Source organism: Balaenoptera musculus, chromosome 8, assembly GCF_009873245.2.
Source record: "Balaenoptera musculus isolate JJ_BM4_2016_0621 chromosome 8, mBalMus1.pri.v3, whole genome shotgun sequence".
Classification (NCBI taxonomy): Eukaryota; Metazoa; Chordata; class Mammalia; order Artiodactyla; family Balaenopteridae; genus Balaenoptera; species Balaenoptera musculus.
This window is the reverse complement of record NC_045792.1, coordinates 107,902,611-108,045,544: the sequence shown is the minus strand read 5'-3', so window position 1 is coordinate 108,045,544 and position 142,934 is coordinate 107,902,611. Positions and strand designations below refer to the sequence as shown.

At 51.7% G+C, this 142,934-nt stretch overlaps 3 protein-coding genes and 1 non-coding gene across 5 annotated transcripts in view; all 4 read right to left on the bottom strand.

The window, feature by feature from the left end:
* The window catches only part of NAP1L4 (nucleosome assembly protein 1 like 4), a 63,289-nt gene extending 2,994 nt beyond the window's left edge, over positions 1–60,295 (bottom strand). The window contains 15 exon segments of the mRNA XM_036859515.1: positions 3,425–3,481; positions 3,925–3,954; positions 6,545–6,664; positions 7,093–7,115; positions 9,382–9,527; positions 10,736–10,875; positions 15,359–15,430; positions 19,124–19,255; positions 20,699–20,783; positions 28,584–28,623; positions 28,626–28,723; positions 31,573–31,672; positions 40,156–40,214; positions 40,660–40,690; positions 60,186–60,295. Of these exon segments, the coding sequence (XP_036715410.1) occupies positions 3,425–3,481; positions 3,925–3,954; positions 6,545–6,664; positions 7,093–7,115; positions 9,382–9,527; positions 10,736–10,875; positions 15,359–15,430; positions 19,124–19,255; positions 20,699–20,783; positions 28,584–28,623; positions 28,626–28,723; positions 31,573–31,672; positions 40,156–40,214; positions 40,660–40,673 (1,116 nt within the window). The 5' untranslated portion in view covers positions 40,674–40,690; positions 60,186–60,295.
* On the bottom strand, positions 14,583–14,709 carry LOC118900301. The gene has a single exon (XR_005021083.1). It is a non-coding gene; the product is annotated as a small nucleolar RNA SNORA54 (small nucleolar RNA).
* Positions 60,296–72,307: 12,012 nt separating the features above from the next.
* CARS1 (cysteinyl-tRNA synthetase 1) lies at positions 72,308–120,219 on the bottom strand. 2 transcript variants are annotated; one of them, XM_036861731.1, is made up of 23 exons: positions 120,138–120,218; positions 111,461–111,709; positions 107,275–107,366; positions 106,309–106,397; positions 105,747–105,843; positions 105,232–105,330; positions 104,228–104,377; positions 93,488–93,628; positions 93,209–93,297; positions 91,503–91,624; positions 87,960–88,072; positions 87,418–87,546; positions 87,031–87,160; positions 86,845–86,948; positions 86,366–86,463; positions 86,003–86,192; positions 85,338–85,406; positions 83,059–83,140; positions 76,870–76,950; positions 76,261–76,328; positions 73,696–73,755; positions 73,216–73,299; positions 72,308–72,621 (listed from the first exon to the last, which is right to left on the bottom strand). In XM_036861731.1, exons 1-23 carry the CDS (start codon positions 120,160–120,162, stop codon positions 72,487–72,489), a joined length of 2,496 nt encoding a protein of 831 aa, XP_036717626.1. In that variant the 5' UTR covers positions 120,163–120,218; the 3' UTR covers positions 72,308–72,486. The 2 variants fall into 2 exon arrangements, with proteins under 2 accessions (XP_036717626.1, XP_036717627.1); XM_036861732.1 differs by lacking the exon at positions 111,461–111,709 and having other exon boundaries at positions 120,138–120,219.
* A 7,573-nt stretch (positions 120,220–127,792) lies between these two features.
* LOC118899419 (tumor necrosis factor receptor superfamily member 26-like) lies at positions 127,793–140,617 on the bottom strand. Its single transcript, XM_036861131.1, has 10 exons — positions 140,500–140,617; positions 139,307–139,394; positions 138,286–138,414; positions 136,901–137,015; positions 135,344–135,423; positions 130,511–130,609; positions 130,111–130,149; positions 129,974–129,999; positions 128,827–129,126; positions 127,793–128,076 (listed from the first exon to the last, which is right to left on the bottom strand). The coding sequence occupies exons 1-10, from the start codon at positions 140,551–140,553 to the stop codon at positions 127,972–127,974; spliced, it is 1,035 nt and encodes a 344-aa protein (XP_036717026.1). The 5' UTR covers positions 140,554–140,617; the 3' UTR covers positions 127,793–127,971.
* Between the last annotated feature and the right edge of the window lie 2,317 nt (positions 140,618–142,934).

Sequence of the window (142,934 nt, the reverse complement as noted above, 5' to 3'; positions counted from 1 at the left end):
CCGGGACACCACGGTATTGGCCTGTGACAGAGGGCAGAGCAACACTGCACTCAACCCGAGCGCCCTCCGCCTCACGGCACGAAGCTGTCGGAAGTCAAGGGACGGGAGTCAGTGCTTCAAAGGCACAAACTAACAGTCAACACCCTGCCTGGGGCGGGCGGGCACTGAAAAGAAGGGCTTTCACTGCCGGCAGCAAGCACACGCCACCACCACGGCCTCAGGGCTGGGGGCCCGAGGCCCGAGCGCCTGCCCAACGGCCCAGGACACGACCCCCTCCACGGGGCGCCTGACGACAGGCGAGACGGCACGGCCGTGGTTCTGCCACAGAAGAGTCCTCCTCGCCCAGAGGTACAGGCTGGACCGTTTACGGACGCGTCGCAGTCACTGGCAGGGTGGGGAGCGGCGGGGCTTCAGGCCGAACCAGCCTGGCTGACACGTCCTTCAGACACACAGGGCAGCGGGAATCAGACAATAAGCAGATACAATTTTAAATGATCACATCTGACCCTTTAAAACAGAGAAGATTCCAGGTGTACATTCACTTCATCTAATTAAAATGCTTCCTTTAGCCCAAGTCTGCCCACCTGCCCGTTAGTCTTCTAGGAAAGCCAGCGCGCCCGAGTAAGACAAGAAGGCGATGCAGACGGACCCTCAAAGGCATGGGGCTGACAAACCCCCAGACCACGGCTCTGTCCCAGGAGCCGCTCCCACACCGCTGGTCTGCTTAGCTCAGCGCGGGCAGCCCCTGCTCTCTCCTAGATGCTAACACCGCCGCCCTGGCTTCTCACAGGCTCTCCTGTTCGCACCTTCCTCCCTTGCCCCCATAAAAGCCGACGGTGTCGTACGGGAGAGGGACTTCATGACTGGGGCAGAGCTATGAGGACCCATGACCCCCAGAGGGGGACAGGGCGGCTCCAGGGACTTGCAACGCTCGCTTGGATCTACAACGGGTCCTTTTCTTCTTCGTGCAGCACACTGCGCAGCAACCTCGACAGCACTTACTAACGCTGACGTGACACTGGTGCCAGCAGCTTCTGAGACAGAAGATCCTGGCGCATTAAAGTTACCCCTTTATTATCTATTGGTCTGCACAGCACCTGAATTTAGAAAGTATAAACAATCAACAGACACACGTCGAGAAGAATCACAGCAGGCAGCAGACCTCGTCCTGCTGAGGCCAGCATGGCTGGGGGACCTGTGCATCCTGGTCCCAGGGCCCTCTTGTTCTGTCCTCCTCCCGGGGTGGGGGGGCGCGGCAGCCCCACTGTCAGCAAAGCTTTCACACCAGTTACATCTCTGCCACTTGGTCAGCGACAAACACTGGGCTCAGCAAGTAGGAGCCAGATGTGGTTTCTGTCGGTTTTAAAAGCACACACGACAGACACCCGCACAGAAACACTGCTCTTCAGAAAGCCCTCGTCCAGGCCAGCACGTGCTGAGCGCGCCGGACGCGCCACCGAGTCACAACGACATGGCATTGTTACAAAGCACAGACCAGAAGTTTGGAAGTTAGGAATGAATGGAATTCCACCTTACCTAGAAACGTATGAATGATTAACAGACAAAAATTACACCTAAATGGGGAAAAAAATTGAAAGGAACTGTCAGCATGAAGGAAAATGAAATGCACAAAATTATACAGGAGGAAAGCGCCACAATTTCTCATGATACAAAGGGCTGCAAAAATATTGACCTTGAGATGGGAAACCTCAACACCCAGATCTGTACCTTTAATACCCAACAGTTCTTCCTGACCTTCCTTTGCTTGTACAGACTGTGATGTGACTGAGCTCTCCGAGGAGGTGCCCACGGAGGAACAGAAGCGTCACATCACGACCCCAGAGGACAGGACTAGGGCATTTCGACTGCACGTGGCTGACCGAGGGGCCCTCCTCAGGCACCTCGCCCACTCCCAACCAACACAACAGACCAAAGGCTTCACGAAGGCTTAGTACTGACGTGTCTCTACTTTCTGTTAAGCTATCCGTGATCACTTGGTGAGAATGCTCTTCTAGAAAACCCAGACGTGAGAGGAGACAGAAGGTTTGGCAAGGGGAGAGAGAGGACGGACAACAGGAGGAAACAACAAGACATGGGGAACAGAGCCGCCGCTGTCAGCGAGACAAGTGACCAGAGACAGGACACTTGAGTCCAGCAGTGGACACGGTAACCAGCCACCTCTGCTCTAGAAACCCCACCGTGAACGTGTGCATCAGCGCCCCCGAGCGCAGAAGAACAGCCAGATACAAACACCTGGGAGCGGGCACGGCACGGTTCTATGATTACCTCACAGCGAAGGGCGATCCACTCGAGGCAGGGCCCTGGACTCGCAGCTCAGGAACTGAGCACAGGTGCGCCGTCCATACGGCAACGCCCCAGTGGACAGGCTGGCTTTGAGAAGAGGAACACGTCCGAGCCCATTCCCAGGGCAGTATCTACATGGCACGCTGAGGATTTAAACCCACCACGAATCCTTCCCCAGAAGGAACTACTGCTGTAAGCATGCATTCACAGGAACATCTGGTGCTATAAAGTGATCAGACCCAGTTACACACTGACAGCTTAGTGCACGGTCCACTTTGGGCACAACGGGGGTAAACAAACAACAAACAAACGTCTACTTAAATAGAGATACAGATTCTACAATGCCAAGTAATGTTAGTATTCTGACAGCCCGTGATACATCTGGTCCTAAGAGGCAAGTGAACTATAAATTTCACATGGGCAAACAACAGTAATTCTCATTACAGCTTCAGGACAGCGTTAGAACAGTTCTGTATTTAAAATATGTGTCAAGTGGCAAGTCCCTGATGTACGCTCATCTGAGACCGTAAGTAAAAACTCAGACACGCGTAAAATTAATGGGATTGCCCACTCATCCTAATCGGTTGTTTTTTTTTTTTCTTTGCAAAGCTTCCTAATTTATTTCAAATTATCTGAGCTATTGAGACATGTCTTTTGAGTATTCTCAGCCCATGTACAATTGTAAAATTATGCCTACAACTCCATTATCCTAACATTAACAAAACAAAACAAGCCCCCCCCCAGGTCCCGTCTCTGTACCTTTTCCAAAAACAAACACACAAAACAAAAAAGTTTATTCATGTTGTCAGTTAAATCATTATCTTAAAAGAATTAAAGATCTGGAATGTAAAGCTGCTCTACTGAACAAGTTTATATAAATAAGATATAGCTTGGGAAAGCATTGGAAAGCAGTTTAGTATTCATACTTAACACTCAAATTATATACCAGGTGTCTAAATAGCTCCTCATTCAAGTATTTTTCTGGTACGGTACATTTTAACTTTCCTAATTAGAGAATGACAGGTACATATTCGTAACACCACTACCTCAAAGTGGGGAACATGTTTTAAAAGGTCAACAGTGTAGCAAACACAGGTGTGGGAAGCCCCAAATAACTAACCTTGGGGTTAATTTCGGCATCGTCCTCATCTTCTCCCTCCTCGTCACCTTCTAATTCCTGCATTAAAAGGAGTGAGAGCTAGTTGAACAGACAGGACTTAAGTTCTTGTGGATCCACCAGCCACAAATAAAGCAATACTTTGATTCTGAAGGAAATCAATTACAATCATTGCTAGCCATACTTGATTAAATCCCCTCCTCTGGACACTTCTTGTTCTGGCAGATAACCTGAAATAAACATATTGCTGAAAAAGTGGATTTTGTTTGCTAAATGGTTATTTTCTAAGATGCATTTTCATAAGCCAATTGCAGAGTCAAACTGGACACTGCTTCCCATCTGCCGTGTCTTTCCGTAGTATTCAATAGGGCTGAAAGCTTCAAAGGCAGCTTCCCACGAGACGAGTCTAAAGTGGTCCCCTGACTTCATAACCTCCATCCACTCAAGCAGAGAAGGCCTAAAGCAACCTCGGGGAATGATGTCTCACGTAAACCATGTCTTACCTCCTCCTCTCCTTCCTCACCTTCTTCAAACTGAAAAGAAAGGAAACAGGTTTTTAGGTTTTATAAAGCGTGGTGGCAACCTGACGCAGACACAGCCCGTCAAGCGCCTACAGGGGTAGGGCCTAAGGAGAGCGGGAAGTGGCCCGGCCTCTGAGCAGAGCTGGCAGCTCTGCTCCAAGCCGGGGCCAGAAGTGTGGGGCCGCTGGCTCACAAGCCCTGCCCTGTTAATAGGATACCAGGTATGTGAAAACCACTCAAAACAAAGACTGCGGATGGGGACGGGGTGAAGAAAGGAAACCGTCGGCTTGGGTGTGCGCTGGGTCCAACTGGGAAACTGGCTGATCTAAGCAAACCAGTAGCGTAATTTTATCACATACTGGACTTTCAATGTCATTTTATAACTCAGGCAAGGGGAAATCTTTAATCTGTATTTAGAAATGTAATAAAATCTTGGTGTTTAATCTTTAAAGTAAGTCAGAAAAAGTGTGCACGGGAGAAACTCCAACACTGCAGCTGAATGAATGTCTCAATTCAATGTCTCGTGTGCCCAAAAGCACTGCTGGCCAGCTGTCGGCCAAGTCCCGATTTTATCAGATTGCTATCAAAAGCCAGACAAAGCCAACAACCCTCGTCGCTGGTGGCTGCATCGACACAGGCATGTGAAGACTCAGCAAGCTTTCTCTTATAAACCTCTCTTCTTGGAGCCCCCCGCCCCCCACTCGTCAGCAACAACTCAGAGGGAACTCAGAAGCGCACAGTGCTGGCAGGGCCTGGTGCGGTCGGGCTGGGATCTGACCGTGTCTTGGCACCTTTCCCTCCAGGCCTCTGACAAAGACGACCTTTCAGCGTCTTGCAGCCGACAAGACTCTCACTGCAGCATTTCAGGTCGCACTGGAACCAGCCTCACACAGGCTCAAGTGCCCGTTTTCTGAGGTTCGAAGTCCATCATTTCACCCTGGCCCCATCTTCTGAGCGAGCTCTGTGCGGGCATCTCACACTCGGGCAGAGCAGAGGCTCCAGAGTGGGGTGTGCAGCCCGTGGGACGAGTGAGGTGACCCACGTGAGTGTGGAAGACAAAACCAGGACTCCTCCGTCCACTTCACCCCAGAACGATGCCCAGTGTCCACATCGCCCCCAGCGTGTCTGCCGTCGCTGCACTCATCTCTGTCCCTGCGCCACCGAGCCTCCTCTGCCAGGAGCCTGAGGAGCAGCTGCAGTGACTACCACCAACCCCGGTCCACGCGTGGGAACCGGCAGAACTAGGGCTCCAGCAGACGCAGGCTGACGTGAGCCCCGGGACCACACTGCGCACCTGCGGTACCTGCGCCGAAGGCATTGTGAATGAACATGGACACGGATGTTACAGGCAAACACACTGTACTGCTCACCAGGAGCTGCTATGCTGCCTGTACTATAAATATATACGCGCTGCATAATTAAGTTTTTAAACTGATGGGTGTATGATCAAAAAAGTTTGAGACCACTGGTCTAGAGGTGAGTTTCCCACTGTGTGTAGCCACTAGATCTTTTTTGGTCAAATTAGATAAATCCAACCCCTGGTTCCTCAGTTGCCAAGGGCCGTACCTTGAATCTTCCAGCGTCACGTGGTGCCAGCCCTGCTGCAGCAGACGGAGCAGAGGACAGCTCCCTCATCACAGGAGGTGCTACTGGACAGCACTGGTCCAGAATTTGTTGCATAACCAGCATTTCCTTAGACTTAAGTCTGAGCAACTACCTGAGCGCTAAGATGACTCCAAACTGCGCTGTGCTGTGTGTGTCGGTGTTCCCGGATTCCCACAAGCACCTCCCAGCCCGGGGATGGACAGACCGCACCTGAGCAGCTCACTAGTGTCAAGCGATGTAGCCAGTATGCCCTGGGCTGGCCCACTCCCGCCACGTGGGGGCCTTCAGCACAAAGGAGGGCACGAAGCAGCTGGGGCCTGCCCAGCAGCCGCAACAGACCTCGCCAGAAAGGAACCTCAGAGCACTCAACACAAGCGAGCAAACAGCATCCAAGCACACTTCCAGCAACACGCCACAGGACAGACCTTTATCTCCACACAACAAGAGGGCTCGCGGCAACCGGGCCTTGGTCACGATGGAGAACCATTTCAGGTGACAGCCCGGGGCAGCTGGCCAGGCTGTGCTCAGGGGTCCTGCTCCCAAGTTCTGACTGTGGGAGGGCGAGTTCCTTCAAGCGGAGGGGAAGGTGGCCTGCGCAGCCGGGCTGTTTTTCCGTGGAGCGTGGGGTTCTATTTCTTGGGGGTCGATATGCCACGTGCTAGCACGACTAGGCTCCACAGGCCATCGCTTGGAGGACAGGAGTTTCCTCACGTTCAGAAGTCACCCAAAGCCACAGACCTCGCGTGCAGCAGCGAACCCCTGGGTCCTTAGAGGACACTCTGAAACACGTCACTGGCCGGGCCCACGTGGGCGCGTGGTGCTCAGATGCCTCAGAAGGACCTGCTTCTCCCGCCTCTGCCATCTCCCTGCCCAGTCTATTTCCTCCAAACCAGAGGGCAGTGCCCCATGGACCTGGTGGAGGATGTCATGAAAATCTCGGCTGGGCTTCCCAAGCCGGCACCCGCTCTGACCCCGGCGGCTCCCACAGGCCACCTACGTTGTCGTCGTCCTCTATGGCCTCCCCTGTGAAGTAGAGCACAGCGCGCGGCACGATCCGCTCACGGAAGAAGTGTCCAATTTCAAAGTCGGAAGCTAACGTGAATTCGGAGTCTTCATCCTGAGGGGAAAAGCGAAGTGCTAACTTGCTTCAGTGGGGTAAACGTCACATCCCCTCGCCCATGCCTGACGCCCCCACTTCCGGTGACTGGGCTTATAAAGCACCCAGTGCGGGCACTGCTGGGTGACAGGCATCCCTGAGGTTAGGCCACGTTAAAGGAACCCTTGCAGCCAAATGGCAGGAAAGCGTAGGGCCCAGAGGGGCCGCACAGGGCCACACGTGCGAGGGGGTGAGGCTCAAGGACACGCCTGCCCTCAGGTCCACCCACGGAACGCGCGCTTCTGTCCCACCTCCACGGTGCAGTGAATACAAATTCACCCTTGGTTTTCAGGCAGTAATAACAGATTAAAAAGAAAGTAGCAAAATACTCGGGAAATAAGGACCTTAACAGCAAAACAACATACTTTTTTGATAACCACACATCTTACCAGTGATTCTCCATCCCCTGATGCTAGAAGAAAAGACAAAACACATCTGCATTACATCGACAACCAAAACCTTCTAAAGCCCACACAGGAAGCTCAGCTGACAAATAAAACGGAACACTTCACTGGAAATCGCCTAAGCGCTGTGCCTCCCCATGGCCGGCTTCCCCCCTCCCCCGCCTGCCGCAGGCTGAAGCTGGCCCCAGCACCGCCAGGCCCCCTGCCCTCCCCCCCCACCCCCAATCAAGGGCCAAAGGCTGGTAGCCAGTGAGGCTCACAGGCCCAGCTGGAGAAGGCCACTTTCAGAAGAGAATTTACAGACGTTTAAAGCATCAGCAGATGGAAAGGTGCACCGGCTGCCCAGACTGTGGCCTTTCAGGGCATTTGTGCTTTAAGCGGAGTTTTAACTCGTGTCCTACAAAACTACAGGTGACGTTTCGGTAGAGGCACAGGAAGCACTTGAAGGCCGTAAGTCCTCAGTGTGACTGAGGTGCCGCATCTCCGCTAGGTCGAAGCTGCACCCCTGCCTGCTTGCAAAGGGGAAGGAGAGAGTCGTGCTGAGCCACTCCTCCCGCAAAGACTGCAGCGCGCAGGGCGACGTTACTCACCGACACCCACAGCAGAGGCCCGCGCTCCACACAAAAGGTGGGCTGAGATTCGGTTCCAGCACCCACGGCCCTACAGACCTTGGTGCCGAACTACAGCCCAACACGGAACCAAGAAAACACAGACTTAAAACCGCGCTCAGTGAAGCCCAGTGACGCTTCGCCAGGCGTCGCGTCCCCTTTGCCGGGCTCACCCTGCCTTTGTGTCTTCCCTGTCGCCCCTCTGCTGCGAGGTCTGTCTCCGTGGCCAGCACAGAGAGGGGCACGTGCCATCTCAGCCACGGCGGAGCAGGTGCTGGTGCGAGCACCCCTCCCCGTGGGCGGTGGGGCGGCCCGAGCCTCGGCCTGTAAGAGTCCCACCCGCTGTTCACGATGCAGGTTCGGGGACTCTGGCCTCAGGGGCAGCAGTCAGCACAAGGACTTCCTCACTTGACTTCTGGACCAGTTTTGCAGGATTAAAGCCAAACAGGGCGCTGACTAGCCATCTTTTATTTCCTTCATTTCAAAAAGCATTTCAGCGATTTTGATTTTTTCCCTGACCACTCCATCACCCCCACCACTGACATCCTCCATTCCTTTTCATAGAGCATATCACTGGATATTACGTTTATTTAATTACTTTAAAAATAGTGATATACCATAAAATTCACCCACTTGAAGTATACAATCCAATGACGTCTGATACATTTTTAGACTTGTGCAACCACACAATACAGTTTTAGAACCCCCAAATTCTTGAGTCCACTTGATTCCATTTTAATTGTTATTAATTATTTAAAACTTCCAAAAAAGCCACTGAATTTAGGAACCAAAGCCCCTTTGCTTCACGGTGAATTCATACAGGAAGCCTCCCATATGCCCACGTGAGGCTCTGAAAGGCATCTTCCCAAAAAAGGAAATTTAAGAACTACATTTATGGCTGTTCTTGTCCCCAGAACTGATATACATTGGCATCTTCCAGGTTCAAAGACGAGTCACAGACAATAGCCACAACAGTGAAAAACAACGGACTGAATGGTGATGGGCAGCTTGGTAACTCGGCACGAGGGTCAGAGTCAAGAGGGAAGCCACCCCGTGGCCCCCGACAGACAACCCAAAGGGCCACCAATTACCTAGATCAGGGCTGGCATTTATTTCCAACTGTTTTTTGTTCACTGAAAATAAAGAGAAAATGTTTTCCCCTCATATCCATATTTTAACGCTGCCAGCGGGTCTGACCTTCGAATTCTCAGGATTAGGAAATTATGTGAAGACTTCCAAGTAATTTTCCTCAAAACCAGCGGCTGAGCCATTACTACTTCCATCTCTCTTTTACTGGGGGGTGGGAGCGGGGAGCAGAGAACAAGCGTCCAAGCTATGATTCTGTCCTAAGTCTGTGTTTGTCACAATATATTAGTTCCCAAACCCCTTGTGCTCTATACCAAGGCTCGAAGAAAAAACCAAAAACCCACCTGAGAGGGAGGGGTGGGCCGACGCCCTGCAGGCTGCACGAGTGTGAGCAGAGCAGCCGCGCTGACCCCTCCCCCCGCCGCCACCGGGCTCACCCTCCTGCCAGGACAGGCACCCGTGGCCCCGCCCGCACAGCCACGGCCCCGCCCCCCAGCGCTCGCCCCGAGGACCAGAACCGACTTCCCGATGTTAACAGTCACTCTGTGTGTAACCTGGAGTCACAACCCAGCCCACTCACCTTTCAGCGGATTGAAGAAGTTGAAAAAGGAATCGTTGGGGACTTGTTTGGTGATTGTTCTGACGGTGCCTCGGCCCTTATGTTTCTGCTTTTTCTTGATGGTTTTGACTGTTACATTTTTTCCTTTCTTCCAGTCAATGGTACACCTACAGGGACAAGACCGTGATCACGGGTACACACTCCATGAGAAAAACTGGTCACACGTGTGCCCAGCAAGCAAATCACAGCTCTGTGCTTAACCCCAAAACAACTTAACAACCTGCGAGCAAGCACCCGGCACGTGGTGAGCTCGCGTGAAGGCCAGTGAAGGCGGAGGGCGCCGCCAGGCAGGCTGTCAGCGCGGCAACTCCCGCAGCTGCACAGCTTTAACCCCCAGACGTCTCGCAGGGGTCCTCCAACGTTCTTCCCGTGACCATGCCCACTCAAGGGCTTGTCACCTGCTGCCCCTTCAGAGACCCCACAGCGCACAGGAAGCCACCCACTCAGGCGCCTGAATTCTCAAGACAACTAACTACGCGAGTGGGACAAGCTGGAGAAAGCAAGCAGGTGGTTACCGCAAACACTGGTGACCGGAGCAAGACACAAGGGTTCCAAGTGTGCCGAGCGGCCCCTGGTGGGGACCGCGCTCTGAATCACCTTGGACCAACAGGTAAGCCCTGGCAGTGTCTGAATAGCGTCTGCTCAAGGACATGCCTGGGAAGGCAGGCCTTCTCACCCGATGGCCTGGCCGTGGGAAACAATCTACATGACTCTGGCCATTTCAGTCCAGCAGGATTTTAACAGAGTTCTGTATTACTCACACAGGGAGATTCATCAGGATGAGTACTTGGTTCAGTGAATAAGGATAATTGTTTGAATCAAGAATAAAACAATATCCCAAACTGTCTCAAACCAACCAAGAGGCGTGAACTCCAAGCCACTCTCCTTGGTGGGCCACAGGCTGCAATCACCAAGGTGCTCAGTCCTGAGGCCAACCACACTCATGCGGCCCCACCGAGGCCAGTGCTGCCCTGTACTGACTCACTCATTCACTCAACAAATACCTGCTGAGAGGAATTTATTAGTTCAATGACCACTGCTTCACTTAAGGTGACTGGAGATCCCAATGCCCTCATTAGAACGAGGAAATTGGGCCACTACCCCAAACCCTGGCCCACGTAACCACATTAATACATTTCCCAGTGCCAGCCATCATATTCCCAGAGAGACTCTTTAATTTCAATCTTTGTCTTTTGGGCTTCTAAACAGATTAAAGGCTTTCTGCTTTATTCCTAACTTCCATCTTACTTGTAAAGTTGTAAAACCATCTCCTGCTTTTGTTTCAGAAAAAGAAGTTGAAATGGCATTTCCTTACCCGTCACAGTCAACTATTTCAGGACCTTCAAAGGAAAAGGGATCGGCTTTATCTGGCTCTGACTTCATCTTGTATGTTTTTGTCAGGACTGAATTGGTAAAGTAGTCGTTGGGTTCAAAGTGGAACTCTAATACAAAAGACTGGAAAAAAAGACAAAAAATCGGGCTAAGCACCACTTAAAATCTATGAATAACTAGCGACCGACTTTATGAATCACACAGTACTTACTGGAACCCAGCCCTTCCCTAAGCATGACACCACAGGCAGAAGCCATGACTGAAAAGCTCAACAGGTGTGGCCACATAACAAGAACTTGTTGACTGCAAAACCACCAGCACAAAGTTAAAGCACAGCGGCAGGCGGGCAAATACCCATCACCCTTAGGGCCCCTGCCGCCTCCCCTCCCAGGGAGGACAAGCTCCCCCGAGGAGTGTGGCTTCTCGCTGCTGCCCCACCCTCCCTTCCCCGAGAGCACAGCAGGGTGGGGGTCTGGAGGCAGAAGGCGGCAGCACAGCCCTGTCTCCCTCTCCTTTCTCTTGGGCAGAGCAGCTCCTTCTCTGCCGCGCAGCGAAAGGGCCAAGACTCCACGTGGGGAGAGAAGGGGAGGCACTGACTGGGCCTCGTCAAACCACACCAAGGACAAGTTCATCCTTCACTCACAAAGCACTCTTCAGACCTAGAGACACGCATGGGAGGAATGGACAAAAGGGTGTACAAAGCAGTAGTAACAAATCAGAAGATATTCGTGCGCACAGTAATAAATGAAAAATAAAATGAGACGCCCCCTTTCTGGGCAAAATGTCCAAAGAACACATGGTACTGGCAAGTGTTTTGGGAAGCCAGGGCCACTCATATACTGTAAAGGGCTTTGTGAAGGGCAATTTGGCAACATCAAAAAATTAACAAAATAAAAAACATTCTGGGACCCAATAATTCTGTTTTGAGGAATGCGTCCTATTTCAGAAAGATACCTGGATGGATGCAGCAGCATGTGCAAAGGTACTGACCTCAGCCCTTCTGACAAGACAACCTGGGGGAAGTAAATGACAGAGACAGTCTAAAGGACCGGCTCTGGGTCTGGACAGCCTCTGCCCGTCAGTGCTGTGTGATTCTGGGAAGCTATTCAACGTCCCTGTGCTTTCGTTTCCTCACCTGCAAAATGGAATAAACAACCCTTTCTCTCCATGAGTTCACTTGAGGATTAATCTATGGAAGCACTTAGAACGGGGCCAGGTTTACAGGCATTACTTGCTAAATGTTAGCTATTTCTATTTTTATTGTAATGGTACAATCATCAGTTGAGAAAAAAATTAAGAAGACTAAAAACAAACCACTTCCACAAGGGGAAGTGAAATAAAAACTCTCCCAAGAGGGGGATGAGGAAGAGAAGGGCCACAAGGGCCTGGAAAGTACAGACACAAGCGGCCAAGAGGATCGGAGGCGGTCCTGCCAGTGTTCAGAAGGGATGGCAGGGATCTGGCCAGGTCGCCACTGACCCCTGCCAGCGTGGTGTGGGCTGGAGGGGAAGGGAGGTCAACGAGCACAAGTCACTAGTCTGGCGAAACCGAAGTGCGGCGAGGGCAGGACGGCAGCTGTGGGGATCAGAACGTCGGTGGAATCCCTCTCCATGGCTCTCCGGAGCCTGACCCCAGGCCCCATAAACCCGGTCTTTATCTTGGACTTCAGTCACTGGAGACTGCTATTACTTGAGAACTGTTGAGGGTGGTGACCACAGGTGTGGATGAGCCACCTTGGGGACTGGGATGGGCTAACGAATGGCACTGTTCTATTCCGTCCTTCATTACGTCCATATAGATATGGACAGAATTATTTATTTTCCTCTCTCTCTCCCCATTTCCTTCTCCTGCCATTTCTCCAAACCAAGGGTGCTACTTCCTTTCTTCATATTTTCCTACTTTTCCTTCTTTCCCTAGGCCTCTGTTTAGTCAAGAATGAGTCAAACACAACTGGGGATGATTTAAAGAAAGTGTCTAACAGTCCAACAGAAAAGGGCCCAAGGACGAGGCGACCTCATTCACACCCCCCTACAGCCAAGTCAGCCATGAACATATGACAAATGCCCAGCCACACTCGCAATTAAGTGTAAAATTCCATCTCTTCTGCCCAGCAAAGTAAACACGGCTGCTACTGCCTTTGCCGGCACTTGTGCTGAGAAGAGGGGAGGCGGGCCCCAGGCAACGCTGCCCATGTGCTCAAAGCAGACGACTCAAGTCCAGGCAAACGACATGTGGGGATTCTCTGTACTGTTGCTGCAGCGCTGCTCTAAGCTTGACATTATTTCAAAATAGAAAGAAACCAAAAAATGTTATTATTCCAAAAAGAAAAGTGTAAAAAGATACTACTAGCATCATCAGGAGTGTGAACTGGACCACCTTTGGGCCTTATAAAGGTTTGTCTCCTTCGACCCAGTAATGACACTACAAGGAACCTAACTGAGGGAATCATCAGAAACGTAAGCAAAAGCCTGGGGCTCAAGTAAGCTGATCACGGTGCAACAACTTGTAACGGGGTGGTGGCGGCAGGGGCGTATTCTGGGGAATGCTGAACCTTTTTATAGCCCACAGATGCAGCAACTGTCTTCCACCCCGTGGGGCCTGCATGAGGTGAAGAGAGCAGCGTGACACTGTCCACACACTAGGACCCCACTCTGCTGAGGTACAAACACGGTGACCCTGAAGAGTGACCCTGGGGAGGGGCGAACACCCTGGCTGTGTTTCACTCTGAAGTAAGGCGGTTTCATTTTATTTTCTTTAGACATTTTATTTATTTATTTGTTGATTGATTGATTGATTGATTGCTGCGTTGGGTCTCTGTTGCTGTGCGGGTTTTCTCTAGTTGCGGCGAGCGGGGGCTCCTCTTCGTTGCGGTGCACAGGCTTCTCATTGCGGTGTCTTCTCTTGTTGTGGAGCATGGGCTCTAGAGCGCGGGCTTCAGTAGTTGTGGTGCATGGGCTCAGTAGTTGTGGCGCACGGGCTTAGTTGCTCCGCGGCACGTGGGATCTTCCCGGACCAGGGCTCGAACCTGTGTCCCCTGCACTGGCAGGCGGATTCTTAACCACTGCGCCACCAGGGAAGCCCCCATTTCATAATAAGTTTAAAAAGGGCAAACTATGGGTGAATTCACTAAGCTGCTGATAGTTATCTCTAAAAGACAGAGTGCAGAGCGTTCTGTACACTTCTCTGTACTTTCTAAGTTTTCTTATACAAGCACATATGACTTTCACAATGGCTTAGAGTCTACCACAGCTAGGGCTCCAGCCTGTCTATTAGCCATGGAAGAGACCAAGGAAAATATAAGACAAATGGGTTGAGGAAGAAAGGGAATGGACCAAGGGAATCATCAAACAGGTGTGTGCGTGCACGCGCGCATGCACACACACACACACAGAGATACACACAGAGAGGGAAAGAGAATTCACACCCATCACAGCAAACCACAGCACTCTGCCACAGGAGGCCTCTAGGGGACACTGTGGCCAAGCCTCGCACAGGTGAGGAGCGATTACTGGGAAAAAATCGACAAGAGGAAGGCACTGCAATAACCTGGGTGTGGAAGGAAAGAAGGGGCTCCCTCAGCTACCAGAGTGACTCCCAACCTGTGAACAGGCATCACTCCGGCTGGTGCCCACACCCCACCTGCAGAGGGATGCGAACGTCACCTCCAGAGTGGAGCAGACCAGGAAAGGGACAGATACAGGTGTGTGTGCCCCCACCCCTTGCCCCCAGCAGGCATCACCCGCAGGCCAAGGTAGAGGGAATCCCCCTCACACCGCTCTGTGGTGGGGAAGGGGGAAGAGACCGGGCCTCAGCCCCACAGCCCTCAGGCACTGTGTCTTCAAGACCTGAAACCAAGAGCCACCAGGCAGGCGGTCAGTTGTGTGGTGCTGAAATTGCTGTGGCACTGGAATGGAACCCACCAGCCACAGGCAGACCGGGCGGTCACGAACAGTGCTCCCCGAGGACCCCAGCTCAGGCATCACTGCCTCAAGGCTGCTTCACAGAAGAGGACAGGCTGGCTTAGGTCAGACTCCCCTCACTAACCGGCAGGCAGCCCACGAGAGCAAGCATCCTGGACGGATGTGCTTCAAGGCAAATCAAAGAGCAGGGAAACAGCTTTTCAGTCTTATCTATCTGCAGTTATTCTTAAAGGTAAAACCTAGTCCACTTCCTTCACTAGTATCTTGGATTTCTGCTAAAGTGCTGCTTATATCTGAATACGTACCAACCATCCTTTGCAGCCTGTTTTACATACATTCCATCCTCACAAACCTGGGAGACACTCAGGAGAAGGATGACATCACCCCATCTGACAGAGGAAACAAACGAGCCCAGAGGCCACAGCATGGCACAGCGGACGCCACGTCCGAGAAGTCCCCTCCTGCGCCTGCCCCCGCGCCTGGCCCCGAGCAGCTGGTGGACTGAGTGACTGTCCGGCTGTGCACACGGCCAGGTGAGGCCCAGGGACGCGATGTGAGAATACGCGTCTCACTCCAGTGACCCAACAAGTGAGTGGCCGGGTGTGTATTTCTGGCTCCAAGCCCTTTACCCTTAGTGGCCTGACCCTTTCTGACACCAGCCAGGAGTTCAAACAACCAGTACTCACCATAGGCTGCCCAGGGTCTGAAAATTTCACTTTGATATCCTGCAGGTGTTTCAAGATTGGCTCATCATATTCCTAAGCATAAAGAGAAGAAAAGAAAGTTCTGGTGAGCTTTTACAGGCAGCACACATGTCCTCACTGAGTCACGGTTGCATCTACTCCTAGATACTGGATAATTAGCCCTGTTGGAATTCTGTCCTTGTCACTCCCAGGAAGCCACCCAAATTTGTTCAGTCATTAGCAGTCTTAGAGTGGCAGCAATGAGGTGCCACCTTTGTCTGGCACAGAGCACTGGTAACCACCAATGCCAAGGCAGAAGGGTATCGCGCTCGTTGCCAGGGGCAAGAGCCCTGACTGATTTCACAGCCCCACCAGCTGCCAGTACAGACGGGGTCAGAAATGCCATCAATTAAGACTGCTGGTCCTCAGCATCTCCTAAGAGACAGAATCAGAAGAAATGCCTGGACAAGCTACTGACCTTGGCAGCCAATTCCCCCCGCTTAGGGCACGTGGCGATAAATATCCCAAATCCAACAAACACAGTCAAGGACACTCACAAAGCAAGTCTGAGACCTAATGGCAGGCACTACGGAAGAGCTTCTAACGATGGCTCTATGCCTTTACGAGTCATCGTTATGCAAACACAGAAGTTCACCAGGGCCTGTCATTTGAGAAAGGCCAACTGAGAAAAACTCAGAAAAAAAAAAATCACAGGACCTGAAACCCAGTGACCACATACTCACGAGAGGTGCTTTATTTGTGAAACAGTCACTTCACCCTGGAAGTCTGGGGACTGGACCAAAAGGATTTCCTGAGGTTCCGTTGAGCCTGATAACTACCAACTTCCCAATTATAAATTCTTTCTACATCACAGGCAGACCTCGTTTAATGCACTTCACTTTACTGTGCTTCACAGATATTTTGGTGGGTTTTCTGGTTTGCTTTTTGTTTTTTTTGTTGTTCTTGTTGCAAATTGAAGGTTTGTGACAACCCTGCATTGTCAGACGATGGTTAGGATTTTCTAGCAATGAAGTATTTTTAAATTAAGGTACGTACATTTTTGAGACATAATGCTATCGCACACTTGATAGATAGATTACAGTATAGTGTAAACCTAACTTTTATGACGCACCGGGAAACCAAAAAATTCATGTGACTCACTTTACTGCTACATTCACTTTATTGCAGGGGTCTGGAACCAAACCCACAATGTCTCCGAGGTCTGCCTGCATAGAACAAACCAAAAAAAAAGCAGTAACAAAGGCACCTTCCAAGTCTCTAGACAAAAAGTAAGTCCAAAACAGTTTTCAAAGAAGGCCACATCAGTCTGAGATGTCAAATCCTAAATTCTAGAACCAGAAAACACTTGGCTCCAAGATCACGTGTATCACTAACTGAGCATGTATGCCTAGTTCTAGAATCGCCAAGGCGAATGTATCACCAGTACGTTTTCCAAATACGCGGCACTGGGATCTTCAAGCTCACTGCAGTCAAACTAGCAGCACCCACTGGTACCGCCCCAGAGCCAGGAGACGGCCATCATGTTCTAGATCTCCTCCAAGAGCCGCACGCCTTGAGGGCCAAGGACCTTCTATGGCCCAGACCAGAACGGAAAGCCCTAAGTTAGCAGGCTCAAAACTCAGGGCCAACAGTGGAAGCAACTCAGGGACTGATTTAAAGCTGCTCTCCCTAAGTTTCAAAACTCTGCTTTTGGACCTATCTTGACCACCACCAACAGAGAACCCAAGGACCTACAGCCAAGCCCACCTTTGGGATTTAACGTCTGACCAAAATGGAACCTACTACCATTACTTGCTTCAGGTTATAAACGGCCCAAACCACATTTCATCACTCTCTGCATACTAAATGAGTACTCAAAAAATGACACGTCTTTTTACAACTGTAAGACAAAAAGCAGCGAGACACTGTGTGGCATAAATACTGAAGCACCGACACTAAGACAGAGGTGTTGGGGAGAACGGAAGAGACACCTCATTCAAGTACAACTGACTGTACCACTACCCCCCAAACCAAAGAAATGCTACAGACAAAGCAGCAGCGCCACCCCTGGGTTACTAACTGGCTGGCCGGGCAACACCGGGAGCCAGGTCTCCCAATCAAGTCGCCTAACTGGCACCAAAAAGCCTACCTCATGACACCCCTGCCAACACTCACAGTGCGCCCCCAACCTGCAACACGGGCGTCACCTGGGGGACACATCAGAAACGAAGATCCTCAGGCCCCACCCAGACCTACTGACTCAGAGCCTGCACTTCCACGAGACGTCCCAGTGACAGGTACACACACCCTTCTCCATCTGCTCTGCCGGCACGGGGATTTTCAACCCTTGGGGGTACATCAGAATCATGAGAGAGCGTCTACAACACCTCAAACTCTCGCTGACCTGGGGGTGGGGAGGCACTGATGCTGATATTTAGTTTTAAAAGTTGCCCAAGTGACTAACATACAGGCAGGGTGAGAATCTGGTTCTAGCATATATTACTCAATTTTCCCAATAAATTTCTGGCTCATGGCATTCTAGTCTTCTAGTATTCTTGGTCTAGTATTCTTTCTTTCTTTTCTTTTTTTTTTGGCCATGCCGCTCGGCTTATGGGATCTTAGTTCCCGAACCAAGGACTGAACCCGGGCCCTGGCAGTAAAAGTGCCAAGTCCTAACCACTGGACCGCCGGGAATTCCCAATGGTCTAGTAGTCTTAAACCGCACCTTTTCATATGAGACAAGAAAACACAGGCTATTGTTAAGTCATGTATTTTAAATGTTCCCCCCGTCTGGAAGGGGAGTAAGAAACTCATCCCCTCCACCTTTTCTTCAGTTCTGGCTTACAGATAAGCACTCAACAAGGCAGGCAGCAGACGCAGCAACGCAGCAACTCTCTGCAACCACTCTAACTGCAGCTGTGAAACCTCTGCAAACTGCAGTAGAGCGAGCTAGCTGCACGCCACCTGTGGCCGTGCTCTGATATAAAAGCACTGTGCTGACCCGTCTGGAGTAAGTCCAAATGCAGAAATGACCCCCTCTGTGGACTTCTGAGCAGTACCTACTTCTGAATTCTGGAAACTTCTACCATAACTCAGCTCAGGGAAAGTCACATTTGTTACCTTTTAATTGGTTCACCATTTCATTAGAGAAAGCTCAACAAGGCAAGACAAAGAAAGTTTGGCCATTCCCATTTAAAAAAAAAAAGACTTTTTCAAGGAAAATGATTAGAAATTATTAGCAACTTGTTAAATATTTGTACAACTAGCAAGGCGGCACAACAGGCCCATTTCAAATGTCAAAAATCAATCAAAACAGAAGACCGCGTGCCAGCGAGCGTGCGCCCGTGTGTAAACGCGCACATGGGTACATGTGTACACGCACGCACGCACACTTCACCGCTCAGTATCAACTCCTCCACTCCCGCCCCTCGTCCTCACGCTTCTCACTTGTCCACATCACTGTGAGGTAGAGAAGGGTCTGGAATCTGTTAACATGCTTCCTGGGGTGAGACAACAGACACTTTACAGGAGGCAAAGCGACCCTAAGCTTGGCTGAGGTTCCGCGTGGCAGGCTTTTCCGAGAGGGCCGCTACACGAGGGCGCACGGGGGCTCCAGCTGCAGCCAGGCCTCCCGGGGACCCTGACTCCTCTGAGTTATGGTCACAGAAGGTGCCTTTCCACCCACAATCAACAACTGCTAGACATGCTGTTGAAAGTTCACAAATAAATAATGTCTTCTATAAAGTGGGAATGTGCCTGTGTGCTTACCTGAACTAATTCACTTAGCATATCTACATTTCTGAAGATGGTAAACCAGAACTCTGGAATTCCTTTTGGGTTTGGCTCTTCTGCTGCTGCTTCTTCTTTTTCCGCTATGACTGCTTTATTTTTTATGTCTCCCTAGAAAAATAAAGATGCAAAATTGGATACTTATCATGAAGCAACAACTTTACAAATAACTGAATGGCTTAATACAGACCATATTTTCAGAATCCCATGTAAACTTCTATCAAAAACCCTTGCTCTTTGAAACTGCATCTCCAAGACCACTGTGCCCATCACAATTTCCAATGTCTCTGAGGAACAAAGCATTTAAGGCACTCCAGCCAGATGTAACTCCAGGAGGTAATTTTAGATCAAGGGAAAAGAGCTGCAGAGCTGATACAGTGCCCCCCGACTTGGGGAAGGCTGCCCAGCGCTGGCTCGCTGTCCCTCCTGGGATAATCACCGCCAGAGGGATGCTCCAGGATCTCCCGCACCAAGAAACTGCCCCACAAGCTGCATGTCCAAGGATACGGAGATGTCGGGACAGAGGCACCATGCAAACATCAGGGGGATGACGAGAAAGGCGACGTGGCCATGAGGAGGGTAGTCTTTTCTAACATCACGGGCCTGACATGTGATTCTTAGGAGGACATGATCACAAGGGGCTTTTTAAGTTAACGGGCAGATTTTCCTCGCACAATGAAGAACTGATTCACAACTATATTGATCCACAGGCATGGCTTCAACTACACCAGACTGTACATGTTTTTAAAAGATCAGAAAGATATATAGCTACCAAAACTAACATACACTTAAAAAAACAAAAACATAAAACCCGGAAGTTTATACTATAGGATAGAAAAGCCACTCCCAAATGTAAAATCAGGCCAGCAAAGTTCACCTTGTCATGTTGGGACTTTCCGTGGCACTGGTATGATACCCGTCACCAAAAAAGGCAAGCAGGTGATGGACAGGGCACATCACCAAAAGGACCATTTACCAATGTAAGTGGCGAGGTGCACTGGGGCTACTTCACTGTCACTGCTGGTCCCCGAGCAGGATGGCACGGGTGTTTCCAGTATGCTCTCCCCACCACAGCCCACCCTCTAGTACCTGCCCTTCTAGACACAACTGTGCTCTCCCTTGTGGGTCTTTGCGTTCTCTCGACTAAGACTTCTTCTGATGTTTTAATCTCCACTCCCCTGATCCCTTATCTCACTGTACCACTGTGCAGGTGTCACCGACGGCTGAGAAAGGGGACTGTGTCTGGCTCACCACATTAACTAACAGAACCAAGCTGTCCGGTTTCACTGTCATAAAGAAATCTAAACACCCAACCTAAGGCTGAAGCCACACCTACTGTTAGGAGCTCTTTTCTTTGTAAAAGAAAACCATCAAATTTCTTTTTTTTCCCCACCAGCCACGCTGCACGGGATCTCAGTTCCCCAGACCAGGGATTTAACCCAGGCCACGGCAGTGAAAGCGCCGAATCCTAACCACTAGATCACCACCCAAAACCATCTTATTTCTAACAGCATTAAAACAGAACACAAGCGGCACTCACTAAAAAAAACTTACGGCCAACTTGTCCTCCTCTTCGTTTTCACTGTGCCATTCGGATTCTGCATCTGTCGGCTCAGCGTCCCCAGTGATGAACTCCCTTCTCTAAGTAAAAACAACATCTTCTTAGCGTTACATTCAGTTACTCAGAAACTTGAGAGTAAAGACAGTGAACTTGTAAATAATGTGTATAAAAAGACTGAAAACTGGATGCTTTTATAGCTTAAGATTCTAAGTTTTGGGGCTTAAAGAATAACATTCGGGGAGACCTTCAAGATGGCAGAGGAGTAAGACGTGGAGATCACCTTCCTCCCCACAAAGACATCAAAAATACATCTACATGTGGAACAACTCCTACAGAACACCTACTGAACGCTGGCAGAAGACCTCAGACTTCCCAAAAGGCAAGAAACTCCCCACGTACCTGGGTAGGGCAAAAGAAAAAAGAAAGAAGAAAAAACAGAGACAAAAGAATAGGGACGGGACCTGCACCTCTGGGAGGGAGTTGTGAAGGAGGAAAAGGTTCCACACACTAGGAAGCCCCTTTGCCGGCAGAGACGGGAGGTGGGCAGGGGGAAACTTCGGAGCCACGGAGGAGAGCGCAGCAACAGGGGTGCAGAGGGCCAAGCGGAGAAATTCCCCACACAGAGGACTGGTGCCAACCAGCACTCACCAGTCCGAGAGGCTTGTCTGCTCACCACCGGGACGGGTTGGGGCTGGGAGGTCAGATCCCAGGGAGAGGACTAGGGTTGGCTGCATGAACACAGCCTGAAGGGGGCTAGTACGCCACAGCTAGCCGGGAGGGAGTCCAAGAAAAAGTCTGGACCTGCCTAAGAGGCAAGAGACCATTGTTTCGGGGTGCGCGAGGAGAGGGGATTCAGAGCACCGCCTAAACGAGCTCCAGAGACGGGTGCGAGCCGTGGCTATCAGCGCGGACCCCACAGACGGGCATGGGACGCAAAGGCTGCTGCTGCAGCCACCAAGAAGCCTGTATGCAAGCACAGGTCACTATCCACACCTCCCCTCTCGGGAGCCTGTGCAGCCCGCCACTGCCAGGGTCCCGTGATCCAGGGACAACTTCCCCGGAAGAACACACGGCGCGCCTCGGGCTGGTGCAACATCACGACAGCCTCTGCCGCCACAGGCTCACCCCGCATTCCGTACCCCGCCCTCCCCCCGGCCTGAGTGAGCCAGAGCCCCCTAATCAGCTGCTCCTTTAGCCCCGTCCTGTCTGAGCGATACGCCCTCAGGCGACCTACACACAGAGGCGGGGCCAATACAAAGCTGAACCCCAGGAGCTGTGTGAACAGAGATCTCTCCCAGCAGCCTCAGGAGCAGCAGATTAAATCTCCCAATCAACTTGATGTACCCTGCATCTGTGGAATACCTGAATAGACAACAAATCATCCCAAAATTGAGGCGATGGACTTTGAGAGCAACTGTAGACCTGGGGTTTGCTTTCTGCATCTAATTTGTTTCTGGTATTATGTTTATCTTAGTTTAGTATTTAGAGTTTATTATCACTGGTAGATTTGTCTATTCATTTGGTTGCTGTCTTCCTTCTTTTTTAATATATGTAGATATATATATATATTTTTTTTTTCCTTTTTCTCCTCTTGTGAGTGTGTATGTGTATGCTTGTTTGTGTGATTTTGTCTGTATAGTTCTGCTTTTACCATTTGTCCTAGGGTTCTGTCTGAGCATTTTTTTTTGTTTTGTTTTTTTTAAAGTATAGATTTTAGCGCTTGCTATCATTGGTGAATTCCTTTTTTGGTTTGGTTGCTCTCTTCTTTTTCGCTTCTTTTTAAATACTTAAAACATGAATAAAGTTATTTTAAAATAATTCTTTTTTTCTCCCTTTTCTTCTGAGCCGTGTGGCTGACAGGGTCTTGGTGCTCTAGCTGGGTGTCAGACCTGTGCCTCTGAGATGGGAGAGATCAGGACATTGGTCCACCAGAGACCTGACGGGCCCACGTAATATCAAACGGCGAAAGCTCTCCCAGAGATCTCCATCTCAACGCTAAGACCCAGCTCCACTCAGAGACCAGCAAGATCCAGTGCTGGACATCCCATGCCAAACAACTAGCAAGACAGGAACGCAGGCCCACCCATTAGCAGAGAGGCTGCCGAAAATCACGATAAGGTCACAAACACCCCAAAACACACCACCAGATGCGGTTCTGCCCACCAGAAAGACAAGAGCCAGCCTCATCCACCAGAACACAGTCACCAGTCCCCTCCACCAGAAAGTCTACACAACCCACTGAACCAACCCTACTCACTGGGGGCAGACACCAAAAACAACGGGAACTACGAACCTGCAGCCTGCAAAAAGGAGACCCCAAACACAGTAAGTTAAGCAAAATGAGAAGACAGAGAAATACACAGCAGATGAAGGAGCAAGGTAAAAACCCACCAGACCAAACAAATGAAGAGGAAACAGGCAGTCTACCTGAAAAAGAATTCAGAGTAATGATAGTAAAGATGACCCAAAATCTTGGAAATAGAATGGAGAAAATACAAAAAACGTTTCACAAGGAACTAGAAGAACTAAAGAGCAAACAAACAATGATCAACAACACAATAAATGAAATTAAAAATTCTCTAGAAGGAACCAATAGCAGAATAACTGAGGCAGAAGAACGGATAAGTGACCTGGAAGATAAAATAGTGGAAATAACTACTGCAGAGCAGAATAAAGAAAAAAGAATGAAAAGAATTGAGGACAGTCTCAGAGACCTCTGGGACAACATTAAACACACCAACATTCGAATTATAGCGGTCCCAGAAGAAGAAGAGAAAAAGAAAGGGACTGAGAAAATATTTGGAGAGATTATAGTTAAAAACTTCCCTAATATGGGAAAGGAAATAGTCAATCAAGTCCAGGAAGTGCAGAGAGTCCCATACAAGATAAACCCAAGGAGAAACACGCCAAGACACATATTAATCAAACTATCAAAAATTAAATACAAAGAAAAAATATTAAAAGCAGCAAGGGAAGAACAACAAGTAACATACAAGGGAATCCCCATAAGGTTAACAGCTGACCTTTCAGCAGAAACGCTGCAAGCCAGAAGGGAGTGGCAGGACATATTTAAAGTGATGAAAGGGAAAAACCTACAACCAAGATTACTCTACCCAGCAAGGATCTCATTCAGATTCGATGGAGAAATTAAAACCTTTACAGACAAGCAAAAGCGAAGAGAATTCAGCACCACCAAACCAGCTTTACAACAAATGCTAAAAGAACTTCTCTAGGCAGGAAACACAAGAGAAGGAAAAGACCTACAATAACAAACCCAAAACAACTAAGAAAATGGTAATAGGAACATACATATTGATAACTACCATAATGTAAATGGATTAAATGCTCCAACCAAAAGAAACAGACTGGCTGAATGGATACAAAAACAAGACCCGTATATATGCTGTCTACAAGAGACCCACTTCAGACCTAGGGACACATACAGACTGAAACTGAGGGGATGGAAAAAGATATTCCATGCAAATGGAAATCAAAAGAAAGCTGGAGTAGCAATTCTCATATCAGACAAAATAGACTTTAAAATAAAGACTATTACAAGACACAAAGAGGAATACTACATAATGATCTAGGGATCAATCCAAGAAGAAGATATAACAATTATAAATATTTATGCACCCAACACAGGAGCACCTCAATACATAAGGCAAATGCTAACAGCCATAAAAGGGGAAATTGACAAATAACACAATCATAGCAGGGGACTTTAACACCTCACTTTCACCAATGGACAGATCATCCAAAATGAAAATAAATAAGGAAACACAAGCTTTAAATGATACATTAAACAAGATGGACTTAACTGATATTTATAGGACATTCCATCCAAAAACAACAGAATACACTTTCATCTCAAGTGCTCATAGAACATTCTCCAGGATAGATCATATCGTGGGTCACAAATCAAGCCTTGGTAAATTTAAGAAAACTGAAATTATATCAAGTATCTTTTCCAACCAAAACGCTATGAGACTAGATATCAATTACAGGGAAATATATGTAAAAAAACCAAACACATGGAGGCTAAACAATACGCTACTAAATAACCAAGAGACCACTGAAGAAATCAAAGAGGAAATCAAAAAATACCTAGAGACAAATGACAATGAAAACATGACGACCCAAAACTACGGATGCAGCAAAAAGTAGTTCTAAGAGGGAAGTTTATAGCAATACAATCTTACCTCAAGAAACAAGAAACATCTCAAATAAACAACCGAACCTTACACCAAGAAAATTAGAGAAAAGAAAGAGAAACAAAAAAACCCCCCAAAGTTAGCAGAAGGAAAGAAATCATAAAGATCAGATCAGAAATAAATGAGAAAGAAATGAAGGAAACAATAGCAAAGATCAATAAAACTAAAAGCTGGTTCTCTGAGAAGATAAACAAAATTGATAAACCATTAGCCAGACTCATCAAGAAAAGAAGGGAGAAGACTCAAATCAATAGAATTAGAAATGAAAAAGGAGAAGTAACAACTGACACTGCAGAATTACAAAGGATCATGTACTACAAGCAACTATATGCCAATAAAATGGACAACATGGAAGAAATGGAAACAGTCTTAGAAACGCACAACCTTCTGAGACTGTACCAGGGAGAAACAGAAAATATAAACAGACCAATCACAAGCAGTGAAATTGAAACTGTGGTTAAAAATCTTCCAACAACAAAAGCCCAGGACCAGATGGCTTCACAGACGAATTCTATCAAACATTTAGAGAAGAGCTAACACCTATCCTTCTCAAAATCTTCCAAAATATAGCAGAGGGAGGAATACTCCCAAACTCATTCTATGAGGCCACCATCACCCTGATACCAAAACCAGACAAACATGTCACAGAGAAAAAAACTACAGGCCAATATCACTGATGAACATAGATGCAAAAATCCTCAACAAAATACTAGCAAAGAATCCAACAGAACATTAAAAGGATCATACACCATGATCAAGTGGGGTTTATCCCAGGAATGCAAGGATTCTTCATTACACGCAAATCAATGTGATATACCATATTAACAAATAGAAGGAGAAAAACCATATGATCATCTCAATAGATGCAGAAAAAGCTTTCAACAAAATTCAACACCCATTTATGATAAAAACCCTCCAGGGGCTTCCCTGGTGGCGCAGTGGTTGAGAATCTGCCTGCCAATGCAGGGGACACGGGTTCGAGCCCTGGTCTGGGAAGATCCGAAATGCCGCGGAGCAACTAGGCCCGTGAGCCACAACTACTAAGCCTGCGTGTCTGGAGCCTGTTCTCCGCAACAACAGAGGCCGCGATAGCGAGAGGCCCGCACACCGCGATGAAGAGTGGCCCCTGCTCGCCACAACTAGAGAAAGCCCTCGCACAGAAACGAAGACCCAACACAGCCAAAATAATTAAAAATAAATAAATAAATTAATTAAAACAACAAACAACAACAACCCTCCAGAAAGTAGGCATATAGAGAACTTACCTCAAATAATAAAGGCCATATATGACAAACCCACAGCCAACATCATTCTCAATGGTGAAAACCTGAAACCATTTCCTCTAAGATCAGGAAAAAGACAAGATTGTCCACTCTCACCACTATTATTCAACATAGTTTTGAAGTTTTAGCCACAACAATCAGAGAAGAAAAAGAAATAAAAGGAATCCAAATCGGAAAAGAAGAAGTAAAGCTGTCACTGTTTGCAGACGACATGATACTATACGTAGAGAATCCAAAAGATGCTACCAGAGAACTACTAGAGCTAATCAATGAATTTGGTAAAGTAGCAGGATACAAAATTAACACACAGAAATCTCTTGCATTCCTATACACTAGTGATGAAAAATCTGAAAGAGAAATTAAGGAAACACTCCCATTTACCACTGCAACAAAAAGAATAAAATACCTAGGAATAAACCTACCTAATGAGACAAAAGACCTGTATGCAAAAAACTATAAGACGATGAAAGAAATTAAAGATGATACAAACAGATGGCAAGATATACCATGGTCTTGGATTGGAAGAATCAACATTATTAAAATGACTATACTACCCAAAGCAATCTACAGATTCAATGCAATCCCTATCAAACTACCAATGGCATTTTTCACAGAACTAGAACAAAAAATTCCACAATTTGTATGGAAACACAAAAGACCCCGAATAGCCAAAGCAATCTTGAGAAAGAAAAACAGAGCTGGAGGAATCAGGCTCTCTGACTTCAGACTATACTACAAAGCTACAGTAATCAAGACACTATGGTACTGGCACAGAATAAGAAATATAGATCAATGGAACAGGATAGAAAGCCCAGAGATAAACCCACACACCTATGGTCACCTTGTTTTTGCTAAAGGAGGCAAGAATATACAATGGAGAAAAGACAGCCTCTTCAATAAGTGGTGCTGGGAAAACTGGACAGCTACACGGAAAAGAATGAAATTAGAACACTCCCTAACACCATACACAAAAATAAACTCAATGGAAAATATTAAAGACCTAAATGTAAGGCTAGACACTATCAAACTTATAGGAAAACATAGGCAGAACACTCTATGACATAAATCACAGCAAGATCCTTTTTGACCCACCTCCTAGAGAATGGAAATAAAAAACAAAATTAACAAATGGGACCTAATGATGAAACTTGAAAGCTTTTGCACAGCAAAGGAAAACATAAACAAGATGAAAACACAACCCTTAGAATGGGAGAAAGTATTTGCAAATTAAGCAACTGACAAAGGATTACTCTCCAAAATTTATAAGCAGCTCATGCAGCTCAATATCAAAAAAACAAACAACCAATCCAAAATGGGCAGAAGACCTAAACAGACATTTCTCCAAAGAAGATAAACAGATTGCCAACAAACACATGAAAGGATGCTCAATATCACTATCATCAGAGAAATGCAAATCAAAACCACAATGAGGTATCCTCACACCTGTCAGAATGGCCAGCATCAAAAAATCTACAAACAGTAAATGCTGAAGAGGGTGTGGAGAAAGGGAACCCTCTTGAACTGTTGGTGGGAATGTAAATTGATACAGCTACTCGGAGAATAGCAAGGAGGTTCCTTAAAAAACAAAAATAAAAATAGAATTACCATACGACCCAGCGATCCCACTACCGGGCATACACCCTGAGAAAACCATAATTCAAAAAGAGTCATGTACCACAATGTTCACTGCAGCTCTATTTACAATAGTCAGGACACGGAAGCAATGTAAGTGTCCATCAACAGATGAATGGATAAAGAAGATGTGGCACATATATACAATGGAATAACACTCAGCCACAAAAAGAAACAAAATTGAGTTATTTGTAGTGAGGTGGATGGACCTAGAGTCTGTCATACAGAGTGAAGTAAGTCAGAAAGAGAAAAACAAATACCGTATGCTAACACATATATATGGAATCTAAAAATGGTTCTGAAGAACCTAGGGGCAGGACAGGAATAAAGACGCACACATAGAGAATGGACTTGAGGACACGGGGAGGGGGAAGGGTAAGCTGGGACGAAGTGAGAGAGTGGCATGGACATATATACACTACCAAATGTAAAATAGATAGCTAGTGGGAAGCAGCCGCATAGCATAGGGGATCAGCTCGGTGCTTTGTGACCACCTAGAGGGGTGGGATAGGGAGGGTGGGAGGGGACGCAAGAGGGAGGGGATATGGGGATATATGTATATGTATAGCTGATTCACTTTGTTATACAGCAGAAACTAACACACCATTGTAAAGCAATTATACTCCAATGAAGATGTTAAGAAAAAAATAAAAAGAGTAACATTCAATGATTCACTGGGTACATCTGGATGTTTTGCCTAAAGAAGTATCTGAAATATACTAATTAAATTTACTAACAGAGTTCCCTACCTTGTCAAGAGAGGCTGGTATAATGCTGCATACTTTCTTCCAAGTCATGAACTTCTTCATAGAACTTGCTTCTATATGAGCAACATTTCACCTGAAGTTGTTTCAGTGCATTGATTCTTCTTTTTACTGCTTTGGGTAAACTAAAAGAGAGGGGAATAAAAAATAAAACATCCATATGCCTGCAAAATAAGGCAGCCATGCTTATTTTTTACTAAAATAATTAACGTTAACATAGAATTAACACCCTTACCATGAAAAAGAGCTCCTAAAATCATAAGGACAAACACCACCTCCCCTCCCCCCCCACCAAAAGCAGGGTGGTGGCGGAGGAGGAAGCTGAAAGATAATTCACAAAAAATACAAATAATCAAACACGGAAGAAAGGTCCAATCTCATAAAATATCCAAAAGAATGTAAATTTAAAAGAACTGCTGTCTTTTCCTTACCAAATTGGCAATGAAAAAAAATTCCCAGGGGGGACTTCCCTGGCGGTCCAGTGCTTAGGACTCTGCGCTGTCACTGCCGAGGGCCTGGGTCAATCCCTAGTCGGGGAACTAAGATCCCGCAAGCCTCGAGGTATAGTCAAAAAAATTTTTTTAAATAAAAGAGAGAAGAAAATTTTTTAAATTCCCAGGTTTGATGAGGCTGAGGGCAGAGCCCTCTAATTGACACATCTTTCTTAAGGGTAAACAAGAACCTTGAAAATATTCTTTGCATCTACTTCTAAGACTTTATCCTAAGGAAATAACCAAATGTTTATGTGCTGGTGTGACCACTGATATATTATTTGTAAAAGTGGAAGACTGGGAACAATGCCAAGATGAGCAGGATTGAAACAGGGCCTGTCCACAACCATGTCCTCAAGGAATACTCAGCACCACAGGACGAGCTCCTGCTGACACAGCGAGAGAAAAACCAGAGACGACAGAGACAAGGCGTGCATTCTAGTCGAGAGTCAGACAGCTACCAGATCCTTAGCCCTTTGATACTTTTTACCTTCTAAGAAACATTTTAGTTTGTATGCCTTACATTTATAAAACAGAAGGGAAAAAACATTTTAAACCCATTAAAATGATTTGTTTAACCTGAAGCCCTTAGTCACAATCTGGAACAAAGAGCAGACTCCTGCGGACTTCCCTGGTGGTGCAGTGGTTAGTTAAGACTCTGCTCTCCCAATGCAGGGGGCCCAGGTTCCATCCCTGGTCAGGAACCAGAGCCCACATGCCGCAACTAAGGAGCCCGCCTGCCGCAACTAAGACCCAGCGCAACCAAATAAATTAATTTAAAAAAAAAAAAGAGCAGACTCCTGGGCCCCACAAAGAACCACACTATCCCCCTTGGTGGGCCTAGGTCCTGCCCTCTGAGTCCTCCTCCACGTGGGCTGACTCCTCAAGGGCAGGGCTGGCGTTAGTCTAATGGTATACAGTACCAGGCAGCTCCCAAGCACAGCACTGTTTAGAAAATACAGCCATCAAGGGGGACTGGTTCCAGAACCCTATGGATATCAAAATCCATGGATGCTCAAGTCCCTTATATAAAATGGTACAGTGTTTGCACACTAAGCACATCCTCCCATATACTATAAATCATCACTAGATTGCTTACCATACCTAATACAATGTAAATGTTATGTAAATAGTTGCTGGCGTGCGGCAAATTCAAGTTTTACTTTCTGGAACTTTCTGGAAAAATTTTCCCCCAATATTTTTGATCCGCAGTTGGTTGAATCTGCAGATGCACAACCCAGGGAACCCGTGGCTACAGAGGGTCAACTGTAGTGGAAAAGCCTTGAATCACAAAGGACCCTGTCCTGGTATAATCATACCCACGGCACAGTTTGGACAAAGGTCCTTCACCACAGACTGCCAACTACAGAAACCGTTCTACAACTACTGCTAGTGAGAGAACAAGGAAAAAGCAGAGTAAGAATTTAATAACACTGAATACATTAACATCTGTACTTCTTTTCTACATTAATTACACAACCTAACGTTATGTCCGAACTTTCAAATCTTCCTAATGGAGTAAAAATACAAGGACCTCTAAGCCAACTGAACCCAGATATCCTCCCCAGCCAGCCTCCAAACAGTAAGAGTAACTACACACCGTTCTTCTCCCCACAACAGGCACGTCACATACAGCACGGAACGTGGAACTAACTCTATCGCACAAAACCTCGCTCCCCTCCATTTCCTCTCAGCAAATGCCAGCCCATTCACCCAGTTTCTGAAGCCAGAAACTAGAAACCACCACTCATGCTCAGCTCTCCTACCTGCACCCAGCACCACCACACCCCACTGATCTAGTCTGCAAACACTTCACAGAACCTTCCCCACTGGGTCACCCCCCCGAAGAACCCTCTCTACGGGCAGAGCAGACGCCAAGCGTGCCCGCTCTGTGACAACATCCCCAGCCCCGCGCGGGACAGCCAGCCGTGCACTGGCTGTAGGAGGGGAGCCCCGAGCAGCTCAGCCCTCGGCAGGAAGACAGCCAGCCCCCGAGAAGAGCGGTCCAAGGGCTCGAAGGGTGGGCATCCTTATGGTGTTCTCTGTGAATACAACCAAGACACAGACCTCGTCCAAATAAGCCACGTTTCGGTGTTGCAGGCTCACGTAGGTGAGCCGGGCCGGACTGGGTCTCTTAGCGAACCAGGAGCCACCATGAAGAGAAAGCACTGCCCCCATGTGCCTGTACCTCCGCCCCCTGCTGATGCCCCAGTCCGCCTGCTCACGGGACCTGTGAAGGCCTCTCACCCTACAGGATGGCACCGTACACTCGCCCATAACTTGACACACCGCACTACCCTGGCCACAGGCCTGTAGCCTCTACCAGGCTCTGACCCCAGCACTCACCTTCGGGACCCCAGAGCCTGGCTCTCAGCAGGCAAGGTCTACTGAATGAAAAACATACTTATTCCTAGTCTAAGGAACCAGGAGAGGTTTTTTCTTTGTTTCTTAAAGTTGCGTCGTCTCACTCACGGCATACTTACGTCTCGATGTAGCTTGAAGGAGTGTGGGAGACACTGTCAAGTCGTTCCTGTAAAGCTGCCAAAACTTGAGGATTCTGCATCACCTGGTCTGCGAGCTTTTCTATTAAGAGTTAAAAAAAAACAAGGCCAAAAATTTTAAAATACACCCACCCCACAACAGCCAAGAGTTGAAAATCACAAACACATATCTACTACCTTTGCATATCTACTTTAATTTGTAAATATAGCAAGTAGCTTCTTAAAAACATCTGTTTCAAAAATATTTATTTTTAAAGGCATTTGATACTCTATGTTAATCACCCGAGTGGATGGTTATAAATACACCGAGGGTACCTGGAGAGTTCTGCTTCTCACCGTAGCGGTAGAAGCCCCAGTCTCCCCACTGAGGACACTGTCACTTGCTAAGTTCAGGCAGTCTACCTCCCTCCCGGAAGCCGAGGACGGGGACAAGGTGCCCGTGGCTCAGTAAATCAGCGCACACTTCTGCCCCAGCTCAGGAAAGCGCGACTCCCACCAGCTCCCTGGGGGCACCAGACCTTGCAGGTGCTCTTTGCCTCCACCTTCACCCACCTTGCCCTCCTGCCCAAACCCGCCTCCTCCCAGGAACCCCTGCCCCTCTGCCCTGCAACCTCGACAGCTCACACACACTGTACTGACTCCCGAAGAACAAACACGATGCTGAGAGGGAGGTCAGCTGTGCCGCAGACTGGCTCACACCTGGCTCGCGGCACAGGCTCTGTGTTGAAAAGGTTCCCTCTCAGCGACACTGTACGGAAACCCAAACTTAGGGCCCTCACCCGACTCAAAAGGCAGCACAGACCTAGAGTTCTCCCCCGCCTTTTCTAAGACAGTGATGCGGGCAAGCTGAATACAACAAGTAGGCACTCAATTTTACCTTTTAACTACAATCCCAATCACTAACATGAAGCACTGTGTATGTGTATAAAACATATGTAACTGTATATACAAAACTGTATGAAAATACTAAAAATATACACAAACACACATCTCTAGCTCTGGCCACTGAAAGGTCTAGAAATAATGGCAGATGGCATTTATATTTTGGTTTTTAAATCTCTGTCCCAACTAAAAGATACAGGGCTCCTGGCGTAAATGTAGATTCCAGGTCTGGGGAAAGGAAAGTTCAAGGGAAAATGGAACATCGCCTATGCCACAAAGCTAGAGAGAACTCAAAATGGATGGGACCGTAGCAAAAGGACACAGAAGCCAGCTTAAAGGGACCCCACTGGCCAAATGGGACAATTTGCACACTAAAAAGAATAATGATGGACAATGAGGGAAGATGGTGGAGTAGAAGGACGTGCTCTCACTCCCTCTTGCGAGAACACCACAATCACAACTAACTGCTGAACAATGATCGACAGGAAGATACTGGAACTCACCAAAAAGATACCTCACATCCAAAGACAAAGGAGAAGCCACAATGAGACGGCAGGAGGGGCACAATCACAATAAAATCAAATCCCATAACTGCTGGGTGGGTGACTCACAAACCGGAGAACACTTATACCGCAGAAGTCCACCCACTGGAGTGAAGGTACTAAGCTCCACGTCAGGCTTCCCAACCTGGGGGTCTGGCAAAGGGAGGAGGAATTCCTAGAGAATCAGACTTTGAAAGCTAGCGTGATTTGACTGCAGAACTTCGACAGAACTGGGGGAAACAGAGACTCCACTCTTGGAGGGCACACACAAAGTAGTGTGTGCATCGGGACCCAGGGGAAGGAGCAGTGACCCCATAGGAGACTGAACCGGACCTACCTGATAGTGTTGGAGGGTCTCCTGCAGAGGCGGGGGATGGCTGTGGCTCACTGTGAGGACAAGGACACTGGCAGCATAAGTTCTGGGAAGTACTCCTTGGCGTGAGCCCTCCCAGAGTCTGCCATTAGCCCACCAAAGAGCCCCGGTAGGCTCGAGTGTTGGGTCGCCTCAGGCCAAACAACCAACAGGGAGGGAAACAAGCCCCACCCATCAGCAGACAAGCGGATTAAGTTTTACTGAGCTCTGCCCACCTGAGCGACACCCAGCTCTACCCACCACCAGTCCCTCCCATCAGGAAACTGGCACAAGCCTCTCAGATAGCCTCATCCACCAGAGGGCAGACAGCAGAAGCAAGAAGAACTACAATCCTGCAGCCTGTGGAACGAAAACCACATTCACAGAAAGACAGACAAGATGAAAAGGCAGAGGGCTATATACCAGATGAAGAAACAAGATAAAACGCCAGAAAAACAACTAAATGAAGTGGAGATAGACAACCTTCCAGAAAAAGAATTCAGAATAATGATAGTGAAGATGATCCAGGACCTCGGAAAAAGAATGGAGGCAAAGATCGAGGAGATGGAAGAAATATTTAACAAAGACCTAGAAGAATTAAAGAACAAACAAACAGAGATGAACAATACAATAACTGAAATGAAAACTACACTAGAAGGAATCAACAGCAGAATAACTGAGGCAGAAGAACGGATAAGTGACCTGGAAGACAGAATGGTGGAATTCACTGCCATGGAACAGACTAAAGAAAAAAGAATGAAAAGAAATGAAGACAGCCTAAGAGACCTCTGGGACAACATTAAACGCAACAACATTCGCATTATAGGGGTCCCAGAAGGAGAAGAGAGAGAGAAGGGATCAGAGAAAATATTTGAAGAGATTATAGTCGAAAACTTCCCTAACATGGGAAAGGAAATAGCCACCGAAGTCCAGGAAGCACAGCGAGTCCCATACAGAATAAACCCAAGGAGAAACACGCCGAGACACATAGTAATCAAATTGGCAAAAATTAAAGACAAAGAAAAATTATTGAAAGCAGCAAGGGAAAAACGACAAATAACATACAAGGGAACTCCCATAAGATTAACAGCTGATTTCTCAGCAGAAACTCTACAAGCCAGAAGGGAGTGGAATGATATATTTAAAGTGATGAAAGGGAAGAACCTACAACCAAGATTACTCTACCTGGCAAGGATCTCATTCAGATTTGACGGAGAAATCAAAAGCTTTACAGACAAGCAAAAGCTAAGAGAATTCAGCACCACCAAACCAGCTCTACAACAAATGCTCAAAGAACTTCTCTAAGTGGGAAACACAAGAGAAGAAAAGGACCTACAAAAACAAACCCAAAACAAGTAAGAAAATGGCAATAAGAACATACATATCGATAATTACCTTAAACGTGAATGGATTAAATGCTCCAACCAAAAGACACAGGCTTGCTGAATGGATACAAAAACAAGACCCATATATATGCTGTCTACAAGAGACCCACTTCAGACCTAGGGACACATACAGACTGAAAGTGAGGGGATGGAAAAAGATATTCCATGCAAATGGAAATCAAAAGAAAGCTGGAGTAGCAATACTCATATCAGATAAAATAGACTTTAAAATAATGAATGTTACAAGAGACAAGGAAGGACACTACATAATGATCAAGGGATCAATCCAAGAAGAAGATATAACAATTATAAATATATATGCACCTAACATAGGAGCACCTCAATACATAAGGCAACTGCTAACAGCTATAAAAGAGGAAATCGACAGTAACACAATAATACTGGGGGACTTTAACACCTCACTTACACTAATGGACAGATCATCCAAACAGAAAATCAGTAAGTAAACACAAGCTTTAAATGACACAATAGACCAGATAGATTTAATTGATATTTATAGGACATTCCATCCAAAAACAGCAGATTACACTTTCTTCTCAAGTGCACATGGAACATTCTCCAGGATAGATCACATCTTGGGTCACAAATCAAACCTCAGTAAATTTAAGAAAACTGAAATCGTATCAAGCATCTTTTCTGACCACAACACTATGAGATTAGAAATCAATTCCAGGGAAAAAAACGTAAAAACACAAACACATGGAGGCTAAACAATACATCACTAAATAACCAAGAGATCACTGAAGAAATCAAAGAGGAAATAAAAAAATACCTAGAGACAAATGACAATGAAAACACAACAATCCAAAACCTATGGGATGCAGCAAAAGCTGTTCTAAGAGAGAAGTTTATAGCTATACAAGCCTACCTCAAGAAACAAGAAAAATCTCAAATAAACAATCTAACCTCACACCTAAAGGAATTAGAGAAAGAAGAACAAAACCCAAAGTTAGCAGAAGGAAAGAAATCATAAAGATCAGAGTAGAAACAAATGAAATAGAAATAAAGAAAACAATAGCAAAGATCAATAAAACTAAAAGCTGGTTCTTTGAGAGGATAAACGAAATTGATAAACCATTAGCCAGACTCATCAAGCAAAAGAGGGAGAGGACTCAAATCAATAAAATGAGAAATGAAAAAGGAGAGGTTACAAGAGACACCGCAGAAATACAAAGCATCCTAAGAGACTACTACAAGCAACTCTATGCCAATAAAATGGACAACCTGGAAGAAATGGACAAATTCTTAGAGAGGTATAACCTTCCAAGACTGAACCAGGAAGAAATAGAAAATATGAACAGACCAATCACAAGTAATGAAACTGAAACTGTAATTAAAAATCTTCCAACAAACAAAAGTCCAGGACCAGATGGCTTCACGGGTGAATTCTATCAAACATTTAGAGAAGAGCTAACACCCATCCTTCTCAAACTCTTCCAAAAAATTGCAGAGGAAGGAACACTCCCAAACTCATTCTATGAAGCCACCATCACCCTGATACCAAAACCAGACAAAGATACTACAAAAAAAGAAAATTACAGACCAATATCACTGATGAATATAGATGCAAAAATCCTCAACAAAATACTAGCAAACAGAATCCAACAACACATTAAAAGGATCATACACCATGATCAAGTGGGATTTATCCCAGGGATGCAAGGATTCTTCAATATACGCAAATCAGTCAATGTGATACACCATATTAACAAATTGAAGAATAAAAGCCATATGATCATCTCAATAGATGCAGAAAAAGCTTTTGACAAAATTCAACACCATTTATGATAAAAACTCTCCAGAAAGTGGGCATAGAAGGAACCTACCTCAACATATAAAGGCCATATACGACAAACCTACAGCAAACATCATTCTCAATGGTGAAAAACTGAAACCATTTCCTCTAAGGTCAGGAACAAGACAAGGATGTCCACTCTCACCACTATTATTCAACAGTTTTGGAAGTCCTAGCCACGGCAATCAGAGAAGAAAAAGAAATAAAAGGAATACAAATCGGGAAAGAAGAAGTAAAACTGTCACTGTTTGCAGATGACATGATACTATACATAGAGAATCCTAAAGATGCCACCAGAAAACTACTAGAGCTAATCAATGAATTTGGTAAAGTAGCAGGATACAAAACTAACGCACAGAAATCTCTTGCATTCCTATACACTAGTGATGAAAAATCTGAAAGAGAAATTAAGTAAACACTCCCATTTACCACTGCAACAAAAAGAATAAAATACCTAGGAATAAACCTACCTAGGGAGACAAAAGACCTGTAGGCAGAAAACTATAAGACACTGATGAAAGAAGTTAAAGATGATACCAACAAATGGAGAGATATACCATGTTCTTGGATTGGAAGAATCAATACTGTGAAAATGACTATACTACCCAAAGCAATCTACAGATTCAGTGTAATCCCTATCAAATTACCAGTGGCATTTTTTACAGAACTAGAACAAAAAATCTTAAAATTTGTATGGAGACACAAAAGACCCCGAATAGCCAAAGCAGTTTTCAGGGAAAAAAACGGAGCTGGAGGAATCAGGCTCCCGGACTTCAGACTATACTACAAAGCTACAGTAATCAAGACAATATGGTACTGGCACAAAAACAGAAATATAGATCAATGGAACAAGATAGAAAGCCCAGAGATAAACCCATGCACCTATGCTCAACTAATCTATGACAAGGGAGGCAAGGATATACAATGGAGAAAACACAGTCTCTTCAATAAGTGGTGCTGGGAAAACTGGACAGCTACATGTAAGAGAATAAAATTAGAATACTCCCTAACACCATACACACAAATAAACTCAAAATGGATTAGAGACCTAAATGTAAGACTGGACACTATAAAACTCTTAGAGGAAAACATAGGAAGAATACTCTGACATAAATCACAGCAAGATCTTTTTTGATCCACCTCCTAGAGTAATGGAAATAAAAACAAAAATTAACAAATGAGACCTAATGAAACTTGAAAGCTTTTGCCCAGCAAAGGAAACCATACACAAGACGAAAAAACAACCCTCAGAATGGGAGAAAATATTTGCAAACCAATCAATGGACAAAGGATTAACCTCCAAAATATATAAACAGGTCATGCAGCTCAATATTAAAAAAACAAACAACCCAATCCAAAAATGGGCAGAAGACCTAAATAGACATTTCTCCGAAGAAGACATACAGATGGCCAAGAAGCACATGAAAAGCTGCTCAACATCACTGATTATTAGAGAAACGCAAATCAAAACTACAATGAGGTATCACCTCACACCAGTTAGAATGCGCATCATCAGAAAATCTACAAACAACAAACGCTGGAGAGGGTATGGAGAAAAGGGAACCCTCTTGCACTGTCGGCGAGAATGTGAATTGATATAGCAACTATGGAGAACAGTATGGAGGTTCCTTAAAAAACTAAAAACAGAATTACCGTATGACCCAGCAATCCCACTACTGGGCATATACCCAGAGAAAACCATAATTCAAAAAGACACATGCACCCCAATGTTCATTGCAGCACTATTTACAATAGCCAGGACACGGAAGCAACCTATGTGTCCATCGACAGACGAATGGATAAAGAAGATGTGGTACATGTATACAATGGAGTATTACTCAGCCATAAAAAGGAATGAAATTGGGTCATTTGTAGAGATGTGGATGGATCTAGAGACTGTCATACAGAGTGAAGTCAAAAAGAGAAAAACAAATATCGTATATTAACAAATATATGTGGAACCCAGAAAAATGGTACAGATGAACCGGTTTGCAGGGCAGAAATTGAGACACAGATGTAGAGAACAAACGTATGGACACCAAGGGGGGAAAGCGGCGGGGGGTGGTGGTGGTGGTGTGATGAATTGGGAGACTGGGATTGACATGTATACACTGATGTGTATAAAATGGATGACTAATATGAACCTGCTGTATAAAAAATTAATTTATTAAAAAAAAGAATAATGATGGCAAATGATTTAACACTGAATAAAAAGCTAATCCATGAGTCTATAGTAACATTAAAACGGGGTAGCGGGGGAGTAGGGAAGTATTTCTTTAATAGATGTAATATGTTAGTCAGATTGACAGAATTAGAAAAACACCCTTTGGTGACCACCAATGTCATCACGGATTCAGCAAGGATCGTCAGTGGTGCCCGAATCCCTACGTAGGAGTCTTAGGGAGAACAGGATTCCCGCAGGGTGCCCGACAGCTTCCTTACTACAAGGACCCTAAGGGCAGAGCCCAGCAGACACTGTCTTCACCACGTCATCACTCTCAGGAGGCCCGTCACGGGCCTAACTGCATTCCCACTCCATCAGGTCGCCTACGTTCTCGTCCTGCCAAGACATTTACCCTGAATCTAGTGAGGAAAAAACCACCAGACCCATCCAGAGTGTGGGCATTCTACAAGACAGCTGGAGCACACAGCCTGCTGCTGTGTCCCTGCGAGGAAGGGTACAAAAGGTGGGGGGATAACTCTAGAATAAAGGGGACAGAACTAAACGCGATACATGATCCTTGGCCAGCCGTGGATTTGAGTGTGGGGTAAGGCGGTAAAAGAACTGCTGAGAAAACCAGGAAAATACGAACATGACTGTACATTAGCTAATAGTACTGGACCAACATTAAATTTCTTGGTTGTGGTCATGGCATTGTGGTTATGAGACTTTATCCTAGTTTTTAGGAAATGTATACTAAATTGTTTTAGGAAGAAAAAGCCAGAATATCCACAACTTGCTTTCAAACAGTTCAGAGGGAAAAACAAGTATAGATAAATACTTGAAAATGGAGGAAAGGGCCTTACCTGGAGGCGCAATGGTTGAGAACCCGCTTGCCAATGCAGGGGACACGGGTTCGAGCCCTGGTCCAGGAAGATCCTACATGCCGTGGAACAACTAAGCCCGTGCACCACAACTACTGAGCCTGCGCTCTAGAGCTCGTGCTCCGCAACAAGAGAAGCCACCGCAATGAGAAGCCTGAGCACCGCAACGAAGAGTAGCCCCCGCTCACCGCAATTAGAGAAAGCCCGCGCGCAGCAATGAAGACCCAACACAGCCAAAAATAAATAAATAAACAAATTAATTTTTTTCAAAAAAAGAAAATGGAGAAAGAGTAATATATCTATGAATTTATGATCATATCAAAACGATATGATATCTGGGACGTGCTTCAGAGTAATCACGGGAAGAGAAGTAAAGGCACAGGTGAAAAAAGCCTGAGCGCCTGGTAACCAGCGCTAACGGCGAGAGGCGGCAGGCAGAGGTGCACTGTGCTATTCACTTGACCTCCGAGGTCTGAGTAGGAGCCTCCCTGCTCTGCATGCAAACTCTCCAACGGTTCACTTTCCCGTGTGCAGTGAACTGACCTGTATTACTTGCATTTTTAGCAGCTTCCAAGGAATCTGAAGGAACCCCATCTGAAAAACTAAAACAATATATTTAAAAAGTATTACTCTAAAAAAAGTTTCAAAGATAAATAGCACAAGGGCGTTTTTCTTACTTAACATATTAAGAGGTGTCTCCACAGTAACTTCAGATTTGAGCAGAAGACAACTACAGACACACACATGTTACCTATGAAATACTTCCCTCACCGTTATTAAAAAAAGCCGCCTTGCCAAGCTGTTAGGACACAGTGCCCACAGTGGCTCTGTGGGACAGCCACACAGTCTCTAAAAACACAAAGGTTTTTAGTATCAATATATGACACACTTTTCACATCTAAAGCAAGTTCTTCATGGGCTCAAAAACACAGAGAGGAAAAAAGAGCCATCAGCTGGAGCACCTAATGATGGTTACAGAGATAAGGCTTGCCTCTTGCTCACCAACTAAAATTTAAACTCCAATAAACAAAGTCCATTTTGGCTTACCTGTTATCTGCCATCTGAATGTTTTTATCTCCTACAAATCAGAAAAGAATTAACATTACTAAATATTCACAAACAAAAAAATTTTCAAATGTACTCTTTTCACAGTGATTTTCAGTGGGGGACGAGGACCTCGTAAGGAGGGGCAGGAGGGACTGTTCTGGGGTGATGGAAATATCAAGACCTTGAATGGGGTACTGGTTACTTGGATATATACACTTGTCAAAACTCATCAAATTAAAAACTTATACGCCTTTCAGTGCAAGCACATTTACTCATAAAAAATTTCTCTTGCTGGCACTAAAATGACCAGACTTCAGAATAAAGACAATTCATCAATTTTAACTTGTCTTATGTCTATAATAAGTTTTAGAAACAGGAACATTTATTTATGCTAGGCCAATTATTTTAGAGCAATTCAAAGAATTTACTGGTGCTCACATTGTCTTTCAAACCCTAACTCACAGAACGACTTTAAAATTTTGTTTATTCTGTATGTTCTACTACTTCTACACTGAAGATGCAGTACTTGTGTAAAAACATCATATAATACACTCAATTATGATCCCACTTTTACAAGAGACATAAAAAAAAAGATTATCTCCAGATTAGGTGACTTTCTACCTATAAATATTAAAGGTGGGTTCTAAGACATTTATGACTTAAATAGAACTTGATATTAGTACAATTTCAAAGCCCTATCTAAATGCAGAGCTAAAAACAGTCAGGTTTGGTGATCACGTTTCCTTAGTCCTAGATGTAGTAAATCCACTTCAGATCCCCCTCTGAAGGGTGGTTTCAGGCTGACAACTGGTCGATGACTCATTCTTAGGTATCTGAGCAAAGCCCAAACCCCTTAATCAGTGCTTCAGGGTCAAAGAAAAGAACAATAACCCTTCACAGTTAGGAAATATAGCTCCAATTGGAATTTATGAACTACAATTGTTTTAAGTGCATCTTTCTTAGGTAATTGTTTCAAAATAAAACATTGTAATTACTTTAAAAATCTGAAATACTACATAAATGTTACATTATCTTTTTCAAAAACTAAATGATTTAAGGAAACAAATGAAAATCAGGGGAGGAAAAACCCTCCAACAGTCCCCATCACCTTCTGCTGAGTCCAAAGTCACTCCACACAGAAACCCGAATTCCTACACCTCCCAGCTTAGCTCCTCCGCAATCTGCTGCATGCATACAGCCGCACCCGGGCTATTCCCAAGCTTTTTTTTTTTCTTTTTTTAAATAAATAAATTTATTTATTTATTTATTTTTGGCTGCGTTGGTTCTTCGTTGCTGCGCGTGGGTTTTCTCTAGCTGCAGTGAGCAAGGACTACTCTTGGTTGCGGTGCACGGCCTTCTCATTGCGGTTGCTTCTCTTCTTGCGGAGCACAGGCTCTAGGCACGCAGGCTTCAGTACTTGTGGCACGCGGGCTCAGTAGTTGTGGCTCGCGGGCTCTAGAGCACAGGCTCAGTAGTTGTGGAGCACAGGCTTAGTTGCTCCGTGGCATGTGGGATCTTCCTGGACCAGGGCTTGAACCCATGTCCCTTGCATTGGCAGGCGGATTCTTAACCACTGCACCACCAGGGAAGTCCGATTCCCAAGCTTATATTCTGCTTTTTCATATATTACAAATGGAAAACATGAGACAGGCAGGTCTTCAAAATAACATCTGATGACAACATTTTAAGAGCTAATACACTTACCTTTTACCAGTTGTTAAATACTGAAGTTTCCCCCCCATGATATACTTCTGATAACATCTACATGAACACATCTTAGTTTACATGGCTTCCAATCCCAAGTAATTCTTTATACGGCAATAGTAGGATTGTGATTGTAGGATTTCTGGGTCAAAGAATAGGAATGGATACTGACACCTACTGCCAAACTGGTTACACACTGAAACCAGCTACAATTTGGCTACATAATTAAAGTCTCCACTGTCTAACAATTATGTCCACCAGCACCTTCTGTGTAGACCACACACACCAACTGCTCTCTCTTGCAGCAGCTGTCACTGCCAGCTTAACGGACAGAGTCCCGTTTTCCCCACCCAATCAAGCCACACACCTAATTCCAACACCTCCTGTACTAGCAAGGCCCCCATGTGACAGGCAATTTCCCACATTTTATACCCACAGCAACTCTAGCAGGGAGGGTGCATCCCTCCTGCTCAGTGCACAGAAGAGGACACTGATGATGGGAAGGGTGAGGTGACTAACCCAAGGTTACCTGGCTAGTAAGGTGTGGACTGGGGTTTCTTTCAACCTAAAAGAAAGGAGGTAAACTAAGGCAAACTCCAGTTACCAGAAAGAGTTTATTTGGGAACAGAAGAGAAACTGCAATTCGGGACACACATACTGAAGCAAGCCACAGGTGAGTTCACTGAAGGCTTGGGGTGGGTTGCTCCTTTGGGCAAAGAGTGCAAAAGGGGAAAATCCAATTAGGGACCATGCAGCAAGTGGTTCCAAGATGCGGAGAGATTCCTGGCAGATGCTCACTGGTTGGAGGATAAATTTCGATCTCTCGTAAATCAAGCATTTATGGGAAATCAGTCGCACCATCTTTGTTTTCTGAGGGTACATGTTTTCTGAGGGTGCATGCGCAAGAGATTCTCCATTTCACATCCTTCTGTTCCATTTTAGATTAAAATCCTTTCACATTCCCCCCTTTTGATTAAACTCTTTCACAAAAAGCACTGCTCGTCAGTCTTACTGTGTGGGTATCTCACTTAGTCAGAGGCACCATTAGCTGCACGTGGATTACGGGTCCCTCGGAGCTGAGGAGGACCATCCCCAGAGGTCTCATCCCACGGAAGAGGAAAACAGCAAGCAGATACTTGGCCTCATTTGAACAAAACAATTGAGAAATGGGGAACCTCAGTTATGTTCCTCTGACGTGGTCAGTTCAGTTTCCATGGTCAGCTGAGCTTCAGGATAAGCCTTTATTTTGTAGTTACATACAGGAAAAACATCTTTATTTTTTTGTACATACATCTATTTGCCTGCTGATACAAAACAGCAGAAATTTAACCATGTGGATTATACCCATGGCCAGAAGTCCAATTATAGCTACTGACTAGAATAAACTTCTCAACCTGTTTCCCCAGCTGCCTATATTTAATAGGTCAAAAATGGTCCAGGTCCCAGGGGTATGGCCTATTTCAGTTAATAGTTTGATATTATCTTTCATTATTTTTTTAAATTAATTTATTTTTAGCTGCGTTGGGTCTTCGTTGCTGCACGTGGGCTTTCTCTAGCTGTGGCGAGCAGGGTCTACTCTTTGCTGCAGAGCACGGGCTCCAGGCGCGCGGGCTTCAGTAGTTGTGGCACGTGGGCTTAGTTGCTCCATGGCATGTGGGATCTTCCCGGACCAGGGCTCGAAACCGTGTCCCCTGCATTGGCAGGCAGATTCTTAACCACTGAGCCACTAGGGAAGCCCTCTTTCACTGCTTCCAGTTCTTGTGTTACTTTTCCCGATTTGTTAACATAAAAACAGCATTCTTGGGACTTCCCTGGTTAAGAACCAGGGAAGTCCCAAGACTTCTGAGCCTGCGCTCTAGAGCCCGCGAGCCACAACTACTGAGCCCGTGTGCCACAACTACTGAAGCCCACGCACCTAGAGCCCGTGCTCCGCAACAAGAGAAGCCACTGCTATGAGAAGCCCGTGCACCGCAACGAAGAGTAGCCCCTGCTCGCCGCAACTAGAGAAAGCCTGCGTGCAGCAATGAAGACCCAATGCAGCCAAAAATAAATAAATAAATAAAATTTAAAAAACCAAAAAAACCCAAAAAAACCCCAGCATTCTTCCTCAAGCAGGGCACAGGTTTCCCCATGCTATGCAGTGTGGAGGTTTAGGGCTCTGCAGTTTTGTAAGACAACTTCTGCTAGGCTGTCTATTTGGGTTTGTTGATATTCAAAAGCTCTGACACAAGCATTAAAGGTAGCAGCCGTGAATTTGAAGAGATTCTTAACTGCCTTTTCAAGTTCTGCTACTCCAACCCAAGGGAAAAAGTCCAAAGGGCAAATCCCTTTCTATCTACTATGAGCGTATCTGTAGGCATCCACCCAAAATTGTATCCATCCCAGCTACGATGTGCTCTCTCAAGATGGTAGGAGAAAGAACCCAGATTGGGCCCAAGGGCGATGGAAGGCAGGGTTTTCCCAACTTCAGCATCAGGAGTGAGGACAATGGCTCCAAGCGTACTTCCCATTTAGGGCAAGTGTGGAGTATGCATTTCTTCCACACAGAAAGAAATAACCAGTGTTTTCTAAAGACAGGGTATATTCTTTTCTTGGAATAAAAGACATCTCATGATCAAAATCAGTCATTTATACACAACGCATGATAAGTGGTTCTGTTTAGCACAGTGAGGATAGTTAGAGGAATATCTTAAATTTCAATATATTTGGAGTAACAGGTGAGTTTGATTACTGTGGGTGAGGTTGTGATGGAGGCTGGGGATTTTCCAGGGACAAGCTAGGGTGAATTAGTTCCTACCACTCAAGAGATTTCTGATCAGTTCCCCATGAGGCACCACTGAAGGAAGCACATCAGCTTTCCATTCCCTGTATCATTAAAATTTTCATTACCCCACCAAAGAGATACATGCTGGAGGAGACGTCAGTCTCCTAGATTCCAGTGGGGAATGAACCCATGACCATCTGAGTCACATACAAGTGTTACAAGGGTGCAGGAGGTAGCCTAGAGATTCACCAGTCCCATTAATGCTTCTGGAACACTGGAAAGGTTTTGGGTAAGAGTCCAGACTTAAGTGAGGGGGATTCCTTTAGGGGTGGGGCACCCAATGGAATGCTGTAATGTCAGATGCCAATTTATGTATAGCCGCAAAGATGCCAAAGGAAAACCCTGTATCTCTGCCAGACACGTTTCACCACCCTTCTAAGGATAATGGCCAGGCCTCCAGTTCAGGTTCATCATCACCAGCAATCAGTAAGGTTGGTGGAATGAGAGTTCTTGTAAGGTGGGAGCAAAGGGGTGCATTACAGCCAAACTAGAGGGTGGCAAGGAGGCCAAAGAAAGGACAATTACAACTTTAGCAGCATGACTTGGCCGAGTGATACAGAATGGGCTGAAACAGGAGGTTTCACGGGCCTGGGCCGGATATCTCTGATCTCTGGAAAGCTGTCTGCTTCAGTCCTTAGAAATTCTTAGCTTTCAGTCTTGAGTTGGGCTGCAGGTCCACTCAGGTTTGGGGTTCTTTTTAAGATGGGACACATGAATCCAGGAGTCTAACTCTGGGAGCTTCGTGGCACAGGGATTAGTCAGTAACACCTGGTAGAGGTCCTTCCAGTGGGGGAGGAGGGAGTCTTTATGCACAGGTCTCTTCCAGTAGTTGAAGTCTCCAGGCTGTAAACTGACATCTTCATCTCCGGGGAGCACACTGTAGAAAGACTGCTCTACTACAGCACGATTATTCTCCATGGATTTTAGACCCCTGCAAATGTGAAGTATGTGCCCTTTTATTAGTTGGGTCAAAGAAAGCAGAGGCTAAATGCTTTGGCCATCCGTGACTATTTCAAAGGGTGAGAATTTATGAATCCCAAATGTAGATCTAAGATTCAGAAGAACCAGAGCACTACTTTTGGCCAGTGTATTTGGAGGGTTTCAACTAACTTAGCCAACCAGCTCTTTACAATTACATTTGCATGAACCAGTCCTGAAGACTGATGATGATAAGCCTGATGGAAACCGTCCAGTGAAGTAGGTCCCCTGGAGTTCCAGGGGCGGGAGAGGTCCTCAAGTGGGAATGATCTTTTCTACAAAGCCTTTAGCTATGGAAGAGGGAGTCACCACTCTACATGGAAATGCTTGAGTCCGACATGAAAACCGTCACTAGAGCATATTTATACCCATGAGTGGGGGCAACTGTATGAAATCCACCTGCCAGAGCGTTAGCAGTCTGGTGAGTTAAAATGTCCTGAGGCAGTGCAAACAGGCTTCCTTGGGATCAGTTTCTGACAAGTACAACAAGCAAGACAAGCGCTTTTTGTGGTCTTGCTGATGTTTCTCTATCAACATTGATTTATGAAGGTCACCATTTTCTCAGTGGATCAATGGTTTAATTCATGTACAGTGGTCAATAAGGGAAGTTTTAGATTTCTTGGCAGAACCAGCTTATTACGAGGTTCAAACCAGAGCCCCTTTTCTTCCTGGGTCCAGCAGCCAGCCTTTCAGATTTCCAGTTGTGCTTTTCTCTTTCAGAGGCTGTTATCCTCCCCTGGCTAGTTCCCTTAAATCTTTGCAGGGGGAAGAGCCTTTTGGACCATGACGAAGGTTTGGTCTATGGGTATCATATAGGAAGTGTTTTTTTGCAGAGGTATCAGTGAGGTGGTTTCCTCTGGCTTCCAGTGAATCAGACTTGCAATGCCCAGGCCCTTTAATGATAGCTAGAGCTGCCGGCAGCAGTATGGTGTCCAACAGACTTTGGGCATAAGGGCCATTCTTAATTTTATCTCCACTGGGAGTAAGGAAACCCTGTTGTTTCCATAACATTCCAAAGTACTGCACCACTCTACAAAGGCATACTATCAGTAAAGAGGTGTGCTGTCTTGCCTTTGACTAAAATGCATGTTTGAGTGAGGGTATACAAGCAGACCTCCAAGGTACTACAGGTTTGGTTCCAGACTACTGCAGTAAAGCGAGTATTGCAGTAAAGCAAGTCACATGAACTTTCTGGTTTCCCAGTGCATGTAAATGTTTACATTATACGGTAGTTTGTTGAGTGTGCGATATCATTATATCTTAAAGTACGATGTACATACCTTAATTTAAAAATACTTTATTGCTAAAAAATGGTAACCATCATCTGAGTCTTCAGCAAGTTGTAGTAACATCAAAGATCACTGATCACAGATCACTATAACAAATACAATAATACTGTGAGAATTACCAAAATGTCACAGACACATGAAGTGAGCAAATGCTGTTGGAGAAATGGCGCTGACCGACGCTGACACAGGGTTGTCACAAACCTTCAATTTACAAAAAACACAATATCTGTGAAGCACAACAAAATAAGGTATGCCTGTATAATTCAGCTTGTTGAGCTGAAGCAGTCAAAGTTAGGGCTGCAACCTCAATAATCTCACATACCCAGCACAAAATTTACCATTTTCGGGCTTCCCTGGTGGCGCAGTGGTTAAGAATCTGCCTGCCAATGCAGGGGACACGGGTTCGAGCCCTGGTCTGGGAAGATCCCACATGCCATGGAGCAACTAAGCCCGTGAGCCACAACTACTGAGCCTGCGCGTCTGGAGCCTGTTCTCCGCAACGGGAGAGGCCGCGACAGTGAGAGGCCCACGCACCGTGATGAAGAGTGGCCCCCGCTTGCCACAGCTGGAGAAAGCCCTCGCACAGAAACGAAGACCCAACACAGCCAAATAAATAAATAAATAAATTTATATAAAAAAATTTTTACCATTTTCATTTTTCAGATGAGAGCCATTAGTAAACCACGTAAGATCAGGATTCATCAAGGAGGTTTCTTGTAAACAGTCGTGAGGTGTCATCATGACACCATCAAAGTCAGAGTCATGGGGAATTTTATCAGTGGAGGAGGGAAGACAGGTTGCAGGGTTGAGACTGTTACACGGAATGGGAGTGGTGCGGGCGCAGCGAGCAAGAAGATTTCAAAGGGGGTAAAATGGCTTTGCTGAAAGGAGTTGAGTGTGGTGTGAGCTCAAGAGAGCCTCGACGGTGTGAGGTGCAAAGATGGTAGCCTTTACTAAGAGGGCAGCAGCAGGCATAGCTCTAAGCCATGCCATATGCTCAGGCCAAGGATCTAACTGTTGGCTGCAGTAACCCAGGGATCAGTGATAGCCCCATGTTTTGGGGTAAATATCCCGAGGGCATTCCCTTCCTTCTCATATACAATAAGGAAAAGGGTAGCTGATAATTTGGGTATTCAAGGGTCAGTGGATTTATTAAACTTTCCTTCAAAGGCTAAACGATCTTGGATATCCCAAACAATGAGATCAGGTTTGCTGTTCTTTAGAAAGGCATATAGGGCAACTTCCCTGGTGGTCCAGTGGTTAAGACTCCAGGCTCCCACTGCAGGGGGCCCGGGTTCAATCCCTGGTCGGGGAACTAAGATCCCATGTGCCGTGTGGCACAGCCAACAACAAAAGGGGGCATATGGGGGGCAGAATCATTAAAGAGAAGTTTGGAATCCAGTTGCAACAATAACCAGCTAGCCCAAGAAAACCCCGTAACTGACATTTGGTTTGGGGGTTTGGAGAGTTTAAAATGCCTCGAAGCCTATCGGGATCTAGGTGTAGTCTCTGTTCTGAGATTAAATGTCCTAGATATCAAACATGAGTTTGGACAAATTGCAATCTTTCCTTCAAGACCTTATATACCTTAATGGCTAAGATTTTTAACAGGTGAACAACGTCTTTGTGGAAATTTTGGGAGGGCGAGCAAAGAAGCAAATCATCTACATATTACAGTAAGGTGGTGCCTCCAGAAAATTCTACATCATTTAAGTCAGCCTTTAAAATCTGTCAGAAGAGAAAGCTCAGTAAAGCCCTGACGCATGACTGTCCAGGTATATTGTTGTCCTTCCCAGGTAAAGACAAAAAGATATTGACTATTTACCAACAGGAATACTAAAAAAACATACTGCCTAAGTCAACCACAGTGAAAAAGCTGCTTCCAGTAGAGATGAACACCGACAGCACGTGGGGATTACAGGTGACAGGGTGGCAAGGAATTACAATGCTGTTTATTGCCAAAGGTCCTGCACAAATCTCCCTCCTTGGCTGTTGGGTTTTTTACAGGTAAGACAGGGCTATCACAAGGACTAGTGCAAGGGACAAAGAGTCCTTGGGCCTTACAGTCTTCTATGATAGAACTTAGGTCCTGGAAGACTTCTTTATTTATAGGGCATTGTACGTCTTAATAGGAGAAGCACTATGAATTCTGCCTATGTCTGTTGAGGATTCTGCCCAAAGAGTTGGGGGGAGGGGTACCTGGTTAATAGTGGGGTAAGTCCAAAGCTTGGTCTTCTTAGCTTTGCAATGTAATAAAGGCAAAAAGGGGTTTAATCTTCCTAAGTGTTGATTTGAACTGAAGGAATACTTCTCCCTTTTGAGGGAAAAAGTGGCGGCATGCTATTTCTCCAGGAAATCTCATCCTAATACATGTATGGGAGCCAAACTGCTGAGGAGAAATGGGTGTTTGTTTTGCAAAGGCCCCAGACAAAAAGGTATGGGCTGGGAAACAGGGACACGTTGCAGTGTGAGGGCCCCACTACTGGAACGTATGTAATACTGTGAGAAAGGAATTGTTTCGCTGTAGTTAGGCTGGGTGCTGACAGAGCAGCCCCTGTGCCAATTAATACTGTAAGGAATTTGTCTCTGATCTGGAGAAGAGTCTTCCCCAAGCTATTTAATGGACGGACAGGGAACAGTCCCTGTGTGCCCTCTGAGTCACACCCTTGGGGTGGGTTTGTCTGTTGCTTCTTGGAGGGTTGCAAGTGTTTGGATTTCAATTTATAGCAAGCCTTTTTCCAACGGCCAGATTTGCTTTGAGTCTCCATCTGCGGGAGTTGTCTTTCTTTTGGTGTCATCTTCTGGGGTACGAGCCAATTGAGTGGCCAAAGTGACAAGATCAGGGCAGACACTGTCTCCCATTCTATACAGGTTCTTTTGACTAACAAGGTAAGTCCTTGGTTAGGTCATTTACAAACATGGAATTAAAAGCCACCTGGGTGGATTGAGCATCTGTGGGAAGGCTGAAATTTTCCTTGAGAACAATCTGGAGCCTGCTCTAACAGCTATGGACACACACAGCAGGCTTTTGGGGGCATGCCTGAATCTTACTCCAGTCCACGGACTTGGGGAAGGCTCTAGGGATGGCTTCACGCAGGCCTTTGGCTGTACAGCCAGCCTGATCACATAAAAGGGCTGGTGGTTGGTTTTGTTTAAGCCTAAGAGATCGGACTTTCCTGGTGGTGCAGTGGTTGAGAATCTGCCTGCCAATGCAGGGGACACGGGTTTGAGCCCTGGTCTGGGAAGATCCCACATGCCGTGGAGCAACTAAGCCCGTGCACCACAACTACTGAGCCTGCAATCCACAACTACTGAGCCTGTATGCTGCAACTACTGAAGCCCGCACTCTGTAACAAGAGAAGCCACCGCAATGAAAAGCGCACACACTGCAACGGAGAGTAGCCCCCGCTCCCAGCAATGAAGACCCAACACAGCCAAAAATTAATTAATTAAAAATAAATAAATAAATCAAAATTTAAATTGGGGGGTCAGGGGGAAAGCCTAAGAGACGGTTCAGGGTTTTCTCAACTGGTTGTTTCAGTCCAGTGCTGGGCTTGACTTATCTTAGACAAGCATGTGGACTGTTTGATAGAGATTGGAGGGACCGAGCTGGTAAATCAGGATTACAATACTGAATTCCTCACCAAATCTATGAGGATCCAAGTTACTCTGGGAAAGTCCTTATAGCCTTAAGCCTTTTTTTTTTTTTTTTTAAAGATATCCTTGATGTGGACCATTTTTAAAGTCTTCACTGAATTTGCTACAATACTGCTCCTGTCTTATGCTTTTTGGTTTTTTGGCCACGAGGCAGGTAGGATCTTAGCTCCCCGACCAGGGGTAGAACTCGTGCCCCCTCTGCATGAAGGTGAAGTCTTAACCATTGGACCACCAGGGAAGTCCCTAGCCCTAAGCTTGACCTTTGCGCATGGGGTACAGGAAGTTTGCTATGGTTTAGCAGGATCCTCAGAAGGTCTAATTTTGAAAGGGAAGTTTTAAAGGGCTTGGCAGGTGAGGTTTCAGTGACAGGAAAGAAAGGAAGTTCAGAGAGAGGGGAGAGATAAGGAGGCAGCAAAGAGAGAGATACAAAGGAGATGGAGCAGTAAGGGTAGGAGGGACCTCAGCTCACACCAACAAAGAGGCCAATGACATTTTAAAAATCCACCTTTAGCTGCTTATTTGCTTCAATTTGGAAACGGTATTTGGTAAGGAGGCAATTTTATAATCCTGAACCCATTTAGAAGCCTCCAGATAACAATTAAAATAACTACCCTATGTGGATGGTTTAATCTGGTAACCATGGTCTTCTAACTTGGTTCGGAGAAAAACAAGTTTGGGGACATCAAAGGTTCCTTGTAATGGCCGCAGGAGTTCTAAGTTATCCTTAGTAAGGCTGGTCCATTTAGTCAAAAATGTCTATGAGGAAAGATCACAATAAAACACAACAGATGGGACTTCCCTGGTGGCACAGTGGTTAAGAGTTCACCTGCCAACGCAGGGGGCACGGGATCGATCCCTGGTCTGGGAAGATCCCACATGCCGTGGAGCAACTAAGCCCGTGTGCCACAACTACTGAGCCTGCACTCTAGAGCCCGCAAGCCCCAACTACTGAGCCCACGTGCCACAACTACTGAAGCCCGCGCGCCCTAGAGCCCGTGCTCTGTAACAAGAGAAGCCACCGCACTTCAATGAAGAGTAGCCCCTGCTCACCGCAACCAGAGAAGGCCCACGCGCAGCAACGAAGACCCAATGCAGCCCAAAATTAATTAATTAATTAAATTAAAAAACACCTCAGAGGGACTCCCCTGGTGGCGCAGTGTTTAAAACTCCGCACTCCCAATGCAGGGGGCCCAGGTTCGATCCCTGGTCAGGGAACTAGATCGCACATGCATGCCACTACTAAGAGTTCGCATGCCACAACTAAGGAGCCCGCCTGCTGCAACTAAGACCCAGTGCAACCAAATAAATAAATAAATAAATATTTAAAACAAAAACACATCAGAGTTCCCAAAGGGAGCCACCTTTAGAACATTTAGATGATTGGTATCCCATTGTTGGATTCAGAACAAAAGAGTACTCGCCAGAAGGACAATCTGTCCCTATCCAGATCCCAAATAAAGCCGGAGAGCTCAACCAAAACAAGGGAGCTTGAGATCCAAGAAGAGACTTGCCTAACCAAGCTACAGCAACTTGCGAAAGTGAAGAGCACAAAGGGCTCAAGTGTGGGTACCTTGCTCAACTCTGGGGGTTGCCACGCCTTGGTGGGTATCGCCTTTGGATCCCACTTCTAACACCATGTAATAGCAACCTAAAAGAAAGAAGGTAAACTAAGGCAAGCTCAAGTTACCAGAAACCGAGTTTATTTGGGAATAGCAGAAGAACTGCAATTTGGGACACGTTAAACTGCAGTGAGCGACAGGTGAGCCTGAAGGTTCAGGGCAGGTTGCTTTTACAGGCAAAGAGTGCAAAAGGGGAAAATCCAGTTAGGAGCCACGCAGCAAGTTCACTGGCTTGAAGATGGAGAGAGATTCTTGGCAGACACTCACTGGTTAGAGGATATGTCTCAATCTTCTGTAAAGCAGGCAATTTTGCGAAATCAGTCTCACAGTCTTCAACTTTCATCTTCCTGAGGGTGCATGCATGAGAGCTACCCGTTCATATCCTTTGGTTCCATTTTAAATTAAAATCTTTTCACATTTCAGATCCAGACCCTCTTGACCTTTCCCTACCACCACCAACCACTTCACTTCCTGCCGCCACTTCCACCTGCTCAATTCAAAATTACTGTTGCTGTTGCTGGAATAGATGACAATCAACAGCTCAGTCAGGGTCAGGATCCTGCAGTTCAGCAGCATTCCCAAGAAACCCACTGTCTAGAAGTAGAGTGTGAAAGCACTCCTTCTATTCTGTTCACTATGTAGCAGTCTCAGGGACCAAAACAGCATCTGACATAATAAATACCTGGTGAACAAATAAACACTCTATTGCAAAATAGAGGCCAAAGAGGTTCACTTTCCCACAGAATGACACTACTCCAATTTAAAAGATCCCATCAATACAATGATCCTATTTTCAGTGACATGATGACAAAGCAATTAAGTTAAACCCAACAAAACATTCTCCCCGCCCCCAAAAGGAGCTAAATCAAGGAAAGAAAAACAAACAAAATAACAATAGAGTTTAAACAATAGAAAAGAAAATACTTTGAAATCAAAACAACAACACAAACCCAGAACTCAACGTTTGAAACAAAGCACACACACTATAAACAATATGGTTTTGATTCGGGTTTGAATCCCATCTCTATCATTTCCTAGCTGTGTAACCTCGGTTTCAACATCCATAAACTAGAAAGGACCTACCTGAGAGGCTGCTGTGAAGATGGAATTAAACACAGGAAGTGCCCAGTACACGATCTACTCCAGGTCTCTCTCCACTTTTATAACCACAATATGCTTACAAATTATCCTATCTATTGCTTGATATGAAACCAACAAATCGAGTTAGTTTAAACATTGCTACCCTTATCTAAGAAAAAATAATGTAGAGTGGTGACATATCACAAACAAGCTGGAGTTCAGTTACTCAAGTTCCACACCACAATTTATTTGCTTTTGTTTAACAATCACTATCTAACAAAACTTTCTTAAAATAGAAAATTATAAGGAATTACCAAATTTGCAGATTTGAGAAATATAATCATCCATTTGTTTTAAATGTTGGCATACTGAGTTTAATATTAACTTTATGAAACCACAGTCCCAAGCCTCATCAAAAGGGTCTCTTACTTCTAAAAGGCAATCAAGTTGAAATATGAAAGGAATACCAGGCAAAAGAACATTCTAAAATTTCTAAAGAATACAGCTGTTCAGTTTCCCTTCCAGGGTCAAAAACTTTGAGCTTATAATTCTAAATCTGGATTGACATGCAAATTTCCATGATTACACAAATGAAAGTTTTGCTTTTATTTATATAAGCTACCTCACAATCCGATTTATGGATTAATTTATTTTTACCCCAAACAAAAAAATTTTCCTAAGGGAAAAAAAATTTATTTTTGTAGCAAGTTATCCAATATAACTTTAAATTCTTAATTTTTAACTGAAAACATTTAGCCTACAGTTAGAGAGTAATCCTATAATTTCAAATCGGGCCACTCTCAAGAGGCAAAGAAGGTGTAAATTGGGGAACATGGTCGCCCTTCACATAACCAAAAATTTTAATACATTTATTACCTGTCTTAAGTCAGAGGTCCTCAATATCTTCCCATGAGATAACTGAATGATTAAAATGAACTTAACAGAAACACGCTGGTTACATTTAAGACTTTAGAATTTCAATATAGTCTATAATTCTTATTACATTAGGGTGGCAGTTAAATGAACCGCACAGCATAATCACTTGGTTCACATGAAAGTCGGAGGGCTGGCGATCCCACTGCGGAGTCTGATCAGTCCCAGGGTACAGGTCCCAATCCTCCAGGAGTACCAGCCCATACTTTGGCTTAGGACACATCAGAAGGGACAAACAAGCCATTCATCTGCTCTAAGAAGGAATCAGGATATCCCCACAGGACATCCCAATGTCTCTACCCACAAAACCTGGCCACTATACAAAGCCCTAATCAGGAGATTCTTTATCCAGTCTGTCACTGCATTCCTTAGTATTGGGAGTTAATTGCATTGGATTCAATATGCCAGCAGGTAAGTGAAAAACATATCTGAAATAAACAACCAGATAACTTATGTAAATAGCTGAAATAATGGAAAATGTCCTTGTAAATCAACAAACCCTTCAATATACTTGTAATCTCTCAGCAGTTAAAAAAAAAAAAAAGCATCCAGATTCTAAACTCAAACAAATGGTCTTAGAATTATGTTCTAACTGATTTCAATCATGTGTAATGATTGATAATCTAATATATATGCACTTTTTCTTTTGCCATGATGAAAAATCTATTTTAAATATCACATATATTACATGTTTACAGATGAACTAAGATTGGCAAATAGTTAATTATTGCTGCTAAATGTTAGGTACATATGGGGGAATCACTACTTCTACATATGTTTGAAACTTCTTATTGTCATGTTTTTGAAAAAAGAATGGATGAATGATCCACCTCTGGCCTCCCACTGAAGAGTAAGTTCCATGAAGGCAGAGATCTATCTACTTGCTCAACGCAGCAGTCCCTGGGCCCAGCACAGGACTAGGCAAGAGACAGTGGCCAAGCAATCTGCTTCACCCATTCGGTCACCACTGCTGAGTGATGATCTGCTCGTGTGTCACCTGTATACAGCATGGTGGTGTCAGGGACCCTATGCACACCTTAGCCGCTCCTAAGCAGGTTCTGAAGACACAGGAAGTCACATCTGCTTAGAAGATCTAATAGCCATGAGACAACGGTGGACTGTTTTTTCAGAAGCTTGCTAGAGACCAAGCCCTCAGTTTTGAGGAAGAAAGTAAAAAAGTTTCCCTTCTTTAACCAAGACAGTATATTTTTACTCAAGGCACACTGGTGCTTCATCGCTATAGCTCCAATTTCCTCCTCCACTCTCTTGTCCTTAATTCGTTAGTATATGACTGAATGAGTCAAATATTTGAAAGTTTTTCTTAATCCAAGGTCTTGTCACCTTGTCAGTAAGGCTTTACCCTCTCCACCCTATTTAAAACCCAAATCCTTATTCCTTCTCTCTACTCTTGTTTTCAAAAGCACCTACCACTGTCTAACATTTTTGTCTGTCTCCCACTGTGGAAATACTTGAGGGCAAGGTCTTTTATCTGTTTTGTTCAGTGCAATAAAATACCCCAGTGCCTAGAACTGTGCCTAGCAGAGAGAAGGCATTCGTGGATGAACAGACGCCAAGCACTGAAAGCTACTTTGGATAACTGGGTAAACAAGTAACGTTTTAAATTACAATACTTATACCCTTTGCACGTATTTAAATTGTATAGTCGATCTTTCTACCACACCACACAACTATTACACAGAAATCATCTTATCTTGTTTTTGAACAGGCTTTTTGGGATAATAATAAAATGCACAGTACATACACTAAAAAAAAAAAAAAAAGTCCCACAGACTCAGAATGGAAGCACCTTTAATAACAGCTGACAGTATACTTTTAAGAGGAAATTTAAGGCTACACAGTGAGTGGCCAAGATCAAAAGGTAAAGTTCATTAAGTCATCTTTTGTAGTTTTCTTACTACAGAAATACACTGCCTCTCCTGTTACTAAATACTCATGAAATTTAAAATTCAGTGGCAAACAGTGTAAAGCAGCCCTGCTTTCTCTGAAGAGGGCAGGGTAGAAAACCAATGGCTGTCAAACGAAAACAAACCTACGTCGTCTGTTTTGAAAATTCCGTAACGGTCAAACACAAAATTCTTCACTACCCATTAATAAGGGTTGTGCTCAAGGAAAAACCTCACAATTGCAGTTTAGGAAGGCAAGTAGTCACTGAACTAGGAGAAACTGTGCAAATTAAGCTAAGGCTGGAGGAAAGCAATTTCCTGCAATAATTCCGCACCAGCTACTTTCTACTTCTGAAATCATCCCAGTGGTAGAATAGTCAAACTAAGTAATATGAGCCTTTTACTTTGGATGCCTGAACACCTTTCCCTCTAAAAAACAAAAAAGCACTCCTTAGACAGCAGTCCCAGACCAATCTCCCGACACGCTCCTCAATGCTGCCTTGACTATTCAAAATGCCATCACTGGGAGCACGGGTTCTGAGCAGTAATGGTTCTTCCCTGTTTCATACTGGTTGATGGCCCTTAGGGCTTTGGGAATTTAAACCACCCTTGGCCCACAGATACTATTTATCAAAAACAAAACAAAACAAAAAAACACAAAAAACAAACAAAAAACCCCCCTGGGTTCTCCAGTGAAACTTTAGGAAGTACACAACATGAGCTTATCAGAACAGTTTTAAACCATTTTAAAACTGTGGACAATGAGCAAAAAAAGAAAAGCAACTCTGAAAATAAGTAATTCGGAGCTCTCATTATCCCACATACGCATTTACATGTGAGGTCACCTCCTCCTGATGCTAGAAGACTATCAACTACTGAAAGAAAAAAGGAAAAGATTTCAATCTGAACCCTAGCTGGTCAGAGAACTGCAGATACAGGCAATTAATATGCTCTCAATATCAAGAGGCTGGTCAAAATCCTGACAGGTTAACGGAAATATTTTAACTAAAGATTCAAGAGTGAATTCAGACTGTCATGTACTGATGAACACATCCCAACTCTAAGTACTCAATTTCTAAAAAATTATGAACTATCTCATACAGATTAAAATCTCTCAACTCAGAATATCATAGACGGGTCTGATAATCTAAATGGTCAATTCACAAAACTACAACGTCTGTACACTTTTAGAGGACAACTACCCTAAAACATATGTATCCGTTCCAGAATTCAGTTTACTGAGACTATCAAGCCAAGTGATAAAATCAGCTACTGCAAAAAATTCAATCAATTTCTCCAATCTCTATTCTATATAGTATTTTCAAAAATAATGCAAAAGTCACAGAAGCATTTAGATGTTATTTTATAATACTGAGGCACAAATAACCGCAGACATTCTGAATTAGTAACATGGGTCAACCAGGAATAAAAAAAGACTGTAAATGTATGTGTAATAACAGGTATTTAAGACAGCACTACAGTGTTGAAATTATTTATATAATTATAATTATTTTGAGAATAACTACTCTCATCATACCACGAGAAGAGGCCTCAAACTTCTGGTGAAAGTGTTCCTAAGTAAACTTGAAAAGGTCACAATTCCTATACCTATTTTATCTATAAAACTAATCCCCTTTGTCACTATAATTCTATAAGAAATTAAGTTTTGTAATGGTATTTTTATTGACCAAAAGTCTTATCTTCAATCCTTCCAAATCTCAGAATAGAATACTTTACCTTCAAAAGATGAAAGAAAAAAATTTCCTTGTCACAAAACAAAACAAAAAAAAGCAGCTAATAAATTGAGAAATTCATTTTCTGGGGTTTCTTTTTCCTGTCAACTCTTACCTTAACAAGTTAACCACTAATAGATAACGCTCATTTTTAAGCCATCTCCCTCTACTTTAGTCACTCATTTAACCTTTTAAACATATCCCTACTCTATCACCACCTTTCTTTCTCGGAAGGTCATTTTACATTTGCGTATCATTTATCCCTCTAACTATTGTTAATCACCGTCCGAAATCATTTCCAGATTCTACTATGGGAAGCATTTAGCATTCTGTGGAATCACAGAATTCTGAGCTGGAAATGATCAACCAGCATCAATGATGCTCAAAAACTAGACTTCAGTGAGGCTCAGTGCAATAATTAAAACAATTTCTTACTAAAACTTTTCATCCCTTCTACAGAAACAGTAAAGCTGGGCAAAATTAAAAGTGCCTGCATTTTAATCCAAGTTATGTCACCTTGCACACACCACTTTACTTAAACCTTCCAGGGCCTCAAGTTTCCTGAGCGGTTAAACGGGAAAACAACAGTGCTTATCGCATAAGTTATTAGACTATTATGAAATGAGTCAACACAGGCAGAGATTATCGGAATCCCTGGTGTGCAGGACAGCTATTAATCACTTAGAGATACAGTTACTTCTACAAGAAAGCAGTAACTTTTGAAAAGACAACTTTTAAGTTCAACAACTCACTCTGAGAATTTTCACAAGCCTATTTTTATACTTTACAGCGACATGCAAGTAAAACAGAGGGGGCATGTGAACCAAAGCCCTGCTGGCAGGTGAGTGCAGGAGCATCCCCGCCAGGAACCCGACACAGCCTTCTTCGGGGCCCAAAGGCTTCTTGCAGGACTCGGCTTAGATAGACCGGGGGTAACTGCGGACGGTGGGAAGTCTGATCACTAACAGAAAGCATTCGGAAAACACAGGATCGGGGGGCAGGCGGGAGGAGGGGAGTGGCCCAGCAGTCAGGTAGAAACACACCGATGTGACTGCTGTCACCACCTCCGGACTAAGACGCGCAAGGCAACGTCCCATCCGTGACACTCACAGACTTTTCGGACGGCCCCACTTCCCCGGCCGCAGGATGACGTTAAGCAGTAAAGTAGCGCAGACTCGGCGGCCACCCTGCCGGGCACTCCGGGCCCGTCCGGCTCCCGGCGCGTCCGTTACCGGCTGCGGGCGCACGTCGCCGCCCGTCCCCGACAACACCCAGGACCGCGCAAGGTCCTGGTGTCTCCCCGGCACACGCGGCAGCCTCACCCACCCGCCGGACGCGGGACTGGAGCCCGCTGCAGCCGCGGCTAACGGTCACTCAGCCCTGGGAAGGCTCCGGTTCCGAAAACAAAAGGCCCCTGGGAGGCTCCGCGTTCGCCCGGGTCCTCGCGGCCCGACCCGTGGCCTTAACCTTCCCGGGGACGCAGCGGAGCCGGCGGGCGGGAGCCGCGCGGGAACAAAGCTCTCCTGACCTTCAGGCCACCGCGGGAGGGGCGGAGCGCGACACCTGCCGCCGCCGCCCGGGCCCCGCCCGGCTCCCCGCGGGCCCCGGTCCCACCCGCGTCGCCCGCTCCCGCCCGCCTGCTCCCCGCCGCCGCTCCGGGCGCTCCGGGCGCTCCGGGCCCGGCCCCGCCCCTGCCGCCGCGGCCTCCCGAGATGGCGGCCCCGGGCCTTCTCCGCGGCTCCCACCACCCCGGCCCCGGCCCCGGCCCCGGCCCCCGCCCCGCCGGCCGCCACTAACGCCGTTACCCGGCCGAGCCTCGCGTCCGCACCTCACTACTCCTGCGGCAGTGGCGGCAGCCGTCTGGGTTTCGCTCGCTCCGGGACTGCGCCGCCGTGGCCGCCAACAACACCGCCTCCCATTGGCTGAGTCCCCTGGCCCCGCCCTCCGCGAGCAAAGCGGGCTACGATTGGGAGGGCGCGGCGCAAGTCAACTACGCTTCGGCGCCGCCGGTGACGGCCAATCGGAGGCCGCCCAGGAGGCGCCGCGCTGAGCGGGGCCGAGACCCGCGGGCCGGATGCAAATAGGGATGTGTGACGTCAGCGTGGCGCGCGCCCGCGTTCCTTCCGCCCCTTTAAGGGGCGGGGGCGCGCGGAGGTCACGTGGGGGGTGTCTGCTGCAGCCTATTCCCGTGTTCACTTCGGGTGCATCCCTTTTCCGGCCCCACACTCATCCCGGTCTGCGCAGCCCATTCCCCATCCCAACCGCCCACCCCGACCGCTCACCCCAGCTCGGGCGCAGTCCACCCCCCGGCCTGTGCAGCCCCCCTTCCCCAGCCCCCCGTGGGACTGGGCGCTGTCTCGGGGCCCACCCACCTCCCGCGACCCCTGCCTACCTCCCCCCAATTGAGTTCCAGCCCCAGGGACGCGCGCGCTGACCCCGCCGACCTCCGCGACCCCATGGCCCGGGCTTCCCCCCCTCAAATCCCTGGGCTCGTGCTGCCTGCTGGCCTTGGCGCGTGGGGTCCCCTCTTCCTCCCCCACCCTATCCCGCGCACTCACGGGCTTTCCCGGGGCAGCGCCCAGGCCCGCGTCCCCAGCATCTCAGCCCGGCTCGGGCCTAGCAGACCCACCGGCCAGAAGGAAGCGCCGGGCCGCTGGGGCCGGGGTACCGACCCCGGCCTCCCCACGTTACAGTTCCTGGAAAAGCGTTAATCTGAAAACCGCTTGAGTAAGACGACAGTTCGGTGGAAACCCACATCCGCCAGGCCCGGGCTTCTGAGAGTCTGTGTTTCTGGGCGCTATCTTCCGTTGAGGGGTCTTTGATTATTTTTGTCCGTTTCTTCAGAAACTGTCCTTTCTTTGAGCGGGGTCGCTTCTGAAACCCGTTCTAACTTTTCAGCAAGTTTGAAGGGGGCGGGGGGAGGAGTTTGAAAGCATCCAGAGGCTCCTGTTGGAGGGGCTGTTAAGGACGTAACGTCAGCTAACCGCCGCAGGGTGGCCAGCGGGTGCCCCGGTGTAACCCACATGGCGGGGACCAGCCTCTGCCCCGCATCTGTACTGAGAGGGCGTGTGTGAGATCCCTGCTTGCCTTACTTGGATTTTCTGACTTTTCTGTAGTGACCTTGTTTTGCTTTTGCTGAGGACGGGGCAGAGCTGGGGGAGGAGGCATAAACTACGAAAGAAAGGAGCACCAGCGTTTTCAAGTTTGGAGGTCTGTCCTCCTCCTGTTTAATAAAGGCTCATATCCACGAGGCCACTGTATCTGGCCCTGCCCGGATGTTCGGGGTTGGAGCAGGTGGTGCACGGCACCAGCGCCAGGTGGCCACTGGGCCTGGCCCTTGGTGGAACGGCTGTAGTGGAGCGGCCTTTCCCCGGGTCACTTTAGTGAGTTGGTGGGAAGGTGGGCGACATTGTCCACAGCCTTTCTGTCTGCAACAGGACTGAGAATGCTGTTTTAATTTCCTGTGGTTGCCACAACAAAGGGACACAAGCCGTGGGGCTTAGAAAGTACAACAGCATTGTGTTTTCTCACCTTTCTAGAGGCTGGAAGGCAGAAATCATAGGCGTTACAGGGCTGGGCTCCCTTCAAAGTCTCCAGGGGAGGGTCCTTCCTGCCTCTTTCAGCTTCTGGGAGCTCTGGGCTGTCTTGGGCTTGTGGCTGCATCACATGGCCTCCTTCTCTGTGTCTCTGTGGGTCCTTCCCCCTCCCCACCCCCCCCCACCACACCGCGCTGGTCAAGCCACAGCAGGAGTTTAATTGCTAAAGGATTGATGAAGTGACATTTTCCAATAAGGGAGATGAAGATCATTTTATATATATTTTTTAAATTATTGGCTGCGTTGGGTCTTCATTGCTGCGCGTGGGCTTTCTCTAGTTGCGGTGAGCGGGGGCTACTCTTCTTTGCGGTGCGTGGACTTCTCATTGCGGTGGCTTCTCTTGTTGCGGAGCTCGGGCTCTAGGCACGCGGGCTTAGTTGCTCCGCAACGTGTGGGATCTTCCGGGCCCGGGGATTGAACCCGTGTCCCCTGTATTGTCAGGCGGAGTCTCAAGCACTGCACCACCAGGGAAGTCCCTGTATATCATCTTGAAAAATATTATAAAATCAGAATTACATTCAGGGCTCATGGGAAAGAATCGAGAAGTATTATCAGGAATCTTTTAAAAAGCGCAAAATATTTAACATGTGACCAAACAGCTCAAAATATCCCTACTCAAGTTCAGAAATACAATTATGTATTAGGAAAACATTACTCTCATTTTAGCCCGTTATAACAGGGTTAGTTGTTAATTAGTTCTGTGCTCCAAAAATGAATATCTGAAACACTAATTACTATGCTTACAAGCTAAGCGAAGGAGTTTGTTTTGACATATGAAATCAAAAAATGGAAAGAATTACAAAGGAGGCAACTTATTAGTTACTGACACACTTCACTGCATTTGTGTCTAAAGATTCAAATATTACTTCTGCATTAGGGTCCCTGGGTAACTTTTCATTGACTTTTGAGACCCTGGGTAATTTTACATGAAACTTTTTTTTTAACAACTGTTTTTATTTAGGACTTTTTAGTCCAAGGAGTTTTAGGTTCTAAGATGTAAACCTAAATTGCCACTGTCACCACTGAAATAATGAAGGGAAGATGAGATGTATGAATATGGCATAGAGTCTATAGGAGGTAACAGATGAATCCATAGAAGCAGGTGAAGTGGTTTTCTCAAGGCCACGTTACTCTAGAAGCAAAACTGCCATTAGCTGAGTCTATTCCATTTGAAAAGTAAGTCATGACTCTGAATCTAAAGGATTCCCTGTGCTGAGTTTTTTTGCCATTATTCTAGTAATTACCTTGCAAATATTTCCTGTATGCATAGACTTTTTTTTTTTTTTTATGCATAGACTTTAATTTTAAACTACATGAGGGACTTCCCTGGCGGTCCAGTGGTTAAGACTCTGCACTTCCTCTACAGGGCGCATGGGTTCGATCCCTGGTTGGGGAACTAAGATCCCACATGCCTCACAGCACGGCCAAAAACATTAAATAAATACAAACTACATGAGGCTAGGACCATAACAATTTTGCAGATCCCTTATTTTCCTATTTCACATCTGTATACATTCTTGTTAAAATGGGATGACTCGTTTTCCCCACTTCCTATAAGGCACTTTCAAAGAGTTTTGAGCTACCTTGGAACAAATACAATACTCTTGGTATACAGTTAAGTGTAAATGGTTATCCAAATTTTAGGTTTGAGGGATAGTTCCTTCTTTGTGATTACTCTTGCAGAAGTCCCAAGACACAGAGGCTAGGGTGTGGAGTTCATGTTGGTACTGGTTTTGCTGGTGGTTGCTTCTGGTTAAGGTTAAGACTTACTGATAACATGACCAGCACAATAAACGATAGCAGGGACGGTAACAAAAGTCATCAAGCGCAACAAGGACCATGCAACCCGTGTGTGATATTAATACATTAAAGTGGAAATCGCAGCCATCTGAAACCCAAACATTTAAACCTTCTAAGTCACTTATTCAGTAAGGTTTCATTCTTTAAAAATGTAGCATATAAATTCCTCTCCATACACTCAGGAAAGCAAATTCAAAAAAAAAAAAAAAAGCACACAATTAGGGGACAAGTAGAAGTATAAAAGAAAGATGGGCTATTCAAGTCACTTTTTTTCACCCAAAGAATGTAACAGGGCGACCTCCTAAGTTGATTTTACTCCCCAGGTATTTCTTATAATGTCTTTTTTTTTTCTCCCCCCCATGCAACTTGGCCCCTTAAAACCAGGCCAACTGCGTCATCTGGGATTCAATGGGAAAAAAAGCGATGTGTTTCCTTATTAGAGGAAAATGTTCTGGTGGACTCACTTGCGGATGCTTTGTGGCTATATTGTACGTTAGGAGTGATTTCAAGTCTTGTCAAGGGTAACTTTCACCCTCCCTGCTGACATTGGGACCACTGTCCCGTGTAAATCATTAACCATCTACAGAGTCATCCTGTCCTGGATTTATGATCTTGAGAAAGACATTTACCTTCTTGGACATTAATTTCCTCATCTGCTAAAGGAGATAAGTGATCTTTTGGGTGCCTTTTAGTGCTAACGTTCTGTGATGCCAGGGAATACAGTTCAGTGCAGGGAATGTATGTAAAGACATTTTGCTCGATGAAAAATTACATAGTTGCGTATTCTTATTCTCAGAGCCACTACCACCTCTTCTTACCTCATTCCCCAACCAGAGATCAAACCCACGCCCCCTGCAGTGGAAACATGGAGTCTAAACCACTGGACCACCAGGGAAGCCCTCCTGTGTCCTCTTCTTAAAAGGACACTCCAATCACTGTCCTAGGGCCCACCCTAATGGCCTCATCTTAACTCGATTACATTTGCAAAACCCCGGTATCTGAATGTCACATGCCCAGGTTCCGGGAATTGGAGTTGAACCTGTAATTTGGAGGCTGCCATTCAGTCCACAGCACGCTAAGGCGGTGCCCCGGCAGTGGTCCTGGCCAGTAGGCCGTGCAGCAGAGAGCAGGGGGAGGGGGGCAGGTGTTCCTGGGGCCAAATCCTTGCTCTACCCGATTCCAGCCGGCGGGCCTGGCTGAGAGCCTGTGCCTCAGTTCCACCATCTGTATAATGGGGACACTTAACAGCACCTGCTTCATGGGGCTGGGGGAGACTTGGAACAGCGCTGGTGAGCAGTCGCCTTGGTGCAGGTGTCTGTTCTGATGACCCCAGCCGCCTGGCGCGGGCAGGGGACTCAGCACCTGAGGACACAGGGGCGGGGCGGGGAGTGGGTAATCTGCCCTTCGGTTCCTGCTCCCCAAGGCTCACCTCTCCTCCAGGGGCTCAGCCTGCCTCCTGCCCCAGGTGATATCTGGTCCCCGGCAGCCACAGGCCCTGGTGCTCCGGGTGCAGCCACCGCTGAGTACGGGGCCACTCGGGGCCGCCCTTTGAGGGGCCAGAAGGGCTGACTCCTGGGTCTCCTTGTGGCCCAGACGCCACCTGGAGAAAGCAGGTCGGACCTGGGATGGTGGAGTCCACCTGTCCACACCTGTGGTCATCCACGCCCCCTGGCCTGCCCCCTTTGGGGCTCTTATGGGTCTGCAGAAAGGCCCCTTTTGGGAGGTTGTGAATGATCTCAAAATCCTCTCCGTCCACATGTCCCTTTGTGGGCTTCTGCCATCATTTGGGTCCAGTCACCTCCTCTGAGGGGCCTTCCTTGAACATCCCGCCGCTGCCACCCCCCTGCTTATTACCATCAGGGCACCACTGCCAGCTTTCCTGACCACGGGCACTTGACGGGGAGCATGTTGATCCCCACCTCCTGCCCCGTGCCCACCACTAGAAGGAGTGTATCAGGGAGGCTTCCGGGAGGAAGTGGTGCCCCAGCTGACACCTGAGAACCAGCAGGAGAGGCCAGGAGGGGAGCATAGTGCATTCCAGGACCTGCAAATAGCTCAGGGTGGCTCACGGCCCTAATGATAGCACCTGAGAGCCCCATCAGAAGGTGAGCCCGGGCAGGTGCCCCCAAGGTGATGCCTGGGCCAGGCTGCACACCACGTCTTCATCTGCCCGTGGGCATGATGGGCGGGTGCCAGGCTCAGAGTGACACCAGCATTGCCATCGCAAGCCCCCTCCCTGGGTCTGACGTCTTCTCAGTTCTCAGGCCCTGAGTCTTGGATTCCCCAACAGAAACGGGAACAGGAGTCCCCTGCAGCTGGCCTCGTGAGGAGCGGCTCCTGGGAAACTGCACCACGTTCTATTCGTATCTGTTGTGAAATCAGGCAACAGTCCTCACCTGCCTGCAGTCTGACTATATTTTCCTGCCACCCCCCCATTATAATCACAAGTGGATTTATTTAAATGAAGCATGAGGTCATATTAAACGTGTTTGTCTGTTCAAGAGGATGAAGGTTCAAGGATGGAGGTCCTGTTGGTTTCCTGGGGCCGTCACAACGAAGTACCCTAAACAGCACAGCTTAAACAACAGAAACGTGTTCTCTCCCAGTTCTGGACAGTCATGTCTGAAATCGAGTTGTAGGTAGGCCCCGCTCCCACCCCCGGAGGCTATAGAGGAGGATCTCTCCTGCCTCTTCCAGATTCTGGGGGCTCCAGGTGTCCCTGGGCTTGTGGCCGCGTCCCTCCAGCCTCTGCCTCTGTCCTCACGTAGCCTGTCCCCATGGCTGTCTCCTCTTCTTTCAAAGATACCAGTCATATTGGAGTTAGGGCCCACCCTACTCCAGTGGGACCTCATCTTAAGTAATTACATTTGCAAAGAGCCTCCTTTTTCCGAATTAGCTCACACTGTGGACTTCTGGGTGGACATGGATTTGCGGGGTTGCGTTATTCAGTCCAGTACAACAGGGCAGCTGCTGCAGGTGTCCTTGAGTTTCTGGAGCCTCTACACAATGTGAAGGCTGAGGGGCTTGGGGGGTGGCCTCCCACCGCCCACCTCCCACTCAGGGATCTGCCCTCACCCTCCCAGGCCCCGGCAGCGTCCCCAGGGACCCAGGGCGAGTCGCCCAGCCTCCAGCAGCAGACCCACTGGCTGCCTGGGCTTCCTGCCTTGCCATATCAGCTTTAAAAACCCACTCCCAGGGGACTTCCCTGGCAATCCAGTGGTTAAGACTCTGCGCTTCCACTGCAGGGAGTGCGGGTTCGATTCCTGGTTGGGGAACTAAGATCCTGCATGCTATGGGCCAAAAAAAAAAAAAAAAGAAAGAAAAAGAAAAAACCACTCAGCATGTGGGGACTTGTGTCTTTTTTTTTTTGGCTGCTGACCCCTGACCAGGGATTGAACCCGCGCCCCTGCATTGGAAGGGCAGAGTCTTAACCACTGGACCGCCAGGGAAGTCCCTCAAGACACTTTCATTCTGACAAACACCCAAGCTTTGCTGACACCGGAGCCTTGTACTGGCGTCTCTTATTCTGTGGACACGATCCTTTCTGACTACCCACTGACAGCAGAAGCACCAGCAAACGGATCTCCACTGGGCTGGTTCCTCCCTAGCCAGGAGGGTCCCTGCTCTTCACGGGCTAAGGCCACCCTCGTGCCCTTGGCTGGAGGTCACAGCCCGTCCTCCTGCCACCCCATCCTCCACGCTCCCCACCGGCGCGCTGGTGAGCCCGGACCACGGCATTGTGCTGTTCAACATCCTTCTGTAATCCCTGCTGCCCCCAGTGAACTCGGAACGGGGCGGGCACAGTGGGCATCAGTTTGTTTAGAAGTCCCCAGATGATGCTAAGACCGACCAGGGCTGAGAGGTGCTGGGATTAGAGCCCCAAGGCCCCTGGCCACCTCGTGGCTTTCATTTTCCCACCATCGTAACTTTGACACCACCGGGCTCTGAGCTCGTGCACACCTGTTAACAGCCCCTCTACGCAGGTCCCCGGCCTGGCTCGCCCTCCGGCCATGGGGAGCGCAGGGGGTTACCCTCCAGGGGTGGCCCTGCCCTTGGGTTCTGCTCCTTGTTCGGCCTGAGCTCCCCCAAGACTGAGCTCAGGAGGACGGGCGCCCTGTCTTCCTTCCCACCTAGAGACTGTGCCTCATCTCGGGGCCACTGAATGATGGCAAGGCCTTGGCTGAGCAATGTCCCAGGTGGACACTATCGTCCCCACCTCCAGAGGAGGAAATAGAGACGGGCTGGATGACTCCTTCAGCCCCCCAGCTCAAAAACGGCTGGACCACAACCAACCTGGCCCTGGAGGGGCCCTGCCCCTCGCCTCCCGTGGGCACTGCTCAATGAGGAACCCCCGGGGCTGGCAGAAGAGAGGGAGCACGGGGCCCCAGAAGCACCCGACATCCCTCCCCAGGGTGGTGGCCCCCAGGTCATGATGCTGTAATGACAAGGACACATGGAGACAGGAGGAAGAAGCAGATGACATCATAAAATAGCCACCGTCTATTCCGTGCAGAGAGGGCTGCTATCTGTAAACTCAGAAGGAAGGTGTCGGGAGCCTGTCCCCAAACTGTTATAGGCTCGCTCTAGATGGCCTTAAGGGGACACCCCGTCGTTACTTTAGTCTGGTAATTTTCTGCATAATTCGATTTTTAAATAGTGAATCTGTGATTTTTTTAATAATGAAAACACGAAAGATTTCTCTTTGGGGAGAAGCAGGAAGACAATTCTGGCTCTTAACGCTGGAAAGGGGTTTCATGCACACGCACAAAAGGAACACTTTTTTACAGGTGAACTGATATTTTACAAGTTAAAAAAGTTTTCCACCCCATCTTGTTCCAGAAGGTTCTGCCGCAGCTTGTAAGGGTGCAAAGGCCGAATGCAAAGGGAACAGTGAGGATGTTCTGACCAGGAGCCCCCAGTGCACCTCCCGCAGGTGCCGCGACCCGCCCCGGTCGTCCACTAAAGACGAGAGGGTTTCCTGGCGGCATGTTTTAAACAACATTTGATCACGAAGAGTCTGGAACACAGGAAGGTAGAGAGGATGACCTGGGGCACAGATAGATGCCGGTCACTCAGGTGTGACCAGAAGCATCTGTATAATTTGCTTCATCGGTTTTCTTTGTTGAAGAAAATTACCACGCCACGTTGTCCCAAACTAAGGACATGTGTGGACACAACTGGCATGATTGAACGAACAAAATTCACCAAGATTCCTTAGCGTCACACCATGCCCATGCGCACATGTCCCCAAACGTCTCTGTGGCCGGTTTGTTCAAAGCTATCCAGGTTAATACACAGGAGGTGGTGGTTTTGTTTCTCGAATCTCTCCCGAGTCCCGAGGAGGGCCCCGCCTTCTGGATGAGTCCGGCGGCCTCTCTGTGGCACCTCCTGCCTGTGTCTCGGTCCCCAGTACTGCCGGTGAGCAGGAAGTGAAACGGACGGCCTCCTCCTCCAGGTGGGGCCCCCGACCAGTGGCAGGGGCATCACCCCGGGGCCTGGAGGAAACGCAGAATCTCCAGCCCCACCCAGATCCGAGTCAGGGTCTGCGATTTAACAAGGTCCCGGGCAGCATGGGTCTAAAAGCTTTGTTCAGTACCTACTCCGTATTTTTAGTGGAAAGACTTCTCTGTGCAGGTGAGGCCAGGCTCCCCGCTGCAGGGCACCCCTCAGGCCCACATGTCCCTCTCGGGGGATGCCGAGACTGAGTGCTGGGGGGAGGGGGTGATGGGCAGGGCTCCGAGTTGTAAGGTGACAGGCGCACCTTTCCCGGTCCCCTGTGACCGACAAGCCACTGCGAGGGGACGCTTTGGCGTCAGCTCCCAACTTTCAGCAGGGGTCTCGGCGTCCACTGACAGCCCTGGCTGGAGTCGGGGCTGCACGCGGGGCCCCAGAACGGAGGCGTCCTAGCTGTCCTGTTTTGCCCACTTCTACTCACTGGCACTGCTGCCCCTTTCAGTGGGGCCACTTGTGGCTCTCAAATACAGTTTCCACGGAGGGTGGGAGATGTTTAATCCTGCCACCTTTTTTTCTGGCCACGCCACACAGCTTGCGGGATCTTAGTTCCCCGACCAGGGATTGAACCCAGGGCCATGGCAGTGACAGCACGGAGTCCTAACCACTGGACCGCCAGGGAAGTCCCAATCCTGCCACTTATAAATAACTAAGTCTGTGGACCAGGTGTCAGCTCCAGTGGTGACAAGTTATTATGTCTTGGTCTTCTTTGCTTTTGAGAATAAGTGTGGATGCCTGGATTTCAATGACCCCTTCTTTTCAGGGCTCCAGTTGTCCCAGACTCAGCCGGGGGAAGCTCCTTAGGCTTTTCACTTTGAAATCATGAGAGGTTCCCAGGAAGCTGCGGCAGAGGGGTCCCTGTGCCCTTCACATGGTTTCCTGACAGCTACATCTTGCCTAAGATCAACCCTGGGACACCAGCCCTGGTGTCACGTGGCCACGGGCGTAGATTCCTCAGCCCCCACTGCAGTCGAAGGGTGAAGGGTCCAGACTGTCCCTGGTTAGCCCCCACCCAGCCCCCAGCACCGCTACGCCGCTCTCTCTAGTTCTGTCCTCTCGAGTCATCTCACTGGAATCTCACTGCACGTGACCCTCTGCCCGATGCCCCGGAGACTCTCCTGGCTGCTGTTTATGTTCCTGGTCTGTCCTGTGTCCTTCTGACACGACCCCTCCGTCTGGGATGCTTCCCCTCAGGGTGGCGGGATGCCCTGGGCCTCCACGTGCGCTCGCCCTCGGCCTGGAGTTGCCCGCTTCTCCCGGGAGAGGGGATGGCACTCAGAGCCTGGAAGCTGGCCCTGGGGGTGCTCGTGGCCACCGGGGTGGTCCCCTCTCAGCCTGCATGGCCGGGACATACCTACTGTTTACAAGTCAAGCGTCAGTTCCTCCGTTGTCTCCTCCGTTCGCGTTTAACAGCACGTGATTCTCTGGTGCTTTTCCTCACGATGAACGCGGGGCTGCTGATGTCGAGGCACGTGTCCGCTGCCCGTGCAGCGCGGAGGGTGACGACCACACCGGACCACGCCCAGCGACACAACAGTGGAACCAAGTTTGACTTCTCTGCACGGCTTTGGCCTCAGGACACACCCCCCGAACGATGTGCAGCCAAGTGGCAGGTTCTCAAATCAACCAAAGGGGCCCTTTTCTCACCGGTTTGATTTGCGGTTTTGTGGCAGGTGGCGCTTCCCTAAACAGCTGCCACTCTTTCCAGCCCCCTGCCAATGCCGTCACAGGGAGGGGTCTGCGGGTGGGCCCTGGGGCGGCCTCCCCTCAGGGAGGATGGCGGGGGTCCGCGTGACCTCTGAGGTTAGATCCCAAAGGGCACGTGGTGCCCAACTCTCCTGGGACCCGCAGAGGCCGCCGACCTGGAGGCCACACCCCAGCATCCCCCACCCAGGACCCAGGCACGAGCACACAGACCCCCCGCCCTCTGACCGCACCCGGTGGGGGGCCCTGACTCAGACCCACCCAGAGGAGCCGGTCAACCCGGAACCCCCAGGGTCAATAATAAGGTCATTGTCACTTCAGCCACTAAGTACTGGGGTGACTTGTTAGGTAGATACCTGCCCTGGGTTTGTTCCACTTTGTCTTGGGGCCTTTCTTCTTACTGGTTTATTTTTTTAATGTAAAACATTTACAAGATTCAAAAGTGGAACACATGCAGGGCCTGTCCCCGTGGGGTCGCAGCTGTCGTGCTCCACGTGTGGCTGGTGGGTGGGGGCCCCCCCGGAGCAGCCGGTACCGGCCAGCAGGCTGCTCCCCACCTGCCCTGGGGGTGACGCTCCCACGAGCAGGCCGCGGGGGTGAAGGGCGAGCGCGGCCACCACTGGACAGTGCCAACCCCGACCCCAGCCCCCTGCCCCGGCTGGGCCGCTGTGCCCCGCCATCGCCGCGAGCGAGACCCGGATGGCATCTCCCAGCCCGTCCGCCCGGCCCCGAGGGCTCCATGGCGGGTTCTCGCGGATCTGACCTGGCCCCGCGCTTCTGCAGGTGGAGCCGGTCCCGGCTCGCTGCCACCCTGCTCCGTCCAGGCCTGGAGCTCAGGTGGGGATTCTCAGCCCCGGGAGTAAGAATGCGAGAGCAGGGTGGTGAGGACACGCTCTCCTGGCTGGGACCTGGGGACATCGCTGCCCTGCGCTGCTGGCATCCCCCCTCCTCCCATCTCATCGCCAGCCGTGCTGAGCAGGCCCTGCCGCCCGCCCGCCCGCGGAATCGCTGCGGAGACAGGGCGCCGAGCTGACCCAGCAGGACCCGGGCGCCCGGCCGAGCAGCCTTTGTGTGCGGCGCCAGCGGGCTCTGCCAGTTTGAGCCTGTCTTTTTCCTACTCAAATGCCTCCGAATGCGCCTACACACCAGAGATTAGCCGATAGCCATCTGCACGGGGGCAGGGTCGGGGGGGGGACAGTCCTCAGCTGAAGCCGCTCAGTGGCCTGAGCTCCCGTGTCGTGACCTGCTGAGCAAGCAGCCCGGCCGGGCCCCCACGAGCGCTGACCGTGCAGGGTGACGGCAGACAGAGCCCGGCCTCGCGTTTGGAAGATTTTATTACTGATGTTTCAGAGCCGAAGGTGGCCCAGACCTCTCCGGACAGAATCCTTAACGTAGGCCCCGAGGAGCACTGTAAACACGCCCAGAGCGGGGGGCAGAGTGCCCGGGGCGGGGGGAGCTGGTGCCCCCGGTGTGGTGTAGAGCCTCGGCCCCGCCTTCACGGGACGCTTCCGTTCTGAACCAACTGCAGATACTCCTTGTGAAGCTTTTCCTGGGCCTCGAAGAGCTTCTTCAGCTTCTTGGCCTGCCCTTTGCTCAGCTCTTTGCCTGCTGTGTCGTGTGTGGGCAGACCCTGAAAGGCGAGGGCACGGGCGGTCACCGCGGGCATCCAGCCCACTGCCCGGGCCAGTCCGCCTGCCCGGCCTCCACTCCCCGCCACGCTCTGGACCCAGCGCACCGATCCGAGGTGCCCGTCCTAGCCTCTGGGAAGCGACCATCCTGGGATGCCCCCCTGCCTGAGGGGTGAGGGGCACCGTTCCCCACCAGGGTCGACATGGTTCTGATACGAGCAAATAGGTACAAGACCAGTGAGGGAGGCCTGAGGGTCTCGAGGCCAAGCGGCCGTGAGTAGCCACGCTGAAGAGCCCCTCGAGCAATGGGCACATCTGTGCCATGGCCCTTCTGGACTGTCTGTGGGGTGAGTCCCTGCAAATCCATCAACTGGCCCAAGCCACGACGTCCGGCCCCAGAGCCGCTGGGCCGTGGTGAGGGAGGGGTGGCCCCGGGCACTGGGCTACACGTGCTGGACCTGAAACAGCCCCACACAAGCCTGCCTTCCTGCAAACAGCACCCTGGACAGAGAATCTTCCCAGCCAAGTTTGAAAACCCCTCTCATCCCAATTTAATGGTCTAACAACGTTCTGAAAAGAAAGACAGGATTTCTTACGTTTTCATCAAACTTGGAATACTTGTCGCTTTCTGACAAGAACATCTCGCTGGGCGGAACCTTCATCTTGGCCAGCCTTGCCGCCTGGAACACAGACGTGGGGTCACTGCTCCGAGCCCACGAGGGGCCCCACGCCCGCAACCCCGTGTCGGCTCCCACCCCAGCCCCCAGGTTCAGGGAGCGACAGCTGGGCAGAGGGAAGTGAAAGGAGGGAGCCAGGTGTTTTCTGCAGGAACAGGGGGACGGCCGTGCACGCAGCACAGCAGGATCAAGGCCACAGGAGCCGTCCTGGAGCTCGCGGCCACGTCTGTCCCTGCTCAGGGCTCCCGGCCTCCCTGGGGCACTGTGTGAGGTGGTGAGGGGGCACCGCTGGGGACGGAGGCAGAGGGGGCGCCCGGCTGGGTCCCAAGGAGGCACAGGGGGCAGGGCATGGGGTCAAAGTGCGTTTCCGCCAGGAGCCCGCCCCCGAGCAGACGTTACTTCCTGCTCTTGTCTCTTCCTGGCGGCCTCCTCTTTCTTCCTCCTCTTTTCTTCTTCAGCCTGGGGGACAGCAAACGCCCCATGAGCTGGAGCTGCCCAGGCCCCTCTTGGGTGGGAGGGGGACAGGACAAGCCCCCTGCCATCCCCCCGCCCATCCCCGTGAGCTGGGCTCTGACCCAGCCCTGCTCTGGACGTGGGGCGTGAGTGGACACCATGCGTGAGGTCACCTGCAACACAACCAACATGAAGAAAGGACCAGAGAACTGCCCGGCAGGTGGGGGGCTGCGGTCGGGTGGGGGACCAGGGACAGCAGGGCGAGGGCCAACCCTGAGGGGCCCGGGCACCTGGGGAGGGCGGGAGCGGGGCTGGCTGGAGGAGACGGGTGGGAGCCAGAGCCCACCTCCCACCAGGCACGCAGCGTCCAGGAAGGAGGCAGGGAGGGAGGGATGGAGGGCCTGGGGGCTGGGCTGGGTGCCCGTGAGGAGGGGTCCGAGGCTGCCTCGGGAGGTCTGGGCTCGGGCCACCATGTGGACAGCATGTGCCCCAGATAGGAGGGAGGAACGGGTCTGGGGAATGAAGGTCACGCGTTCCCTCTTGGATGTCTGGGTTTTGGGTGCTTCCTGGCCAAGCGGAGCCCTCAGGTAGGCGGCTGGACACAGGAGTCTGGGCCAGAGAGAACTCGGGGGTCACAGGCACACAGGTGGCAGAGGGGCCCTGGGACGGGGTGAGGTCACCTGGGTGGGGGGACGCCAGAGAGGCGGGAAGTGCGGGCAGTGCAGTGGGGGAAGCGGAGGGAGGGTCCCAGAGAGCAGGGGTCAAGGGCGGGGCCACCCCAGGATGCGCCTTGTCACCGGAGAACCCGAGCAGAGCAGGAGGGGCTGAGGGTGGACGGAGGAAGAGGGACCCGGCACAGAGCTCAGGAAGTGGGAAGACGGGTGCCGAGGGCTTTTGCTCTTCCTCTTAGAGACCGGAGGTGCTTATCCCGCTGGGGGAGCTGAAGACAGCCTACGAGGCCGTGGTCCCAGGTGCCTCCACACACGGGGGCTGGGGCGGGATTCCCTTGGCTGGAAACTCGCGCTACCGGAGGGAAGGTGTACGGCAAATCCCTCCCGCGAAGGCCTTGCGGCCAGTGAAGACATGGGCAGAGGTGCCCGATCTGAGTTCACTGCCCTGCCTTTACGCCCCGGGCCGCCTTGGGGGAGGGCGGGAGTGAGCCCCACGTCACCTCCGGGGCAGGGCCGGGGCGGCCCACGCGCTGCGGTGTCCAAGGATGGGGAGAACCCGACCCAGGGGACGTGACACCAGCGGGGGTGACCGAACAGGATGGAAAAGGCGGGGAGGGGCCAAAGAACGCCTGGACGAGGGTCAAAGCCCAGCTCCTGGAACCTCGCACCAGCCGGACTCCGGCCAGACCTTCCCCGGCACCCGGGCTCCTCAATTCTCATGCTCGGCCCCTCCTGGCGTCCACACCAGCGTCCCCGGCGCCCAGCGCAGCCCAGGGCCAGCCTCGCCACTCTTCTCCCTGACCACCCACCCACCCGTCAGTTCTCCTTCTGGACACCTGTCGAGGCCCCTTCCCAGTCTCCCAAACTCCTCTCCCCAGGGTCTCTTCTTAAGGCCCCTCGGGCCCCGCACCCAGTGACCTGCACCCAGCACTTCTGACAGGTACTGTGTCTGTTCCTGCTTCTCTCTTTCTATGGGACGCCGAGGTCCCCGAGAGCAGGGACTGTCCCACTTCACGGAGCCCCCGGCTCAGCCCTGCTCACGGACGTGTAGTAACGTCTGAGGCGTGAGAAGGACGGTGCTGGGGGCGGGGGTGGGTGGAGGTGTGACTGTGACACATTCAACCCCAGGGACAGGGAGACACCACTTCAGGTGAGAGCGAGGTATGACCACACCTGTCAGCTTCGCAGTTTACCAGAGGTGACAAGTCTTCCCTTGTACTCTGGGTCCTTCATCAGAAGCTGGATTTTGTTGTTGTTGTTAGAAAACTGCCAAGTAGTTACCTATCTAGTTTTTCCTTCTGACGTTTATAAACACTGGCATTTTTTAATAAGAGTATAAACCACTAACTCCTAAAGGTGAAGTATATAAACTCCAGTGATATTTACATTTTCAATAAACACCCAGCTCAGGGACTTCCCTGGTGGCGCAGTGGTTAAGAATCCGCCTGCCAACGCAGGGGACATGGGTTCGAGCCCCGGTCTGGGAAGATCCCACATGCCGCGGAGCAACTAAGCCCATGTGCCACAGCTACTGAAGCCCACGTGCCTAGAGCCCGCACTCCACAACTACTGAGCCTGCGTGCTTACAGCCCGCGAGCCACAACTACTGAAGCCCGCGCATCTAGAGCCCATGCTCCGCAACAAGAGAAGCCACCGCAATAAGAAGCCTGCGCACCGCAACGAAGAGCAGCCCCCGCTCGCCTCAACTAGAGAAAAGCCCGCGCGCAGCAACGAAGACCAAACGCAGCCAATAAAAAATAATTATTATAATAATAAGAAGAAGAACTTAAAACAAAAAACAAACAAAACACCCAGCTCAGGTCATTGCGGTTTTACTCACCCTTCTCTTCTCTTCTCTCTCTCTCAGTAAGGTATCTCTGTCCACCAACTTGACCACAGTGGGCAGTCCTGAAAGGCCAACAGCCGTGAGACGAGGCCGAGCCCAGCGCTGCCCACACCACTCCCGCCCCCAGGGCCCCCGAGAGAAGCCGGGGTCTCCTTCCTGCTCGCACAGGTCAAATGTTAATTGTGCTGTGGGGCGGCCTTGCTGCTCAAGAGCGAGCACCCGGGAGTCATAAGACATTCGTCTGAGTGTTTAAAATCCAATAATTTTCCGTGCAGCCCAAACTGCCACCAAGTCGAAACACAAGCTGTGAAACTTGCTGACAATCCACACGACACAGGCTGCCTCCCAAGTGCCAGGCCATGAGGAAAGGCGGCCAGTGGCCCCGCAGAAACGGGGGCGCCGGGCAGTCAGGCCACAGGAGAGGAGGTGCTGGCAGTGACGCCCAAGAAGGTACAACTACAGGTCCCCCGGGACCACGCATCACGGGGGGTTCACCACGTAAAAGACGAAGCGTCTTCGGACCCGTCCCGGAGTTCTTCCTCTCAAAAGCAATCTCCACCCTGTGTCCCTCCCCCGACCCGGTGTCACGTCCAGAGGACCCACCTTCATGGTCTTCAAACCGCACTCCCAGCTCAGGCAGGACGTCGTCCCGCAAGGCATCGCTGAGCTGCAGGACCTCGGGGACTGTGGACAGAGGAAGCGGTTCAGTCCACCGGGCCCGGGAACGCCCGGGCCCCACGGAAGAGCGCCCCCCTGCGCCTCTGGAGGGGCCGGGCTGCTCCACTGGCCACGGACGCAGGAGAAGCCGAGACACGGACGTCGCGGCCACTGGTGAGCCCAGAGCAGCCCCTGGACCCGTGGCCTGTGCACCGGCTCAGGGCCCTGCTCAGAGGCGGGCACTGACCGCAGAGGCGCACGGACTGGGGAAAGCCCTGCGGGCGGCAGGCCCAGGGGCACTAGGATTCTGCTGCACAGAAATGAGCTCCCCGGTCACTCGGGAAGGCGCCTGGGAGCGCCGAGCCCCCGTGGCCCTGGCGAGGCGATCCTGAGAGAGGCGGCCGCGTCCCACCGTCCAGGGCCCCAGCCCAGCAAGGGATCGGAAGGGGCCAAAGGCCTGGGGGAGGGACCCGCGCCCCACCTCGGCGACACTCTGCCTTGGGCACTGGCGCTCCTGGCCAGCCTCGCCCCAGCCGAGGGAAGTGGCCACGCGGAGCTGGGCTTGAACGGGCAGCGGCCCGGGGCGCCTGGCCGGCCCACTGGCTTTGAAGCGCCTGTTCCAGGAGAGGCGGCACACACGAAGCAGCCAGAGGGGGCAGAGCTGAGCAGACGGCTGGCGTGGCCTCTGGGCCTGACAGGCCTTCAAGTCTGGACAGTGTTAACCTCTGCACCACCTGGTTAGGGCCGGTGAAGGCCCAGGAGCTCGGGGGACCCTGGGATAGTCCTGTAACGGCCATCACGGGCAGCGCCCAGGGTGCCTGATGCCCAGCCAGGCCAGGGAGAGGCCAGCCCGTTTGAACTTGGGCTTGAAGAGCCCATATGGGCTCACCCCCAACTAAACACGTTCGTGCAGACGTCAGGAGAGGCTCACCCAGACATTCCAGCTCTGAGACCCTGACCTCAGGGTGAAGCAGATTCAGCTTTGGGCTAAGAACTGGGCCAGTGGGAACTCCTGCTGGTGCCGGCAAAGCCGACCCCTCCTGCCCTGCCCTGTCCCTCCCCGCAGCACTGACCACGGCCCACGTGGTCACTCACTCACCTGTCCTGTCTCCACTGTGTCCCCAGAACCCCGTGTGCTCCCGAGCACTGTGCCGGTGCCCCACAAGGCCACTCGCGGGTGAATGAATGAATGCACGATGACCCGCACATCTCAGGGGATGCCCGAGCCCCGGCCACACGTGCAGCCGGCCGCACGGTCTCCCGCTTCCCAACGCCGGTCAAGGAAAAGCCCCGTTCCAGCCCCGCAGCAGGTCTGGTGGGACGAGGCCCTTTATATTTGGTCCCTCCCCTCATTCTGCCCCTCGGGGCCCCTCGCTCAGACGGGTCCCCCCAGAGCCCTGAGGAGACCCCAGGGCACCGGCCCAGGTGAGTGCCCAACGGACGCTTGCTCACCGTAACGGGAAGGGAAGCAGGCTGGCCCTGCCATCCTTGCCACCAACTCCCCTCCACACCCTCAGGCCCAACCCCGCCTCCCCGCCATACCCCCAGGGGAGGGACACCCCTCCCTGGGGCCCCTCAGGTGCCATCCTCTCGGTGGCCTCCACGAGGCTGAGACAGCGACCCTCACCTCCATCTGAGACCTGCTCCGGTCCACGGAGCTCAAACTCCCCCCCAGGCTTTCTTTCCAAACCTTTTTCTTACTTTAGGAGCTGGCTTCCTCCTCCACCCTCTCCCGACTTACGTTTCTGAAAAGGGTCTAGTGCCCACAATAAAGAAAGAGCTCCTACACCTCAATAAGACAAATGACCCAAATAAAAATGAGCAAAGGGGGACTTCCCTGGTGGTGCAGTGGTTGAGAATCCGCCTGCCAATGCAGGGGACACGGGTTCGAGCCCTGGTCTGGGAAGATCCCACATGACGCAGAGCAACTAAGCCCGCGCGCCACAGCTACTGAAGCCCGCACACCTAGAGCCCGTGCTCCGCAACAAGAGAAGCCACCACAATGAGAAGCCCGGGCACCACAATGAAGAGTAGCCCCCGCTCGCCGCAAATAGAGAAAGCCTGTGCGCAGCAACAAATACCCAAAAAACGCAGCCAAAAATAAATAAATAAAAATAAGTAGATTATTTAAAAAATTATTAAAAAAAAAAAAAACGAGCAAAGGGCCTGAATAGACAACTCTCCAAAGGAGACGTTCAGACGGCCAAGCAGCTGCTTGTCACTACTCATCAGGGAATGCAAATCAAAGCCACAATGAGACACCCCCGCACACCCACCAGGATGGCTGTGAACAATAATAAACAGAAAATAAAAGGGGCTGACAAGGATGTGGAGAAATTGGAACCCTTGCGCACCGCTGGTGGGAATACATAATGGTTCAGCCACCATGCAAAACACTTTGGTGGGTCTTGAAAAAGTTAAACACAGAATTACCGTCCCACAATTCCTCTCCTAAGTGTGTACCCAAAACAACTGAAACAGGGACCCAACCTGATGCTTACACATGCATGTTCACAGCAGCACTGTTCACCAAAGGTGCAAACAGTCCAAACACCCGTCAACGGCTGAATGGATAAAGGGAAGCGGTATACGTATCTGGTGATTATTCTGCCCTAAAAAAAATGAAGCACCGCCACATGCTACAGTGTGGACAACCTCGAAAACATTCTGCTGAGAAGCCGGAGAAAAGAGGTCACACACTGTGTGACTCCATTTATGTGAAATGCCCAGAACAGGTCAATCCAGAGACAGAACGCAGGTTGGTGGTTGCCAGGGGCTGGGGGAGGGGGCGTGACCTTGGCGGGTGGAAACATGTTGGGACCAGAAGGAGATGGTAGCTGCACAACACTGGAAAGGCACTGAGCGCCACTGAATGATTCACTTTAAAATGGCCAGGTTTACGTTACGTGAATTTCACTTCAATAAGTTATTTTTATTTAAAGGGAAAATCCCAGTTGGATATTTTCCAGGAATTCAATAAACCAACTCTTGAACATATGGCACAAAGGTCTCAGAACAGCTAACGCGACCTTAAAAGAAGAGCACAGACGGGGGGCTCGCCTCCGGGGTGGGGTGGGGGGAGAAGCCCGTACATGGAGACAGAAGACGCTGTCCCCCACCGCGCCCACCTGCCATACCAGCAGGAGTGAAGCCAAGGCTTTTGGGGTCTTCCCAATGCTGTGCAAATCCGGGTCTGAAGTTGTGGTTCCTGAGTCTGGGGCTGGGATGGAACCTCGTGCGAGGCCCAGACAGGAGCGGAGGCTGCCCCGTGGAGAAGAGGCACTGGGACAGCAGTGGCGATGGGCGGATCTGGGTGGACCGGCTCCCAGTGGTGGGCGCACAGAGACGGGGCGGCTGGCGGCTGGCAGGGCCCCTTCTGGAAGGAAGCAGCTGCACCACCACGACGGAGCCCAGCAAAGGAAAACAGGCTTCCCTGGACGTGGGCCACGGGGGCGACCTTCCCAGGGCACCTGGCAAAGCGTGCTAGCCCCGGGGACCTCACAGCCCTGCAGACGCCAAGGGGCTCTGACTCCAGGCTAGAAGGGAAGGAGCGGGTCTCTGTGTGGCCACCTGCCGGACGCCCTGCCAGCACCTCCCCGTGCCCTGCAACTGCGGCCCGCACCCTTCCCCTCGTGTACTGTTCACAGGGCCACAGGGCTCAGCGCGGGGCAGCCTGCATCCGTCAGGGCTGGCTACTGCGGGGCGGGGCTGTGGCACGGGAGTGGAAAACAGACGGGCAGTGAGCAGGGAGGCCTTGTCGGGCGCTCTCAGAAGAGACACAGGCTCGGAGATGCTGTAAAAGGAGACGGGATCCATCCACAGATGAACGGATGAGCAAAATGTGGTCCATCCACACAATGGAATGTTACTCAGCCTTAAAAAGGAAGGGAGGGGCTTCCCTGGAAGGGCGCAGTGGTTAAGAATCCGCCTGCCAATGCAGGGGACACAGGTTCGAGCCCTGGTCTGGGAAGATCCCACATGCTGAGGAGCAACTACGCCCGTGCGCCACAACTACTGAGCCTGCGCTCTAGAGCCCGCGAGCCAGAACTACTTAGCCCGTGTGCCACAACTACTGAAGCCCGCGCGCCTAGAGCCCGTGCTCCACAACAAGAGAAGCCACTGAAATGAGAAGCCCGCGCACCGCAACGAAGAGGAGCCCCTGCTAGCCGCAACTAGAGAAAAGCCCGCGTGCAGCAAAGAAGACCCAGTGCAGCCAAAAATAAAATAAATAAATTAAAAAAAAAAAAAAGGAAGGGAATCCTGACCCAAGCTACAACGTGGATGAACCTTGAGAACGTTACACTCAGTGAAATAAGCCAGACGTAGAAGGACAAAGGCTGTCTGATTCCACTCACATGAGGCCCCTGGAGGAGTCACATCCACAGAGACAGAAAGTAGACGGTGGGGATGAGGGGCTGGGGGAGGGGAGGGGAGTGAGCGTTTAACGGGGACAGTTCTTTGGGAAGATGGAAAGTTCTAGAAATGGATGGGGGTGATGGTTCACAACAATGTGAATTACTTAAGGCCACTGAACTTTACACTTAGAAATGGTTGAGGTGGTAACTCCTATATTGTGTGTATTTAACCACAATAAAAAAACGGTGACAGGAAATGGCTACCATCTCTCCAGTGGCAGAGAGGCTCCTGCCCCCGCGCCGGTCTCCCATTCTGACCGTGTGCCCATCCCGGCCCTTCTAACTTCTTCCCAGTTTCCCAAGTCTCTCCTGGTCACACACCCACATTCCACGTCCCTGCTGGCCAGGCCTGAGCTCTCTGGCCAAATGGACTGTGGGCACTAAAGGAGAAACTGCTTCTCTTCTCTGTCGGTAGAGCCCTCCTGCTCTGCTGGCCCTGGGACAGGCCCGGGCCCGCTCCCACCCCGTCCCCAGCCCAGGCCTGTTCCCACCTCCCTTCCCCGGCCCTCTGCCTGCTCCCACCCCGTCCCCGGCCCCGGCCAGCTGCCACCCCATCCCTGGCCCAGGCCTGCTCCCACCCCATCCCTGGCCCGGGCCCGCTCCCACCCCGTCCCCCGGCCCCGGCCAGCTGCCACCCCATCCCCAGGCCCGCTCCCACCCCGTCCCCCGGCCCTGGCCAGCTGCCACCCCATCCCCAGGCCCACTCCCACCCCGTCCCCCGGCCCCGGCCAGCTGCCACCCCATCCCCAGGCCCGCTCCCACCCCGTCCCCCCGGCCCCGGCCAGCTGCCACCCCATCCCCAGGCCCGCTCCCACCCCATCCCCCGGCCCTGGCCAGCTGCCACCCCATCCCCAGGCCCGCTCCCGCCCCGGCCCCGGGCCTGCTCACTCCTCCCTGAGGTGCAGCTCCCCTGGAGGCTCCCTGACCGCCTGTCTGGCCTCTGCCCGCTCCACCCTTGGGACGCCCCGCCCGGATGAGCTCCAGGTGTGACTTCTCATCACACAGGGGACTGGGGCACAGCACACCAGGCGACGACAGTGGGGGTCTGCCCCGACCCCCGTGTGATCCCAGGCAAGGCCTCTACCCTCCAGGGGCTCCGCTGCCCACCTCTGTTGAATCACGAGGATTAAAGAAGCAACGTGAGGACAGCAGCTGGACCGGGCCCGGCACCTTGCAAGGTCAGTTTTAGCCGGGGTGGTCATTTGTGAGTCCAGACCACCAGAGTAAGAAGCAGACTGCCTGCCTGATGCCACCCACTTAACAACTGCTCAAAACTCGCCCCAAAGACAACACGTTTGATCCCAGCTCATCTCAAGTCCCCAGGGCCACTGGCGAGGCCCCGAGCAGAACCTAGAACCGTCCCCAGCAGAGGCTGTGCGGTCACCACGGAGCCTCTGCGGGGCAGGGACAAGGACACATCCAGCCCTCACCCTGCGGACACCCCAGAGAGCAGAACCGAGTCCCCACAAACAAAAGAGGTGAGGAAACGCTGGCCCCTCACAGTGTCCCCAGGCTCCGCCCAGCTGCCCTGCCCGTAGGCACACTTGGCGTCTAGACGTCTGTGTGGCTACCAGGACTTGATCGGGGCCGGGGGGGGGGGGGTCCCTGGATCTAGTGAGCAGAGGCCAGGGATGCCGCTCACCCCCTACAACACCCAGGACAGCCTGCAGCAGAGGACCGGCCAGGCGTGCCCAGGCCACGGAGCGCGTGACGGCCTCACCTCCGTGCTCACGGGCGACCCTCCGCACTCCTTCCCGGAACTCCGACAACACCTGCAGGTACGGCATGACTGTGGGCTCCAGCTGCGGAGGGAACATTTTGGGTCAGGGAACATTTTGGGTCACTGAGAGACCAGCCGCCCTCGTGTTTATGAAGGACAGAGCCCAGTACGTGCGCCGCAGGGCAGGGCTGCCAAGGGACGTGTGGCTGGCGGACACCGCGTTGTGACCCGCGTCCAGGCTGCACGTGCCCATCCCCGACCGTTGGCTCACGGACACGGGGGCGCCCCGCGTGGCGGCGCGGACAGCACAGTAAGAGGGTCCCCTTCCCCCCAGCGGCCTGAGTCCTGTGGGCGGCCCCGCCCAGTGGCTCACAGGAGCCCCCTTGTCTCAGGCAGACGCATGGCTGTTAAAAGCCCGTCCCTAAGGCGACACTGGGCGTTCCCAGGAAGGATGGTTTTCTGAGGCTGAGGCCGTTTTCCTGGGCTGGGGCCTCCCTCCCACTGGGGCCGGCACCACAGAACCCGGCCGTGCTCAGGTCCGACCTGAGGCCACACACACGCCCGTGTACCATCAACTGTCTGCTGTCCACATGCACCCTCACGTCTGCGCAACACTGACCCACCCGCGGTGACACAGAGGCGGCCACGGGACGCAAAGCCCACTGGAAAAGGAAAACCCCAGAGGGCGAATCCAAACCAGAGAAATAACAACTTTATGGAAAACCTTTTTTGTTATATCTACCATCTAGACCTTGCTAGACTTTTGAGCGAGGTCTCTATGCCTCTTAATTAAGTCATTTGGCAGCTCAGTAACCAAAATCCCAATGATTAAATGCAAAGGCTGGTGAGGCCGCCAAGCCCTCAGCGCGACCTAAGCCACTTCAGTCCCAATCTTGCGCGTGGGCTGAGGACACGCCTACTGCCGGGGGTGGGGGGGGGGGCAGACTTCCAGGGTGTCTACTCTTCACCCCACGCGCCCGCCCGCACACGCACATGGCCGCAGGGGAGCCTTGCTGAGGGGAGCTGGCCAGCGTGCCTGAGGTCGGCCTGGAGGAGGGCCTCAGGCCGGCAACCCGCAGTGGCCCCAGCTGACTACACTACCCGAGCACATGCTGTGGACCGCTCAGTACTAGGTGGTTCAAGACCTGCTCCTAAAACAATGCAGGTCTGGAAGTTAAGTCCGTGAACTTTCAAAGGCGTGACCTCGGGCCCGTCCTTCGGCCCAGCCGGCACCCACCACGCTTCTCGGGGCCGCTTATTCCAGGCAGCTGACTTCAAAGGGTGTGCTGAGGCGGCTCGGGAGCCAGAAACACCAGGCATCCAAAGTTGGACGCGTTTTTTTAAAGCTCAAAGGCAGACTTTCTTTAACCGAGGTGTTTCTAGTGTGTGTGTGTTTTTCCTTAAAGAAAATAAACGTCTACTATTGCTTACACGAGAAAACAAAGCAACCACGTGGGTTTCCTTCCTAAAAAGCACCAAGCACCACAGCAACAGCCACTTCCAAGGCTGACAAGGGGCCCGGGGACAGGGCCTGGCGTTCTGTTTTCTGGGGTGCAAGTCGGCTCCCGGGGAAACACCCCTAAACTCCGTCCGCAGGAGAGGGCGCCTCACGCCGTCCCTCACTGGGTAACAGGACTTTTGAAAGGTTTTGCCTTTTTACTTTGGACTTGACCCGTTATGTGTAAGCATTTACACGTGCCTTCTAACCAAATACTTAAAGAGTGTTCCCGACCAGGGGAGGAGGGCGGGCGCGTCTCAGATGAACCTGAGTGTGTGCTTGTCATACGTGATGGTCCTCCCGCAGCAGAAACCACGTGTCTGCCCGGATGCCAAGTACGAAGGAGACCCTGACAACCACCGGCGAGTTTTCTCACTTGCACAGACTCACTGGACAGACGGTTCCACATGTTGTCTGCCTACAGGTGCACGCATGCCGGGAAACACGGGCGCGGGACTCCTGACACCCTGCGGCCATAGTGATGCTCATGGCCGTGGTGTTGCCCCGTGGCCATGGCTCAGCTGCCTGGGGGCTGAGGACCGTCCCGTGCAGCCTGGTCTTCCTGGGACCGAGCTCACAAAGACAACACAGCTGGTGGCGAAGACAGGGGCAGACTGTGCCCAACTCCCCAGCCAGGCTGAGACTCGGCCAGGTGGGGCTCAGGCTGGAGGGCCCAGGGCAGGCGGGACCTAGTGCTGGTCTCAGACGCCCCAGGAGGGAACACCAAATTGGCGGGGCGGCCAGCAGGGAGCTTGTCTGGGCCCAGGTGTGCTTTACTCACATTGAGGCTGGTTCCAGGTCCTCCGATGGGGAAACCCAGGGAGCTTTCCTCCTCTATGACCCCGAAGATCTAGAGAAGAAACAAGCATGCAGGACAAGAGGTCCTCAGAGATGGCAGGCAGGGACCGGTCCTCAAAGCACGCCGCTGCACCCGGGAGGGGCGGGCGGAAGTGCCGACGGCCTTGCCGGGTGGGGAGAGACAGAAACCTAGGCCTGGGTGCCCGCCCTCCCACCTGCCCCGGGACGAGGCCTGGCTCCCGCTGCCCCTCCGGCCCCTTCCCAGCCTGAGCCGCTGGACCACGGCGCCCCCTGCAGAGGACCCGGGACTTGTCAGTACAAGGCGGGCGTGGTGAACAACGTGTTAGGGCCACTTGTGGGAAAAAGCCCTTGTGCTTTTCAAACCTCCAGACGGGAGGGGAAAAGCTGAGGCAAAGAGGCGAAATTGCTCGGAGCGAGGGCAGGGGTGGGGGGCTTGCTGTCTCGGGCACAGGCGCGGCAGGGCCTGAGGACAGCGCGGCGCGGCTCCCAGGACCCGCGGGCCCGCCCTGGCACCGTCGCAGGGGGGCGCAGCTCCCAGGACCCGCGGGCCTGCCCTGGCACCGTCGCAGGGGGGCGCGGCTCCCAGGACCCGCGGGCCCGCCCTGGCACCGTCGCGGGGGGGCTCACCTGCAGCATGTGCGTGAGGTACCGGGCGATGCTCTCCAGCAGGGCGCGGTTGGGCCTCCTCCTCGCGGCCTTCCGCGCTGCCATGTAGAGGTTGCACTGGCCGACCAGAGCCCGCATCTCCTCCAGCACGGTGCGTGTGTCGACGTTGTCACAGAGCGCCTCGTGAACCGCGGCCTTCTTGTCATAAAAGCTGAACGGGAAGCGGAAGAGGAAGGCGGGGGGCGTCAGACGGACGACCTCCCCGGAGCGGCCCGTTCTGAGCGTGGCTCTGCACGAACGGGAGGGACGGCGCCACCGGCCTCCCCGCTGGCGGGCGTGCTGCGGGGACCGGCCGTGGGCCCCAGAGAGAAGGCGCCGCCTCACCTCTCGTTCAGCTCCATTTCCTTGTCTTCCCATTTCTCAAACTGACCGGCTACCTCGACGGGGGCTCGGAGGAGGTCCTTCACGTTTAAGAAAAACTCCTAAAATATGAAAATTCCGTTTAAGAGCATTCAGACCTTTCCATCCCAGAGAAACCTGGGAAAGAGCTGTTCTACCGACGTGCCTCCACTGCAGGTGCGACCTGAATGTCACACAGGTGTAGGAAGGGAAGGGAAAGGTTTTCCTGCGAGACAAGCGGGTCCGGTCTCAGCCTTCGGGGCCCCTGAGGTGCAGCCGGCGGGTGGGGCTGAACGAAAGGCGCCACACGTGACATGAGGTGCCTCGGGAAGGTGGCGCGGAGCCGGCCTCCCCCCCGGAGCTTAGTGGCCCTGGCCGCGCCCCGTTCTCCCCGGGGGACGCGGGCAGCGGGCACCCCCTCCCCCGGTGCTGGGCCAGAGCTGCCGCGGGGAGGCGGGACCCACGTTCAGGAGCTTCTCGCACTGCAGCGCCGACTCCATGGTGTTGGCCGAGTAGTCCAGCGCGTCCTTCCACGAGTGCATGAGGAAGGCCAGGCGCAGCTGCCGGGCTGGGGAGAGAGGCGGGGCTCCTTAGCCTCCAGCGCAGCTCCGCCCCACGCTCCGACGACGGAAGCAGCCGGGCCCCTGTACCTGAGTGCTTCTTCAGCGCGTCTTTAATGGTGATGAAGTTCTTCAGCGACTTGGACATCTTGCAGCCGGCGATGGTCAGGTGGCCCGTGTGCAGGAAGTACCTGACCCAGCAGTCGTTTTCAAAGTAGGCCTGAGCGGACAGGGCGGGAGCGGGGGTCAGGGCGCCGCTGCGGGCCGGACAGAGGGTGCCGGCCGCTTTCTGGGCGCCTGACGTGCAGAAGGAGTGCCGCCCGGTGCGAATCCAGGCCTGTGCTGCCAAGGGCCAGGCTGCTCACACGCGAGCCGGACTAAATAATGCAGTTCGGAGCCCCTGACGTGGAGGCCAGGCTCTGCTGGGGAGCACCTCGCCGCCCCCCGCGTGCCCAGGACGGCGACCTCGGCCCCTACCTCCGACTGCGCCAGCTCGTTGTCGTGGTGGGGGAAGCGGAGGTCGAAGCCCCCTCCGTGAAGGTCCACTGAGGCTCCGAGGAGGGTTCCCGCCATGGCCGAGCACTCGATGTGCCACCCTGGACGCCCCTAGGGACCCAAACGCGGTGAGCACCCTGACCGCCCCCTGCGACGGGCCGGGACTCGCTCCCCTGTCCACGACCCTCAGAACCCCTGAGCTCTACGGGAACAAGGGTCAAGTCCCGCACACGGGCAGACGAATGGGGCCCCAGGCTGTAAAGTTCACAACAAGCTTCGCGAAGGCCGAGGAATCCCCCGCTCCCGACACCCCTTCCTGCGGCTCTGGGCCACCAGGACTGTTGTCACAGGGGATGTCGGAGGGCGGATCCGTCCCCTAGTACCCCGGGTCAGAGACTGTCGGGACGGAGGGGCCTCCGAGGCGGTCCAGTGCCCCCACCCCAGCCATGGAGGGGAAGACGCAAGTCCCAGGAAGGGAGGGAGGTGACGGCCCCAGGCCCGGGCGCCCCATCCCGGGTGCTCACCTTTCCCCAGGGGCACGGCCAGGATGGCTCCCCGGGCTTGGAGGCCTTCCAGAGGGCGAAGTCGCTGGGGGACCGCTTCTCACTCAGGCGCTCGGCCGAGACGCTCAGGTCGCCTGCGGACACGGTAGGGGCGGGTACTCGGTGGATGGAATTGTCTCGGTCCAGGGACGATTCAGGTACTTGTTTGTTAACCTGGTCAAGCACTCCTTCAAGTTGACTGTGACCAGATTTTGGAGTTGCCCAGGGTCTAGTTACGAAGCCCTAACCGCAAGCTCAGAAGCCACGGCCTCACGAGCCGGCGTCCAAGGGCGACGACCCCTGGGGCTGGACCCGCACCCCCCGCCTCCGCTGCCGCCCCACCTCGGCCCCTCGTCTAGGACAACGACAGCGCCTGGCCCAGAGCGTGAGGTGCTGTTCTCACGGGCCTGCCTCGGGGACCCGGGCTCGCGCAGGCGGGATCTGGTACTAACACCCGGCGGGCCTCGGGGCTGTGGTTCTGGGGGGCGTGAGGGCGACCAGGCTGCTGTGTGTGGCCTCCCCAGCCTGGAGGTGGCAAATCAGGACACTCGCTGGTCCTCCCGTGTCCATACAGGGCAGTCGCGGGAAGGAGGCTGTGGACCAGTCTGAACCCAAGAGCAAAAGGGAGCACTGCTCCCTGGGCCAAGTTCAGTTTCCTGGGAAGATCCTCCCCCTCTCCCTCCCCACCCCCCCACCCCTCGTGAACGCAGACGAAGCCAGACAGAAAGGGAATCCACGGCCCCACGGGAGACCTCCCCAGACCACATGCTGGGCCCAAGGGCACATCAGCCGCCTGAAAATGAACACCCACTGGTCAGCCCAGCCTGCAGGCAGAGCACCCCCGAGGGGGGAGGCAGGGGGCGCTGCTTGCTGGGTGATGGGGCCTCTGCCCGGCACTCAGGCCCTAAAGGGCCTCACCAGGGCGCCTGCTGGAAAACTCCAGAACAGGAATGACTCTCGTTCTTCTGTCCAGGCTGCAAAGGCAGGACGACTGGAAAAAGGCCACTTTGGGAGGGACACAGTGCAGACAGAGGCACTGCTGAACACAAAGACTGTGACGGTGAAACAGGCACTAAACGCAGAATACTTGGAAAACACGACAAAGAACCAGGAAAAGGTGCCACAGTTGGAAACACAGAGATAACTACTATTAACATGCTCGTGTCTTGATTTGTGGGTTTGTGGGTTTTTTAATCCATGTAAGAAGAACATAGACACATCCAACAAACAGGACAAGCGCCACCCTGGTCTTGTATCTATTTTCTCACCGTGCGCATTTTAACCACGGCGTCGGCGATGGCAGTTATTCAAAAACGTAATCTGACCTGGCGCCGGGACCTTCTCTTTTACCCACCCTTTACTGGACAGATAACGTACCTTGAGGTTTTAAACTTTTCTTTATAATGAACATAGTTACTCACGAATGTATCTAACTTTAAAAATTAACTTTGAAAAATTCTGTAACAGAGGATCTGCTCTGTCTCACACACCCTTCCCCCACTCTGCATTTGACACAAATGTCACTACCTGGTAACACTTGCTATTTGCTCCTGATGTTTTAGGGAAGAGAGATAAACCACACGATCCCTCTGCTTCCCCTCTTGGTGTCATTTCTGGTCCCCTGACATGGCTCTCCCCCCGTGCGCCCCATGATCTGAGTGGTCTGCCTCCGATGCCTGGCCCTGCTCTGCGGCCGTGAGTCTGAAACGCCGTTGGGTCGGATGGTCACGCTGTTAAACTAACTCGGTTTGTCTTTCCTCCATGTTTGTGTCGTCCTGTTTTAGGTTCTGATATCTCTTTAGAACAGAGCCCTTGAGGTGAAGATACCTGATCAAAACGTATGAACATCGTACAGTCATACGTGACGGCATTGTAACCTGTATAGTGAAGCTGCCTTTGTGTCCTGACAAAGACTCCTGAATCTGTCTAAGGCCTGAAGTCTGGGAAGACTCTGTCAGCAACCCAGGACTTCAGTTCAGTCCTGGACGGTGTCTCCTCCAACCGCAGCCTGGCAATTCACAGGTCTGCCTGGCCGCTGACCGTGCAAGGGCACACAGAAGTTTACCACCCACTAGACCCTCTACTTGTTTAATATCTTCTACAACGTCTAATACATCACATCTTTACAGCTAGCTGTCCATTTATCTTCACATTTTGAAAATCTGGACATAAGGCTGGTATATACTTATGTTCTAAGTATACCTAATGGTGAAATTTAAATAAGGACAGGGACTTTGCTGGTGGCGCAGTGGTTGAGAATCCGCCTGCCAATGCAGGGGACACGGGTTCAAGCCCTGGTCCGGGAAGATCCCACATGCCACAGAGCAACTAAGCCCGTGCGCCACAACTACTGAGCCCGTGCGCCACAACTACTGAAGCCCACGTGCCTAGACCCCGTGCTCCGCAACAAGAGAAGCCACCACACCGCAACAAAAAACAGTCCCCGCTCGCTGCAACTAGAGAAAGCCCACGTGCAGCAACAAAGACCCAAAACAGTCAAAGAAAAAAAAAAAAAAAAAGAACATCCTTCATCTTAAAAAATAAATAAATAAATAGATAAATGTAAGGACGATAAAATGTGAAAACTGTACCCGTGGTTAAAAAAAAAAAAAAAGATGAACATTTTTATGGCCAAAGTGCCTCCCAGAAACGCTGGTGGATAAACAGCGTGTGTCCGGCAGTGTGAGAGCAGCCCCTGCACTGCTCCCCCCGATTCCCTGAGGGGGTGAAAGTAAACACTTATGAAACAAGGAGAATCCCGCCTGGTCCAGAAAAGGCACTGTCTCTGTTTATAATGTCTGGATCAAGATGGGCCTGGGGCTGTCGTTATACACGGTCATACTGGCTGCGCTGAGAACACAGCCGCTCTGAGCTGCTGCCCGAGCTTCTCACGGCAGGACAGCCCTGCCCACACCCACAGTCTGGACTTCTAGATAAGGACCGGGCTTCAGACTCTGGCCACAAGTTCCCGCCTTCCTTTTCCCACAGCCACCTTACAAGCAACAGCTGCTCGCTCCTGCCCTGGGATGGGGGACTGCCCTTCCCCGCCCAGTGCCCACCTCCGGCCCTACTCCTGGGATCGGTAAGTAAACAATCTTGTGTCTACTCCCTTTCTGGGTGTGCCGCACGCCTTCGACCAAAGCACCCTGGGGTTTTCCGTCCGCAGGCTCCCCGCTGCCCCGCGTGGGTGTGTGCGCCCTCGTTCGGCACCGTCTGACTCCTCTCCACACACCCGTCTGGGTGTCCAGCACAGCCCACCCGACCCTTGGTGCTCTGGGTGCCGAGAGATCAGCGAAGTCCAACCCATGGCCGAGGCCCCGAGCTCTGTACGCTTCTCAGGATGGCACTGCAGCCACTCACTCTTCTGTTTCTTACGTCATAATACATTTCAGGGGCTTAGTGTACAGAGCTCCTAGAATCCCTTTAGGTGAGAACCCACGGTCCCTGCGAAGCGAGGTGAGCCCGACCGTGTGGGGTGGGGCCGCGGCTCCACTCGGCTCTGACCTCGAGCCGCCGGTCGTTTACCTTCCCCCTCCTGCAGGGCTTTCTGATCCCCGACAGCCGCGGGCACCAGCTTCCCGTAGCAGTGGCCCTCACTGTTGGCAAACTTCACCGTGTCGAAGTAGACGGACCCGTTTGAAACATAGCTGGAAAACAAAGCCATCGGGGGAGTCGTGACGAGGTGCGCGCGGGCCGGCCCGGACACCCGCAGGCCGTTGGGGCATCTGCTCCAGCCGTGAGCCTCCCCTGGTTCGGCCACGCTGCAGGGCGGCCAGGAGGCTGTTCAAACAGAGCTGCCATGTGGGCTGAGGGGCCGGGACAGGGACCCCACACTCCCCAACAGCCTGTCCCCCGGCCCCGCCCCTCACCTGGGTGTCACCACCCCGAGGGTCGCCCTTGCCTCTGTCTACACGCCACCACCTGCCCAGCCCGCCAGGCTCTGCCTCCTGGGAGCACGGCGATTACTACAGGCCGGGATGCCCTGTCTCCTCTCGCCATGGCCCTGCCCATGTCACTCAGCTTGGCAGTCTGGAGTTGCCCCACGGTGACCGTGTGACGTGGGGGGGGTGCAAGGAGCTGCTGTCCCTTCACGAGAACCCATGGCCCGGTCCCTGTGCCGGGGACTTCCTGCTGCTCCAAGGCCCCCGCCCGCCTCACCTTGCGCGAGGCAGGTGGCAGCTCTCCTGGGCGGGGGCCTGGCATCAGCACACAGACGCCTGGCCCCCGTCCACACGTCCACTTGCTGCCTGTTTCTGAAAACGCTGACTCAGAGACCTGAAAAGCATTCCACGCAGGCAGATGGCGAGGACGGTAACCTGGGGCCAAATCCCGGCCCGGCAAGGATAAAGCCCACCCGCCTTGGGACCCGACACGAGGAAGACTCTGAGCGCCCACACCATGCGGCCTGCGTCTCCAAAGACCTGGCGGTGCCCACGCACAACAGCATGCTGCTTTGGGTCCCTGGTGACGCGTGGCCTTAACTGGGAGCTTCCCAGTGGACCAGGGGCCAGGTGGTCCCTACAGCATCTCTCACTGTGGTCCTCAGGGCAGGCCACGGGCCCGGGCAGAGGTGCTGGCCAGCCCCTTGGGCGGGGGTGGCCCCAGGTCCTGGACTAGGCCCCAAGCTGTGTGACCAAACCTGCTGGGGGCTTCGGGGACAGCCTGGGTGTAGCCAGCACCACCCTCTTGCTTCCCCTTCCTGCCTGGAACAAAGACATGGCGCTAAAGAGTTGTTTGAACGGCTGCCACTACCAAGGAAAACCCAGAGGGTTCTCTTACAAAGCAACTGGGAAGCTGAGAACCAAGTGGCACAGAGGAAAGCGGCCGCCGATAAGGCGAGGTGACGGCTCAACCGTGTCCTCCAAACCCACGTGCTGGAGTCCCGACCCCCAGCACCTCGGAGTCTGACTGTATTTGCAAAGAGGGTCTTTACAGAGGGAATCAAGTTAAAATGAGGCCATTAGGGTGGGGTCCTAATCCAGGATGACCGGTGTCCTTATAAGAAGAGATCGGGACACAAAGGGAGGGACGAGTGGCACGTGTGCACGCACACAGGGACCCCCGGAGCCGCGCGCTGCGTGGTGCTTTGTGACGGGAGCCCCAGGGCGCCACCACCCTGAGCGGCAAAACCGTGCGCTTCCCTGCTCCTGGTCTGGAGCCAGAGGAGAGCCGCTCTCCCTGGAACACCTTCCTGGAGTGCTGCACAGCCCTGAGCAGGGCCTCAAGCTCACCCGTAACCGTTGTCCACAATCTTCTGGACGAAATCCACGATCTCCGGCACGTACTCACTAACGCGGGTTAGGACATCTGGAGGGAGGACCTGGGGGTGATGACAAAGTCCTGGCTCCAGAAGAGCGGCAGCACTGCTGGCGCCCAGGAGCACCCCCCCCCACTCTCACCTTTAACTGAATTTACTTGCAAAAGGAAATGGTCTGGATCCCACAGGGCCTTGTGGTCATGGGGGATCCTCGGCCCAAGACAGCAAGGTCAAGACAGTCGGCGACACTTACGTTCAGGGCTTCCATGTCTTTGTGGAACTCCGCTTCCCAGAACTTGGGCAGTTTGGAGAAAATAGAATTGTCGCTCACTTCACTGCCATGCATGGAATCCAGCCAGTCGGAAAGCAGATCCTTTGCTTCTTCCAACAACACCTGAAGAAAAAGAAATAGAATATCCGCACACACATGTGCAAGTTTCACGGGCTCACAGCTGGTGCAGTCAATCTGTGTCAATCAAGGCCTCGGATGCACGGCCGCGGACCCAGACCCAGGAGACCACAGTGCTCCCGTGGATGGCCTGGCGGTTAAGAGGCCGGAGTGTTCAGAGCTCTGACCATGTCGCCGGAGGGTCAGGGTGGGCTTGGGGAGGTCCAGCGGTGCAGTGGGGCTGCCTGGGGCAGGGTGGGAGAGCACGTGGTGTGGTCACCCACAGCCTGGACACCTGAGTGCTCGAGGGGAGGTTCACAATGGGAGGCGGAGCCACGGTCCCGGTGGGAGGTCTCCAAGTCCACACCGCCCTGCCAGCCACATGCCGTCGACCAAAGGTCCCATGCCTGAGCCCCGAAGGCCAAGGGGACCTGGAGCTCTGCCCTGGAGGAATCGAGTGTTTCTGCTCATTAACTGGAGCCGACAGAGACGTGGGAACAGGCAGGCGGTCTGCGGTCCACTGGCAGGGGCGGAGGCAAAGACCAAAGGGTGGAGGAAGAGGGCGCAGGGAACCTGGGCGTGGAAGCGATGGCAAGGGCACCCCCTGTGGCAGCTCCCAGACAGAACAGAGCCCCTCATGTGCCGCTGCGCTGGGGGGCCGCAGGGGAAACCTCCCAGGACCAGGCTGGTGCCCAGGGGCAGGGCCTGCCCCATGCGGAGGGGCAGAAAGCCCACCCCCGCCCTCGGGATCGACACAGATCATGACCAAGCAGAAGAATGAGATTCCAATCAAACAGACTTCTAGATAATTCTTGGGTTTCAAAACAAGAAATCAAAATGGAAATAAAAAAACGTTCAGAAGCAAATAATGTCAAAATACGTGGAAATAGCAAAAATGATACTTAGAGGAAAATTTATGGCCTCAAATGCTTAAACCAGAAAATGAGCTGAACTCCTAAGCCGCCACTCTGTCCCGACAATGAGTGAAAGGCTGTGCAACTATTCCTCTTAGATCCATAAGGGAAAGAGGCCCAGGGCAAACTGCTGCCCCCAGAACTGGAGAGAGACGGGCAGGTAGAGAGAACCGCCACTTACCGGGGCAGAAAGTGCCTGGGACCCAGTGACAGGCAGGGAGGCCGGAATTGAAACTGACCACCCGCTGGAGGCTCGGTGTGGACGAGTCTGAGATCAAAACTCCAGGGCGACCCAGCCTTTGGGGCCCCACAAATTTGTGAGATTTACCTCTAGGAGCCCTATCGGTTACTCACAGTAAATACTGGAGAAAAATCCCCTCATGCTTCCGGCAGGGGGAGAGGAAAAGGAACTGCTCTGAAATATGACAAAGTATTCTGTTCGTAACAAGGCTGCCCTCAGGAGGAACCAGCTAACCAGAACCTAAGCTGCTGGGGTTCTAGCAGAGCCTAACTGACCTGGGGGAGGAAAACGTCCATCTCCAGGCCCCTCCACACATCCTGTCCCACCTAAGGGGGAGGGGAGGAAAAGCCGAGAAACAGCTGTAATGTCCACAGTCCACGGGCACAGGCCACTGAAGGGCTGAGAGCCACCACAGGACCACAGAGGGCGTCCTCCCCACACCACGCCACACGACTACTGACAGCAGCTCCTTCTACCCAGTACATCACGTACTAACTATCATGAAAAAAAATCACAAGGCGTACCGAAAGCCGAAACGCCACTTTTCTGAAAAGACAGAGAGAGCATCAGGACCAGACGTGGCAGGGATCCTGGGGTTATCAGACCAGGGATTTAAAACAACCATGACCGATACGCTAAGGGCCCTAGTGGGCAAAGCAGGCAGCACGCGAAACCAGGTGGGGAACGTAAGCAGAGAGACGGAAATCCCAAGACAGGACCAAATAGAGATGCTAGAGGTGAAAGCGCCTAAATGGAAATGCAGAACGTCTCTGATGGGCCTGACTGGACACGACTGAGGAAGAAGTCTCTGAGCTTGAGGAGATCTCAGTAGCAGCCTCCAAAACTGAAAACCAAAAAGCCTTTGTTCTCAGAGGCTGACAAAAAACAGAAGAGAGATCTCACTTGTCGCGACTAAGACTCGGCGCAGCCAAAATAAATACATAAATAAATAAGTAAATAAATATTAAAAAAAAGAACTGTAAGACAATATATTAAAAAAGAAAACCAGAACAGAGTATCCAGGGACTGTGGGACAACTACAAAAGGTGTAACATATGCACAACAGTAATACCTGGAGGAGGAGAGAAAGAAACAGAAGACATATTTGGAACAATGACTGAGAATTTCCCCAATTAATGTCAGACACCAAACCACAAATCCAGGAAGTGCAGAAAACTCCAAGCAAGATAAATGCCAGAAATACTATACCTTGGCATATCATTCTCAAAATGCAGAAAATAAAAGATAGAACGAAAATAATGTAGGTCAGAAACTCAGATCTACACAAAGAAGAGCGTCGAAAAAGAAATTAGTGATCCTTACCTTTTATTTATTTTTTTATTATTTTTTATAAATTTATTTATTGATTTATTTTTGGCTGCTTTGGGTCTTTGTTGCTAAGCGCGGGCTTTCTCTAGCTGCAGTGAGTGGGGGTTACTCTTTGTTGCGGTGCGTGGGCTTCTCATTGTGGTGGTTTCTCTTGTTGCGGAACACGGGCTCTAGGCACATGGGCTTCAGTAGTTGTGGCACGTGGGCTCAATAGTTGTGGTGCACAGGCTTAGTTGCTCTGTGGCATGTGGGATCTTCCCGGACCAGGGCTTGAACCCGTGTCCCCTGCATTGGCAGGCACATTCTTAACCACTGCGCCACCAGGGAAGTCCTACCAGGTTCAATCCCTGGTCTGGGAAGATCCCACATGCTGCGGAGCAACTAAGCCCGTGTGCCACAACTACTGAGCCTGTGCTCTAGAGCCCGCGAGCCACAACTACTGAGCCCACGCGCCACAACTACTGAAGCCCTCGTGCCTAGAGCCCGTGCACCGCAACGAAGAGTAGCCCCCACTCGCTGCAACTAGAGAAAGCCTGTGCGCAGCAACAAAGATCCAACGCAGCCAATAAACTTATTTTAATAAATAAAGTCACAACCACAATACCCATTTAAAAAAAAAAATAGAAACAGATATATACTGAACCATAAAATCTGAAAAAGATATATACATATATATATATATATATATATAAAACTGAATCACTTTGCTGTACACCTGAAGCTAACACAATACTGTAAATTAACTATAATTTAAAAAAAAAAATGGTTAGGGACTTCCCTGGTAATGCAGTGGTTAAGAATCCGCCTGACAATGCAGGGGATGTGGGTTTGATCCCTGGTCTGAGATCCCGCATGCCGCAGAGCAACTAAGCCCGTGAGCCACAACTACTGAGTCTACACTCTAGAGCCTGAGAGCCACAACTACTGAGCCCACGCGCCACAAATACTGAAGCCCGCGCACTCTAAGGCCCACGTGCCACAACTACTGAGCCTGCACGTCTAGAGCCCGTGCTCCGCAACAAGAGAAGCCACCGCAGTGACAAGCCCATGCACCACAGCCAAGAGGAGCCCCCACTCACTGCAACTAGAGAAAGCCCGCGTGCAGCAACGAAGACCCAATGCAGACAAAAAAATAGTGATAATAAAAATAAATAAAGTTAGCTTGTTGCCAATTAAAAAAAAAATTCAAAGTAAGCAAAAGAAAGGATATAATAAAAAATTAAAGCAGAGGGACTTCCCTGGTGGTCCAGTGGTTAAGGCTCCGTGCTCCCAATGCAGGGGGCCCGTGTTCGACCCCTGGTCAGGGAACTAGATCTCACATGCGTGCCGCAACCAAGAGTTCGCGTGCACAACTAAGGAGCCCATGTGCTGCAACTAAGGAGCCAGAGAGCTGCAACCAAGGAGCCCTCGAACTGTAACTAAGGAGCCTGCCTGCTGCAACTAAGACCCAGCGCAACCACACAAATAAATAAATATTTTTTTAAAAAATTAAAGCAGAAACCAGGAAATTAATAGAGAAAATCAACAAAACCAAATGCTGGTTCTTTGAAAAGATCAATAAAATTGATAAGCCAAGCTAACCAAGAAAAAAAGAGGACACAAATACTAATATCAGAAATGAAAGAGGGGACATCACTACAGATCCCATGGAAGTTAAAAGAAGAATAAAGGAATATTATAAACAACTCTGTGCCCCTAAATTTGATAACCTGGATGAAGGGACCAATTCTTTGAAAGATGTAATCTGCCAAAACTCACACAACATGATAGAGAATCTGAATAAGCCGGTATCTATTAAAGAGATTATATCAATAATTAATAACTTTCCAAAATAGAAAGCACCAGGCCCAGATGGATTCACTGCTGAATTCTACCAACACTTAAGGAAGAAATTATACCAATTTTCTACAGTCTCTTTCAGAGGACAGAAGCAAAGAGAATACTTCCCAGTTCCTTCTATGAGGACAGCATTACCCTAATACCTAAACCGGTCAAGGACATTCCAAGAAAACCACAGATCAATATCTCTCATGAATACAGATGCAAAATCCTTAACAAAATATTACCACATTGAATCCACAAAAGTATAAAAAGAATTATATACCACAACCAAGTGAAATTTATCACGAGTATGTAAGGCTGGTTCTACTTTATAAAATCAATTAATGTAAATCATCACATCAACAGACTAAAAAAGAAAAATCACAAGGTCATACCAATAGATGCAGAAAGAGCATCTGACAAAATGCAACATCCATTCATGATAAAAACTCTCAGTAAATGAATAGAGGGGAACTTCCTCAACTTAATAAACAAACAAACAAAAAACAGCTACAAAAAGCCTACAGCTAACATCAGACTTAATGGTGAGAAATCGGAAGCTTTCCCACTAAGATGAGGTATAATGCAAGAATGTCCCCTCTCACCAGTCCTTTCCAACATCATACTGGAAGTCCTTGCTAATGCAATAAAGCAAGAAAAGGGTGAAAAAAGAGGATTATACAGGATTATAAGCCCATCATAAATTGAAAATATCATTAAGCTGAAAATGCATTTAATACACCTAATCTACCCAACATCATAGCTTAGCCTAGCCTACCTTAAATGTGCTCAGAATACATTAGCCTACAGTTGGAAAAAAATCATCTAACACCAATCCTATTTTATAATTAAGTGTTCAAATATCTCATGTAATGTATTGAATACTGTTCTGAAAGTGAAAAACAAAATGGTTGTCTGGGCACAGAGTAATTGTAAGTGTGTCAGTTGTTTACCCTGGCGATCTGAGGCTCACTGCTGGTGCCCTGCATCCCGAGAGAGTAGTGGACTGCATATCTCTAGCCCAGGAGAAGGTCAAAATTCAAAGTATGGTTTCTACTGACTGTTTATTGCTTTTGCACCATTGTAAAGCCAAAATATCCTAAGTCAAATTGTCAGAGGTCGGGGACCGTCTGTATATTGACTGGGAAAGAAGACAAAACTATAGGCCAGGAAATAAGAAGTGGAATTTGAAATTAAAACCACAATACCATTTGCATCAGCATCCGAAATGAAATACTCACATATATGTCTTACAAAATACATACAAGATCTACATGAGGAAAACTACAAAACTCTGATGGAAGAAATGGAGAGACATTTCATGTCTGGGGATAGGAAGGTTTAATACTGTCAAGGTGTCAGTTCCTCCCAACTTGATTTGTAGATTCGATTCAACCCTAATCAAAATCCTATCGAGTTATTTTATGGATATTGACAAACTGATTCTAAAGTGTACATGGAGGGACTTCCCTGGTGGTCCAGTGGCTAAGACTCCATGCTCCCAACGCAGGGGGCCCGGGTTTGATTCCTGGCTGGGGAACTAGATCCCGCATGCATGCTGCAACTAAAAGATCACACATGCCGCGTCAAAGACCTGGCGCAGCCAAATAAATAAATGAATAAATAGATAAATATTAAAAAAAAAAAGTGTACATGGAGAGGAGGCAAAAGACCCAGAATAGCCAACACAATATTGAAGGAGAAGAACGAAGGTGGAGGACTGACACTCCCCGACTTCAAGACTTAACTGTAAAGCTACCGTAATCAAGACAGTGTGGTGTTAGTGAAAGAACAGACAAACAGAGCAATGGAACAGAACAGAGCCCAGAAACAGACTCATATAAATATAGCCAACTGTTCTTTGACAAAGGAGCAAAGGAGCAAAAACAGTTTCCAACAAACTGTGCTTAACAACTGGGCATCACATGCAAAAACCATGAATCTAGACCAAGACCTTACGCATTTCAAAAAAAAAAAAAACTCCAAATGGAACACAGACCTAAATGTAAAATGCAAAACTACAACACTCCCAGAAGATAACACAGGAAAAAACCTAGATGACCTTGGCTTTGGCAATGACTTCTTCCACACAATACCAAATGCATGATCCATGAAAGAAAAGAATTGATAAGCTGGACTTTATCACCATTAAAAATTTCTGCTCTGGGAAAGACACTGTCAGGAGAATGAAAAGACAAGCCACATACCGGAAGAAAATATTTGCAAAAGACACATCTGATAAAGGACTGTTATCCAAAATATACATAGAACTCTCAAATCTCAACAATAAGAAAACAACCTGATTAAAAAAAGGTCCAAAGACATTAACAGACACCTCACCAAAGAAGACACAAAGATGGCAAATAAATATCAAGAGATGCTCCACATCGTGTGTCATCAGGGAAATGCAAATTAAAACAACGAGATACTCCATACCTTACTTCAATGGCCAAAGTCTGGAACACTGGTAACACCAAAGGCCAGTGAGGATCTGGAGCAACAGGAACTCTCATCCACCACTGGTGGGAATGGAAAATGGTGCAGCCACTTTGGGGGACAGTTTGTCGGTTTCTTCAAAAATTAAACCTATTCTCACCACATGATCCAGCAGTTATGCTCCTTGGTATTTACCCAAAAGAGGTGAAAACTTATGTCCACACAAAAACCTGCACATGGATGTTTACAGAAGCTTTATGCCTAATTGCTAAAACGTGGAAGCAGCCAAGATGCCCTTCAGTGGGTGAGTGCGTAAATACGCTGTGGTCCATCCAGACAATGAACTCACCTTCAGTGCTACAGAGAAATGAGCTATCAGGCCATGAAAAGACACGGAGGAACCTTAAATTCACATTACTAAGTGAAAGAAGCCAATCTGAGCAGGGCACATACTGCATGATTCCAGCTCTGTGATATTCAGAAAAGGCAAAACTATGAAGACAGTAAAAGGATCAGTGGTTACCAGGTGTTGGGGTGAAGGAGGGACGAACAGGTGAAGCACAGAGGATTTTTAGGGCAGGGAAACTACTGTGTGTAAGACTCTAAGGGCAGATACGTATCACTATACATTTGTCCACACCCACAGAATGTACAATACCAAGACAGAACCCTAATGTAAACTGTTGTGTGGGTGATGACAATGTGTCAGTGTAGGTTCACCAGTTGTAACAAACATACCGCTCTGGGGGGGATGCTGACAGTGGGCGTGGCTCTGTGTGTATGGGGGTGGGGTGGGGCGTACACGGGAAACCTCTGTTTTGCTGTGAACCTGAAACTGCTCTAAAATAATAAACTCTTTAAAAAATTCTTTTTGTGAAATAGAAAGAGAGAATAGAGAGGATCAACACATTCAAATGTGGAGCTCTGAAATGATCCTTCAATATATAATATTTAAGGGCTTCCCTGGTGGCGCAGTGGTTAAGAATCTGCCTGCCAGCGCAGGGGACACGGGTTCGAGCCCTGGTCCTGGAAAATCCCACATGCCGCGAAGCAACTAAGCCCGTGCGCCACAACTACTGAGCCTGTGCTCTAGAGCCCGAGAGCCACAACTACTGAAGCCCGTGTGCCACAACTACGAAGCCTGCGTGCCTAGAACCCGTGAAGATAATGAGAAGCCCGCGCACCGCGACGAAGAGTAGCCCCCTCTCGCCGCAACTAGAGAAAGCCCACTCATAGCAACAAAGACCCAACTCAGCCATACATACATACATACATACTTACATACATACATACATACATACATAAATAAAACCCCAGCAGTGTCTTGTATGGGACTCGACAAGCAAGGAGCATTCAAAACATACCTGGAGGGACTTCCCTGCCGGTCCAGCGGTAAAGAATCCGCCTTACAATGCAGGGGATGCGGGTTCGATCCCTGGTCAGGGAACTAAGATCCCACATGCCACAGGGCAACTAAGCCCGCGAGCCACAACTACTGAGCCCACACACTCTGGAGGCAGCGCGCCACAACTAGAGAGAGAAAACCAGCACGCCACAGCTAGAGAAGCCCGCGTGCGGCAACAAAAGATCCCGCGTGCTGCAACTAAGACCCGACGCAGCCAAAAAGAAATTAAATCAATCAATCTTAAAAAAAAAAAAAAAAAACCATACCTGGAGAACAAAAACAAGGTGAGGCTTCCTACCTCTCCAGGCATCAGTGACAGACGCGGTGAGACTCACACAGGGTGGATACCTGACCTATGGAACAGAACTGAGACACGACACATGACAGAGGGGCTGAGGAAAGGGGGGCCGCCCATATTTGTGCGGGGGAGAGGGGATTGGATCTCTACCCACACGACTTACAAAAACTAATTCTGGGGGGGTCAAAGACTTAAATGTGAACTGTACAACTTTACAATCCTCGGAAGAAAATACTGGGGAATATATTCACGTTTCAGGGCAAGAAAGATTTCTTAAGACACAAAAATGCCAAGTATAAAAGGGAAAACTGATAAAGTTGAATACATTAAAACTAAGCCCCTCTGTTATTAAAAGGAAGTGAAAAGAAGGGTCACAAATTAGGAGAAGGTGCTTGCAACACATTTAAATGAGAATGGATTAGTGTCTGGGGAAAACCTAAGGATGCTTACAAACCAGTAAGAAGACAAACAGCCCAGTGGAAAACGGGGCAGAAGATGCATGTTCAGAATTACAGCCAGCAAGTGAACATGTGAAAAGATACTCAGTCTCAGGAGAGGCTGGAGAAATGCAAATTCAAACCACAGTAATTACCCCTTTACAATATACGTTCCATTGATAAAAAGGAACGAATTCAGCAACACAAAGTGCTGGTGTATAGGCAAATTAACAGAACACTAGAAGCATGTTAGTAGGAGGATACATTTACACGTAAGACATCTGGTCCATAAGATGTTTGGTCCACACCAAAAAGTCTTTGAAGTGTGGTCCTATCTAAAACCATTTGGCATGGACCAGATATAACCATGGACGTTTTGGATGGGACCAAATTTCAAGGACCTCTTGGCATGGACCAAATGTCCTGCAAAGTCAGGAAAATAGAAAAGCACAGGGGTTGACAAGGATGTGAAAACACTGGAACCCCTGTGCTCTATGGAAAACAGCACGGCAGTGCCTCAAAATATTAAAAGTTGAGTTGGCGTACAACCTGCTTTTGGGGGTATACTCACAAAAGAATTAAAAGCAGGGACTCGAACAGATACTTGCACACCCATGTTTATAGCAGCATGATTCACAACAGACAACGCAAACGTTCATCAAAGGATGACAGGACACACAAAATGTGGTCCACCCACATCACGGAACAGTACTCAGTCTTAAGAAGAGAGAACATTCTGACACAGGCTACAACGTGGATGAACCTTGAGGACAGTTTGCTGAGTGAAATAAGCCAGTCACAAAAGGACAAACACTGTGTGATCCCACTTGTGTGAGGTCCCTGGAGGAGCCAGATTCACGGGGGCGGAAAGCAGACGGTGGGGCCCGGGCTGGGGGAGGGGAGGGGAGTGAGTGTTTCATAGGGACAGAGCGTCCGTTTCGGAAGATGAAAAAACTTCTGGAGATGGACGGTGGTGTTGTCTACGCAACAATGTGAATGTACTTAAAAACGGTTAAGCTGGTAAACTGTACGTTATGCACATTTTACCACAGTTTTAATAGAAAGGACCTTACTGGAATCGTTGGGAAGAGAATTCCCAGCATCACTGTTGGTAACACGGAAACGTAACCAGCTTCCCAGGAGAAGAAATCAACGGCTGGGCCCGAGGCATCCACTGCAGGGAGGGCGGGACCTCGTGTGGCCCGTCTCAGAAGCACGCCCGCAGGAAAGCCCTGGTCCCCAAGACCCCGTGCGCCTGACTCCTCCCGAAGCTCAGGACAAGCACACCAAGCATCCTACCCCGCGAGGCCCCAGAAGAGGGGGGCCCTGCAGGCGGGCACCCCCTTACACGTCCGCGCCGCCCTCGGCCGCAGCCTCCCTGGCTGCGTCCTTCCCGCGGTTCTGCAGGCGGCCAGCAGGGGGCGCCGGCGCAGAGGAGACGGGCCGTCGGGCCCGGAGGAAGGCCGGGCACCCTGAGCCCTCAGGGGCCGGAGGCCGCCGCGGGGAAGGCTCAAGGCCAGCGGGGCCCCGCGGCCCCGGAGCTCAGGCCCACCGGCATCTCTCGCTCCGCCTGCCCCGGGTGCTGCCCGTGCCCACGCTGGCCAGAGTCCCCGGCGAGTGTCGGAAGCACCTTGAGGAGCCCGCTCCGCCCCGAGAGCACCTGCTGTTTCCCGGAAGGCAGGGGGGCAAAGGCGAGGGGCCGGCGGGACCCACCTCAGCCTCACCTGCACGCGGCCGTCCAGCTCCTCCCCCGCCAGGCCGCGCCGCGCCGGCTCCTCCAGCGGCTCCGCCGCCAGCCGCACCGCGCGCTCCAGGCGCTCCAGCATCTGCCGCTTGTCGGGATCCGAGGTCTCGCGTAACTTCGCTGAAAATGGCTGCGAGCGTGAGGAGAGGCCACAGCTGTTACGCCCGCTCAGCAGTGCCCCGTGTCCCCAGGTGTCTCCACGCACGAGGGGCCAGTTCTGCCCACTGCCCGTGGCGACCCAGAGGTCTGTGTGCGCGGAGTGTCGGCCCAAGCTGTCCTGCGCTGCCTCGTCTCTCTGAGTGAGCGGGGCGTGGCAGCGTCCCAAGGCCGTGCCCCGGACACGCGGGTGTCACCTGGGGACTCACCGCCACCACCACGAAGGCGCCACCGCCCAGTGGGCCCGCCTCGTCCGCCTAGAGGATTGCTAAGCCCTAATTTTATTCCTACGTTTTTCTTCCAGAGATAAAACATCAAAAGCACAACAGCAATCATTACTGCAATTACTAAAGATAACAATTATGAAAAAGAAATGCCTTTTCCTGACCTCACTGTATGACACCATCATTTGTAATACTGTTTATTCAAAACAAAAATATTAAATTGGAAAGCATTTCTTCAAATAATTCCAGAACTTTCCAGCACCACCCATTTGAGAAGCTTAGCACAGCTTCTGCATCTTGGTCACACGCGTGTCATTTGCTTGTGAGCTCCACGTGGAAGATTCACAAGTCGGCGCAGGTCGCCTTGACCGGTTCTGAGGTTCTCCCTCTGAGGTTCTCCCGTAAGCGGCAGCAACGGTCACCCACCCCCCCCCCCGCCCCGCCCCGCCCATGTGCGTCTGTCCTGGCGGCTTTCCCCGTGGGCCAGGGGAGCACCGCGGCCGAGACGTCATGAGCCTACGCGTTGTGAAGCGCGCTGAGGACAGCCCCTGCGCTCGGGACAGGGATGTGGGGACGTAGGGACCCAGGAGGCGCAGGGCCCCACCTGCAGGGCGGTGCTCACGTCCTCCAGGAGCTGTGCTGCCTGGGGCTGCTTCTCCCGGTACTGCTCAAACAAGTAGTTCTGCCGGGCCCTCTTGATGATCTGGGAGCAGAGGAGGGAAATGGGGGTCAGCTCGGCACCTGCCGGGTCCCCGTGCAGAGCGCCGGGCGGGGCCCGAACTCACACCCACACACACCGCCCCGCCAACGACGCCGGGACTGTCTGAACATGTTGAGCCAGGCCCGGCCTCCCGGCAGAGCCAGACACTATAGCACGCGCCTTCCCTGGAGCACCGGCTGTTATTAACATTTCCCCAGGTTTCCCAACAGCATCCAAACAGCTGAATACAGGACAACATCATCTGCATAAACCGTGATACAAGTCCCGGAGGGGATTCAAACAGCACGTGTTGGGCTGAGGGCACTCAAGCCGATGTTACTTTATTAACTTACCCGAAGTCATTTCTTCCCTCGTACCATCCACTGTATTTAAAATTTAACCTTGAAAACTCCCTTTACCTTATCATCAATGTCTGTGATGTTCATGCAATAAAAGACGTCAAACTTGAAGTAATCTCTCAGCACTCTTCTCAAGATATCGAAGGAGATGTAGGACCTAGAGCAATAAAAAGACAAACCTCTCCACACGGCACATCACGCACATCACCTTGGCTCTGCAGTTAAAACACGTACAAGGAAAAAGATCCCCGGCATTTCCCCGCAAAGCCGCTACTCTCATGCCCACCCCACTCGTGACTGCGGGGCGGGGGGCACTGCACACTGGCCACAGGTCTGGGTGTCCGGGATCCCAGCACCGGGCACCCCTCCCCCCACCTCCAGAGCCCCGGATGAGGAGAAACTGCCAGGCGCACGGAGGAAAGTATCGGTCAGAGTCCAGGAGAGTAACATCGGGGCTGCGGGCTTTTTCTTTTTGGTTATCTGGTCTCTCCAGTTTTTCTACAGCGAATATGTAGTACTGATGGAATGAAAATTTTTCTTCTTGAAAATAAGAGGAAAAGCTGGGCGTTGAGCTTCCTCTCAGAGCTTGGGTCCCTGTAGCGGCGCCCAGGTGCAGCCCTACCTGGCGTGCCCCATGTGGGAGGCGTCGTAGACAGTGGGCCCGCAGCAGTACCACGTCACCCTCCTCCAGTCTTGAGGTACAAACACGTCCTTGGTTGGAAATGAAGGAATGACCGTCACAAAAGATGCAGGAGGCCCCGTGCAGGACCACAGCCGCCAGAGACAAATGGTTCATACACATTCCACGAGGACTGCTTAGTTTTACGGGAAAGTCACAGTCGTCTGGGATGGGGGCAGGCCTCTTCCTCTCTGGGATCCCACTCGTGGACGCAAGCTGGGGGTCAAGGAGACGGACGCTCCTGCTTTTGCTGCTCTGACAAGAGCAGCTTCCATTCATCAAGCACCTGCTGCAAGCCAGGCCCCGTGCTGAGCGCAGGGACTGCCCGGCCTTTGCCCCCAGGAACGACGTGAGCGGGGAGGTTTCCTTTCACAGATGCCCGGGGGTCCGCACTCCCAGAGGAGCCGGCCTAGAGGGTGAGGCCTCCCGCTGACGGCCCGATGGTCTCAGACCAGTTCAGGGGCCGCTGTCACCAATTAAGTCCATGAGGGGGACCCCGTCTCCCATCTGCTCAGGGTGCTCGCTGACGGCAATCCAATGAGCCCTCGGCCGGAGTCCTTTTCAAAATCTCTGGAGCCACCGGCCCTGCTAAGCGACCCCGGCCGATACTGCCCTCGTCCCCACACCTGCTGGGCCCCCGACAGCAACAGGCCCTGCTTGGCTGGCACTGGGACACCAGCTGCCACCACAGGTCCCCTGCAAGAGCATGCTGGCTCCTGGCCTGGCTCGGAAAAGCCACGAGCATCTATACTCGGGCCTGGCCCCAAGCACAGCCAGAGCCAGGAAGCCGACGGGCACGCCCCTTGAGGCATGCCAGGTGTGCTTCCGAGGACAGCCCTGCCCTGGCCACACAGACGATGCTCGCCGACTACCTAAGAGCTGCCGCCCCTGCCCCCCGGGCCCCCCTACCTTCCTCCGGGTCAGGCTGTTGTACAGGCGGAGCTGGCACGGCTCGGACCCGGCTGGAGGAGACCACGGGGGTTGCGTGCGCCGGCCTCTGCCTGCCAGGGAGAGAGCACAGCTGGGTCACCCGCGGGACAAGGGAAACTGGACCCTGAGAGCATCACCCGCGTCCAGCGCTCCTGCCCCCTCTCTGCCTGCTCACGTCTGAGTGGCGGCGCATCCCACAGTCCCAACCCCACGGGGCGGGAGAAGGCCCATGACACCCAGCCTCCCCTCCGCCGGCGCCCAGCACAAGGCGCCCAACCCAGCCGGAAGGCGCACGGGAGGCGCGGGCCCTGCACACGGGCCGGCCGCACGCCTGGACCGCAGCGCAGCTGGCCACACCCCCAGGAGCACGGCCTCCGTGGAGGCTTCACGGGACGCGGGCCACCTCCGGGCGCAGAAGCCAGGTCAGGACGGAAACAGCTGCGGGCCAGCGGCCGGCTCCCCACGCAGTTCCGGTCTCGGACACGGTGCTGATGGCGGCACTCAGGGCTCCACGTGGGCCCCGGAGGCCTTTGGGAGCAGCGCCGGGTCCCCCCCATGCGGAGGTCAGGGGCTCACGGAGCCGAGCCTCCTCCGATCAGCGTCACCCGGCAGCCCCACCTCCTCCTCCTCCCGCCCCGTCCCCTGCCCCTGCTGCTCACGGGCCCACGCCTCCCGCTGGATGAAGGGCAGGCCTCACACGGCCTGCGCCCCGAGAGCCTGGCGGGGTGCAGCTCCGTCCCTGGGCCGGGAAGAGCCACCAAGCTGAGTCTTCACACGCCCGGGGCATCTGGTGACCTTCCAGCTACCCCCAAGGCGCTGCTCCTGCACCCAGAACCCAGCTGTACCCCGCAGCCCTCTCCCAGAGCCAGCGCGGGCTGCACACCGCCTGCACACCTGAGGGCACAGGTGCCCACTCTCGGCACCACCCCCAACCCCGACCCCTGCCTCTGTGTCTGCAAAGCGATTCTCCCTCCTCCCGGCACAGAATCCACGTCCAGTGTGGCCACCAGGTGACCACCCGCTGCTCCCTACTGCGGGTCACGGAGCACTCAGTTCTGGGCCTGGCCACGTGCCACCCAGAGGATGCACGTAACTGACTGGTGAAGGGGGTGGGAGGTGGCTGTGTGTGTGTGTGAGTGTGCACATGTGTGCAGGCGGGCGGAGGAGCGGCAGACGGGGAGGGGGACAGACAGCGCTATCCAGCAGCTCCTGACCCCAGGGAGTGCCAGCAAACTCTCAGGTGGCCGAGCCCAAGTCCCCCTGACACTTCGCATGCCTCCTGAGGTCAGGTGTGGTCTAAGGGCTCACTGTGAACGCAGCGAACCATTTGATGACGCTCCACCTGCCCCTTTATGACTCCATCAACCCCTCCCCTTGCTTAGATGCTCCGGCTCCCGACACAAAGACAGAGCTGCCACCTGGGACAACAGGGGACGCCGGCGAGAGCTGCCCACACACTGATGTGAGCCCGACGACCACCGTGCTCGCCCTGAGCCAGGGGCCGGGGTGAGGGGCTCGGGGCCCGTGGGACCGAAGGCTCATCTGAAAAGACGGCAGTGACAGGACACAGCTGAGGGCGCTGCCAGGGAGCCCGGCCAGCGGGACACTGTCCAGGACACCGGGTCACACCCGGGCTTTCTTGCTCCCCAAAGCGTGGCTACAGCCACACAGCCGGCGACAGTTCAAGGAAACCGGCACACACAATCCCCATCTGCCAAAGGGGAAGATCGGGAGGTGTTACCCCGGTTTAACAGGAAGGAAGCTTCACCAGGGTCCCTCCGCGATTCCCCGCCCCGACGGCCGGCACTGACAGTACCCTCCCCAACCCCGGCACAGACCTCCTGAGGCGCCTGCCCTTCCTCTGGTTTGTCTGAAACACCGCGCAGGCCTTTGCTCGCTAGCACCCCCAGTCCTGCCCCGGCTCTGCCCCAGGCACGTGGCTGCTGTGGGGAAACAAACCCCTGACCTTTGACCACACAACCTGCACGTGCCGCTCAGGGACGCCCTGAGAGCGAGGCTCTAGGCAGGGAGGGTGCCGAGGGGAGATGGAGGGAGATGTGCCAGCCAGGTCCCCGGTCCCCTGGGCGCCGTGAGCACCTCAGCCTCGGAGGAGGGGCGGCAGAGAGGTTCACATCCCTGAAGACCCCACCCAGCCGCAAACAGACCCACGCCCCGGGGGACTTAATACGCCTTCTTCAGTGAAGGGCAGGCCTTGAAGATCCTTCCCAGGAGGGCGGGTAGCGGGGTGAGGGGGACGGGGGCAAGGGGGGCCCAGTGGCAGAGGGCGCCCCTGGGAGGAGGAGCCGTCTGGACTGAGCCCCGCTCTGGGCGAGGGGCGCTCCAGACACAGAGCACAGCAGGGCCGAAACCCTGAGCACAGTGGACCCTCCATGCTGGGGCCGGAGAGAGGAGGCGACAAGATGGGGTGGGGGTGAGAGAAGGAACAGAGAGGTGGGGAAGGGGCTTAGGCGGAGCCCTGGTCCACCTCCTGTGTCTGAGTGGCTCCCCGGGGCTGCTGAGCCCGTGGACACGGGAAGAGGCACAGGGACCTAGGCCGGGCCAGCACAGAGGACGGTGACAAGCCAGTTGTGGGCATGTTGGTGCTGAGATGTCCAGCTGGGGGTCTCGAGCAGGAGCGGGACATGGAGGGAAGGCCGGCGGGGCGCTGAGGATCGAGGGGCTGGGAGAGGGGGCACTCCCGCCCAGGACAGGCTGGAGAGATGTCTGAGACGGGCCAGCGACGCGGGGAGGCGGACGCTCGGCCACTGGCATCCAGGACGCAGCCTAGGACATCGACTCTGGGGGTTCTGAGCGCCAGCCCACCTGCCGTCCCCGGCTACTCGGGGTCCCTGCCGGCCCCCAGGAGGCACTGGTGACGGGGGACTTGGAAATGGAAGGAGGTGAATAGTCCTGTCAGCGCCGTCCAGGTGCCTCCCTCACCGCCCTGGTGAACCTGCAGGCCCCCCGACTGGCAGGGCAGAGACCCGCCTTTCCCTCACGTGTGTCTACATCACTCTCCCCACAAGTTCCCCAGATGGAACACCAGACAGGCCGTGCCGAGGCTGTGCCCCCAACCCACCCTGACTTCCACCTCCGGAGGCCGTGCCTTGGGAGGGGGGACCTGGGGGACAACTGAGCCCTGGGAGAGAAGCACCTGCCACCACAGACATCCCTGGGTCACCGCCTGTAGGCACGGGGAGGAGATGGTCTACACAGCAAGGCTCCCACCTATGCCGGGGAAGGGGTGTCTGCTACAGGATCACCGAGAAAACCAAAACACACCCCACGCTTGGAGAAATGACACCCCACCTCTGCCCTGTTACAGAGGGGGACCCAGCAGAGACCAGGCAGAGGTGCAGGAGCTGGGAAACGGTCCAAACGTCCCAGCCGAAAGGATCTGGAAAAGGCCCCTGCAGGCTGCCCAGCCCAGCAGGGACCACTGAGACAGCACTGGACCCCTCTCGCTGAAGGGGGTGCGTGCTCGAAGCCCCCCCATGGAGGCCGAGCTGCTTGAGGGCACCGGCGATTATGGGAGAAGCACCTCGATTCACCGGGAGGAGAGAGACCACCCAGGAACCATGCGCCCCAGAGACTTTCCAGAAGCGCCCCCAAAATGACGGGGTCCAGACACCACACCGACAGGTGGGGGCCAGAGCTGCAAGACTGGTCTTATCTCAAAGCCCAGGAACGCCTTCTCTCTGGTTTCCAAAGAGTTCATGTCCATAAATACTTCCTTAAGATCCAATAATTCTAAATCTGGTGGACACACACCCTGCAATCTTAGGGAAAGAATAAAGGAAAAGAAGCCAATCAAATCCGAGCCAGGTCAGGAGAGAGCTGACGGCCAAGGCCGGCCCTGAGAGGGGCACAGGGCTTCCCCCCTCCCAGAGGCTCTGCTACAGCAGCCGCTGGGGTCGTGATCCTCGGGGGCTGACCTCTCCGCGTTTTGTCCTCACCTCCCTTCGGGGGGCGCTGGCAGGCCCCCCAGGCTGCTTGCCTGAGTGCGGGGACAAGCGCCAGCCCCATGGGCTCCCCCGTGGGCGCCTCGCACCCTCAAGGCCCTGACCTCAGAGGGAGGTCACACTCGTGGGCTCCCCTAGCCCACGAGCGTGAACAGAACTTCGAGGGGAGGTTCTCACGGCCGGGGAGCCGCTCTGCTACTCACTTGCTTGGAGCCCACAGGGCGGGGCTGGGGTGCGGGGGCTGCCCAGGATCGCGGCCACGTGCCTGAACCACCGAGCCACGTGGAAGAGCTGCGCGTCGGCGGGAGGGCCTGAGAGCTGCCTGAACGCGTCCACGTCCGCCTGGGACAGGGAGAAGCCCTGGACATAGCTACGCGTGCTCAGGTGCTCGTTCAGGGCCCGCACCCTGGCTGCCTCGTCACTAATGCTCAGGACGGACCTGTAGTCGGGAGCTGCAAAGACAGAGGCACACGCGTCAGTGGGGCTGGAGGCCTGGGTGAGTCCAGAGAATGGGGTCCCAGGGTCACCCTTCCGGCTGGGAAATGCCCAGAACGGGCGGGTGCCCAGGGCTGAGGGACGGAGTGGGGAGTGACTGCCAGTGGGTTCCCATCTGGGGATGAAAATGTTTTAGAACTAGACAGAGGGGATGGTCGCACAACATTGTGAATGTTCTAAATGCACCGAACTGTACACTTTAAAATGGTTAATCTCATCGTTGGTGATTTTCACCTCAATTAAAGAGAAACACAGGGACTTCCCTAGTGGCGCAGTGGTTAAGAATCCGTCTGCCAATGCAGGGGGCACGGGTTCGATCCCTGGTCCGGGAAGATCCCACATGCCGCGGAGCAACTGAGCCCATGCGCCACAACTACTGAGCCTGCGCTCTAGAGACCGCGAGCCACAGCTGCTGAAGCCCGCATGCCTAGAGCCTGTGCTCTAGGCACATGAGAAGCCACCGCAAGGAGAAGCCTGCCCTCACACCGCAATGAAGAGTAGACCCCGCTCTCCACGGCTAGAGAAGGCCCGCGTGCAGCAACAAAGACCCAATGCAGCCAAAAATTAAAAAAAAAAAAAAAAAAAAAAAGAGAAACACACACGCACACACCCTTTTGTGCACTGGGTGCTAGGAGGGCTGATGCTGACCAGTCCCTGGGTGGGCGATGGGTGGCGCGTGAGAACTGCAGAGCTCTCCAAACCCGGCACCGGTGAGGCTTCTAGCGGCCAAGGCCCAGCTCCTGGGAGGACCACGGCCCCGCCCCCGGAAATGCCTGCCTGAGGGGGCCAACCGTCCAGCCAGCACCTGGCACAGGCCTGCCCCCCTTCAGGGACCTGAGGCCACTCCTCTGCCTTGGAATCATCAGGAAGGATGTGGGAGGACAAAACCCCAGCCTGAGCGAGGACCAGCCAGCAGGCAGAGCCGGCAGACGGCACTGACTCCACTGAGCCCCTCCTGCCCCTCCTGCTCCCCCTGAGCCCCGCACCTCCTCCCTGCGTCCCTGATCACTGCTCCAGCCACCCTCCGGACGCGTTCATCACCTGCTGGCTGGTGGGGCGGAGCAGGAGATCAGCGGGAGGGGCACGGACCAGCCCCTGAAGCTGCAGGAGGGAGCCTGGTGCCTAGTCCTAGTGCACGAGTGTGAACAGGGCCCAGCGCCTGTTCCCTTCCACACAGACACACCCTGAGCCCCGGAGTTGGCTCCGAGTGGGACAGCACGAGCCCGGCTCCTCACTCTCCCAGGGAACGGGGCAGACACCCCGACACCGCAGCCCTTCGGAGCCAGCTGCCTGACACCACGAGGTCCCTGGGTCACCGTGCTGGACCCACGGCGGGACGGCTCCGAGCGGGGAGGAGATGTGGGCCGACACCGGCCAGGCCTGGCACAGAAACAGGGACCTCGCCCCGACCAAGCCCACAGGACGCCTGCAAACAGACAGCAGAGCACACGAGTGGGGAAGCAGCTGTGCACACGAGACCCTCCTGCACCGTCTCCACCGCGGGAAACCCTTCCGTCGGGGCCTACCCGGAGCTGCCTTCCTGGGCACGGGGGCGACACGGAAGGAGCCAACAGAAGGACCAAAGCCGGCAGCATCTCCTGACGTCCTCAGGTGCCCCAGGGAGGGGCTGCGACCGTCCAGGGCCCAGCCTCGGGGAGGCTGGCTTCTCGGGGACCTCCTGAACCCCGACCTCTTCATCCCCAGGAAAGGCGTGGGCACCAGGGAAACGTCTTCCCTGGGCTCTCAAGCCCAGGCTTTCCAGGAAGACCGGCTTGCTTCCCTGCCCACCGCACCACGGGGGTGCCAGCCCAGGGTGGCCCTGAGGCGCACGGCTTGGAATACCCTTCTGCCCATTACAAAGTACCCTCAGGACACCCAGGGCCACCCCCTTGGATAGTGCAGGCCTCCACCTTTAAACGTACCCGGAACCCAGCCCTCTCACCCCAACTGCCATGGCAGGCCCAGCCCTTCTCTCGCCTGGACCCCGGGATGCAGGCGCCCCCGCTGGTATCCGGGCTCCGCAGGGCACCGTGGCCAGAGTGGCCCACGCTCCTTCTCTAGAACCCCCGTCCCACCAAGAGTGGTCCTCGCGCCGGCCAGGAGGGCCGCCACACCCTTCGGACCTCAGCTCCCGCCCCCGCCCCTCATGCCCCCCACCCTGCCTGCCTGGAAGCCTCCCCCAGACACAGCCAGCCTCCCTCCCTTTCTCAGGGCTCCACGGGTGTCCCCTTTTCTGTTGGGTTCTCCCGGGCACTGTTCCAAGTGATCCCCCCTGCCCCCCGGGGCCGCAACCCCTTCCTGCTTTATTTCCCCACAGCGCTTACTTCTAACACTGACACACTTCCCTGCTTTCTTTCCTTTATTGTCTGCCCCACCCCCCGGGATTTTATCCAATTCATTCACTCAGCATATGCTCGGCCTCTAGAACCAAGCCTGGAACGTTCTGAAGACACTCAGTGAATTTGCTGAACGAATGGATGGGCGGCAGATGTACCTCGAAGTGCGTGCCTGCCCGCGGGAGGCCGGCATCACCTGTCGTTCCGGGGCCTCGTAGGCCCTCTCCCGGGAAGCGCCCGGTACACAGGAACCAGGGTGGGGACCCGGCTGAGTCTAAGAAGGCTTCTAACCCCTGTGGCGGGCTCACCTGGAGCCCTGCTGCCCGAGGGCGCACACCTACAGGGGGCGCTGCTTTTGTTCCACACTTGACCTACAAGGAGAAGCAGCTACTTTCCACTCCAGTTCTTGGAAGTGTCGGAGGAAGCAAAGAGACACACAGAGGCGGCCCCTCCCACCCAAGGCGCCGGTGGGAACCCTGGGGAGCCCACGAGGGCCCCGGAGCAGCGCCCGCCAGCGCGCCCTCCTTCCCGGGAGCAGGTGGCTGGCCCTAAAGACCCAGCCCGAGGGCTCAGATCCCCTCTGAGGCGGTGAAGGAAGGCCAGGCGGGTCTGTGCCCCCCACCCCTCTCTGACAGGACAGCTCTCTCCCACCCAGGGAGAAGGAAGCAGCGCCTGCCAGGGCGGCCCTGGGCACCGGGAAACCTAACTCTACATAAACTCCTTGGCACGGAGTCTTCCTTCCAGGGAACTTTACTGCACCTGGCACGGTTCCCCAGCAGCCCTGCCAGCCTGTCAGGAGTCGGGAAGCGTGCTCCTTTCTCGTGATGGAGAAAATTCAGTTCACGAAAGCTAAGTCAGAGGACCTGCCAGAGGGTGGACAGAGCCGGGGGAGGCGGCGGTGGGGGGGGGACGCATCCCGGAGTGGGCCAGGCCGTCCTTCGGCAGCTGGTCACCCGACACGGACCCTCCAAGCTCCCTCTCCCCATCTCCGAGCATCTCTCTGGTGCAGCCATCTATGCCAGGACACAGGAGGGAGAGGAAGGAAGCAGAGGTGACAGCCCCCCTCTGAGAAGCTGTGTGGTCTCCAGCTCCCCCTGCCCCTTTAGCCCCAGGACAGCACTGGACAGACAGACTTCCCTCAGTCCGGAACTACTCCAGGGAACAGAGAGCCCGGGAACTTGCCTGACCTTGACGTTGGCTACCCTGGAGGGGTGCGCTCACAGGGCATTTTATGTCCCTCTTTTTTCTTCGCTGCGCACACTTTCTACAATAAGCATATGTTATTTTTATAATGAGAAAAACACGTCAAACATTCTACCAACACGATGGCTTTAAAGCACTAATGAAGCAGTTCAGGGGACAAGGGCTCAGCGGCGTCTGCACCCCTCCCTCACCCGGCGGGCTCCTCTCAAGGGTAAATCAGGCTCGCACAACACACGCCTGGTAAAGCTGTTGAGCATTAGTGAAATTACACTTGTAAACTGTTTGAAATACTGCCGGGCACACAGCCAGCGCCCAGCAGTTGCCATTACTATTATTTTAATCGCTCCTGTATTACTACTATTGTAATTGCCCTGGAGGAGTTTACCCAGGGATCACACACGCATTTAAAAAGCCCCGTCTGGAGCAGGGAGCCCGCAGGGCAGAGGGGGACAGTCATGGGGTCACTGTGGCAGCTGCGTTTAAGCGTAACTTGAGGAAACAAATTTAAAAATTGGTCAGCTTTCAAGTGGCCCTGGGTTTGGGCCAGACTGCGGTCTGGCTATCAGCCCGTGATGCCAAAATGAGAGGAGATAGTTCCCGAGCAGGGCGCCCACTGGCCACGCTGTACCTCCCCAGGGAGCCCCACGCACGTGCCACGCCCACCGCCAGGTCCACCGCAGGTCCATCCAGAAACGCATTCCAGGACACACACCTTCTGACTGTGGGAAGGCCCTAAACGTGGACCGTGGTCTTCACAGTTCAGAAAAGGCTTACTGATCTCGCACAAACGCAAGAACCAGGTAAGGAACCGAATTCACACCAAGCCGTCATCTCCCCTGGCTCCCTCCCATCAGCATTCACACCTGCTGGACAACAGCCCGAGGCCTGCTTTCTCCCACCCCCTCCTCCACTCCAGCCAGGCTCCCGCTCAGTGAGGCTCCAGCGCAGTGGCAGCAGGGCCAGCTCCTGGAAGCACCCGTTCCAGGCCCACCTGAGACCTTTGGAATCGGAACCTGGGTGGGGCGGGTGCAGAGCTCAGCTGCTAAGAACCCCCAGGCGGCTTGCTGAAGTGCAGGCCCCTTCAGCGCAGGTCTGCCTTCCTCCTAAGCTCCCAGGCCAGGCGCAGCGGGGGTCTGCACCCCTCCCGCACTTGCTGAAGGCCTCTCGGGTCCACACCTTGCGAGGCCCCGGAGGCACCCAGCCCTGTGGATCAGGCCCTTTCTGCAAAGGCTCCTCCAGCTTCCCTGGCCCACCTCTGCAGCGGCCCCTCCCCCTGGGTCCCTCTTCAGGCCCACTTTTCTTTCCTGTGGGGCTTCCCAGCCTGCCCAGGTGGCTCTCAGAAAGGGGACGAGAAAAGCCTTCTCGAACGAATGCATCCCCTCCCCACACGAATCTCATAAAGGAGACAGGTGCACGCACCTGGCGGCAATGCCACCCACTCCCGGAACGCAGGACCTCCTCCCACAGGCCCCTCTAGCGCCGCCTCTGTCCTGAGCACCAGCCCCGGAGGCCCAGCTGCCACCTGTCCACAGGCTGCTCGCCAGCACCACGTCTCGCCCTCCAACTGGCTGCAAGTCCGGGAACGGTACAGCCGCCTTCCCCACTGGGTCTGAAGCCGGGTGGCTGTTTCTTCCATCCCGCGGCAAACCCAGCACCTGCCCCGGTCCTCCCCAGACTGTCCACTTCTCACACCCACCACTGCCACTGGCCCAGGCCACCAGTCACCACCGTCTTGGGTTCTTCCTGCTCTCCCTGCCTTGGTACACGCGGGGGAGGGGGCAGATATCTTGCCAGAACGCAAAGACAAGACCCAAACTCCGTAAATGTGCTCAAGGCCCTTGCAGACCTGGTCCCGTGGCCCGTCTCCAGCCCTCCTCCACCCTCTGGCCTCAGGAACTTGCTGGAAAGCAATGCTGTTGGTCCTCAGGTCTCAGTGCACGAGGTGCTCTCTGCCAGGACTCCCGCTCCCCTTTTTTCTCCAGGATCAGCTTCCAGCCTCTCTCGGGAGGCTCCCTACCTGCCCTGCAGCCAGGCCCTCCCTCAGGAGCAGAGCCCAGGGGGCTCCCCAGACCCAGGCCCTCTGTCTCGGGGCTCCGGGGCTGGGCTTGGCCAGCAGGCTAATGCCCACCGCAGCGTCCAGACCTGGCCCGGCAGGGCCTCCGGCGTGATTCCCTGCACTCCACCCTGCCCGTGGGGCAGATTGTGGAGCCTTAGAGGGAAGGGGCCTGGGCCCTGAACCACCTCCGCAGACTCGGGCCACCCGGCAGCACACGCACCGGGAAGTGACCAAGAGAGGAATGGCCCATGCAACCTGGGGAGGCATTGGGCTTCTGGGCTCCGGCCACCCGGCCCCGCTGGACGGAAGGCCCAGGAAGGCCGAGACTCTCCTCCAGGCATGCTGCATCTCCATGCCCAGCGGCGTCCGGCAGAGCCGGTGCCTGAAGCACATCTACTGAATAAATAAAGTGACAGATCTATTTAAGGAAATTATTTTGAACCACTCAGGGGCAATTTCCCACTGAAATAGCAGATGTGAGTCTTTCACGTGGGATTTTTGGGTCATGACGAGCATCATGATCTGATGCCCTGAGGACACACAGGTGATCAGACGGCACCACTGCCCGGGGACAGCAGTGTGGACACTGGGAACGGTTTAATCTCCCCCCGAGGGCACTATCTCTCACAACTCTTAAAATGTAAATACCGGGAGACGTGGCTTCAGGGATGAGCAAACGTCTGTAGTCTATAAATACGTACATTTCATTTTTTCTCTGGGAAATACAGGAAAGCGTATCAGCTCCCTCCTCTTGTCTGCCTTGATGCACTCTGGAATTGGGGCGCTTGGTGTTCATCTGAATAGAGTCATCAAAGGCAGCAAGGCAGAGTAGCCAACATCCCTGCTGCAGTCACACAGGCCCTGGCTAGCTGTGTGACCTCGGACAAATCACTTAACTTCTCTGAACCTCAGGATTCTTGCCTGCACAGGAAGATAAGGGCAGTATCGACCACAAAGCGTTGCTCTGAGGATTACAGGCCCCCCGCAGATGTATTTAATGCAGACTCATGCTAAGAAAAAAAGCTAGCTGTATTGTTATTACGAAGAACCTTTGAATTAAACTGCGTAAAAAATTAAACTGCAAATCTGACCTAACACACAGGCACCAAAGGGGCCTGATCTGCAGGGCAAGGCCTCTGAGACGCGCTCCATCCACCCCGGGGTCCTCAGGGATGAGACTCGTCTTTCTAAAAAAACTGGGCCCTGGAACAGGCCGCACGTTCAAGCTACAAAGGAAAAGCTTTAACCCCGGCGGCAGGGAACCAAATGGACATTCTGAGCCAACTTCAGGAAGATGATCAGAAATGGGAAGAATATTCTAAACGAGGGTCTCCTTAAACAGTCTGGAAAGATGGTCACTTTCGATAAATCCAACCTTGAGAATAAAAAGCATTCAGAACCCGGAAACCAAGAATATCTAGAACTCTGGTATCAATCTCCAGAAACAGGCCAATTCTTACCAAGGCTCTGAAAACCTCAAGTTCTGAAGCAATTAAAAACACCAAAACCCAAAAATCGAATACGTCGTTTGTGTTCACAAATGAAGAAGGAAGGAAGGAAGGAAGAGAGAAAAGAAACAAGCTTGGGCTTTCAACCTGGACACAGCGCCCATTTCATGCCAAGTGTTCTTCTAAACCCTTAACCTCTACCAGCCCCTTTAATGCTCGCTACATCATCTGAGCAGGGACGTGTTACCCTGCTGCACGTGAGGAAGGGGCAGAGGTGGGTCCCCAGCCCGGCTCGCTCAGAAGACTGGGGGTGTCAACCACGTTGCTATTTTACAGGAGTCTGGGTGCACTTCTGAGGGCCGAGGGCCGAGACTCCAGGTGGGTAGAGATGGTGCTGGAATCCAGGCACACCTGTCGGGTGGAATGCAGGGCGCCCGGAAGGTGGGTACCACAGCAGCCCTGTCATCAGGGGCCTCCCACATCACTGTGTTACCCAGGTGGTCAGAGCTCCCTGCCTGGAACCCCAGGAGCAAGAGGGATCACAGGGCTCCAGGAAGCCTGCACAGCCTAAACCCGGCAGCCCGGGGAATAAAAACTACACACTGAGAGTCCTTCCTGAAGAAAGTCTGCTCCAGACTCGGGAATCCAGGGACAACCTCCGGTCTGTCTGGCACCTACAATCTTGCCTGAGGGAGGGGAGCAAGGGCCCAGCGCTCCTTGGAGTCTGCCTGTGGGCAGCGTGTCTACCGGCTGGCGACACGAGTGACTCTGGTGGGCAGAGCCAGAGCTGCTCACGGAACCTCGGAGGCGGCAATAAAGTGGGGCAATAACGCTGTGACCACGCAGGTCCCAATGGCCACTGTTTGCAGCCGCAGATGAAAGCCTTCGTAAAACCCCAAGCCCTTTCCTGTATGTCCGCGTACCCTGCTTCCTCGGCCCCATTTTCCTAAGTGCCAACCCGGGTGCTGCCCGCGCTGGGCGGAAACGAAAACAACCCTAGGGCTGTGCCTGTCCCCCAAAGTCCAGGGGACAGGAGGGGCGAGGTCCGGCCCAGGGACCGGCGGGGGAAACGCAGGGCCACGTCCCGGGGTCGAGGCGCAGTGGAACCTGGAGGACCCAAGGAGGGGACCGGGGCTGGGGACGGGGTGGCGTCGGCAGTTCCGGGGCCGGAGCCGGGTCCCCGCGAGGTTGGAGGAGCGGGGCCTGCCGGGGGGGGCCCGGGGGTCGCGCCGCGCCCTCAGACCCGCCCCTCAGGGACCCGGCGCCCCCTCAGATCCCGGGTGGCCCCTCCGCCCCTCGGCCCGGGGTCGCCGCCGCTGGCCCGCCCGCCGCGCGCACTCACCGTGCTCCGCGGAGGAACCTGCCATCGTTGGAATGCCGCACTCGCGGCCGCGCCGACAGCTTTCCAGAATCTGACGCAACCACCGCCCCGGAAGTCCCGCCGGAGCTGGCCGCCTTCCGGGACACGCTCGGTCGCTAGGCAACCGCCGCGGGCTCGGGACGCCGTAGGCCGGGGCATGCTGGGAGTTGTAGTTCTTACTGCGCTGCGGCCAGTGCCCTTGAGCAGGGGTCCCCAACTCCCGGGCCGCGGACCGGTAGCGGTCCGCGGCCTGTTAGGAACCGGGCCGCACAGCAGGAGGTGAGCGGCGGGAGAGCGAAGCTTCATCTGCCGCTCCCCATCGCTCGCATTACCGCCTGAACCATCCGCCCACCCACCCACTCACGTGGAAAAATTGTCTTCCACGAAAACGGTCCCTGGTGCCAAAAAGGTTGGGGACCGCTACCCTTGAGCATCCCAGGTTCGCGCGTTCCGTGTCGGGACAGGGGACGAGACCCGGGACCAGCCCAAGCGCGGGTCTCCGGGCGGAGGCACAGTCTCGCTGCGGGGAGACTTGCATTAAAGACAGATCATCTCATGCCTGGGCGTTTAAGTTAGCACTGCACCAGATGGTGTGGCGACCAGCCCCAGCCTGGGGATCAGAGAGGGCCTCCCAGGGTCCTGGGAGGGAGGACCAGTTGGAAGGAGGCTTAGAGGAGGGGATTGGGAATGGGTGGGAAGTTCATTCCATGCAGAGGGTACTGTCCTGCAAGTGACACCAACAGAGAGCAAGCCACTGAGAAATTCAGCCTGACCGCAGGGCAGGCTGGAGCAGCCCTGGAGAGAGATGGGGCTTGGGGCAAAGGCTAGGGCTGGCGCTTCTTGAAGCATCTTGTAAGCAAAGTCAAGAATGGCAGAGACCCAGCAGGCTTGACTGGACTTGTGCTGTAGACCTCTCATTCCAGCTGCTGTGTGGCCGTGGAGCGGATTAGGGAAAGCCAGGAGGAAAGCAAGACTTGACAGGAAGCCTTTTCGATAGTCTGTAGGAGAGGAGATGGTGCCCTGGACCAGCAGGGTGAGTAGGCAGATCTGGGAGAGCCGGGGGGGCAGCAGATGCTGGGATGGGGGTGGTGAGGGAGGTGAGGGCCGGGGATGACACCCGCGTTTCTGTCCTGAGAGAGACTGGTGGTTATGGCATTTCCTTTCATAATGAACTTGAAGTTGAAGACACTTGGTGCTGGGTGGAAGAAAGCAGCTGGTCTGTGAGCATTTCCAAGGACTGATGATGTTTGGGGTGAGTGAGAAAGGGGGGCAGGGTGGGGCACACACCCTGTATGGACAGCGTTGTTCCCAGAGACAGAGGCCCCGGGGGGAATAACACAAACCAGGAGAAGAGGCTTCTCTGGCGTTTAATCCCCATTCTAGAGTCCCTCAGCCCACAGATCACATCCTCGGGGCCTGTGCCTTCCTCTGTGTAAGATACCATCTCCCAAGGACATCACACTCAAGCTTGTGCACACACAGGGAATGAAAAGACACACTGCTTAGGATGGAAATTTTATTAGGTAAAGAAAAAGTATAAAAGCAAGTATTGCTAAATTGTACAACTTTCTGGCAAAAGCGTATCTTTGGCATTAAAACTTTAACAGTTTAGGCTACTTTTCTAAAGAAGTATGCTAAATACAAAGAAAAAAATCTCATAACATTACATACTGTGTGATTCTAGTTATTTAGCATTTTGAAATGGCAAAATCATAGAAATAAAGACAAGTGAATACCAGAAGTTAATGCGGGAAGAAGGTGGATGTGGCTACACCTGAAACAAACACAGCATTGTTAATCAACTGTACTTCAATATAAAATAAAAAGTTAAAAAAAAAAGATGCAACATTTTAAAAAAAAAAAGGGCAACATGAGGGGTCCTTGTGATGATGGAAATTTTGGGTATATTCACTGTGTCAGTGTCGTTATCCCGGCTTTGATATTGTACCATAATTGTGCAAAATGTTAGCATTTTAGGAAACTGGGTAAAGGGTGAGGAGATCTCTCCATATTATTTCTTACAGCTGCATGTAAATCTATGATTATCTCCAAAAGTTTATAATGATATCCATTCCTTAAAAAAATAGTTTCAGGTACTTAAAAAAGGTCTCTGTGACTGTCACCATGCCCCACCCTGGCTAGTGCTGGTTTAGGAAGCTGGGGCCTGGTCACATTCCAATCTTATCCTCAGATACAAGAGCAGAGGGATAGTCTTAGGTTTTTTGGGGGTTTTTTTTGTTTTAATTGAAGTATAGTTGATTTACAATTTTGTGTTAGTTTCAGGTGTACAGAAAAGTGATTCAATTATACATACATATATATATTCTTTTTCAGATTCTTTTCCATTATAGGTTATGACAGGATATTGAATATAGCTCCCTGTGCTATAGAGTAGATCCTTGTTGTTTATCTATTTTATATATAGTGGTGTGTATCTGTTAATCCCATACTCCTAATTTATCCCTCCCCTCTTTCCCCTTTGCCAACCACAAGTTTGCTCTCTGTGTCTGTGGGTCTGTTTCCGTCTTGTAAATAAGTTCATTTCTATTATATTTTAGATAGCACATATAAGCGATATCATATGATATTTCTTCCTCTGTCTTACTTCACTCAGTATGACAATCTCTAGGTCATGTGATATTTCTCTTTCTCTGTCTTACTTCACTCAGTATGACAATCTCTAGGTCCATCCACGTAGCTGCAAATGGCATTATTTCATTCTTTTTTATGGCTGAGTTAATATTCCATTGTATGTATACCACATCTTCTTTATCCATTCCTCTGTCGATGGACACTTAGGTTGCTTCCATGTCTTGGCTATTGTCAATAGTGCTGCTGTGAACATTGGGGTGCATGTATCTTTTGGAATTAGAGTTTTCTCCAGTTGTATGGCCAGGAGTGGGATTGCTGGGTCATATGATAATTCTATTTTTAGTTTCTTAAGGAACCTCCATACTATTCTCCATAATGGCTGCATCAATTTACATTCTCACCAACAGTGTAAGAGGGTTTCCTTTTATCTACACCCTCTCAAGCATTTGTTATTTGTAGACTTTTTGATGATGGCCATTCTGACCGGTGGGAGGTGATAACGTCGTTGTAGTTCTGATTCACATTTCTCTGATAATTAGTGATGCTGAGCATCTTTCCCTGTGCCTATTGGCCATCTGTTTGTATTCTTTGGAGAAATGTCTATTTAGGTCTTCTGCCCATTTTTTTGTTTTGTTTTGTTTTTTCTTCTGCCCATTTTTAAAAATTTATTTTTTATATTGGAGTATAGTTGATATACAATGCTGTGTCCGTTTCAGATATACAGCTAAGTGATGCAGTTACACATATACATGTAAGCATTCTTTTTCAGATTCTTTTCCTATACAGGTTATCACAGAATACTGAGCAGAGCCTTCTGCACACGTTTCTTTTTTTTTAAACCAGGGGATGAGAACTAGGAATTTTTTTTTTAATTAATTAATTAATTAATTTTATTTTTTTTTGGCTGTGTTGGGTCTTCGTTTCCGTGCAAGGGCTTTCTCTAGTTGCCGTGAGCGGGGCCCACTCTTCATCGCGGTGCGTGGGCCTCTCACTGTCGCGGCCTCTCTTGTTGCGGAGCACAGGCTCCAGACGCGCAGGCTCAGTAGTTGTGGCTCACGGGCCCAGTTGCTCCGCGGCACGTGGGATCTACCCAGACCAGGGCTTGAACCCGTGTCCCCTGCATTGGCAGGCAGATTCTCAACCACTGCGTCACCAGGGAAGCCCCTTCTGCCCATTTTTGATAGGGATAGTCTGGTCCCAGTGCCAGGTATGGACCAGCGTCTCTGACTGCTCAGAGTGGCCCGCGGGTTGCCTGTCATCGACTTCCTCGTACCTATTCATGGAGCACCTGCTCGATGCCACTCCCTGTCCTAGGTCATGCAGACATCACAGTGACTCTGAGATCAAGTATGATGTCACATGCAGACATCACAGTGACTCTGAGATCAAGTATGATGTCACATGCAGACATCACAGTGACTCTGAGATCAAGTATGATGTCACATGCAGACATCACAGTGACTCTGAGATCAAGTATGATGTCACATGCAGACATCACAGTGACTCTGGAGATTTGAACCAGGAGGTGATGGGGGAGGTGGTGAGAAGTGGACAGACTGGGGGATACACTTTGTAGAATCAAAATGATGAGCTCAGATTAGAAATGGGACCAATAGCTTCTCCCGTTTCTACTTCTGTCCTAGGTCATGCAGACATCACAGTGACTCTGAGATCAAGAAGTTGGTGGGGGCAGAAAGACAACCACCAAACTCTCCTGGCCACAGAGCCTGGGGAGAGGCTCCGAGGAACGTGAGCCCACCCAGTGCAATCAGCAGTCCCCTGGGATCCCATCTCTGCCACACTGGCCACAGGCAGTGCCCCTGACAGAGAAGCACCTTTGCTTGCGGGCAGAGCTGATGTCCCCGTTGGAAGTTTATACAGAATCCATTTGGATAAGGACTGCAGTTCCATCTGGGATTCATGAAGTTTCTGATGGGATCAGAACTGGAAAAGAAGCTCAGATCCTACCCATCCAGGACACTGAGTAAAGTAACAGCCCTGTGTCAAAAAAGAGTTTATTGGGAGGTCTCTGCATGCCTACCGAAGATACCTTCTGCAACCAATTTGTTTATAATTTGCAAACATATATGTAGCTCCATGTTATGGAGGGCAGCCGTGAGTTTAAATACAGAAATGTCCCTCCCTAGCCCATTCCTCCGCCTGAGGAGCTCTTCCAAATTTCCTGGATGTTGGGGTTCCCATATCTCGTCATTTTCTTCAAGTCCAGTAAACCCCATAACATCTTCCAGTTACTTTCTGGAACCTCATGTCTGAATTCACAGTAGATCTTATTGATGGCTGAAAAAAATAAAAGCAAAAAGGGAGAGTTTGTTTACATTCCTGGAAGGCCCGTGGAGCGTCCTCTGTAACTCGGCTCCCGGGAGCGTGGTCCTAGAGGTGTTTCCACCTGCCCTGAGGGCTGGGCGCCGGGCAGCACGCCACGGCCCACGACCTGGGAAGCCCTGTGACAGCCCAGATGATCCCACAGGAGGGACCAGGCCCAGGGGCCAGGAGGCCAAGGTCTGGCCACGACCTGCTGTGTCTCTTGACACGTCTGTTGCTCATTCATTACTGGAGCCAATGAACCTGGGAGAAGGAACCAAGGAACCCCAGGCAAGTCAGAAGCCCTGTGGATAAAGCATCTGCTGACGTCCGCCCTGCCCTGCCCCTCTCACACGCCACCCAGCCACGGGCTGTGAGGTGCTCAGGACGGGTAGGCCTCCTGGCATCAGTGGGGGGACCAGGTTAGGCCTTGAGACCTGGGGCAAGTTTTGTAGCCTCTCTGAGCTTCGGATTGTCGTGTTTTAAATCTGTAAGATGGGGCAGTCTCCCAGAGCTGTTAGAATAAGATTATAAAAAGCACCTGGCACGCAGCACGTGCTCGATAAATCTTGACTTTTGTGCCGCTAAACCCACAGCATCCCAGCCATGGGGACCCACTGATCTAGGGTTAGATAAGTATTCCTATCACCCACTCATACTTTCTTTTAAAAACAGGAATGTATAATAAAATAAAAACAACATCCAATCCGTCTTTATGAACCCCACAAAACTTATATCTGACAAATGTCTGTTTCTCTACTGTCATTGGTGAATGTGAAAAAGTGGATCTCAAGTCCACAGGAAAGTTCCCTAAGCTTCGGGTAGGCAGGTGGTCCCCTGTCTCGAAAATAAAGACATTAGGCCTTAGCATTCATGTCAAAGAAGGAAGACTTTTTAAAAATATATATTTATTTATTTGGCCGCACTGGGTCTTAGTTGGCGGCACACGGGATCTTTGTTGCAGCATGCGAGATCTTTAGTTGTGGCATGTGGGATCTATTTCCCCAGTAAGGGATCGAACCCAGGCCCCCTGCATCGGGAGCATGGAGTCTTAGCCACTGGACCACCAGGGAAGTCCCAACTAGGAAGATTTAGCCTAAACAAATAAACGAGAAGATTTGTTAACAAAAATAACAAAAAAAAGGTTAACAAATAAAAAAAGAAAATGAAGAATTTAGACTACTTACCATCACAGGAAACGTCCTTCAAAAAATACTTTTGTTCACATTCCTGCAGAGAGAAGAGAATAAAATGGGTCCAGGAGCAGAAACCTGTGCGGCCTCTTAGAGGAATTCTACTGAAATAGAACCAGAACCTGGTTTCTTGCGGGAGCCGTGGGTGGGGGCCGGTGGGCCCCTATGAATGTGAGAAGACCCCTGAGTCAGCCCGTGGGGAGTCCCCCCCCCGTCCCCCCCATGGGTAGCAGGGAGCTCACAGCCCAGCGTGTCCTCTGGGTCACACTCCCCCAGGACATGGCCTGGGCGTGCGGGCGACACCGTGCTGTCACGGCTGCCCTTGCTTGGGCGGGCGGGGGTCCCTGCTGCTCTGCATGTGCTCCTGACTCTTCCCAGACCCCGGCCCTGCTCCTTCTCCCCTGGGGGGTGCGGATAACAGCTGAACGATGTCACCTGGCGGTGACCTGCTCTCTGGATAAGACAATGGAGAGGACACAGGTCTACAGACATGCACTGTGGACAAATATTAGTGACTTATCCACACAGCCTCCTAGTTCAGGGAAATCCGAGCATGGACAGGACACCAGACAGATGAAAGCTGACCACCCGTCTGAAGGAGCTGCCACGAGCACGGGGTTCTCCCTGGATGAAGCCAGGCGTTCCTCAAGATGCCGGGGCCTGAGGCCAGGAGCTTGACCACATGGTTCAAATCTCAGCTCTGCCTCTGCCCATGGCCGGCAAGGACTCACCGCTCTGTCCCATGGCTGGTTAAAAGGGTACGAACAGCTGCCCTGTTACAGCACAGCCCCGGAGGGACACCCAGGGACCAGAACGTCACCCTGACCTGACCCTCGGCAGGGGCCCCAACTTCTGCATTTTATTCGTCTCGGGAGCCCTGGAGAATCCGACAAAAGTCACAGGCCGGCTCCCTGAAATGATGCATAAGGGCACACAACCCATGGAACCTACAGTCTCCGGACTTCTCAAGCCCTGTGGCTGTGCAAGGGTGGCCCAGGGGTCCACGATCTCCTCCCAGTCTCCCCTTTCTTCAACCCCTGACCTTGCCCTGCCTTAGGGTTCCTCACCACTCAGCAACCCTGGCCCTCCCTCCCGGGGCCACTTAGTGGGTGTCTGATCATTCGTCAAACCCCATTCAGGTGTCACCCACTCGGGAAAGCCCCCAGCAGCCCCACAGCGGAGGATGGGAACCGTCGCTTCCTGCTGTGCACGGCTGGACACGGCCCACCCGGGGACCATCCCACCCATCTCGGGATCCGTCCCACACCCTGCCCCTGCAGCCCCGTGTTCTCCAGATGCCAAGCCCAGCACCCAGGAGGTGCTTGGCCCAGCTCTGCTGACAGCGCAGGAGGCTGCAGGGTCCAGCACCAGTGGGCTGTGCCTCCTCGGTCCTGCTGTTTCCCAGCCCCGGGGCCCAGCGAGGACACACGCTGAGCCTCTGCCCCGCCTTGGTGCCACGGTCCCCTTGTTACCGAGCCCAAGCTCGCCCTGCTCACCGCACACAGGCCAATAAGTCAGAGACGAGGTGTTGAGACAAAGAATACGACTTTATTCGGAAAGCCGGCAGACCGAGAAGATGGCAGACTTATGTCTCAAAATAACCACCTTATCAGGGTCTGGATTCCAGTTTCTTTTATAGAATCAGACAGGGAAGTAAAGTAAAAAGGCAGAATAGAGAGGGAGAGGCGGTGGGGAAGTAAAGAGGACCATCAGTCTTGCAAATCATCTCCTGGAATGACCATCCTTGAGGAGGGGATGCATGAATTTCTTCTTTCTTGCAGCCATTCACAGGTGGGCAGGGTCAGATTGTCTTCCTGTGAGATGAACAGAGGCACTTTAGTTTAACTTTCAGGCAGAGGGGCAGGGTTCCCTGAGGCAGGCCATTATGTATGATTATAGTAACAAAAGCAATGAAAAGCAAAGGCTAAAGTCAAAGAAACAGATCCAACATGGAGTCAGAATTGGCTCTTCCCTGTTACACCCTCAGACAGCAGGTAGGGTTGGGGAAGGTTATGGGTTGAATTGTGTCCCTGCAAAGGTTCAGAAGTCCTCCCAGTACCTGTGACCATGACCGTATTTGGAAACAGCGTTGTTGCTCACGATAAAGTTAAGATGAGGTCACTAGGGTGGCCTCTAATCCAATATGACTGGGGTCCTTATAAAAAGGGGAAATTTGGAGAGCGACTCACACACAGGGAGAAGGCCACGTGAAGATGAAGGCAGAGATGGGGGGATGCTTCTCCAAGCCAAGGAACCTCACAGATTGCCGGAAACCACCAGAAGCTGGGAGAGGCCTGGACCAGATTCTCCCTCAGAGCCCTCGGAGGGAAGTGACCCTGCCGACACCTTGATCTCCGACTTCCAGCCTCCAGAACCATGAGACAATAAAAGTCTGATGTTTAAACACCCCCCTCCCTGCCTCTGGGCTGTGGGACTTTGTTATATCAGCCTCAGGAAACTCAGACAAGAACTCCGCAAGAGCACCACACAGAGCCCTGCACGCAGCAAGCGCTCAGCGAGCAGGGCCTTGGTCATCATTCAGACCCTCCCAACGGTCCACTTACCTGCTCCAGGCTGCGGAGGGAAGGGGACACCTCTGCTTGGCCTGGGGGCCTGGGGGCCTCGGGAGCTTGAGTCTGTTGTAGTGTCTGCTCTGGGGCTGCTGGACTTCCTTTGGCCCCCAGCTCCTGTAGCTCAAAGATTTCCCCAGCGTCCTTGGAGGGCCCCAGGCGGGTCCTGGCCTTGGGCGCCAGGGCTGAGTCCTCCACCTCCGACAGCGGCCTGGTCTCCACACCAGGGGCTGGTTGGCCCCTCTCAAGGTCAATGGGCATCTGCATCTCCTTGGGCTGGCTGCTTCTAGGTGACTACGGAACAAAGTCATTTCTTCTGGTGACAGGAGCCTGCAGGACAGGCCCTTCCCAAGCCACTTTTAGGGAAAGAAATGCCAACTGTCTGATAGGTAAGCAAGGCCTGTGCAGTTTTAGAGAGGAACACTGCACGGGGTCAGGTCCCTGCTCTGCCACCGACTCCTTGGGGGATCCCAAGAGAAGCCTGTGGTGGGTTGAATGGTGGGCACCCAAGGATATATCCACATCCTAATCCCTAGTACTTGTGAATGGGACCTATTTAGAAATAGGGTCTCTTCAGCCGAGGTCATACTGGATAAAAGTGGGACCGGTATCCTATGACTAGTGCCCTTAAAAGGAGAGAGATTCAGAGACACACGGGGAGAGGCTGTGTCAAGACAGCAGAAACTGGAGTGACGCGCCCATAAGCCAAAGAGCGCCAAGCAAGTCCAGCCCCAACCAGGGGAAGCAAGGAAAGACACGCCCCTAGAGCTCCGAGGGGACCAAACCCGCCAACCCCTTGATTTCGGATCTCTGGCCTCCAGAACTGTGGGACAGTAAGCTCCTAATGTTTTAAGCCCCCCGTCTATGGGGATCTGTCTCAGCAGCCCTGGGATATGATTATAGTAACAAAAAGAAAAGAACAACCTTTTCTTTTTGAACAAAAGAAACAAAAGAAAGCCTTTTGTCCCCTGTGCCTCAGTAGAATTTATGTCTTCCAGCACACATGTTCCAGGGCTCTGCTAAGGTGGGCGCAGACACCACTGCACAGGCTAAGTGTGGACGCAGTGGGGAAGGCCTGGGGCTGCCCCCCACCCCTCCCCCTCCTGGGGCTTCCCTGGACAAATCCCAGGGTGATACTTACAGGGCTGCCTGGCTCCTTTGGATTTTCTGCAAATCAAAAAGAAGAGACAGAACTGAAAACAATTGATATTAACTATTACAGCGACTTCTGTGGGGAGAGGAAATGCCTTGAATTCACAGTCAAGAAAGTGGACTTACGTTTCACAAAACCGACAACCGACTGGAAAAACCACGCAGCTGGGAAAACACAGGAGGGGCACTTACTTGGTAAGCTTCCCTAGCACCCAGGGACCGCCTCCTCCAAGACCCTCTGGCTGGAGCTGCACCCGTGTCTCCTGGCTTCCCGGCCCCCGGCACCCTGGACACCCGTCCCCAGCAGCTGCCTGCGATTCTGGTCTCAAGCCCTGCACGTCGGGGAGCACGCAGCAGGCGGCTCTGAGCTCAGACACACGCGGGGCCCCCCGAGATGGAAAGCGAACAGAGCTGTGTTCAAACGAGAGGCTCCCGTCAGGAACCACTGACCCCAGGCCCCCGTTTCTGAGCTCCTGACGCTCTTGCTGACCCGGTTTCCTCAAGGATCAACGTGACTCTGATTTACCTCTTCTTCTATAGTGGCGAAAGGTGGCGATGATGATGGCCGTGGCGATGGAAAGGCCCATAGCCACAGCAAGGGGGATCCACAACCACTTTAGGTTTCCTGCAAGGAGGCAAAACGGAGAATGCTGTCGCAGGGTCAGGCACGCTCACCTCATCCAAGTGACGTGCTGCTCTCGGGCGTGGTGGCAGCACCGCCGTTCTCCAGGCCCCGAAGTGCTCTCTCGATGACTGTCGCCACGAACCTCCCCAGCAGGAGGCACGACAGGCTCAGACAGGACCTGGGCTCAGAGGCCCTGGGCTATTGCTCACGTCCTTGGAAGCAGCAGGAGGTCTGACCTGCCAGCAGAGCAGCAAGAGGCCCTGGCATCCTGGGATGGGGCTCAGGTGTGAGTGGTCGCAGCTGCAGGATTTACTCCTGGGTCAGCAGCAGGCAGAGCCCGGAGGAGGCTGGGAGGAGGGGGTGGATGGCCAGTCCTCATGGCAGTAGGGCCGGGCCACGCTGGCCCAAGGGACAGGGCAGGGTCCACCCTGGGGAGACCTCTGGCGTGACCACTGGGGTGTCTCCGTCTCGCCCTGCTAAGCTCCCAGCGCCAACAGGAGCCGTGGAGGCACAGACACGGGGGGGGGGGGGCGGGCCCTTCAGAGCCATGGATGCTCGGCCACCTGATGCAATCTGTCACCAAGGACAGAGGAGGAAGGAGCGAGTCTTTCATGTGGTGCCACTGTTCTGCTTAAAGGCTCTTCTTTATTCTCTGATCAGGCCCTTCCTCATTCTGCCTTCTGCTCTGGTGTTATAATAGCCTTCAAAAGTGTTTGTGGGTTATAGAGGGAACCCACCTCGACATAATAAAGACCATATACGAGAAACCCACAGCAAACATCATACTCAATGCTGAGAAGCTGAAAGCACTTCCTCTAAGATCAGGAACAAGACAAGGATGTCCACTCTCACCACTATTATTCAACATAGTCTTGGAAGTCCTAGCCACGGCAATCAGAGAAGAAAAAGAAATAAAAGGAATAAAAACTGGAAAAGAAGAAATAAAACTGTCACTGTTTGCAGATGACATGATACTATACATAGAAAACCCTAAAGATGCTACCAGAAAACTACTAGAGCTCATCAATGAATTTGGTAAAGTTGCAGGATACAAAATAAATATACCGAAATCTCTTGCATTCCTATACACCAACAATGAAAGATCAGAAAGAGAAATCAAGGAAACAATCCCATTTACCATCACATCTAAAAGAATAAAGTACCTAGGAATAAGGAGGCAAAAGACCTGTATTCAGAAAACTATAAGATGCTGATGAAAGAAATCAAAGACGGCACAAACAGATGGACAGATATACCATGTTCTTGGATTGGAAGAATCAATATTGTGAAAATGATTATACTACCCAAAGCAATCTACAGATTCAATGCAATCCCTATCAAATTACCAGTGGCATTTTTCACAGAACTAGAAGAAAAATTTTTGCAATGTATATGGAAACACGAAAGACCCCGAATAGCCAAAGTAATCTTGAGAAAGAAAAATGGAGCTGGAGGAATCAGGCTTCCTGACTTCAGACTATACCACAAAACTATAGTATTCAAGACAGTACGGTACTGGCACAAAAACAGAATTATAGATCAATGGAACAGGATTGAAAGTGCAGAGAAAAACCGACGCACCTATGGTCACCTAATCTATGGCAAAGGAGCCAAGAATATACAATGGAGAAAAGATAGCCTCTTCAGTAAGTGGTGCTGGGAAAACTGGACAGCTACACGTAAAAGAATGAGAGTAGAAAACTCTCTAATACCATACACAAAAATAAACTCAAAATGGATTAAAGACCTAAATGTAAGGCCAGATACTATAAAACCCTTAGAGGAAAACACAGGCAGAACACTCTTTGACATACATCACAGTAAGATCTTTTCTGAGCCACCTCCTACAGTAATGAAAATAAAAACAAAAATAAACAAATGGGACCTAATTAAACTGAAAAGCTTTTGCCCAGCAAAGGAAACCATAAACAAAACACAAAGACAACCCTCAGAATGGGAGAAAATATTTGCAGACGAAGCAACTGCCAAGGGATTAATCTCCAAAATATACAAATAGTTCATGCAGCTCAATATCAAAAAACTAACAACCCAATCGAAGAATGGGCAGAAGATCTAAATAGACATTTCTCCAAAGAAGACATACAGGTGGCTAAAAAGCATATGAAAAGATGCTCAACATCACTAATTATTAGAGAAATGCAAATCAGAACTACAATGAGCTATCACCTCATACCGGTCAGAATGGCCATCATCAAAAAATTCTACAAACAGTAAGTGCTGGAGAGGGTGTGCAGAAAAGGGAACCCTCCTACACTGTTGGTGGGAACGTAAACTGGTACAGCCATATTGGAGAACAGTATGGAGGTTCCTTAAAAAACTAAAAATAGAACTACCATACGATCCAGCAATCTCATTCCTGGGCATATATCTGAAGAAAACCATAATTCAAAAAGATACATGCAGCCCAGTGTTCGCTGCAGCACTATTTACAATAGCCAGGACATGGAAACAACCTAAATGTCCATCAACAGATGAATGGATAAAGAAGATGTGGTATATATACAATGGAATATTACTCAGCCATAAAAGAGAATGAAATAATGCAACTTGCAGCAACATGGATGGATTTAGAGATTGTCATACTGAGTGAAGTAAGTCAGACAGAGAAGGACAAATATCATATGATATCACTCATATGTGGAATCTATAAAAAGGGTACAAATGAACTTATGTACAAAACAGAAACAGAGTTACAGATGCAGAAATCAAACTTATGGTTACCAGGGGTAAGGGGGGGAGGGATAAACTGGAAGATTGGGATTGACACATACACACTACTATATATAAAATAGATAACTAATAAGGACCTACTGTATAGCACAGGGAACTCTACTCAATACTCTGTAATGCCCTATATGGGAAAAGAATCTAAAAAAGAGTGGATATATGTATATGCATAACTGATTCACTTTGCTGTACACCTGAAACTAACACATTGTAAACCAACTGTACTCCAGTAAAAATTTAAAGAAAAAAGGTCCTTGCATGTTATTTAAAACATAAGAAAACTGACAAGCTGATTCTTAAATCTCAGTGGATGTGCTGAGTCCAAGGGTGGCCTGACGACCTTGTGGAAGGAGGCAAGGGGGACTTCAGCTCCAACATCAAGGCTGGCAGGAAAGTGGCACTGGCCCCAGAACAGACAGATAGGAAGCCCAGATGGACACGGCGCTCAGTTATGACCAAGTAACACTGAGGGCGGGGGAGGGATCGTCTTCAAAACACAAAACGGGGTAGTCGATATGTGCAGTGGGAAAACATACACTGAACCTAGACCCCTACCTCACACCTCGCAAAACACCAATTCCAGGTTCATGTAGAGTGAAAAAGAGAAAGGTAAGACCACGAAGCTGCTGGCAGGTCACATAACAGAATACTTTCTCCGGGTGAGCAGAGATTTCTCACCCTGGAGAGGAAGAGCACCAACCATAGCGGAAAACAGCCACAAACTTGATCTCATTAAAATGAAGGACCGGGGCTTCCCTGGTGGCGCAGTGGTTAAGAATCCGCTTGCCAATGCAGGGGACACGGGTTCGAGCCCTGGTCCCGGAAGATCCCACATGCCGAGGAGCAGCTGGGCCCGTGAGCCACAATTACTGAGCCTGCGCGTCTGGAGCCTGTGCTCCGCAACAAGAAAGGCCGCGATGGTGAGAGGCCCGCGCACCGCGATGAAGAGTGGCCCCCACTTGCCACAACTGGAGAAAGCCCTCGCACAGAAACGAAGACCCAACACAGCCATAAATAAACAAATAAATAAAATTTAAAAGAAATAAGCAAAAACATTCTTTAAAAAAAAAAAAAAAATGAAGGTCCTCTGTCCACAAGAGACCCCATAAAGTGAGTAAAAAGGCACCCTCGGGGGCAGAGGTGGGTGCAGATATCCAATACAAAGGGCTTGTATCCCAAGCTTATAAATAATTACCAATGTTTATAAATAATCATCAAAAATAAGAAAATGAAAACCCCAGACAACCGAATATAAAAATGGGCAAGACATCTTCAGTGACCTGGATGGACCTAGAGATGATCACATGAAGTGAAGTAAGTCAGAGAGAGAATGACAAATACCGCATGAAATCACTTACCTGTGGAATCTAAAAATACGACACAAATGAACATGTTTAGTAAACAGAGGCAGACTCACAGACGTAGAAAACAAACTTATGGTTACCAAAGGGTAAGGGGGGATGAGGGGGGGATAAATTAGGAGTTTGGGATTAACAGATACACACTACTATATATAAAATAGACCAACAAAAAGGTCCTACTGTATAGCACAGGGAACTATATTCAGTATCCTGGGATAAACCATAATGGAAAAGAATCTGAAAAAGAATATGTGTATGTATATATATATATATGTATATATATATAAAACTGAATCACTTTGTGTACACCAGAAACTAACATAATATTGTAAATCAATAATAAAAAAAAGAATAGTGCCTGAGCCAACACGGCCCCAACATGGGGACAAGGATGGCAGAGCCACAGCTTGTCCCCAAGGATTCTATTTGTTTACTCAAGACAGGAGTGTATGAACGGTGACCCATGGGCCAAATCCCGCCCACTGCCCACTGCTATAAATAAAGTTTTATTCACACACAGCCAAGCAACAGCAGCAGAGCTGAGTTGTGACAACAGGGACCTTAGGGCCCACAGAGCCTCAACTTTTTACTTTTATGGATTTAAGAGACAGAATCAGACCCTTACCAGCCTCTGGATGAATTTTTACGGCGCAAACTGTATCCCTTGTGGCGTTGCAGGGTTGAAGGATGGTGCTGTCTTCACACCTGAGAGGAAGAATAAAGAAACCCTGCGGATTACTTCTCCCCGCCCAGGCCCGGCCCAAAGCATCCTTCTTAAAACCCACCGGTCAGGGGTTAGAGGGACCGGCCCCGCGTCCTGTGCTGCCCCACCAGGCTTCAGGCCATCAGTGTCTGGCATTTCCCGGGCTATCTGGCCCAAATTGGCTCAATGAGAATAAAGCTTGGGGATTCTCTGATATATAGGGGATATATAGCCTCCCTCTGTCTCTGTTCCCGGATAGAGATGTGTGTGGCCATGAGGACTGGACCTGCTGTAGCCATATGTCTACCAAGAGGGAAGTCAGCCTAAAGATGAAGCTCACGGAGAAGGGGACAGGCAAGCAAGTCCAGAGAAGCCAGAGCCCTGATCAAACCAGACCTGAGGGCAGTCCTTACTTTGGACTTGTCCGGTTCCCGAGCCAACAGTTTAACATGGTCTGAGTTGTATTTAAGAGTCTACAAATGTGAGCAATTTTACAAGTGGCTTTACCACTGTAAATGTCTTCCCCAAAGTCCCCCCAAAATCTATGCCCACCCGAAACCACAGAATGCTACCTTATTTGGAAATGGGGTCTCTGCAGATGTAATCGTGTTAAGATGAGGTCATACTGGATCAGGGTGGGCCTGAATCAATGACCAGCATCCTTACAAGAAGGAAATTGTACGCAGGTAGAGAGAAGGCCACGTGAAGATGCAGACACACAAAGGGAGAAGACCACTTGGAGGCGGAAGCAGAGATTGAAGTGATGCGTCTACAAGCCAAGGAGCGCCAAGGACTGCCGGCAACATGGAAAGCTGAGGAAGCGAGGGAAATTCCTCCCTGAGAGTCTTCGGAGGGAGCACGGGCTGCTGACACCTTGATTTCGGACTTCTGGTCTCCAGAACCGTGAAAGAATACATTTCTGTTGTTTATTAAAAGCCACCCACTTGTGGTGCTTTGTTACAGCAGCCCCAGGAAACTCTTACCGTGACAGTGGGCATCCCACCCTGCCTCAGGGCGTGGTACTGCCGTCCTCTCTGCCTGTGGTTTTCTTTGCCTGGAGCTTCCTCCCTCCCTCCCTCACGGGGCCTCTGCTCTACAGACCTGTCTCTAGCATCCCCTCTGTCCCTCACGGGCTTGTCACTGTATAGGTGTTGGGACGGTCTCCACCATGGCTGGGGGCGCCAGGCCTGCCATATGACCTGCAGGCCACAGCGGGGCTCATGATCATACCTGAAGGAAGGAATGAGCACTGACTCCAGTCCGTCACCAGGTGGAAACATCCAGGTGACTTGTCTGACTTCATTTCAGGACACCTCTATGGGGCAGGTGCTACCATTAGCCCCATTTTACACACGGGAAAACGGAGGCTCCAGGAAGGGGGCGGAAGAATAAGTGGCCCAAAGCCAAACAGGCAGTGAATGGAGGAGGGGAACCCACGCCCAGGCCTGTTTGTTCAGCTCACACACCCCAGGCCAACACCTTTTGCACCGGAAGCAGCTCTCCGTGCAGTGCTTGGAGTCGCAGTAGAAGCTGCCCTGCTTGCACTGGCATAGCCGGTCGCTGGTTGGGAAGCATTCAGTCACCACCTCCTGATCTGCTGGAGGGAAGGCCGAGGGTCAGTCACCGGGGCCTGGACTCTGTCCTGCCCACGCCGGCCACGTCCAGGTTCACAGTCAAAGCCTCAGAATCTTCACCCCCCTCCTTCCCCAGCAGGGATGGAGACGGGGACCAGCCAGACCTCATCCCCTGCATCTGGAGTGTCTGTGGAGGGGCCCGTGGGTGCCCCAGCCGTCTGGGCTGGGGCACAGGGCCAACTGCTCAGGAACACCCCCAAATCATTCTGTCCATCTCGTCTGCCCCACGAAGAACAGAAGAGCTCTACTCGGTGTGGACAATGAAGGGTCTCTCCCAGCATCACGGGGGGATTCCGCCCTTTCGCCTGTGACGGGCTCGGTCAAGGGGCCACACCCCACATTTCACATCTACGGGGCTATTTCCACGGGGCCCACTGTCCACCCCCACGTGAATATCACACTGCTGAACTGTCTCTCTGTACAGAGTCCTAGTACTTGGGGGAGCCAGTGTGCTGTCTTGTTTTCCCCCTTTAGGAAAGAAGGAAGCTGTTTTGGCAACTGTCAGCATAGCCACTTTTATGAAATCTCCTATTGGGATAGTTTACTTTTTAAAAATAAAAATTGTATCTACTTAAGGTGTATGGCATGATAAGTTGATACGTTCTGTTGGGATTTTCATTGGGAATGCACTAAATCTAAGAACCATCCCTGGGAAAACTGATACTTTGAAAACACTGAGGGAGATCCCTATCTGTCCAGTGGTCAGGACGCGGCGCTGTCACTGCTGTGGCCCAGGTTCAGTTCCTGGTCAGGAACTAAGATTCTGCAAGTTACACCGTGCGGCCCAAAAAAACCCCAACAAAACGTTGAGCCTTCTTGCTTACTCTCTTGTGGTATTTCTCTCCATATTTAGATTTCCTTAAATGTTGTTTGTTCACTTACACATTTATGCATGCTTTGCTAGATTTATTCCAAAGAATCTTGTTTGTTTCGTTTTCTTTTGCTAATGCAAGTGGTATTTTTCAATTACATTTTAAAAAACAATGTCACCGATATACAGAGATTTAGAAGAACTTCTGTATATCGTCCTTACACATAGCAACTCTGAAATCCTAATGACCTGTAGGTTGATTCTTTAGCCAATACACACAGCGTCATGATAAAAACAAGCACTTTGTGATGCCTGCTCTGGCAGCCCCATCCCCGTGTTCCTCTGTGATCATTTCCTTTGGGGAGGTTCCCACAGGGCCAGTCGATGGGGGCACGTTGCCTGGACGGCAACCCACTCACCCTCCCGGCACTGGGAACACGGCACGCAGCTGCTCTCCTCACTGGGGTGGGCCCGGAAGGTTCCAGACTCGCACTCCCTGCACTCTCTGATGCTGTGGTCCTGGTCTATGTATTTGCTGACGTAGTGGCCTGTGGCAGGTGGTACACGGAGGGGAGGTGGGTGTCCAGGGCTGTCCTGCTCTGCCGCAGACCCCGCCTGGTCTCTGAGGTCTCTGCATGAGGAGGTCCCAAGGCACCTGGAGGCCAGACCACCTGCACAGTACCCACCCCTCTCCTTGGAACATTCTGGACTGATCCGAGGCCACAGGTGTCCCAGAAACCGGGGACCTGAATTGCCCCTTGGCTTTTACTGATGCCATGCAGTATGTGGATGTTGGGCAGAGGTCACGAGATTTCATGTTGGACCAACCGTGTCCCTTTCCTTCCTACATGTGGTTCATGTAGGTGTGCGTGTGAATGCATGGATGTGTGTGTATAACTGTATGTAGTGTGTGTACTGGTGGGTGTGCAGGCGTGTGTGGGGAGGATATGGGGCTGAGTGTCCAGGTTTTGGGCGTTTGGTCTCTGAACCAGGAGCCCGGAAGGCACACTTGCCTGGATAAAATGAGGCACGTGTGCAGGTGTGTGTGAGTGGATGATGCCCATGGTGATGGTACAGGTGTGTGGCTGGACCCTTAAAAGAGGAGGCCGTGAAGGGACTTTCATTGATCACGTGGGCACATCTGTCTGAGTGTGGATGGGGTGCGGGTGGGAAGGTGGGCGTGTCCAGCCTGGGCACGCATCCCCACTTCTGTCCTCCAAGCCCTGCTGAACTCACCTCACCCATCTCAAAACAAGCACACACCACTCTGTTCACACGAGAGCCCCCAAGGTGGGTGCAGAGGTGGGGCACTGGGCAGCTGCCCAGGAGAGGCCCTCCCACCCCACAGGCAGCCCCCAGCTCTGCTCAAAGGGACTGAGGCCTCCCTCCTCCCAGGCAGGGGTCTGCCCCGGAAGGCTCTGTAAGTGGTCCCAGACTCACCAGCCGGGCAGAGTTTGCTGGAGTGGCAAAGGCCGGTAACCTCATACTCGCCCGGTTTACACCGGGTCTCCCCGGTTGCCATGGTCACCTTCAATCAGAAAGAGAAGATTGGCATTATCAAAAGATACCTCTGCTCCTGATGGAAGCAGACACCGAGACCCCTGAACAAGGAGTGGCAGTCACCCGCCAACCCGGAGCACTGCCTCCCTCGTCGGGGTGGGCTTCCTCGGGGGAGCATCTCCGTGCTGTTCCACTCGCGATACACAGCAGTATTATTTGGGGGGAATATGTTCTTTAGTTCCCAAATGCATGTGGATTTGTTGACTACTTCGATGGTGGACGCCTATTTTATTTGCATGGTCAGAACTAGACCCTTTGTGGTAGTAATCCTCTGGAATTTAGTATTTGATTTTTTCTAGTCTATAGTTAATTTTTTCACCTGTTGCATATAGACTGTGTTAAGAAAGGATATTGTCTGGGCTTCCCTGGTGGCGCAGTGGTTGAGAATCTGCCTGCCGATGCAGGGGACACGGGTTCGAGCCCTGGTCTGGGAAGATCCCACGTGCCGCGGAGCAACTGGGCCCGTGAGCCACAACTACTAAGCCTGCGCGTCTGGAGCCTGTGCTCCGCAACAAGAGAGGCCGTGATAGTGAGAGGCCCGCGCACCGCGATGAAGAGTGGCTCCTGCTCGCCGCAACTAGAGAAAGCCCTCCCACAGAAACGAAGACCCAACGCAGCCATAAATAAATAAATAAATAAAATTTAAAAAAAAAAAAAAAAAAAAAAAAGGATATTGTCTATGGGTTGGGAACGGGGATCTGAGTGTGTATGTGTATCTGAACGTGTACATCTTTGTATTATATATTTGAATGTGCACACACACACACACACACACACACACACACTCAGCCCCCCCGCAGCCCCGCCCCTCCGCAGCCCCGCCCCTCCGCATGCCCCCCACCTCCTTCCACTGGGGCTCCCCGCGCTCAGTCACCAAGGATGTGCAGCGGGATCGGCCCCGCCTGGGCCTTTGGGTCCAGGAAACTTCCCGTTGCGACCTGCTCGGGATGGGAATCCGGATGCGGGATGTCCCGCCGCCCGCGTCATCCTCGTTCCGGACGCGCGCTCAGGCCACAGCCCCCTTACCGTTCTCAGAGTCCTCCCTCCCCGGAGACCCTCCGCCGCCGTCCCACCTGCGCCGCGAACAGCGGCAGCACCGCCAGGACAGCGCGCTCCCGGGGCACCATCGCGACGCCTCTGCGGACGAGCGGACAACTGCGGTCACACTTCCAAGCGTGGCTACCCGTCGACCCCCGGGCCCCATTCGATGAGGAGTTTCTGACTTCACAGCCAATCGGAGGGGAGCTTCTGACCGGAGGGGACGGCCTTCCCCTCGCCCCACCCACGGGCTCCGCCTCCCAGTTGCCACGCCTCCCTGCTGGAACTGGTACTTTCCGCTTTCCCGGATTCCCGTGAGTCGGCCACGCGGAGGAGACGCCTGGGACCGGTGGTCCTGCGCGTCCCTGGCCCCCGCGCCTCCCGCCTCGGATGTCCAGGCCTTCAGCCCAGGCCGTCGCCGCTCCGGGGCCACCTATGGGCTTCGGGCTTCGGCGCCGCCGGGACGGCCATTCCCGGCCCTCCCCCCAAGTTTAACTTGTTGCCCAGTCGCTTCCGAGGGGGCGGGGGAGGGCAGGGTGTCTGCACAGATCCCGCCGCAGAGGAAAGGACGGAGCGCCTCGCTTGCCACGCCCCCCTCCCCAGCCCCTCCTGGGCGAGCACGCTGCCAACCGCCGGTCCCCCCCCGCCCCCCGCTCCTCCTGCGCCCTCGGCCCCAGATGCCCCAGGGGCTCCGACCTGGGCTCGGGTGGCCGCCGCACGCCGAGCGTCTGTCTCTGCCTCCCCGCCGCAACCACAGCATCTTTCGAGCTGCCCGCGGGAGCGACGTTGATGAGGGAGGCGGGTGAGGTGGATGAGAGGGATTCAAGGGGAGGAGACCCTTCCCTCGTGGGGAGAGCAGGATACAGCCCAGGCACATCCACAGGGGGCTTCGCGCCCCTTCATCTCCGAAACCTCCTCCAACGTCCCCCGCCCCCACCCGGAATCCCATACTCCAGGGGGCCCGCTCAGCTGCTTGAGTCCCTCAGCCCTGCCTGGGACCCAGGTCGCTTCTGCTAGGAGTTCTTCCTACTAGAGGTTGCTGGCTGTTCACCCAAGGAGGTGACAAGGTGAGGTGACTGTCACCGTGTCCCCAGGAAGTGCATCTCCTCGGCCTCTCTCTTTGCTGCTCTGGGTCTCCTAGAGGGTGAGGTGGGGCCCCAGCACAGGCCCTCCTGAGCCTCCACTCTCCTAGTCCAGCTGCAACATCCTCTTCCGGCCCAGATGCCCTGGGAGCCCAGCCAGGCACACTGTCAGTGGGGCGGGGAAATGGGTACTGAGTGGAGGTGAGGGTGGGAGGCCCAGCTCTGGACCCTACATCATTCTAGATTTAACCACCAGCATCTGGACACCCAAGAGTTGGCTGATGGACCCTGAAACCTGTCCAGGTTTTTACTGCACGGAGGTGCTGCGTGATGCCCTTGCAACCACCTCTCTGGGCATTGGTCACCTGTTCCCCTGGGACGATGCCCACCCAGCTTTCTTTTCCCTGTTATTTAGAGTAGTTCTTGGCCTACCAAGGACATAAAGAGAATTCTGGAGGAGATTCCGAGGCTGCAGGGGCCGGGGGTTGGAGGGGCTGGTGGATCGGGCTGCAGCAGGATGGCCCCGCCTGGCTCTGAAGGGGCCAGGGTGCAAGGCAGGTGGCCCAGGGCTTCGGGTCCAGAGCAGCCTGCCTCAGTAACAAGGTGCAGAATACTTCCACCTGGAAAGCACCCACCCTCAGCAGGGAGTGACAGCCACATGGGGATCCAGAGCCAGTCTAGGGGCACTGCCCTCGATGCGGGATCCTGGGAGTCCCGTCTGCCTAGTGCAGGCGTGAGGGCTGGGATGGCGGTGCCCACCTGCCCCTTCCTCGGCCCCAGTCCAAGTCCATCCTGTCCTGCGGCCTCTCCGTGTCTTTCATCCTTCACGTACTGTCAGGGTTGGGCTGAAGTCTCCCCGTACTGTGGTGCGTGGGGTCTATGGTCAGCTGTCCCCACCCTCCCCTTCAGGGGCATCCTGGGCTGTCCCAGAAAAGGGAGGCCCACTCACCTGGCCCTGGTGTTTGTGAGTACCGGGAATGGTGGCCACAGTGGAATTGAAGGGCTGGGCTGGGGGCAGCAGGGCAGGGAGGGGGCTGTTACTGTGGAGAAGGGACCGGGCCAAATGGGCTTGAGGGCCACCCTGGAGGCCCCGGTGGGCAGCGCCCCTCCCGTGTCCTCAGCTGGCTCAGCGGCTGTTTGACAGGACCCCAGCTTCCTGACGCTGGCTCAGCAGGGTGGGCTGCTTCTAAGTGCTCCCTGCAAACTGCACCCCCATCCTCCACGGACCTCCTCCCTCCATCCTCAGGGCCTCGGAGCCTTCCCTGGGCCCCTCCAGCCCCAGACAGCTCCTGCTGGCATTGAGTTTCTCCCCTGAAAGATACCCCACCCCCGCCAGTTTCCAGAAGTTCCCCAAGAAGACAACACACACAATATGTGTGTCTGTTTAT

What these genes read in the sequence shown, in the direction of transcription:
- CARS1 (XM_036861731.1), bottom strand. Translation starts at nt 120,162, where the DNA reads ATGGCAGGTTCCTCCGCGGAGCACG. An exon ending in AGCCCTGCAGGAGGGGGAAG is followed by an intron (nt 88,073 to 91,502) that starts GTAAACGACCGG and finishes CCGTGTCCGCAG; the next exon opens with GCGACCTGAGCGTCTCGGCC. An exon ending in GCGGTTTGAAGACCATGAAG is followed by an intron (nt 76,329 to 76,869) that starts GTGGGTCCTCTG and finishes TTGGCCTTTCAG; the next exon opens with GACTGCCCACTGTGGTCAAG.
- LOC118899419 (XM_036861131.1), bottom strand. Translation starts at nt 140,553, where the DNA reads ATGGTGCCCCGGGAGCGCGCTGTCCTGGCGGTGCTGCCGCTGTTCGCG. An exon ending in AGCTGCTTCCGGTGCAAAAG is followed by an intron (nt 135,424 to 136,900) that starts GTGTTGGCCTGG and finishes TCTTCCTCTCAG; the next exon opens with GTGTGAAGACAGCACCATCC. An exon ending in TCGCCACTATAGAAGAAGAG is followed by an intron (nt 130,150 to 130,510) that starts GTAAATCAGAGT and finishes GTGTTTTCCCAG; the next exon opens with CTGCGTGGTTTTTCCAGTCG.